General features: G+C 38.4%; 1 protein-coding gene across 2 annotated transcripts; it reads left to right on the forward strand.

Annotated features, from left to right (window-relative positions):
- Positions 1 to 25,351: 25,351 nt before the first annotated feature.
- PTEN (phosphatase and tensin homolog) lies at positions 25,352 to 108,410 on the forward strand (the record flags this gene model as incomplete). Of its 2 annotated transcripts, XM_080694492.1 has the most annotated exons (9): positions 25,352 to 25,430; positions 52,151 to 52,235; positions 71,113 to 71,157; positions 79,361 to 79,404; positions 81,728 to 81,966; positions 96,164 to 96,305; positions 101,658 to 101,824; positions 103,875 to 104,099; positions 108,125 to 108,410. In XM_080694492.1, the coding sequence occupies 9 exons, from the start codon at positions 25,352 to 25,354 to the stop codon at positions 108,308 to 108,310; spliced, it is 1,212 nt and encodes a 403-aa protein (XP_080550618.1). In that variant the 3' UTR covers positions 108,311 to 108,410. The 2 variants fall into 2 exon arrangements, with proteins under 2 accessions (XP_080550618.1, XP_080550619.1); XM_080694493.1 differs by lacking the exon at positions 71,113 to 71,157.
- Positions 108,411 to 144,179: the final 35,769 nt, after the last annotated feature.

Genomic DNA, 144,179 nt, shown 5'->3' on the forward strand with positions numbered 1-144,179 from the left:
TAATTGTATGTAATAGAACTGGGGCAGACACGGTCAATATTTAGGAAACAACCGTGGTCATTTTGAACACAATTGTTTCACCAAGTAGTCATTGAGCTTTTTTTTTTTTTTTTTTTGGAACAGGGGATCAAACCCAGAGTGGCTACATCCTCAGCCCTATTTTGTTTTGAAACAGGGTCTCGCTAAGTTGTCCAAGTTGACCTTGAACTTGATATCCTCCTGCCTCAGCCTCCCACGTACTGGGATTACAGGTGTGCACCATAACGCCCAGCTCACTGAGCTTCTTTGGAGATTTCTGATAGTGTGGCATTTACTCGCTGCTCTGGCAGCCCATTCCAGGCTCGTAGGACTCTTTTTGTTCTTTTCTCTGAGCCTAAACCTTTTCCATCTTATCCAGTTTTCATTCTCACCAACGAGGTAGCACAGAGCAAGTCTGTGTAACTAGATTATTGTGAATCTAGAATGAAACACGCTTCATGAGTGGCGTGAGCAGTGTAGAGGCTGTAGACTTATAAATAGGATTTATAATCAACTCACTTCCTTTTGCTAATACCCACCATTTTGATGCTTATTGAACTTGCTGTCAAGTAGAGCTTCTTCTTTTTCTTTTTCTTCTTCTTCTTCTCCTCCTTCTCCTTCTCCTTCTTCTTTTTCTTCTTCTTCACTGGTGATTTAACCCAGGGGCATTCTGTATCCAAGCCACAATCCCAGCCCTATTTTACTTTTTTATTTTGAAACAGGGTCTTGTTAAGTTGTTTAGGGTCTCACTAAATTGCTGAGACTGGTCTCAAACCTGCAATCTTCCTGTCTCAGTCTCCCAAGTACTGGGATTTCAGGAGTGGATCACCATGTCCAGCTGCCTATTCATATTTTTTACTAGGGATACAGCAAACACTTGGGTCCTGCATGTTGTAATTGTCAGCTTTGAGGGAGAAACTCAAGTGTTGAACTTTATAATTAAATCTATATCATATGTATTAATAAACTGATAAAATTCCATGTCATACAAATATAATTTGGATATTTAATCAGTTATAATGTCACATGTAAAGCAATATGACTGACAAATGGATAAGCACCTAGTATATTTTACTTAACAAACACATATCATTAATATGTGCCAGCCAGTGTTCTAAGTGCTTACATATAGTGACTAATTCTCACAACAATCCTATGCAGTACTGTGATTATAATCAGATAAGGAAACCAAGACACAAAAAGGCTAAGTAACTTGTCCAAGCCCAAATAGTTAAGTTTCACAGAAAAGACTTGAACCAGCTTACTTCCAGAACCTGTATGCATACTCATGCCATGCTCCCAAATTTGTCAATTTAAAGCATATATGCTATTTTGGCCCCTTAAAAGAAAGAAAAACATAGTGAATTAATGCTATTGTATCTACAACTTCTTTACGAAAGCACTATCACAATATCTTGAGTTACTATGGATGCGATGTCTGAGAATACAAAATGTTGAAACAGCCGGGCGTGGTGGCGCATGCTTGTAATCCCTGCGCTTGGGAGGCAGAGACAGGAGGATCGCGCAGGTTTGAAGCCAGCTGCGCTGGTTTAAGAGACCTTGTTTCCAAAAATAAAATAGGTCTGGGAGTGTAGCCCGGAGGTAGAAGGGCTTCCAGGAACCCCAGTACCACCAAAAAAAAAAAAAAAAAAAAAAAAGGTTGAAACAATATCTAGGTCCATTCTAAGCAAAACTAGGTTTCTAATAATGTTGAATTTTATATTTCAACTATACAATTGAGAAGGAATCAATGAATGCCTCCCAGCTCTCAGAGGTGATCCTTTGATATGTATTTATTCTTTTCTTTTTTTTTTTCCTTCAGGGACATTCTACCTGTGGGCTACACCCCTAGCCCTATTTTTTATTCTTTTTTTTTTTTTTTTTGGTATGTGTGGGTTTAGGGTTGGAACACAGGAGCATTCAACCTCCAAGCTACACCCCCCCTGCCCTATTTCTTATTCTTTATTTTGAAACAGGGTCTCATGAGTTGCAAAGGGCCTCATTAAATAGTTGAGGCTGTCCGCAAACAGCCATCCTCTAGTCTCAGCCTCCCAAATGCTGGGATTACCAGCACGATGTGCCACCACGCCCGGCTTGATATGTATTTATTCTGATAATTAAAACAACAACACATCATATTTTAATTTTATTTTCAAATTAGTATCCAGTAGCTGGGTGTGGTGGTGCACACTTATAATTCCAGCATTTGGGAGGCTGAGACAGGAAGATCACAATTTGAAGACAGCCTCAACTACTTAATGAGGCCCTTTGCAACTCAGTGAGACCCTGTTTCAAAAACATAAAGAATAAAAATAGGGCTGAGGGTGTCGCTCAGAGGTAGAATGCCTCTGGGTTCCATCCCTAGTACGGCAAAAAAAAAAAAAGCATCCACTAAAATGTAGTGTCTGAGTGTACAGTTCTATGAATTTTAATATGACAATGTACTCATATAAACACCACCACAATCAGAATACAGAATGGTTCCATTACTCCCCCCAAACTCCCTAGGTTACCACTTTATACTTTCTCTCTCCTCTCCTCTCACCTAGTCTCTGACAACTGCTTATTTGCTCTCTGAGCTTTCTCTGTCTGTGGTCTGTGTCCTAATAGAAGAGGGGATTCTGATGGGGGAAGAAACAAAATGGAAACTCACTCTAGTTCAGAAGTGCTTTGAATCCTGGTCCTCTTCCCCAGTCCACCTGCTACTTTTTATCCGTCACAGTCCTCAAGTAGCTGTTCCATCAGTTCCATCTAGGCTTTATAACTATATTCAGTGAAAAAGACAGGGTGGAGTGTGTCATTCCGAAACCTTACCAAAACAGGATAGTACATCCTATTTCATTTGCTGTTACACACTGAATGTTTGTGTCCCCTCAAATACTCAAGTTGAAGCCCTGACGCCCCCAGTGTAACGGTGTTTAGAGATGGGGCCGTCAGAGGTAATTGTGGTTTAGGTGAGGTCATTACGATGGGAGCTTCATGATGGGATTGATGCCGCTAAACAAGAGAGACCAGAGAGCCTGTCCATTCTCTGTATCTTTCTCTTTTCTTGATGAGGACATGATGAGAAAATGGCCATCTCAAGGCCAGAAAGAAAGCCTTCACCTGCAGCCAGGTAAGCTGGCATCTCGATCCTGGCCTAACCAGCTCCTCAAGAAACTGAGAAAATGTTTCTGCTCTTTAAGACAGTCTACAGCATTTTGTAACGGCATCCTGAGCAGATTAAGACAGTTGTCGAAATATTCATTAAAAAAAAAATTCAGGAGCCGGGCGTGGTGGCGCACACTTGTAATCTCTACTTGGGAGGCTGAGACAAGAGGATCGCACAGGTTCCAAGCCAGCCTCAGCTACTTAGTGAGGCTCTCAGCAACTTAGTGAGACCCTTTTTCAAAATAAAATATAAAAAATAGGTCAGGGGTGTAGCCCCGGAGTTGGAGGCCCCTGGGTTCTCTCCCAGGACCAAAAGAAGAAGAAAAAAAATCAGGTATTACCTGTTGTGTCAATGTTCCCAATTCAGTCTCATAATTCTACCCAAACATGTTTTGTGGAAGATTTATTAACGTATCATACTTAGCTGAATTTCCAAGCAGAAAAAGAAACAATCCCTACACATTGGACTGGTAGCTTTAGAGATCAGAATAATTTTTTGATTAGTTATAATACCTCATAGATATATGTTACTATGTCTGTTCTGAGTTAGCTTACTGCTTGATTGTCTTGATACCCTTGATTAAATTAGTTAATATTTGAATCTAAATGAACCTAAGGGACCTACGTCTTTTGGGCCAATTCTTATCTTTTATCATCTTTGAGATGCTTGCTTCAAAGAGAACATGTGGTTAGCAACCCACAGTCCATTTCTTTCAATACAGCTTGCTAAAATATAAGAAATAAGGGTAATGTTGAATACATATAATTGATGAGAAGGGACATAATGGAGTTTGTCTTCTTCAAAGATAATAGTCTTAAATAAATTCATATCATAAAGTACAACTAATTTTTTTATGTGTGATACTAAGGATTGAACCCAGGGGTGTTCTACCTCTGCACTACACCCTTAGCACTGGTTTATATTTTATTTGGAACAGGGTTTTGTTAAGTTACTGCACACTGGACTTGAACCTGTGATCCTTCTGTCCCAGCCTCCCAAGTACTAGGATTACAGATGTATGCCACCATGCCTGGCTAAAATACAACTAATTCTTGACCATCAAAAGAGAAGGCAATGGGGCTGGAAGTGTAGTTCATCAGTACAGAATGTGTTTATCATGCATGAGGCTCTGAGGTCAAATACAATCCCAGCTCCAACACCACCACTACAAAAAAGACCAAATCCTCCTAATTGAAGTGGAACTGGACAAGAACTAGGCTATTGTCTCTAGTGGGGTCAAGGCTCTAGAACAGAAAAGGGAGCGTTAGACCGAGGCATTGAAGGTTTGAGGGCAGCCTCAGCTATGTAGTGAGACTCTCAGCAGCCTAGGGAAATCCTCTTATAAAACTAAAAATAATGCTTTAAGAAAAAATGGGCTAGAGATGTAGTTGGAAGGTAGAATGCCCTGGAAGCAATCCCCAGTAACACACACACACACACACACACACATACACGAACAAAGCAAACAAAACAAAAAACCAACCCCTCGGTGGTGACCTGGCCACTTCCATCTTAGGAAAAACTACAAGAGAAATAAAATATTAGAAAATAAATTAATCAGACCTTATTTAAAAGAAAAATTAGCTTCATGAAGAAAATCAGGTGTCCAACATTCTGGAGAATTTGAGTTATTTTTGTGTTCTATGAAGAAGGGAAAAAACTACGTTCATATGTTCTGTTTGTAATTAACAGACTGGAAGTAACTCCCATTTTTTTTCTCCTCCAAAGCATAGAATATTAACAAAGCCTTACACTTCCTCTGTTGACGTTCCCTTTGGGAAACAGAGATGGAAACGGTGATTAAGGTCTTTCCAGAGAGCACAGCACAGTAACCATAGAAAGGAAATGTTATACAGCTGGACATACAGTGACACATGGGTGATGTTTCCACTTCAGGATTATAGTATATCCAGCTGACACGCTCTATTTGTATGTTTAAGTTTGTATTTGAAAAAAAAGGGAATCTTTTATTTTATTTTTTTGGTGGTACTGGGGTGGAACCCAGAGGCTTTCTACCTCCGGGCTATACTCCCAGCCCTATTTTATACTTTATTTGGAAACAGGGTCTCACTAAGGTGCTGAGAGCCTCACTAAGTAGCTGAGGCTGGCTTCGAACCTGCACGATCCTCCTGTCTCTGCCTCCCAAGCGCAGGGATTACAAGCGTGCGCCACCACACCCAGCAAAAAGGAATCTTTTAGCTTTTGACTTTACTAATACTTAACCAAGCATTTTCCCATTTATCTGATGGGTAAAAACTGGTAAAAGTATTGTGGGAAGTGCAAAAGTATAAATGTGTACATTTTTTTTTTTTTTTTTAGTTTCCAAGAAGCTTTAGTAGAAGTAGCTTCGCTGAAATAAAAACCAAGATGCAATTAGGAGTTGCCGGGGCTTACCTAGAGCCTCCAGATGAAGTTTTGATTCTAAATGTACCTCCTGACACCTGGGAATGAGGCTGATTCTGGGAGAGGCCACGCTGGTTTGTTTTTTGGCCAGTTCAGCGGGGATGAACATCCTTCTAGTTTTTAGAAGACATGTGCCTGGGAGCTATCTGGTCCATGGAGGAGGTGCTGTCTTCTGAACCCAGCCCCCACAGAGAACTTGAGTGGGTGGAAAAAGAGGGTGCAGGCATTCTGGCTCATGTCACAATGTCGGACATGTGACTTAAGCATGCGGCAGGCCAATGTGATTGGGCTGTCCTCACAATACCAAAGCCTTGATTCCAGAGTGACTCACAAGCAAATATGGCTTGTTTAAACTCTTTTTTTTGTGGTACCCAGGATTGAACCCAGAGGCACTCTATGTCCCAGCTACACCCTCAGCCCCCTTTTTTGTTTTTATTTTTTGTGGCACTGGAGATTGAATCCAGGAGCATTCTATCTCTGAGCTATACCCCCAGTCCTATTTTATAAACAGGGTCTCCCTAGGTTGATGAGAGTCTCACTACTTGCTGAGGCTGCCCTCGAACCGACGATCCTCCTGTCTTGGCCTCTCGAGTACTAGGATTACAGGTATGTACCATCACACCTGGCTTTGTTTAAACTCTTAACTGAAGCATTGGCATGGCAGAAGATCATGTTCATAAAAGATATAAACTTAGTTTAAAAATAGTATTTTATTGGAACTTTTTTTTTTAGCACTAGGCTTTTAACCCAGGACATTCTACTTCTGAGCTACCTGCCCCAACTATTTAATTATTTTGGAACAGGATCTTGCTAAGTTACCGAGGGTTTAAGTTGCTGAGGCTGGCCTCGAACCTGTTGTTATCCTCCTTTCTCAGCTTCCCAAATACTGGGACTACAGTCGTGTGCCACTGTTACCAGTTTATTGGGACATCCTGAGGGACCAAGGGAATCCTTACTTTCTTATTTCACATCTTGCACTTGATAATTATTTAGCATTCAGCATTTACGGAAAGTTTATCATATGTCAGAAAATAGGCAAGATGTCAGGGATGGCAGCAAAGAGAGTACAAGTGGGTAAACTATAGGACCTTTGCTGGATAAGAGATAACAGCTAACGCTTAAAAATGTTTTCTATGCGCCAGGCTTTTTCTCAGTGTCTGTCTCTCTCTCTCCTTCCTTTCTGCTTTCCTCCCTTTCTCTGACCTATTAACACAGTAAGGTAGATAGTCTTATTATTCTCATTTAAAGATGAGGACACTGGGGCACAGAGAGATTTAAGTAACCTGCCCAAAATCTCACAACTAGTAAATGACAGTGCATTATTCGAAAGCCAACTTTCATCCAGGCATGGTGGCACATGCCTGTAATGCTGGTACTTGGGAGGCTGAGACAGGAGGATCATAGGTTCAAAGCCAGACTCAACAACTTAGTGAGGCTGTCAACAGCCTAGCAAGACCGTTTCAAAATAAAAAATAAAATAGGACGAGGGCTAAGCGTTGCTCAGAGGTAGAATGCCCCTGGGTTCAATCCCTAGCAAACAAAACAAAGCAGTTCAAAAACCAACTTTCTGGCTCTAGAAACGACTTCAAAATCCCATGCTAAGTAGCTTCCCAAGGAACTTAGGATCTGAGCACACAGAATATGCATTTCTCTAGCAGGATAAGTGAGTGGGGAATGGTGGATAAGGAAGCCAAACAACACTCAGATGGTTTCTTGTAAACACCAAGAGTATCTGACTCAATAAATGCTTCAGTCTGCTTTAAAGAAAAGAATGGGGTAATGAGGAAGTAGCAAATGCACCGAGAAGTTGGAAATGTTTACCAGCAGGTGGCGAGCCAGTTTAATTTTATACCCAGGGCTACAACACTTGTTCTACTGTATCATTCTTTTCACATATACTCTCTGAGGGCTAATGAGTACAGTCAACCCCATAGCATTTTCTTTCTTCCTTTCTTCTTTGGTAGAAGTATTTGCATGAAGGCTTCATTCACAACTGAGGCTGAATCTGTCTACTCATGTCTGGTGAAATGAGGGTGAGTCTGCTGAGAGGAACTAACAGGAGAATGAGAACCTTAGAAAACTCCTCAAGGTCCAGATATAGAAGGACAATAAAGCCTCAGCTATGGTAAGAGAGGGTTTATTTGAATACTGAACACCGAGAAGCAGAATAGGGTCAAAATATGAGTTATTCAAGTAGATCGTACCTGTAGATGATGATGATTGTGGTAGTGGGGATTGAACCCAGAGGCATACTCTGAGCCACACCCTAGCCCTATTTTACTTTTTCTTCTAAAACAGGGTCTCACTAAGTTGTGGAGGGCTTCACTAAGTTGCCGGGGTTGGCAATACTGCTGATTCTCCTGTCTCAGCCTCCCGAGTACTGGGGTTGCAGATGTGCACCACCATGCCTGGCTCCTATAAAATATTCAGTAGTAGTATGCAATCAGTACATGTTTGTTACTTATATGATGTGTTCATCCCAAGCTTTCCTTGTAGAAAAATGTTCACAGAAACAAAGGAAAGAAAATGGAAGCATGTCCAGGGTCTTCATAAGATCTCATATGCACTTTAATGATCCCACACATTTCTAAGTGTTATTAGAAACCGTTAGTAATAATAAATGTTGGGAGTTATTATTGCTCATATTACACCCCCATTTTTGCACTATTCTTAATTCTAATGGGGTCAGTGAGAAATAGAACTTAATTGTCAAAATAGTAAAAAAAATTTGAGTAGATTTCTCTAAATAGAGAGGAATAAAATCCATATAAATGCTCAAGGAATATAGTTGCTATTACTGGTCAATGGTGGATTTTGTTTTCTTATAAAAATGAAATCCCGAAATGATTTATTATTATAAAATTCATTTTTTTGTTAAGAGTCATTTATCACTAAATCACTATATTGCATATTTACTAAGTCACTCTCCATTCTTTCTATATAAGTAAGTACCTTACTTTCCTTTTTCCAGGCAAGTAGAGGTTTTAAATACATGATGAGAAAATCCTTTTTTTCCTAATTGATTCTTTGAAACTTTTAATCTCCCCTATACTCTCAGTAGGGTTAGTCATTAAATTGCCTCAGATAACGAGCCTTCAGGATCATAACTGGGATATGATCATATTACACACCCATTCAAAGTTCTCTGCTTCAGGGCCAAGGTTTAGGTGATAACCACATGGCCTATGGATTTCCTGCTTCCTGGACTGAATTTTTCTGTTGAGAAGGACAGGAAATGGGAAAAGGATGAGCACACTTTAATTCTGAGGACCATATTTAGCTAGTGTCCTCTGAAGCTTAAGATATTTCCGTAGTGATAAATTGATTTAATTTACTCCTTTAACTTACTGTATGATGTATCATATGAAAAAAATCACATTTTATTGTTTATATTAAAGGGCATCTAGGCTCTTTCTAATTTTTTGCTATTTCAAATAATATATATATATATATATTTTATGCACATGTTTGAAAGTTTTGCTAGAGCAGCTTTCTTTAAATTTTTTGTTAGTTTATCCCAGACTTTATTTTGTTTTTGTTTTGAATCCTGAGGATTGGATACAGGGACATTCACCTTCAAGCTATAACCTCAGACCTTTTTGTTTTATTATTTATGTTATTTTATATTTTGTGGTACTGAGGTTAGAACCCAGGGGCTTTCTACCTCCAAGCTATACTCCTAGACCTATTTTATGTCTTATTTGGAAACAGGGTCTCACTAAGTTGCTGATGAGGGCCTCACTAAGTAGCTGAGGCTGGCTTCGAACCTGTGCAATCCTCCTGTCTCAGCCTCCCAAGCACGGGGATTACAAGTGTGTGTCAGCTTTATTTTTTATTTTGAGACAGGGTCTCACTAAGTTGCTAAGAATCTTGCTAAGTTGCTGAGGCTGGCCCCCAACCTGCAATCCTGTCTCAGCTTCCCAAGGACTAGGATTACAGACATGTGCCACCATGCCTGGCTGATAGAGCATTTTATTTTATTTTATTTTATTTTTATATGCCTATATGTAATGTCTAATACAAGTATTTTGCCTGTCCCTTAATTTCTACCGCATGCTTCATCACACGTTGACTGAAAGGTACATGTGTATTCTTTTATGATATGCCAGAGCATCTACATTTTCACAACTATACAAAGAGAAAACAGATACAAAATAGTGTTAAGGGACTTCCTTACCTAAAATTATAGAACTAGGTTTGTGTACATATATTTAAATCTTTTTATTCCTATTCCATTCTTTTCTAAAATTTTATTCATATAATATCTGCCCTTATATTCTTTTTTTTTTTTTGGTGGTACTGGGGTTCCTGGACACCCTTCTACCTCTGGGCTACACTCCCAGACACCTATTTCTTTTTAATATATTTTTATTTGGAAACAGGGTCTCTTAAGCCAGAGAGGCTGGCTTTGAACCTACGCGAACCTCCTGTCTCCACCTCCCAAGCATGGGATTACAAGTGTGCGCCACCACACCCGGCTGAAATTCCATTTCTTCATAAGCCTGGCATGTGATATTTTAATTGTTCTGTCACCGTTTTCTCCTCTTCAGTCAGTGGTGATAGTTCCACATCTGTTTGCTTTTGTAGTCTTGTATCATGGCCACAGTCCTACTTAACGTAGTATACATGCGGCTCTTAGTCTTTCTGTTCAACAGCGCTGCTTTAAAACGTACATACAAAGTTTGCTATCGAGACTTTATCATTGACAAGTCCTTTAACAGTGTAACTGGGTTTTTCATCAGTTCCAGCTTATTGACCTCTGCCTCCGTGTTGAATAGTTCTGATAGAGCATTTTAAAGCAGGACGGCTTTGGAGAAACTTTTCCTTCTTACACATTTTAGACTTATAATGACTTTTTTTTTACATGAGTAGTTGCAAAGGAAGAAATTTTCTTGTGTAAACATTAGCATTTCAAGGTAGAATTCTTAAATATACTCAGTGGCATACAAATACCATAGTAATTTGATACTCACCGTTATCTATCAAAGATTAATAATATAAACAAGCTTTTTAATACAGTGTGAAATTTTACATCATTCTTTTATCTTTTACTTTAATTCTGCCACAGATTTTTATGCATAATATACATTATGTAGGAATATCTTTTATTGATGTTAAGCCTATCATGTTTCTCCGCAACAAATTTTATATAAAAGTTTAAATTGTTATATTTGCTTAACAGTAATGTTCCTGTGTTAAATTCTTCTGAATTATTGTTATTTATCATTTTTATTGCAATCAATCAATTAAATACTTTTAAATGTTGATAACTATTAAACATAAAACAAAGTCAGAGGGCTTTTTTTTGTGTGTGGTACTGGGAGTGGAACCCAGAGGCTTTCTACCTCTGGGCTATACTCCCAGACCTATTTTATACTTTATTTGGAAACAGGGTCTCACTAAGTTGCTGAGGCTGGCTTCGAACCTGTGCGATCCTCCTGTCTCAGCCTCCCAAGTGCTGCAATTACAAGTGTGCACCACCATGCCTGGCTCTCATTTTAAAAAATTGGTTTATATATCATGAATAAATTTTACATATTTCTAGAAGGAACCAGATTCAGCATCAGATCATTTATCCCTAGTTTTTGCTTTTATTTTGCAAACACTAAGTAGTATTATTCACATAAATTAATAGATGATGATAGAAGGAAGTATCTTATTATTTTTTGGAAGAAATCATTTTATTTATGTTACTCATTTATTGAATTAAGTACTTTCCATTTAGCTGCCATACATCTCTTATTGGTCTTATTGTTTATTAATGGGCAATTTGAATAGGTCCTTCTTTTTTTTGGCAAGATTATTTTTATCTTTATTTATTTTTCTTTTTACATTGCCCATTTAGCCTGTACCCAGTTACCACCCCATTCCCTCCCCATCCCTCCTTCCCATGCTTGGTTTAGTGGTTGACTTCCATATGTTTAAGTATATTGTGTGCTTTAGAGAATTTCCTTCTTCCCCCCTCCCATCCCCTCATTTAGGTTGTCTTGTTTGCTCCTCTATAGGATTTCCTTTTTCACCTAGAGTTAGGGCCTTCTATTTACCAGAAAAAGATTAGTGTTAAACATCCTAACTTTCAAAAGGGTTATTAGTAAAATCATTTAGCTTCTTAGTAGCAATATTTTAAATGATCTCTTTCAATCGTAGGGTTTTACATTTTGGGGAAGTACAGGCATCTCTTAATATCCATGGAGTATTGGTTCCAGGAATGCCTCCCCAGGCCAAACTAAAATCCATAGATGCCTAACACCTTTATATAAAATGATGTAGTGTTTGCATATAACCTACGAGCATCCTCTCATATACTTTAAATCATGCCCATGTTATTTTTGTGTGTATGCGTGTGGTACTGGAGATTGAACCCAGGAACATTCTACCTCTGAGTTACACCCCCAGCCCTATTTTATTTTTTATTTTGACACAGGATCTCACTAAGTTGCAGAGGGCCTCACTAAATTGCTGAGGCTGGCCAAGAACTTGCAATCCTCCCAAGAACTGGGAATAAGAGTATAACACCAGCTCCAGATTATTTATAATAATTTATACAGTATAAATGTTATATAAACAGTTGTTTTACTGAATTGTTTATAAAATAATGACAAGAAAAAAGTTTGCACATGTTCAATACAGATGCAATTTTTTTTTCCATTTTTAATTCACATTTGGTTGAACCCACAGGTGCAGAACCTAAGGATAGGCAGGACTGACTGTAAATTGTTAATTGTTTCAGCGTTCAAATGCCTTTTTTTTTTTTTGGTACTGGAGATTGAACCAAGAGGCATTCTACCTCTAAGCTACATTCCAAGCCCAATTTTATTCCTTATTTGGAAACAGGGTCTCACTAGGTTGCTAAGAGCTCTCTAAGTTGCCAGGGCTGGCTTTGAACCTGTGATCCTTCTGTCTCAGCCTCCCAAGTACTGGGACTACAAGCATGCACTACCACGCCCAGCTACCTTTTATTTTTACATTTATTTATTTATTTATTTATTTATTTATTTATTTATTTATTTATTGTGGTACTGGGGTTCCTGGAAAACCTTCTACCTCTGAGCTACACTCCCAGACCTATTTTAATATTTTTATTTGGAAACAGGGTCTCTTAAGCCAGCGCAGCTGCCTTCTAACCTGCAGGATCCTCCTGTCTCCGCCTTCCAAACGTGGGGATTATAAGCGTGCGCCACCACGCCCGGCTACCTTTTCTTTTTAAATGAGAGAAAGAGCCATTGTGAAAGAAGAAATGGGGATAAGGAACCACTTAGTGCCACTTGACTATACTGATTCTCAATTTAGTTTCGATTCAGAAGAGAATATATGTGGCAGTTAAAGATTTGGAATTGAATCTTGGCATCGTGGTGCACAGATCTAATCCTCATACATGGGAGGTTGAGAAAAGAGGACTGCAGGTTCAAGGCCAGTCTCAGCAACATGGCAAGACCCTGTTTCAAAATACAAAAGAAACCAGGGCTGAGGGTTTAGCTCAGAGATAGAATGCCCCTGGATTCAGTCCGTAATCAATCCCTCCTCTCCCTCTCTTCTCTCTCTCTCTCTCTCTCTCTCTCTCTCTCTCTCTCTCTCTCTCTCTCTCTCTCAGACACACACACACACACACACACACACACACACACACACACACACGGTCTGGAATTGATTCTTTTAAAACTAAGTGTCTCAGTTATCCAGTTTTAAGACCACCACTCTGTTCAAACTCAGCAGTGGAGTCGTTGAATTTGGTGTTGCCTAAGCTGTGGCACTGATTCACGGAAACACGTAACTGAGGACATTGTCATGCCCCTCAAGGACACGGGAACAGCCCCCTGAAGATCCATATAGCTAAGTCATAGGTATCTTCGAACTCTAGGGAAATCTTATAGTCACTTTATTTAGAAACTGGCAATCAATGAGTAGTAATCCATTAGAGTTCCATGTGACACTTGATTTCTTTCTATAATTGTGACAACCTCTGGAAGCATTTTCTTTCTTTAAAGGTATGGTCTACATTAATCAAGGCAGTACAAAAACAGCACTGGAATTCATTTGCATTCTGAAGCACAAATGTTTTAAAGCCTCTGTGCTCTCTGTTAATTGTAAAACAAACAGATGTTGAGCAGAGAAGCTTTTAGAAATAATATGTGCAGTTTGGGAAAGCTAGGAATCAGGATTGCTTGACCTGGCTTCTGATAATCCAAACTTGGTAAACTACCAAAGTAGCTTATCCTTAGGACATTTTCTGGTTTGCAAATTTCTGGATGTCGTTGGGGAAAAAAAAAAACAAAAACAAAAAAACAGGGCATTTTAAAAATAGCATAATCGCCATTCCTAGGCAGGACACAGTTTAATTCTACTTGAAAGATTGAGACAATTTTTGAAGGGAGGGTGGGTACTGGGGGATTGAACTCAGAGGCATTCTACCTCTGAGCTATACCCCCAACATGATTTTACTTTTTGTTTTGAAACAAGTTCTCACTGGGTTTCTGAGAGTCTCACAAAGTTGCTGTGGTTATCCCTGCGGTTATCCCTGAACATGCTATCATCTTGTCTCAGCCTCTGAAGTACTGGATCATAGGCATGCACACCACATTCGGTTAGATTGAAACAATTTGATGTGCCAAATTAAAATCATAAGGTAAAATTGACCAGTGAATAGGATAAATGCTCAACATTGTAAAATAAATAGGATTTGAAATGCAGACAGTCCTATCTTATAATTAGCGAGCCCACCAGAACACATTAATAAGAAGGCACATCCTATATTAAGGCCTCCCTCTACCTGCTTTATCAGGTGGTACAGGAAGAGAGTCGCCTCGTGAGCTCGAGCAGCTAGTGACCTGGGGCTACCTTCTGGAGGTGGGAAAGACCAAAGTATGGTGTCCAGAAAATAAAAAAATTCAGGTAAGAGTTATGGCTCAGAGCCATGTAAATGAGGGGTTTATTGCCTTTGAAAATGTTCCATTTTTGCTGGGTGTGGTGGCACACTCCTATAATCCTAGCACTTGGGAGGCTGAGATCACAGGTTCAAGACCAGTGAGTGGTAACTTAGCAAAACTTGTTTCAAAAAAAAAATTTTTTTTAAGGCCAGGGGATATGGTTCAGAGATATAAGGTCACTGCGTTCAATCTGAAGGATATGCCCCCCTCCCAAAAGTAGTTTCTCTGCATTAGCTTTCTCCCAGTCCTTTAACTTCATAAAATGTAGGTTAAGGATTTAAAATACCATATTCTCAAATTAATTTTTAACTACCATGACCTTTGCTTACATACTTTCTTCTCCTCCAGGGTTTCCTGCAGTGTGAACCTGTATATTTTACAGGAAATGCAACACATTTAGTACAGTTAAGTAGCCAAAATCCACAAAAGAGAATTGTTATTCTATTGTATTTAGAAAAGTTAAAATTTCCTTTCTAAGCTAGGTCTGACGACATTACGTTTTTCTCTGGAATTTCTTTCTGAAGTTCCTAAAAGACAGACAAACCTAAACCACAAGAGAAATGCTGCATCTTACAAACTTATTCTACTAATTCTAAAACATTGTTTTAATAAGAAACAACTGGGCAGGGCTTAGAACTGCTTTGTCAGTGTAATCATGGAATTAAACCGTGATCTACTAAAGTGAGGTTAAAAAAATTAAAGATAAAAGAATACCACATTTAGCTGGGCATGGAAGGCTGAGACAAGCGGATCTCAGGTTCGAGGCCAGCCCCAGCGACTTAGCAAAGCCCTCAGCAACTTAATGAGAACCTGTTTCAAAATAAAAATAAGATAGGTCTGAGGGTATAGACTCAGAGGTAGAATTTCCCCCAGTTTAGTCCCCAGATCCCCCCACCAAACATACCACATTGACATAGTTGAAAACCAACAAGCACACACACACCAAAAAAATAGCATCACATGATGTGAACCGTGGCTTTGGAGTTGTGTAACTTAGCAGTTATAGGTCTTCTTCCCACCTTGTCAGCATCTTATAAATTAATAAGGAGCATCTTGAAATAGAGAGGCGAGGAGGACGACGAACATGGGAATAGGAAGAAAGAAAATGGCGAGAGAAAGGGCAGGAGACAGGAGCGTGGAAAGAAAGATGGATGAAAGAGGGGACAGACTGAGGCTGTATAAAAGCATCAGCAATTTTCTCCCAGCCCTCTTTTGGAATTGTCCTCCACGGGGGGGAAAAAAAAAAGTTTTCTGTGGTACTTGGAATTGAACCCAGAGGCGTTTTACTTCTGAGCTATACTCCCAGCTCTATTTTATTTTATTTTTAATTTTGATACAGGGTCTCACTAAGTTGCAGAGGTCCTCACTAAGTTGGTGAGGCTGGCTTGGATCCTCCTGTCTCAGCCTCCCAAGTACTGGGATTACAGGTGTGTGCTACCATGCCTGGCTATGAATCATTATTTGTATATGACTAGAGGAGGAAAATACGGGAAAAGCAAAGGCTGGGGTAGGGTGGGCAGGGGGAGACATTTATCCAGGGAAGGGAAGTGGTGAGTCACTGGATGTATTTAAGCACATCCATGTGTTACTTGAATATATTTCTTTGTATTGTTTTCTCTTCTCATATTACTTGCATCTAGACACAACTTAGTATATTTTAGTATTTTGAGATTTAGGTTTTTGGAAAAATTTAAAGTTAATTGGCATAAATATCTATGGGGGGAAAAAAGGATGTAGGGATGCAGGCCTTTTATTCTCTCGTGCCAGAGACAAGCTATCCTTTTAACCAGCACAATTTGGTCTGATGAAATTCAGAATTAAACCTTTAGCACTGACAATAGATTCCCTAATTTTTTTCAGTAGTGGGGATTGAACCCAGGGGCATTGTACCTCCAAGTATTACCCCTAGTTCTATTTTCTTTCATTCTTTAGTTTTGAAATGTGGTCTCACTAAGTTGCGGAGGGCCTAAGTTGCTGAGGCTGGCTGTGAACCTGTGATCCTTCTGTCTCGGCCTCTAAAGTACTGGGATTACAAGTGTGTGCCATCATGTCTGGCCCCCTAATTGTTTTTATAAATAAATTTTGCAGTACTATGGATCAAACCCAGGGCCTCACACATGCTAAGCAAGCACTCTACCACTGAGCTACATCCACAGTCCTTTTTATTTTATTTTTTTATTTTGAGACAGGGTCTTGCTAAGTTGTTGAGGCTGGTCTTGAACTTGTGATCCTCTGCCTTCGTCTCCTAGGAGCTGGGATTGCAGGCATGTACCACCCCACCAGGCTCAGCGGACTTGATTCTGAGCCTTAACAAGGGGCTCTGCGCAGCCACACTTTCATTGACTCCAACTTTGCAGCAGGTGGCAGTGTTCCGCTTTTTCCTGGTGAATTTTGGTGCTGCTTCTTTCAAAGGAGTATGATCTCCATAGTCCTTGCCAACTTTTCCATCTGACATGACAGCTGCCTCTTTTTTATCCTTGTTTGGAAGGTACTTTTCCAATCATCATAGCAACTGAGAAGGAGAAACATACAACGTGAGTCAACCCCTGTTCTTACATTTCACTCTTTAAGATCCTAATCCTCGTGGGCTAATTTCAGAACCCTTAAGGACAGAGAATGAGCACCAATATTGTACAACTATTCCCATCTTTCCCTATTCCAAACTCTATTTATCATCTATTTGGACAGACCGTTGTATCCCTTTGTCCACTTTTGTGCACGGCTTGGAAATACCATTAAAAGCCATCTTTAATCAAATATTTTTCTAATTAACTTGTTTTAAAAAGCTAGGTTTTCTTACTGTCTTTGTTCACTGAGGGAGTACCAGAAAACTTCCTAGACTCCAGTCAAGATTCCCGCACTGAGTTCTAGGTAATGTAGTCCTACAAGCCCTTGGGACTGTTTATTCATTTTCAAATAGGGTTGGTGAACTCGGGGGTCTTCGAGGTTTTTCCTGGCTCTTACACTCTTAGATCATAAAGCAGTCTGCCACTGCCTGGAGGGGAAGAAGGTGGTGGTACTGGAAAATTCGATTATGTCTGGATAAAAAAGCATTTTTTTTTTTACCAGTAATTGTTATTATCACAAAGAATGAAAATTAGATCTAGTTGGGCAGTTGATCTAGGGAAGAGATGATACTCAGGGTAAGATTCGACCTGTGTACTACACAGCATCAACTAGATGGCATTTACGGCAGATATCACCCTGTATTCTATGGTGCGGAGGATACCCAATGGATCTTTAGGCTTAAGTGCTGGAAATTCCTTAGTGTGCTCATTTATTTAAAAATGAAATTAGAGTTGGGCTTCCTCTCTGATTATCTGATATTCCTTTGATAATAAACATTTATTTTTATCCTTAATTTTAGTGGATTAAATCTCTATTTTGAAGCGGGGCATGGTGGTGCAGGTTTGTAATCCCAGTAATCAAGAGGTTGAGACAGGAGACTCGCAGGTTCTCAGCCAGCCTCAGCAACTTAGAGGCCCTCTGCAACTTAGTGAGACCTTGTTTCAAAATAAAGAATAAAAAAATAGGGTTAGGGATGTAGCTGGGAGGTAGACTGCCCCTAAGTTTCATCCCCAGTAACACACACACACACACACACACACACACACACACACACACACACACACCTTTCAAATTATAAATAAACAAGAGAAAGTAGAAATTTCCTCTCCCCCTAAAGCATCTTCTATCTTTTCCTCAGCGGTAACCAGTGTTGTTTCTTATTTATCCTTCCAGCTACTGTCCATGCATACATGAAAAAGTCTGACTGAAGGGAGATTGTGAAAAAGCAGGTGCAGGTAGCACCTAGCTATTCTAGCCACTCTGGCTCCAGCACTAGACATGTAGTTGAAGCCATCTTGGATCCTCCAGCCCAAATGAGACTACCCCAGCCAAGAGCTCATGAAGCAGAGACAAGCCACCACCACTTATTCTGTTCATATTGCAGGATACTAAGCAAGTAATTGGCTACCCTACTACATTTTGGTGTAGTGTGCTATGCAGTATTGATAACAGAAACTTGTGTCTGTAAGTTGGTTTCTGGCCCAATGAAAACCTTGTGGACTGAGCATGGTGGCACACACCGTTAATCCCAGTACTTGGGATGCTGAGATAGGAGGAGTGCAAGTTCGAGAATAACCTCAACAACTTCCCGAAAGCCTGTTTCAAACAAAAAAAAATAAAACAGGGCTGGGTCTAGCTCAAAGGGGGAATGTCCTTGAATTTAATACTATATATGTAATTCATATGTACATACAAATATAGTTTATTATATACTACTATATATGTATGTAAATTTACATATAGTAAATATGTATATATTTATATGTGTGATATATATATATATATATATATATATATATTAAAGAAAAGAAAGATTGATTCAGAGGTCCTAGGCTAAACCTCAGAGAGTGAAGCCAAGAACTACTAAGCAAACATAGGAGGGGGAGGTCTCCAGCCTTTTTAGCTACTCCAGCTGAGGTGCCAGACATGTGGGTGAATGCATTTCGGACATTCCAGACCTAGCCCAACTCACAGCTGAATGGACTACGTCTGTCCCTAGTGGCCATCACTGGGGAACAAAAGAATTGCCCAGCTCTGTCCTTCCTAAATTATAAAACTGTGGGAAATAAATGGTAATGGCTGTTTTAAGTCACTAAGTTTTATTTTATTTTATTTTTTTGGTGGTACTGGGGGTGGAACCCAGAGGCCTTCTACCTCTGGGCTACACTCCCAGACCTATTTTCTACTTTTATTTGGAAACAGGGTCTCACTAAGTTACTGAGAGCCTCACTAAGTAGTAGCTGAAGCTGGCTTCGAACCTGTGCGATCCTCCTGCCTCGGCCTCCCAAGCGCAGGGATTACAAGCGTGCGCTACCACACCCGGCTTAAGTCACTAAGTTTTAAAGTGGTTTACTATGAAGCAATAAGTCATTGAAACAGTTGTCAAATGTCAGGGTATTTTCTTTTGCTTTAACTTTCCTCTCTGGGCTATGAAGAGGTTGCAGAAGTCAATTTGTCAAGGTAGATGAAATTCCATAAAGGTGGACCTCATGTACCATGGTCATTGCTCTGTCCATAAAGCTCATCATAGCACTGTCACATGACATGTGTTGATTAAATAATTAAATATGAATGGAGCTAAGACCCTTGCCATGAAAAAGAAAAACAAAAAAAAAAAATCATTTAAATAGATTTTGCTCCCAGGCATGGTGTTGCAACACTTGTAATCCCAGGACTTGAGAGGCTGAGACAGGAGGATGGCACAGGTTCGAAGCCAGCCTCAGCTACTTAGTGAGGCTCTCAGCAGTTTAGTGAGACCCTGTTTCCAAATAAAATATAAAAATAGGGAGAGGGGTGTAGCTCAGAGCTAGAAAGCCCCTGGGTTCCCTACCTAGTAACACACACACACATACAGAATAAAATAGAGCTGGGGTATAGCTTAGAGGTAGAATGACCCTGGGTTCGATCCCCAGTAACACACACACACACACACACACACACACACACACACACACACATATATTTTGCCCTATGTATTCTTTCTTCCAAAAAGGTGCTCTTTGTTGTCTGAAAAAGTGATGCCTTACAGGCCAGCAGGATGTTGGGAAAGATTTGTAGGAGTGAGGCAATGGTCAACTTTAATTTCTTGGTGTTCTTCCTCTACTTAAACAAATGGGGGCTACTCTATCGTTAGATGCCCCAATACCTGCTGGTATTCTCATTGTCTTTTTCTACCCCTGGGACTGTGAAAGGCAAAGTGTGCTCCATGGTACTAGAGTTAGCAAGCTCTTGCTTGTTCCAGGAGCACTATTAAGAACCAAATAGAAACCTAATAGTCAAAGTTGGCTTTGAGACTAAAACAGAGTGTCTTGTCACACTAGGCCTTCACTATCTATTACCCCTTGGTCCAAGGTAGTTCTTGAAAACTACTTGGACAGAGTGAGTGGCAGCTGGTCTGCTCTGTAGCTCCCCAGGAGCGCTCAGCTCTACCCTGCTCCTCCTGCAGTGAGGATTTTGTGCAGCACCCACAGTGATTGGGATCTGAGTTGCTTTAGGAGAGAGTCAGGACGTGGAAAGCTTATAGACAATAATGGGACTTTCTCTTCAGAAAGTAGTTACTAGCCGGGAGTGATGGCGCAAGCTTGTAATCCCAACGCTTGGGAGGCTGAGACAGGAGGATCGCACAGGTTCAAAGCAGCCCCAGCTACTTAGTGAGGCTCTCAGCAACTTAGAGACCCTGTTTCCAAATAAAATATAAAATAGGTCTGGGAGTTTAGCTCGGAGGTAGAAAAGCCCCTGGGTTCCACCCCCAGTACCAACACACACACACACACACACACACACACACACACACACACACACACACACAGTTACTTACATGGCCCATAGCAGTGCTTTCTGGAGAATGTCTTGGGCAAATGGTGTTGATGTAAAGAACAATAGTTATTACAAGGATAGATGAAGTAAGGAAAAAGCCTGCAGAACCTTGGAAGAATGAGGCAGCTTAAATTCAAACCAATAATTATTGTATCTTTTCTATTCTATTATTTTCTTATTCTATTATTTAGAAAACACTGGTTAAACAAATAAAAATAGAGAAGATTGCTTAAAAACTTAAAGCCATTGATTTAGGTCTCCTCTTGAAAGGTCAGTGTGTGGGAGATGAGAAAAGGCACGATGGCGACAGCGTGTTCACACCAGACATTTTAGCAGCACAGCCTCCTAAGAGCACATCAACTATTTATATCACCCACATCAAGTTGCTGGTCGTTTCACTTATCAAAGAAACTAAGAAAGGAATTTTCTTTGGACATTCTTTGGGTGTAGTAACAATGCAATTTTGGAATCAGCTGTTAGAAACTATAATTAAAGCTGACTTATCACGCTCACTAATTATTCCATATAGTTAGTCTCTCTGAAGCTTTATATAATTCTCCCTTTGTTACAAGCTTCTGCTTCTCCCTAGGGTGTTCTGACAGGTAAGGAAATGAAGTGCTCGGAAGCTGGTATATTGTAATATCTGTACAGTCAAACAGATATTTTCATTTGAACTTAAAAACATTTATTAAAATAAAAATGTTCCCCCTGTGCACTAGATGGGGCCAGCCCATTAGAAGTTTCAGCTCTACCACACGGGTGATGCCTTGAGTAGAGGGGAAAAGTGAAGGAAAGCAAAAATTGAAAGGAGCTACATCATTATTTTGTTTTTTCAGGAACATACTTGACAGTAGGAACAGGAGGAGGTTTTTATTCAGCAACTGCCAACAACCACCTGATGTTGCTGTCAGCCTGGCTGATCATCTGTGAACATCTGTGATCCTGCCATTCGCCACTAGAGAGAAGTAGAGGGCCCTGGCGTTGGAGAAGCAACAAAACCCATTTCCCGTTTACACGCCGGTGGGCTGCTGGCTCTCCTCTTCCAACACTTCAGTGCTGGTGATGCACGACCTTTCTGCTTCAGAGCAACTCTGTGCTACGGGGGTCGAAAAGGATCCTCTCTCCTCAAACTCAATACTCAAAAAGGACAGGAATGAGCCCTGTTTCATTTTCTTCCAAGGAGGCAGATTCACAGAGCTTCTCTGAGGCTGTGAGACTAATCATTACCCAGGGTAGGCTCCAGGGGAGAGGCTGAGTAGGGCAGGGCTAATAGCAGGGACCCTGGGGACAGATCAGCAGCTAAGAAACAAATGTGGGACATTTTATCTTCCCAATCTATTTCCCTTGATCTAATTCATCTTCGTTTCCCATTTCCCCACCAAACGGTAGCTGACACTCAGTTGAGCAGAGCTTAGGTTTTTTAGCAAGCAATCTAGGAGAACACCTCGCCACCAGGGACTCCTTATTCTTGATTATTTGTATAATGAAGACGCCTCTTGCCTCACACCAGGCTGGGTGGACAGGATTTGCATCCTTGGAAGCCAAATGGAGGCTTTTCTCCCACTTTTTTTCAGACTGTTCCTTTCCCACTCCCCGTCCCTGTCCCCGTCCTCTCTCAAGCTGACCAGAGACCTGCACAAAATCAGGCTCCAATGAATACCAACACTGAAACTTCAGCAGCTTGCGAACCCCTGCAGAGCTATTCTAAAAGGATGTTGTGCATAAATGCAAGGTTTAAGTAGCCTCAGAGACCTCTAAGAACACTGTAAATATCCCTGGTTTAATTAGTAGTGCTGGAGTTAGGTAATGGCCTGTGGCTTTCTGAGCGAGGTCTCTTGAGGTTTCGCGTCTTCTGGGGCTGCCTGCAGCCATGATGCGCGCATGTCCAGTCATCATCTTCATCCACTTCATAAATCCTCTCTAGACCTTTCTAGGCACCTACTCACAATGATTGCAACATATACGCTAATTGATTTTTATTTTCCCAGTTCTCTAAAATGACGCACTGAGTGCCTCAGCCTAGGTTTCAAGTCATACTTTTGGGCTCCTTATTGCCTTAAATTCTACTTCCCCGGGTTAAGAATAAAAAGAAAGATATTCCTAGATTGCTGTGTTGATCGATGCCCTTTCTCGCCAATCAGATGGTGGACTTCCAGCTTTGTGGCTGGTTGATGGGGTGGGGGGTGCGCTCTAGTCCCCAGTGTTTCTGAACCAGCTCTCTCAAGGGGACAGTCAACCAATCCGGGCTGTAAGCTGACTCGATAGGTTTGTTCTGGGCTGGCGGCCGCGGACTAGGTTCTCGACCAGATAAGTCACTCGACTGAGTGTACAGTAGGCGGGGCGCGCTCACCAGCTCAGTGAGTGACTGCAAGTTGGTGGCAACATGGGCAAAGCCCAGCAGCGGGCTGCAGCAGAAGATACCCCCTCGCTCCAGAAGCTCAGAACCTGAAGGCTTCACCCTAACCTGTGAGGGAGAAGCGTCAGGCCGCTAGGGCCCCGCCTTCCTCCCACGCTTGGGATCGCACGGGGCTGGCAGCTGGAGGGCAAGGAGCCGGCCTTGGGCTTGCTTTGTGGGTGCAGGCGAGGCGGAGGCGCAGCCGGAGGACTCGCTCCCGCGGTCTGCAGCGCCGGCGGCGGGGGGCACGTGCTTTGATGTGGGTGCTTGTGTAACCGGCTCCCAAGGCGCTGGCCCCGACGGGGCTCCCGCGGGAGGCTGGTCCTCGCCCCCTTTTCCGCTCCGACCCCGGGAGTCACCCGGGTCCTGCAGCTGCCCGCACAGGGCCGGAGCACCTCGGCCAAGAGAGCGAAACACTTGCCTCCGGAGCTCCGCGAGGGGAGTGGGAATTTGGAAAGTTCCCCAACTAGGAACACACGTGACCTCCCCCTGAAAGTAGTTCCGCCGCGGCCCGGGTATCCCTCCGCGAGGCCTCCTCGCCCCGCCCACCGGGCTGCGCGGCCGCGGCCCTGTCCGGACGCCGCGGCCCGGAGCGGCCCTGCCCGGCCCGCCGAGCGCGCCTCCCGCCCCGGGCGATCCGGCCGGCCGGGTTTTCACGGCGGCCCGAGGGGCGGGGCGGGGCGGGCGGCCTCCGAGGGCCGAGCTCGGGCGGCCGCAGCGCGGGGTCAGCGGAGGGGGCGTGGGCGCGTCCCTCCCGGGCCCCGCGTGCAGGGCACCTGGGCAGGTGTCCCCGGGCCCTGCGCGCCCAGGGCAGACGGGCACGTGTCCACACGCAGGCGCACGGTGCACGCGCGCTCCCCCGGGCGCCTTGGTCTTCAGGGCCAAAGAAGCGAGCCGCCTGGGAAGCGAGATGGGCCCCGAGCGGCGGCCGGGTGGGGCGGCCCGGCTGGAGACACAATGGGGGGCGGCTCTTTGTGCTAAGACCCACACCTGGGGGCCCGCAGGGGGACGCGCGGCTCAGCAGGCAAAGGCTGCCCCGTCCATCCACTCCCGGCGAGCCGCGGCCCTGCGCCCCGAGCGGGCACCGTGCGGCCGCCTGGCCCGGCCCCGCGCGCGCAGGTGGCTGCGCCGAGGCCGGGGCTCCCGCCGGCGCGGCAAGTGCATCCCGGCGGCCGCCCGGCGCCGCACTGGGCATGCGCGGGCGGCGGAGGGGGCGGCGGCGCGCGCGGTGATGTGGCGGGACTCTTTGCGCACGCGGCAGGATACGCGGCGGGCCGGCCGCGGCTGCGCTCAGCGCTGTCCTCTCGGAAGCTGCAGCCATGATGGAAGTTTGAGAGTTGAGCCGCTGCGAGGCCAGGCCCGGCTCCGGCGAGGGAGATGAGAGACGGCGGCGGCCGCGGCCCAGAGCCCCTCTCAGCGCCCGTGAGCAGCCGCGGGGGGCCGGCCGGCCTGCGGCGGCGGCAGCGGCGGCGGAGCGCGCCTCCCCTGCGCCCGCTCTGCTAACCGCGCGAGCGAAGGTGGAAGCCGCGGGCGCGGGCGGGAGCCGGCGGAGCTCGGCGGCGGCGCCTCCCGCGGCTGGAGCGCGGCGCGGACGCGGCGGCCGCAGCCCCGGGGCGGGGGTCGGAGCCGCCTGCCACCATTCCCAGGGCTGGGGACGCCGGAGAGTTGGTCTCGCCCCTCCTGCCGCCTCCAACACGGCGGCGGCGGCGGCGGCGCAGCCTGGGGCCCGGGCCGGCGCTAGAGCTCCCCTCCGCCGCCGCCGCAGCCCCCCTGGCCCTGGCCCCGCAGGCCGCCGGCGGAGGCAGCCGTCCCCAGGAGCCCGCGGCGTCGCCCCCCTGCGCCGCCGCCGCGGCCCGGCCGCCGGCTGCTGAGGACAAGCAGGCCCACTCGCTGCAACCACCCGGCAGCCGCCGCAGCAGCCATTACCCGGCCGCGGTCCAGAGCCCGGCGGCAGCCGAGCGAGGGGCGGCCGCCACCGCCAAGTCCAGAGCCGTTTCCATCCTGCAGAAGAAGCCCCGCCACCAGCAGCTTCTGCCATCTCTCTCCTCCTTTTTCTTCAGCCACAGGCTCCCAGACATGACAGCCATCATCAAAGAGATCGTTAGCAGAAACAAAAGGAGATATCAAGAGGATGGGTTCGACTTAGACTTGACCTGTATCCATTTCTGCGGCTGCTCCTCTTTGGCTTTTTTTTTTTTTTCCTCCCCCTTTCCTGTCACTCTTTTATAACGTGGGAGTAGACGGATGCGAAAATTTTCCGTCGTTTGGGGTGACGATCACGTTTAACCCTGGCCACATTTCTGTATCATCTGTTTTGTGTCTCTTTTCCGTGGATTCGCTGTAGGGTGTGTGCTGCTAGACGGAACTCTTGCCTGGTTGCAAGTGTCAAGGCACAGATTGGTTCCTTAGGCTGTCTCTCCGGTCTCCTTCCTAAGGGCTATTGTCCGTTAATACTGAGTACACGACACTGTTAGTGGATTAGTGAGCTCGGTAATCCGGTCTCCTAAATGAACAAAAAAGTAGACGCTTTGAGGTTGAGCATATTTCGATTAAATCTTGGCTGAGGCCCTAGATTAAGGGTATAGATTAGATTAAAATGAAAATTAGTATTGCACGTACGCATATTGCATCAGAATCTTGCAGTGATTGTTTTTAGTTTCCTGGGTTGCATTCATAGGTTCTTTTACAATGTGAGGGGTGGACTGATTTGCATAACTTTAGAAGCAGAATCATTTTCGGCGTTTAGGGTGCGCATTTGAGGGCAGAAGTACGTTTGTCTGTGTAAGCTAACTTAATTGCAACTTTGAACTGCATTTAGAAGTTTTGTAGTTTGAAGTCAGTAGTGCCATAATTAATGGACCTTATTAGAAATCCTTATTGGACCTTTGTTAAATTTGCCTTTTTCTTCTCTGACGAGGTGATGCCGGACACGGTGTGAAAATTTCCATTTCAGAAGCATTTCATGTTCTGTAGCCGTGTCATGTATAACAGAATGAAGATTGAGTACTTTTTGATCCCTGATGATCATGGGTGTAGGTTCAAGGGTATTGTGTGTAGCGAATGATGATGGCCGAGATTAAACTTCAGTTCTCGCTTGAAATTTAAGTATTGTGAACCAGAATTGCCTACTCCTTTTATTTTTCATGTTTCAGGTGCTCCGACACCTTTTGGGTTTCTGTTAATTTTATTCTGATATTGTGTAGAATGTCAAGTATAATTTACCAGCTAATATCCAGAAATGCTGGCAAGAGCGTATTACTCCAGTTTCAGATTGTAGGTAGGTATGTTAACTTTTCGCACACAGTGTATTAAATTTACTGAGTCAGCTTGTTGAAAAAGACAGAAACCCGGTAATTTTAACGGTGCATTGTTTTGATTGTCTAAAAGTTAGGGCTTTGCACCTCAAAAGGTAGTGGTTATTGAAAAGCATTACTGTTTGCAGTTTCAGTGACTACAGACTGGTTTTGGTCAGGGATGGGGATAGAGCCCTCCTTTTTACAGAATGGAAAGTATTGACAGGAATCGAGAGCTATTGGTAGGCCAGTATATTAGACGTGTGAAAACAGAATTACGTTATTGCTGTTAAGACCCGAAGCTTGGTTCTGTGAATTGTAGCAGTGGACAATATTTACTTAAAATTGTGTAATTGTATAAGTGTTAATAGGGTATTTTTTTTCCCTTTTTTTGCGGTGCAGGCATGGAACCCAGACCTCATTCATCCTAGGCAACCACTGAGCTAGACCTCCAACCCAATAAGCTATTCTTAATAAAAGTGACTTCTTAGCAAATATTCGTAAACATTTTATTTAGACAACAGAAGTTGTCTATATGTTCTAATAAGTGTGGGAAATATTTTTAAGACAAAATCGTATTGCAGAAGAGGTTTTATTCTTTTGGATTACATTAGCTGCGTATAAACATGCACAGCTAATTTTGCCCAGGTTTTTGTTTTGAAATGAAGAATTAATTACAACTTTCATAAGGCTACTGGAAAAGTAGCCTTACAAAACTTAGTTTTCTCTAAAGGTAAAAATAATATTTTAAAGGAGTATTTAGAAATTTTGGAGTTTGCGGTAATTCAAAAATTACTAAGGTTGAACTTGACTACCTTGCCCCAAAGATTTTTGGGGAAGAATTCTGATCTGACTTGCTTCAGAAGCTGTCTAGTATTGGTGTGAATTAATGACAGTCATCTAGATAAATGGGAAGGTATCAGTTAGATTTCTACTTTTTAAAAAAGTCCCTATTCAGAGGAATTTTAGAATGCAGTTTGGTAGATTTATTTAGCTCTCAGTTCAATTATGCTATTTTTACTTTTCCACTTGATGTAAAATTGTCAGGGTTATAAGAACTTAAGATTAATTTATTAGATTCTTTTATGTAAGCAATGAGTTGGTTGACATTTTTTTGTTTATTTCATAGTCTATGGGTCTCTACACTTGAAATTTATGTGAGTTAAAACTTTGTCCAAAACTACTTTTAGTTATGGTGTGTGTAGAAAGCATTATCAAATATTGAATCAAATGATTAATAACACATAATTTCTAGAGTGGTGGATGTATTGAGCCAAATGTTGATATGAAAAAGTCAGTATAGTAGGTAAAAAGTTAAAGGAGTCCTTGCTCTTTTGATAGTTGCACTCAATAATTTTACAATAAAACAATTTGATTGGCTTGGTTTCACTTTAGGATTTTCTGTTGGGGGCATGATCAAAATGGTCATTGAAGACTGGCAGGTTGTAGTGTCTTATTTCAGAAGCTAGCCTAACAAAAGTTAAACTCCTTTATGAAACTAGTGAATGAAATATCTGTATTTTCTAAAGAATAGGTAATAATTGATTTCTCAATGGAAAGTTGAAGGTGAAAATTCAGTTTTAGAATATTTTGCAAAACCGAGCTGTTATAATGATTTGTTAGTAAGGTATTAGTCTTAATTGTAGTCTAAAAAGTAATGCTGAATGTTGAGATTGAAAGATTAGGTGTCTTAAGAGGATATGGAAACTTTAGGCATCTTTTGTTTTTTATCTTTATTGTTTTGATATATTTGCATCTTTTTAAACAATGATGTTTATGGGGATTTTTAACTTGTAGACAGTAGAGTGATTATTAAAGTTAGCTATATTTTTAATAATTATTGAAATACAAGATAAAAAAATTTACTCAGTCTTAATTTTATGTCTGTTAAATTGTATTTCTTTCCCCAAAAACATGACTATATAACTGCTATATGATAATTTACAAAAATAATTTTGTAAACCCTATTCAACACCAAAGTACATCTGTAAGGAGTAATTTACACTTCAAATGATGCTTAATATAAGGAAAATATTATTGTCAGTTGTGAAAATTTGCACAACAGTAGCCATCAATGCAGATTTATATTGCTTATAATATATTAAATACTAAATGATTGAAGGCAAATATAGTTAGGTATGGTCATTTTGCTCCTAGACTTCATTTTAGAAAGATAGTAGAGAAAGATGCATTTGTATTATCTTTTGTGATTTTAGTAACATGAGAGAGAGCGCTAGTAGTATTCTAATTTTTGTGTGGAACAGTATATCTGCTTTCTCATAGTAAGTACATGAACTGTTTGAACTTCTTAGTGTTATGAAATGCCTTACTCTATGGAAGTGAAGTGTTTAATTTTTATTTTCAAATATTTTCATTTTCAAATTTGCCCCCGTTTGCTTTTTGCTTATTTGGTGGTATCTTAATAATTTTCAAGAATTTATAAGCCATTCCAAAGTCACTGCAGTGACTTTTAATTGGAGAATTATCCATTATAAGAAAATTAATTTACAAAGTTTCAACATGAATTCAAATTCATTGTACAGTCCATGTTTAAATTTTTATCTCTGTCACTTTAATAAGATAAAATTATAGGAAATGTTTTGTATTGATAATATGTGTGAATTCAAAGTTCGTAAAGAGAAATTTAAAAGTGTGTATGATAGTTTTTCATTTCTTGAAATGTAAGGCTTCTGTCATAGTCTAAGGATTTAGCTTCCAGAAAAGATATGCTATTAGTGTAGTTTTAAAAATTTATATACCATTTTTCCCCCCTGTAGAAACCATTGTCTTAAAAAACAGTTCTGAACTTTTATTGTGTAAAACTCATTACTCTTCATTCTTTTCCTTTCTCTCTCTCTCCCTCTCTTTCCTGTTAGATACACTTGATTTTCTGAGTCAGCATTGGAGAATTCATTTTGTGGCCTAAATTCATTAAGAAAAGGGTTTAGGATTTGTTCTGATGATAGCGAATTAGGGTATTTGTATCATTTTGAGAGAATATGATCAGAAATGATTTCTGCAAATATTCAATTCTATCTTATGGTTGCTTTTTATCTGATAGCTTTGAAATTAATGCAGTGGCTACCAGCGATATTAACAATGTTGAGATTAGACTAAGTGAATTTAAATTGCTAAAGATTTGCTGCACAAACATATCTTTAATTCTTTTATATAAGCCACATTACTGCCACATAACACTTTTTGTCAGGTGACTGAAAGTATTTTAGTCTGTGAATAATGGTTCTCATTGTAAGTTATGAGTGTATGAATTCACAAATGCAAAATACTTTGTCAGGAAAGATGAAATTAGTATATTAGATTTGGCTTTTCACTTTTCCTCTAATTTTTTATTTTCTTTATTGGTTGCAGAAGAGGTATTAGTAATTTCATCCTCTTAAAATAATCTGGCCTGGAATAAAAAAGGCTGTTGGCAAATAATGTTAGAATAAACATAACTTAGATGTGAATTAGTTTTGGCTAGGAAGTTTTAATTTAGTTCTGAATAGTTGAGGCCGACTATATTTTCAACACTTCATTAGGGCATTGGTAGACTCTATGTTAGGTATACACTTGATAGCGGTGAGACTATTCTTTTAATATATATATATATATGTGTGTGTGTGTGTGTGTGTGTGTGTGTGTGTATATATTTTTTTTTTATTTTATTTTTTATTTTTTGGTGGTACTGTGGTTCCTGGAAGCCCTTCTACCTCCGGGCTACACTCCCAGACCTATTTTTACATTTTTTATTTGGAAACAGGGTCTCCTAAGCCAGCGCGAGCCGCTGGCTCGAATCTGCGCAATCCTCCTGTCTCTGCCTCCCAAGGGCTGAATTTCAAGCTTGCACCACCACACCTGGCTTAATATTTTACTATATTTTTAATATGGTGAAATCTATTGTAAGTTACATTAAAATATTGTATACATTGTATACATTGTTCCATTTTAAGAGTTTAGTCAGACTGCTGTAGTCAAGGGAGCAAGACTGCCTGTATTATAATCCTGGTCACTTAGTAGTTGGATGACTTTGAGTAAGTTATTTAACCTATTTCAGCCTATTTTATCAGGGAAATGGAAATGATAATGGTATCTATCACATAAAGTTTATTTTGGCAGTACTGAGGATTGAACCCAGGGGCATTCTACCTCCAAGCTACACTCTCAGCCGTCTTTTATTCTCTATTTTGAAACAGGATCTCACTAAATTGAGGAGGGCCTCACAAGTTGCTGAGACTGGCCAGGAACCTGTGATCTTCCTGTCTCAGCCTCCCAAGTACTGGGATTACAAGCGTGTACCACCATGCCTGGCTATAAAGTTTATTTTGAATAAATAACATAATTCTCTTAGCATTGAACTTGCCTCATTGTAAATAGTTATATGGTGGCTACTGCTCTTAAAAATAGTTCAGATTACCTATGTAGGGAAGTTAGTAATGTTTTCATTTATGGAGTAAGGAATACTTATATCTGAATTCCCTTAGTTTGGGACATGTTAGTATAAGAATTTTAATTGGCTCAATCCAGGACTTTTTTTTTTTTTAAGGGGGAATTCCTTTGGAACTCTGAGTGTAACATGTCTTTGATTTTGCTATTTAACCACAGTGTAAAATTCTGCTCCCACGTACTGTTGACTAAGAAAAGGTTAATTGTGCTGATTAAAAAGTATTTACTTAAATCAGCATGGTGGTCCAAACCTATAATTCTAGTACTTGGGAGGATGAGACAGGAGGTTCGCAGAATTGAGGCCAGCCTCAGCAATTTAGCCAAACCCTGTTTCAAAATTAAAAAGGGTTAGGGGGAGGTAGCTCGGAGGAGGAATGCCCCCTGGGTTCAATTCCCAATACCCCCTCCCCAAGGTATTTGCTTTAAAATATTGAGATTAGATGAAATTTTTCCGTTTTTATAGCATAATGAAGTAGAGTTTTTAAAAACAATTTGTTATAATGCTAAATTTTTTCTTTAGCATTGGAGATGGGTTAACTTAAATATCATATATCTTTATTCATAAAGAGTAATCTCTGCCTCAAATGAAATAGAACTAATGTATAAGAGGATTGTAAACTGTCAATAAAGGTATATTTCCAGCTTTGTAGGGGAGTCATGCAACTCTGAATGCCAAGTTAAATTTATTATAATAGTTTTTAAAAATTTATTATAATAAATTTATTATAATAGTTATAAAAGTTTGCATTTACTATAATCTGAAATGCTTTAACATGATATAGGAACTTATATTTAGCATTAAGCCCCTGTATTATTGTGCCCATTTTTACTTTTGACCAAGGTAGAATTAGAAACCTTTTATTTTTAGAATGATGTTTTGGGGAAGTTATTAATCTTGATTTTTAGGTGTATAGTTTTTTTTTCTTTCATCTTTGGACTTTAAACTGTTAGGAGGATCTATATAATTGTTTTTCTAAGTGCAGGTGTCCATGTTTCTTTCTCTTTTTTTGTGATACTGAGGATGGAACCCAGGGGCATTCTACCTCTGACCTACATCACCAGCTCTTTTTGTTTGTTTGTTTGTTTGGTGGTACTGGGGATGGAACCCTGGAACCCAGGGGCTTTCTACCTCTGGGCTACACTCCCAGACCTATTTTATATTTTTTATTTGGAAATAGAGTCTCTTAAGCCAGCAGAGGCTGGCTTCAAACCTGCGCAATCCTCCTGTCTTAGCCTCCCAACCGCGAGGATTACAAGTGTGGGCCACCACGCGAGGATTACAAGTGTGCGCCACCACGCCCAGCCCCAGCCTATTTGTTATTCTTTGTTTTTTGAAACAAGGTGCAGAAGGCCTCATTAAGTAGCTGAGGCTGTCCTCGAACCAGGGTTCTCCTGTCTCAGCCTCCCAGACACTGGGATTACAAGCAAGCGTTACTATGCCTAGCTAGGTGTATAGTGGTACTGGGATGGAACCTACCTCCGAACTACACCCCCAGCCCTATTTTCAATTCTTTATTTTGAAACAGGGTCTCTCACTGGAGTTGCAAAGAGTCTCATTAAGTAGCTGAGGCTAGTTGCAAACCTGGATCCTCCTGTATCGGCCTCCCAATTGCTGAGATTGCAAACTTGTACCACCACACCCGGCTTAGGTTTTTAATATGTGATTATGATTACCTTACTCTGAATCTGTCAGATAAATGGAATTTCTGAGTTTTTCCCCCCCTTCAGAATGTGAAACTGTTTTGCCCAGTGTAATTTGGCCGTGTTGTAAATTCATTCAACACTTGATATATAATCACTTATGAAAGATATTGTGGATTTGAGTCAAATATTTTTTCTCTTTAATTAATGTCTTAGAATTAGCTAACATATATTGTAACACAGTTTCTTATTTAATACTTTTCTTTTAATAGAGCCCTTTCTTAATCATCAGCTTATTTGATTTTGTGAAGCAAAAGAGAGACAACCTAAGAGGCAGACAATAAAGCATACGCTACTCTTTTTTTATTCTTTTTTTTTTTTCAGTTTTAGAATTGTAACTCTTATGGAATCAAATCAATAACTTGCTAAAAGATAGTGGAAGATTGAGTACAAAGAAGTATGCAGGTTATCTTGGGCTCTTGGTACAGTATTTTACCGTTATGTTACATCCGTGGTTCTCAGACTTCAGTGTGTTTCAGAATAATCTGGAAACTTGCTTAAGCCACAGAGTACTTGCTCCACCCCTGAGCGTCTGATTCCCTCCGTCTTGGTCGAGGCTTGGGAGTTTCCAGGTCCCCAGGCAGTGCCGGTGCTCTCAGTCACATTGTGAGAACCGCTGCACTACACTATCTGCCACCAAGCCAACCCTTAATGTGTTATGCTTTAGGTTAACAGAATTTATACATGCATACTGCACTGGATCCACAAACACTAAATAGTTTGGCATAGGAAATAACCCCATTGTACAGATGAGGTAGAGTGTCGAAAGCCTTAGTAAATAATGCAAAGATCATACATTTAGAGTCAGGTTGCCCCAAGTCGGCCTTGAATCCTGTTCAGCCACTTTCAGGCATGTATTAAGAGATGTGCTACTTAACCTTAGTGAATTCCAGTTTCTGTATCTCTAATATGGGGGTAAACCTCCTTGGTTTATAAGGTAGTGTTTTAGGTTTGTTAGAAGTACATGTTAGGTATTTTCAGAGCATTGATTGCCAGCTGGGGATGCACCCCTCCTACCTGTTTGTGACTTTTGGCAGTGCATGGAGACATTTTGGTGGTCACAGGTAGGGTGGCAGAAAGTACTAGGGGCATCTAATGGGTTGAGCCAGGGATGCTGCTAATCATCCTATCGGTTCCCTCCTTCGCCTTCCAACAAAGAATTATCTAGATCTCAATGTGGCATAAAGTGGTACATAGTAAATATTTGATAAAAATACCTTTACTCTGAGTTGTGGTGTTTAAAAGGTCAAATTGCTAATAAATGATGGAGCTTAAGCCTACTATCTAGGTTTTCTGACTTTGTCCACAAAAGGTATTCCTGGTAACAAAAAAGGCTTATTTTAAGAGGGCTTATGTGTTCTTTGGCTAATTGTGAAGGTGTTTTGAACTTCTTTTAGAAAATGTTGAAGATGCTGGGTGTGGTGGCATACGCTTGTAATCCCAGCACTTGGGAGGCTGAGACAGGATTGCGGTTCGCAGGCAGCCTCAGCTACTTAGTGAGGCTCTTTGCAATTCAGTAAGACCCTGTTTCAAAATAAAAAATTAAAAATAGGGCAGGGGGTGTAGCTCAGAGGTCAGATATCCCTGGGTTCCATCCACAGACCTGCAAAAAAAAAAAAGAAAAAGAAAAAGAAAAAAAATGTTGAAGATGTTTGTAAGTTTAATGCACTGTATGTGGTGTTCAGAAGGATGTGCAATAGGATGGTTATACTTCTTTAGAAGAAAGCAATTAGCCGGGTGTGGTGGCACACCCTTGTAATCCCAGTACTCAGGAGGCTGAGACTGGAGGATCACAGCCTAGCTACTTAGGCCTTCCTCAACTTAGGGATACCCTGTTTCAAAATAAAGAATAAAAATATAGGGCTGGGGGTGTAGCTGTGAAGTAGAATGCCCCTGGCCTGGGTTCAGTCCCCACAACAGAAAAAAAAAAAAGAAAAGAAAAGGAAGAAGAAAGCAATTAAAAATTAAAAATTTTTTTCTAGTAGTTTTAAAGTAATCCCTTCCTTTAATTATGTAATTGTTGAGTATAGGGAGTTACTTGGCTCCCAGAATACTTTTATGTTGTTATTTAATGTTTCTTTAGCCTTAATACTTTGTTATTCTAAAACTCCTTTTGTTAGAATCAGATATAGTGGAGTTGGATGTTTTGATGTAAAATGGCAGACTTCTGTCAAGCCATGAAAACTTCTCAAATCATTTGAGATGATATAGGGCTCACTTGACTCTTGCAGTTTTCTGATGCATGTTTTGCATCTTTTTCTAAGCCCTAATTTATTTTATTTTATTATTATTATTTTTTATTTTGCAGAACTAGGGATTGAACCCAGGGGCATTCTACCTCCAAACTATACCCCAGCCATATATATATGTGTGGGTGTATATATATATTATTCTTTATTTTGAAACAGGGTCTCACTAAGTTGCAGAGCGCCTCACGAAGTAGCCGAGTAGCCGAGGCTGGCTGCAAACCTCTCAGCCTCCAAAGTACTGGGATTAAAAGCATGCACCGTCATGTCCGGCTTCTAGGCCCTAAATTTGCTGTGATCCTGTTGAATTAAAATGTTTTACTTACCAAAGTTAAAACTTATATTAATGTGAGGTTTTTAGAAGAAATTGGGATGAGGTTTTAAATTAGTCCTGAAACGGAAAGATGCCAAGGGAGTAGCTTTAGTGGATTCTGAGCTTTTTGGTTTTGTTTTGTTTTGTTTTGTTTTTCGGCCACACAAACATAATTATGAGAGCGTTTAGGAGTAGATTGCTATTATTTTGTTTCTGTTTACTTGACTTTGCAGTTTAATTTGCCTTCCACTTTGCACATACAGAATAAAATGTCAAGGCCTTATTTTAAAATTTTTTATGAAATTTAAGTTTTGACTGATATGTTTCTTTTTTGAAACATGAGGATGTTCAAAGATACTGATAAATCTTTTAAAACTGAGATGGCTAGTCATGATACCTTCAAATTTATTAATAAAAGTAATATTCATTCATGATTTAATTGAATAAGGTTTTTTCTTTTGTGTGTGTCTGTTGGGTGGTACTGGTGATTGACCTAGAGGCATTTTACTTTTGAGCTACACTCCCATCATGATTTTATATTTTACTTGGAAACAGGGTCTCACTAGGTTGATGAAAATCTAACTACTTGCTGAGGCTCTTGAACCTGAAATCCTCTTGTCTCAGCCTCCCAAGTACAGGGATTACAGGCATAGTGAACTTGAAAGCTTGTTTTTATGGTTATGACAGTACTTCATAATTGCTGTATTTGGTTTTTTGTTTGTGTTTTTTCAGTACTGGGGATTGAACCCAGGGTCATTCTACCTCTGAGCTAAACCCCCAGCCCTATATTTATTCTTTATTTTGAAACGGGTTGCAAAGGGCCTCACTAAGTAGCTGAGGCTGTCTGCAAATCATGATCCTCCTATCTCAGCCTCCCAAAAGCTGGGATTACAAGTGTGTGCCACCACACCAGCTTCCTGTTTTTTATTCTCTATTTTGAAACAGGGTCTCACTAAGTTGTGAAGGGTCCCAAGTACTAGGATTATAAGCGTGCACCATCATGCTTGGCTAACCTTGTTTATTTTATATCATGAAATTTTCAGAAATATTTACTTATTGTTATTAAGTTGATTTCCACTTGGAGCTATTATTTTTCTCTTATTTTCTGATATTTATTTAGAGTGAATTTAAGATGACTACTAGGAAAGATTTTCATGATTTAAATTTTACAAAATCAGAATCTGTTGCACAAAAATAGCTGAAGTATTGCAGTCTTGAAGTTTTTTTTCCCTTGAATTTCTTATAGAAGTTTTATTGCACATTTAATACTCAAAGCATATTTGCTTAAGTGAGACAGAATTGACCTAATAAGTATAAAAAACACCTTGATTTGTTATTTTTCAGGGAATGGGAATACTATATTGTATTGAAATTAAAGTGGAATAGAAATTATTTGAATAAGCTATCTTTTTTATACTAAAATGATTATAACCCTTTTGTTTTCCTTTGTTTTTAATCAGAGGGATATTGCCTTGCAGTGATGTTACTATTCCCTGGAGCATATTTTGAATAATATGGCTTATATTTGCATAGTTGCCTAGGTAATTGGTATGCAATTAGTTGGTCAATGTTTGTTATGTATTTACATATATAATACTAGTTTTGTGGTCAGGAAAATTGTTTTGTCAGATTTTAAGTGTCAGATACTTAAGTGGGCATATTTTAACTTTGCCAGTGAATATATTCACTTATTCATATAGTTAGGACAAAAATATTTTGGACTATTGATTTGAAAACATTTTTTCTTTTTAAAAACACAGGCTGATAATGGTGGCACATGCCTGTAATCCCAGTACTTGGGAGGCTGATATAGGAGGATCTCAGGTTTGAGGATAACCTCAGTAAAGAAGTAAGACTCAGCAACCTAGTAAGATCTTGTTTCCAAACAAAAAGTATAAAGGGCTGGGGATGTAGCTCAGAGGTAGAAAGCCCCTCGGTTCTATCCCCAGAAGCCCCCCATCCCAAATAAAAATAAACACAATTACTTGTTAGAATAGCATTTTTTTTATTTTTGGCAGTACTGGGAATGGAACTCAGGGGCATTCTACCTCCTCAGCCATATATATATAGTGTGTGTGCCACCACATCCGGTGAGAGTAGCATTTTTCCATATGAGATAAAATTGTTTCATATTTAAGGAAATTTTGATCTAGGTATGGTATGTACATTTTTGCATGCTAATGAAAATGTAGTGATGGTGATTTTTTTTTTTTTTTTTTTTTTTTTTTTTGGTGGTACTGGGGTTCCTGGAAGCCCTTCTACCTCCGGGCTACACTCCCAGACCTATTTTATATTTTTATTTGGAAACAGGGTCTCTCAAAGCCAGCACAGCTGGCTTCGAACCTGCGCAATCCTCCTGTCTCCGCCTCCCAAGTGTGGGGATTACAAGTGTACGCTACCATGCCGGGCAAAAATTTTTTTTAAGTGTTATGTATGTATGTTTTCTGACAACTGAAGAGGCTGACTAGCTTCTAAGTAACCTTCATAGAAAAGTTTGTAGGAAATCTGTATAAAATAACAGTACAGTTAAATATGATACAGTTTTTCATATCTAGGTTCTGGTCAAGATTGCATATAATACTGTAAAATATGCTTAAGGTGCTGGTTAATAAAACTATTTGGATTCTTTTTAATACTGAAAAGGTCACACAGATTGTGATTATTATGTAGTGTCCAAGAAGTAAGGCCTGCCATCTGTCACTTAAATGTAGGGACAAGTTAAGATAATTTAGTGATATAAGTGGTTTTGACACTTGTATGTTTTAAAATCATCAACTAATTACGATTTTTTTTAAGACTATAGACTTTTGGAAAAAATGAAACTTAGTAGTTATATTAGTGTTTATATTTTTCTACTCAAATACAAAGATACTAGCTAAAGAACTGTTATGTAATGACAGCTTGGCTTTTTAGTCATTTGAGTTTACTAGATTGTTTGGATATTTAAGTAGAAGGAATGTGTTTTAGCTTGATTATATAAGATTGGTTTTTTTTTTTTAAACTAGTTTTCCCAATAAGTTGAAATATAAAGGAATTCCTTATTATACAACTCATCAGGGAACTGATTTATTAAGCATTCTTTTGAGATTTGCTTTAAATATTTTTCATATTCTCTGCTATTTATTCCTACAGCTTCTACAGCTTAATTCATGAACTTTCCCATTTAAAATTTTGCTGTTGCATCTTAAGGTAGTATAGAAGTGGTTTCTAATTTTATTCTTACCCCCAACAACTTGGTCTTTCCATGTTGTATAAAAGCCTTTAGAAATTATTTGATTCATTTGAATCTGATTAATTTTAGCCTTTCTTGTTTCTTGCATATTGACATTTTCTTGAGGGATGTTGTGCTAAATTATTACTATGATCAAAATAATAAGTAAATTTAGGCATTATTTTGAATTTTAAATCTCAAAAGCTGCATTGTGTCTGAGGTCTATCTTTTTTGTATAAGAAATATCTTAGCACTTTTTAGGGCAAATAGATTGTTTTTATTAGAATCAGTTCATAAACTGGGACTGAATTATAGGACATGAATGATACTCTTTTGCACCTTTTTAACTAGATAATGTATACATTAATTCTTTCTTTAAGTGAGGCACAAATGTAGGTGAGATTTTTATGCAAATACTAAAGTTTAAAAGTCTTTAACCATTCTGTTTACCTAATAGTAATTTAAAGAGTATAAGGTTTTCAGACTTTTTGTTTTTTATTTTCATTTCTATCACTCCCATATAACTGTATTTTTGTTTTTTGTATATTAAACTTAATATATTTTAAATTTATATTTACTGGTTGAAAAGGTTGTTTTTTCTTAGTTTTTTTTCTTTTAAGTTCCAGCTTAACTATTGTATAAGTCTTTGTGTGTAATCTCTTTGAATAGGAAGATTTTGCATCTGATCTTGATTAGTAACTGTATATTTCCCTCCAATTGGATTCCTACTAAAATGGAATCTCTTCAGTAAAAAGCATTTGTTAGCTCCCTTACTAAGAGTTTTCTCCAATTTATTCTTACGCTCGATTCTATTAGTATATTTTAAAATGTTATGCTAAAATTACATATTATTCTAAAATATGAATTTTAACTAGCATTTTAGATTTTTTGATAATTCACTAGTCAAATGATTATAAAGTTGATGTAATAACTAATACCTTCAGAACAAGGCAATTGTAAAATCAGCAATGTGCCCTTAAATATAATAATGAATGATAATAGGTATGCTTTTAAAATTAATATTTTAAAATTCACAGTATTTTAGTTCGTATTGTTTTTTCCCAGACTAAAATACTGTACTTAGAGTTACTTTTATCGACTGGGGAAAAAGTCATTTTCAAATTATTTCCTGGCTTATAGTGAATAAATAAAATTCAAATACAAAATGAAGCCGTCGAGCAGGCTTGTTTGGAATTTTTCTTTTAAAAACTTTTTTTAAATTAACAGGATTTTTTTAAAGATAAACTTTTTTATTGTTACGAGCAAATTTAAAAGCTTTACTGTTTTGGCTAAGCTAATAGGAAAAAGAAACCTACTTGTTGGAGACATTTGTATTAGAGCATTGCTTTCTTAGTCCCTTATATATTTGGTTTTGAATATTTGTTTCATCTTCAAGATCAGTACAGATGGGTGATTTTTTTTAAATCTTTTTTTCCCAGAATGCAGCAGTTAGTGAATTGGCACTAAATATTACTAGGTCGTTTTTTATACATATAGTTTCACATCATAATGTAGTTCTTAGTGATAGCGACATATATGCACAATACAATTAGTGAATAACTAGGTCTTTATTCTCAATTTACTGATAGATCCCTTGGCATCTTCTGTGCCTTACCTATTTGAATACTTTTTTTGTGTGTGTGGTACTGGGGATGAAACCCAGGGGCATTCTCTCCCACCACCACCCCCCAAGCTACACCCCCTGCCCTATTTTTCTTTTTTTTATGCCTTATTTTGAAACAGGGTCTCACTGAGTTGCAAAGGGCCTCACTAAGTAGCTGAGGCTGTCCACGAACCACGATCCTGATCCTCCTATATCAGCCTCCCAAATGTTGGGATTATAAGTGTGCGTCATCATGCCTGGCTAAATACTTTTTTTTTTCTTCATAAAGTTTAATGACCTTATACATGTGTGGTGGCACATACCTATAAGCCCAATACTTGAGAGCTGAGACAGGCACAGGTTGATTGTGGCTAGCATCAGCAGTTAACAGGCCCTTTTTACTTTTTATTTTGAAACAGGGTCTCACTAAGTTGCAGAGGGCCTCACTAAGTAGCTGAGGCTGTCCACGAACCCAGATCCTCCTGTCTCAGCCTCTCAAATGCTGGGATTAACTAGCATGCGCCATCATGCCCGGTTTAAATTGATAATCTTTTTGAAAGCGGTTATATCCAGTTAGTTTGATTTATCATTAATGGTCAATTCTAGATGGTTTTTAGTGGGAACAGAATTATAAAGAGAGGTGTGTGTGTGTGTGTGTGTGTGTGTGTGTGTGTGTGTGTGTGTGTGTTAACAGCAGTTCTGAAACAGGAAACCATTCTTATCATAGTCATCCAGAGCCCGAGGATGAAGGTAATTGTTTGGTATACTCGTTAAAACCAGTTAGTTGGGCAACTTAAACTCTTAGAGGTTTATAGATGTAGGCTTGAGCAGTTGTAAATACATTATTTCATAATTAACAACTGGTATTAAGATAAATGAATTAAGTCAGTCAAGGATTAATACACTTTTAATAAATACACTAAAATATTTTGAATTTTAGAGTTGCTAACATTATTAGTAACTTGATATTTTGTGAGGCTTAATTTCCTTAACTTTAAATAATTGTACTTCGGAGTATTTTCTTTAAAAATAAATTTTTTCACTGAGTGTAATCTTTATATGTCTCAAATTATTTAAAAATGATTCTTAAATTTAAGAAGTTCATTTGGAAAAATGTTAATTCTATTTTAGATATTTGTTGCTGGAAATTAGCTTTCTGTTAAGGTATACATGCATGTTACTTAGTTTTAATATTGTCCTTACCGTATTCTGTCTACACAAATGTGTGTGTGTGTGTGTGTGTGTGTGTGTGCGCGCGCGCGCGCGCTGGGGATTGACTTCACCATCATTCTACCTCCAAGCTAAACCCCCAACCCAATTTTTTATTCTTTTTTTTTTTAAATAGGGTTCTACTAACTTGCAGAGGGGTTCACAAGTAGCTGAGGCTGTTTAAAGCAACATTATTATGAATATCTTTATATATTGGGATTTTTGTTTTTTTCTTAGAATATATTGCTAGAGTGGGATTTTTGAAGGAAAAGGTATAGCAGTTTTATAGTTAGAGGTTACAGATTTTTTTTCTTTAAATCAACCAATTTATACTATTGTTATTAAGATGAAAAATTACTAGCAAATTTTTATGTTAACCTTTGAAGAGTGTGATGCTTCCATTTAGGAAATGAGATCTAAAACTTCTATTTCAAAGCAAAATATTTTCAACCTGTTTTATCATGATAAATCATATGATATTAAAAACCTGGAAGAAAAATGTGAGCTCAGTTTTCCTTTCTGATTTGGCACAGCCAGTTGATAACTAAAAAATATTAAAAGGAACCTAAAATTTATGCTAAGGTGAATTTAAATTTATACCAGCATTCCTTTTACAGTTTATTAAAAGAAATGTTGAGTTGCCTTGTATTGAGATGCTTAAACTAAATTTAAATAACAAGACATAAGACATTTTAGAGTCCTGCAACTTTTAATATTAATAACCTCTTACCTACAATTACAGAGCTTTTTTCAGGTTTATAGATTTAAAGATATATTTAGATGTCTTATTTTGTCCTTGAAACAACCAGTGAAGAAATTAAAGCAGGCAGTTTTATCATTATTTTGGAGAAGAACAAATGAAATATTTGATGCCCAGAAATTGCATGATTTACCTGAAGTGGTAGGCTTTACATTGCAGTATTGGGAATGGAACCTTGGTCTTCTATATTAAATTACAGTACTGATGAGGTCCCTAGTACAGAGCCTGGCATCTAGTAAATATTTACATTTTAATTTCTTGTTTCTTAAACCCCCATTTTTTTTAGAAGCACTTTTCCTTTTAAATATCTTCATAGTTCATGCTTCTGTACCTATGCACCCTTTCCATCTAGAAAAGTAACACTTTATTCACTGGAAATATCAAGGTACTGCCATTTCTGCTTTTCTCTGAATGCAAATCTTCAATTTAGAGCCCATAATCAGCATTTAGTATATTAGGGAAAAATAAAATCTAGTAAGAAATAAGGAATTTTTCAGTGAATGAGACCATCATAAAAATCCACAAGAATGGCATTTAAAGAACTGATTTATAAGAATGATAATAAGTAGAAAACTGATATTTAGAATGTATCTGTTTAATGTAAGCTTGTTAAAATCTTGAAAGAAATATAAACCTGATAGCTCTTGAGTCAGCGGCTGAATTTCTTTTAACCTCTTTTAAGCCTTAACTGCCTGTTAGTTGAAAGCACTGACAAGAAGCAGGGGGCAGATTAGAAATGCCCGGGAAATAGGACTAAGTGGTAAAGTCCTGCTGCTGCTCACTGGCTTTCCACTCTGACTTCTTGTCTTTTTAGTCCAGCGTTACTCATTTCTTACTCTACCACTCGGTTAGCTATGCTCCTTTGGTGAGCCAGCAACCTGAGGTCTGTTCTTTGTTCATACCTCTCTACAGTACATATTGTTTTCATTTCACTATTTGAGTTCAGTGCATATGTTACAGCAGCTTTAATGGAGTAGTAATTATAAAAGTAACTTATTTATGATCTAGAGGAATAATTTTTTAAAAATGATTTAGTCAGAAAAAAGTTATTGTATGAAACACTGCATTTTAATTTCAAAGTTGTTTAAGTGTACCTATATATTATCTTTTTTTCTTGGTATTAGGGATTGAAGCCAGGAGCATTCTAGGTCTGAGCTTACCTCCAGACCTCTTTTTTCTTTTTTTCACCTCTGAGCTGTATTTCTTATCCCCCTCCCCCCTTTCTTCCTTTCATGGAGATTGAACCCAGAGACATTCTACCTCTGAGTTATACCCCCAGTCCTATTTATTATTTTTATTGTGAAACAAGGGCTCACTAGATATATGAGAGTTTCACTGTTTGTAGAGGTTGTCCTCGAACCTGTGATCCTCTCATCTCACCTTCCCAAGTACTAGGATTACAGGTATGTGCCGCCATACCAAGCTCTTTTTTTTTTTTTTTTTTTTTTAATTTAGAAAAAGGTTCTCACTGACTTGCTGAGACTGGCCCTGGGAACTGCATTCTTTCTATCTCAGCCTCACAAGTACTGGGATTACAGGTATGTGCCACCACAACCAGCTACACCCGGACCTTTTTATTTTTTATTTTGAAACAGGTTCTTGATAAGTTGCTGAGCATCTTGCTAAATTGCTGAGACTGGCCTTGAACCTGCCATCTTCCTGTTTCAGCCTCCCAAATACTGGGATTACAATGGTGCATCGACCATGCTGGGCTAGCCTACCTGTATATTATATTGGTTACTACAAAGAAACTTTGCAACTGTTTTACTTTTAGTAACCATTATACTTAAAATATCTTTCAGTATGTATTTCAGGAACACATTCTTAAAGAATAGCATTTAAGGAGCTGCTTTTGGTTATTATACCCTATTTGAATATTATAGTTAAGTTTGTAGTCTAAATCCCATTAATTCAGGTACAAGTACAACTTGGAAATTGTTTAATAAAAGGCATTTTGTTAATTATATGAAGGTTGGAACATCTTTCTAGTGTTTTAAGTCATGATTGAATGCCAATAAAAATTTATAATTAGCTTGTAAAATAGCCACATTATAATGTGGTCAGTTATATTATGGATTAAATTGACTTTTGTGGACAGACATTAGAATTTAAATTTTTCATTTGGGACAGTAGTCTGTGATGAGAAGGGATTGTGGTACCCAAGTTAAGACTATCAAACCTTGATATATATAGTTATCAAAACTCACCAGACTAGCCAGGCATGGTAGTGCAGGCTTGTAATATCAGCATTCAGGAGGCTGAGACAGGAGGATTGCAGTTTGTGGTCAACCTCAGCTACTACTTAGTGAGGCCCTTTGCAACTCAGTGAGACTCTGTTTTAAAGTAAGGAATAAAAAATAGGCTGGACGTGGTGGTGCATGCTTGTAATCCCCAGTGCTTGGGAGGCTGAGACAGGAGGATCACACAGGTTTGATGCTAGGCTCAGCTACTTAGGCTCTGGGCAACTTAGTGAGACCCTGTTTCCAAATAAAATATAAAATAGGTCTGGGAGTATAGTCCGGAGGTAGAAAGCCTCTGGGTTCCACCCCCAGTACCACGCACACACACAAAAAAGAATAAAAATAGGGCTGAGGGTATAGCTTGGAGGTAGAACACTCCTGGGTTCCATCCCTAGTTCTGCAAAAAAAAAAAAAAAAAAAAACTCACCCGACTAATCACTGAAGTGTTTGTGTGTGTGTGTTGTACTAGGGTGGAACCCAGGGGCTTTTCTACCTCTAGGTTATACTTCCAGACAGGGTCTCACTAAGTTGCTGAGAGCCTCACTCAGTAGCTGAGGCTGGCTTCGAACCTGTGCGATCCTCCTGATTCAGCCTCCCAAGCACTGAGATTACAAGGGTGCGCCACCATGCCGGGCTGATAAGTGTGTTTTGTTTATAAATGATACCTCAATCAAAACAAATTGAACAGGTCAGGTCAAAGGTGGGAGGAAAGACTGTCTAGTATTTCCTCAGATTTCCTGTAGCTGTGGTAGCCACCGAGTCAAGGCAAGATCAAAGTGTGTTTCTTGTGTGCGTTTCTTTCACTTCCCTGTTGCATATACAGGAGTCATAGATACTGTGAGAAAATTATTTCTTGTTTGGAATACTGTTTCCCATATGTTCTTAAGTTATAATAAACTAAATATTTTAAGAAGGAAATCAGTATATTAAGGATTTCATAGTGTTGAAGTGTTGTTAGGCTTTTATGTTCTCTGGAAGGACTAGTCACTGTCATTAAAAAAAATCTACATTGTTAATGGTAGGTTTTTGTGGAATAAATCTATACCATTTGTTCAATTGGTAGACAGATGTGACTGTGTTCTAAAGATTGTTCATACACTAACTCAATCCTCCTAACGACCATATATGACAGGTAGCTTTATTAGCCCCATTTTACTTAAGAAACAGGTCCAGAGAGAGTGTTTATCTTGCCCAGGGTTACACAGATAGTGAAACTATAGTTCAAGTTCAGGCAACTGGGCTCTAGAGCATGTCCTTAGCCATTACACAACACTGCCTACAAGTAAATCTATATATGCCAGAAATACTTGGCTTCTTTTAGTGGTCTAATTAGCATAATTTTTCATTACTTCATACTAAACATTCTGTTTATTCAGAATGCTACCCAGTAAGTGAAATTAAGTCGTGTGTGTGTGTGTGTGCGCGCGTGTGTGCGCGCGCGCAGGCGCTACTGGAGCTTAAACTCAGGGCCATTCTACCTTTAAGCTACCCCCTCACACCACCCCAGCCTATTTCATTTTGAAACAGGGTCTTACTGAGTTGCTGAGAGCCTTGCTGAAGCTGACTTCGAACCTGTGATCCTCCTATCTCAGCCTCCCAAGCGCTGGGATGACAGGCATGCAGCACTGTGCCTAGCAGAGGCTTTTTTGTATTAGAAATCTTAACATAGCCATTTCTTGGTATTGGCATGGGATGGGTTCTAAGATCTCCCCCCATTCCAAAATCCAAGTCTCTTATGAAATGGTATAGTATTTGTATATAACCTAGGAATATTCTCTTGTTTTATTACATCATATGTAGTTACTGCATTATTTATAAAATCTAAAACAGTATAAAAGCTCTGAAAATAGTTATACTATATAGTTTAGGCAATAATGACCAAGAAAAATGTATATGTTCAATACAGGCACAGTTTCTTATTTTGACATTGACTGTACAGCTTTGTATTTCCACACTTCATCTCACATACTTTCAACACTGTATTTATGTATTATAATTATACATCATAGTGAAATTTATACTTATACGTTGATACATGAGTACAGACACTATCTAGTTTATATTTTTAGCTTGTGGTTTATTGAATCTGCAGATGGAGGGTTGTGTGTGTGTGCATGTGCATGTATATATGTGTTCATGTATATGTATATATGCATATATATAGTCTGGTTATTTGCTTCTTTTTTCTTTGTTGGTGGTACTTGCAAACCCTACTTTTTTATTTTGAGCCAGGGTCTTGCTAAGTTGAGACTAGCCCAGGTTGGCCTCACACTTATAATCCTTTTGTCTCAGCCTTCCCAAGTAATGGGATTAGTGTGTTCTATGCCCAACTTTAGTTCTTATGTGGCAAAATTTTTCTAAAAAAGTGTGTCATAAAAATTTTATTGTGTGGGGAAGAAAAAAATTTTATATTATTATTATTTTTTTTCTTGCTTGTTGGTATAATTAGTGACCTAAGAACTATTTACCTCATAATTCAGTACACAGTTGCTGATGTGATATTTTGGAAATGATAGTAAATTTTTATATTGTATTGTCTTTTAGAAATTTTTCAGTTTTAACATTAGATAATTGTTTTTATTTGAACCTACTTTCTTTGGAAATGTTTTATTTTTATTTGAAAATGCAAAAATCTTAATCTTTGAGTTAATATGGTATAAAAAGCCTAGACTTTGGAATTACTTATATATATATAACTTGGCTTTGAGATATAATTTACTTCCTCATGGCTGTGGGACCTTGGGCATATTACCCAGTGCTTTTGAGCCTCAGTTCATCTATGAAATGGTAATGCTGCTGATGGGATTGATAGGGTTAAACGAGACTATATTTGGTAGACTGTCTGGCACAGGGTACTCAGTGGATAGTTAGTTGACTGGGTGTCAGCATCTTTCTAATTTAAAACGGATGCCAGTGTCTTGAGTAAAATCTCTAACTGTATAAATCAGGAAAGTAGGAATCCAGAGTAAAACCTCAAGAAGACTTCATCCCTGGACTCCTTGAAAAAAGAAGGAACAGGGCCATGATCAAGGTTGTTGTTTGGTAGAGAGCTCCCATGTTGGTCCTGGCTGGCCTTTGATTGCTTCGTTCCGGTCACATTGGACTCTCTACCACCAATAGGACCTTCTGCCCATACTGCCTTCTTTTCTGTGTATCTTTGTGAGCTGCGTTAGGCTGTTCTTTTTTGAATATTTCATGTATTTCTGTATCTCCAGCTTCTGCTTGAAATGCTCAAACTGCTCTTTTTTCCTCTGAGTTACCTCTTTTTTTTTTTTTTTTTTTAATTGTACTAGGGAATAAACCCAGGGACATCCTACCACTATTCATCCTACACCTCCAGCATTTTTTCTTTCTTTCTTTTTTTTTTTCCCCCCCTGAGTTTGGGTATGAAACCCAGGAGCATTTGACTTCCAAGCTACACCCTCTGCCCTATTTTTTATTCTTTATTTTGAAACAGGGTCTCACTAAGTAGCTGAGGCTGTCCACAAACCATGATCCTCCGGTCTCAGCCTCGTGAATGCTGGGATTACAAGCATGCACCACCCAACCCCAGCATTTTTTTTCTCTTGAAGTGGAGTCTTGCTAAGTTATCATGCATTAACCTCAAACTTGTGTTTCTCCTGTCTTAGCCTCCCAGGTTTGCAGGCATATACCACCATGTTTGGCTCAAAACATACAATTTTAAAACCTGTTATAAAAATAGTGTAGGTACATTGTAGCAAAAATTAAAAATCCACAACAAGCAGAAATGAGGGCATTGCCTACTACTTAGCGATTATTACTTTTAGTACCTTAGTATGTAATCTTTGTCTCTGTATGGTTATATATTTTACCAAAACAATATCTCACTGTACTTTTTTTTTGGTCAGTTTTGTTTATATTTCCACTTCAACAAATTTTCATCTCATCTAATACTCAGATTATATTAAAATTTCCCAGTGTAAAAATGTTCTTTATGGCTGGTTTATATAAACAGTATCTGGATTAGCATTGCATATGTAAAATTTGCTGTTAGGAACCTCAGGTTTTTATAAATCAAGAGCAATTACTGGCTCTCTCACCCCCTTAAAAAAAATATTGCTTGTTGAAGAGAGACCGAGTCATGACCTACAGATATTTGGATTTACCCAGTTTACGTTCTTGCAATGTCACTGAACTTGTTTTTTCTGTGTGATTGTGGAAATTAAAATTTTTATCTAAAGTCTATAAACTTCAGTTCAAGATGCTTAGCTGTCACATGGTGCTCTTTCCTTTACACGACATTTATCAGGAGTTATATGCCATCTGCCTGGCTCTTGGTGATGCTGAGATTGGGCAGTGGCAGTTTTTTCTGCCATTGTTCAATTATATGACTTCTTACATTAGGATGCTTTGTGTGATTTTATTTATTTTTTTCTTTTTTTAAAATTTTTTATTGGTGCACTGTATTCATACATCATAGTGGGTGATTTTATTTATTTATTTATTTATTACGATACTGGGGATGGAACCCAGGGGCATTATACTGCCAAGCTATCCCCCTAAGCCCTATTTTTTTATTTTTTATTTTGAAACAGGCTCTCACTGAGTTGTAAAGGGCCTCACTAAGTAGCTGAGACTGTTCAAGAACCATGATCCTCCTGTCTCAGCCTCCCAAATGCTGGGATTGCAACTATGTGCCACTGCACTTGGCTTTGTGGATTGTTTTGATCTATAAGAAAGTTCATTTCCACCTCAAGCTCTCAGTAGTATTGATTTAGTACTATTTTTTAAATCTTTACTTACATCAGTAACTTCATTAGCCTCTATAAAATAGGACTTTTTCCCTCTCTCCCTCTCCCTCCCTACCTCCCTCCTTCCTTCCCTCTCTCCCTCTCCCTCTCCCTCTCCCGTTTATGGTAGTAGTAGGGATATTGAACCCAGGTCCTCACACACTGCCAGGCAAGCACTCTACTACTGAGCTAAGTCCCTGGCCCTCTCTTTTAGTTTTTTGAGACAGGGTCTTGCTGAGTTTCTCAGGCTGGCTTCCCGTTTTTGTCTCCTTAGTAGCTGGGGTTATAGGCATGTGCCACTGCCACACCTGACAGAATATGACTTTTCTAATTTTGTCCTTTTATATTTGTTAATTCGTGTTTTCCCTTAAATTAGAGCTTATGAAGTGGGCTATTTAATTTTTCTGATATATATTTTCTTTTTTGCCAATTTTCAAAGTGAAGAACTATTACAGTAGCCATCTCAAAAGGCAATAGGTGAAGAGGGCTTATTTTGCAGTAGTGAAGATTGAACCCAGGGCCTTGCACATGCTAGGCAAGCACTCTACCACTGAGCTACTTCCCCAGCCCTCCTAATTTTTATTTTGAGACAGAGTCTTGCTACATTGCCCAGGCTGGCCTTGAACTTGGGATCTTTCTGCTTCAGCCTCCCAAGTAGCTAGAATTACATATTGATATTTTCAGTTAATATGTTTTACTTTCTGAGTTTTATAATGCTGCTACTTTTTCAAGAGCTACACCCTCAGCCAATACGGGATATTTTGAGAAATTAGTCTTTAAAGCTGAATGTGGTCCCCCACACCTATAATCCAGGTACCTGGAGGTTGGAGGCCAGCTTCATCAAGTTAGCAATTTAGCAGTATCCTGTTTTAAAATAAAAATGGGGCTGAGGGTATAGCCCATAGGAACAGTGACCCTGGGTTCATTCTGGTACCCCCCCTCCAACACGTTCACACATACACACAGAACAAATCGAAAAGCTCAGATTTATCCAAGGGTATATAGTCTTGCTTCCACCTGTTCTGTGCTTTTCTGCTTCCCTTCCTGTTCTCTGTGAAGCAGTTACTTTTTTTAGTTTCTCAGTGTGTATGTGTGTGTGTGTGTTTTGAGGGTGTTTAGGTTCAAGAAAATGCATATGTAAATCGTTTTTAAGCAATACATAGTTTAAAAAGTTTATCAAGCCGGGCGTGGTGGTGCATGCGCTTGGGAGGCTAAGACAGGAGGATCCTGCAGGTTGGAAGCCCAGAGGTAGAAGGACCCTGGGTTCCATCCCCAGTACCAAAAAAAAAAAAAAAAAAAAGTTTATCAAAAGGTGTATTTTGGTATGTCCTTTTTTTTTTTCAAATATTCTGTAAATTTCTTGACAATACATTTATAGAGTATCATAGAGTGCTAAAATAACCTTTTCCAAGTTATATCAAAATTAAAGTTTTTCAGTAGTTTGAGGAATTACTTTTGTATTGAAAATAACATTGAGGGCTGGGGATATATTCAGTGGTAGTATTTGCCTAGTATGCTTGAGTCCCTGGCTTTGTTCCTAGTGCTGCAGAAAGAAGAAGAAATACTGAAATCAACTCAAAACAGTGAGGGCTGCAAGGGGTAAAAGTAGATCTAGAAAAGAGCACTGGGTTAGGTGAGTTCCGAATCGTATTTGGAAAGTCGCTGGGTCCATCCTTAGAAGTATCCTCAAAGGGAGGCTTTAGGCAGATTGGCTTGTCTGGTATAAAAGGTCTCTGTCAGAAAATTATGAGATTAGAGAGGACTGATGGAGTTTAAAAGAAAATGAAAACTGTTGTGATGGATAAGACTTAGACATGTAAATTGTTGGTGATTTTTATAGTAGGTGGGAATAGATTCTTGAGTACAGAGGCTTTTTTATGCCAAATATAGTGTGTAATATTGACCGCATTGATTAGAAGTAGGAAAAAAAAGTTTCAACCTCTGTTTAGTATTATCAAGTCATAGATAGCAAGGGCTGGAAGGGACTTTAAAGGTTATCTCATTGAACCTAATCATCATGTAGAATGGGAAATTGAGGTCTAGAAAGGTTAAGTGACTTGCCCAAATTATATAACTAGTTAGAAGCATAGCCAGCTCTTAAATCTAACTTTCTGAGTCTAATTTATATTTACATATTTACTTATGGTAGTACTGGGGGTAGAACCCAGAGGCTTTCTACCTCTGGGCTATACTCTCAGGCCTATTTTATATTTTATTTGAAAATGGTCTCACTATGTTGCTGAGAGCCTCACTAGTAGCTAAGGCTGGCTTTGAACCTGTGTGATCCTCCTGTCTCAGCCTCCCAAGCGCTGGGATTACAAGTATGTGCCAACACGCCCGGGCCATGGTACTTTTTTTAACATGAAAATTTAGAAGTTGTACTGTTAAGTTTTGGGGGGAAGATAGATTTTTTTGTTTTTGTTACCATATACATTAGTTATATGACATATAAATCTTTGATTTTGGGGTTTTTTTATGTATATTTAAATACTATAAACATGAAAATTACCTTTTATTTGAGGTGCATTTTTTGTGTATTTGTGGTACTAGGGATTGAACTCAGGGACATTTTGCCTCTAAACTATACCCCTAGCCCTTTTTATTTTATTACGTAGAAACAGGGTCTTACTAAGTTGCTAAGAGCCTTGCTAGGTTGCTGAGGCTGGTTTATAACTTGTGATTCTCCTGTCTTGGCCTCCTAAGTACTGGGATTATTAGCATGCACTACCACTTCCAGCTTTAGGTGAATTTTTAACATCCCCACATATATTAGTTCTGTGATCTACAAAGTCTTAGGTTTTTGTTTTTCTTGTGTATCTAAATACTATAAAGATGGATATTGCCTTTTGCTTTAGGAGCATTTTTAATGCTAGCTAGAGGAATTTAACATTTTGCTGTTCAGTTGTTTTGAGGGTCATTTTTTGAATCAATATATTTGCCAATATTTCTTAATTATACACGATAGATTCCATATAAGTACATTTGACAGACTTTGGTATCTTTTGCTATGTGGGGAAAGCCTTTTTATAATAAGCTAATGTTTTAAAATGTGTGCATATTTGCATTGTTACATATTTCAGATATTTCCTTAATTTAAGTACTCAGATATTTATCCAAACATTATTGCTATGGGATTTCCTGCAGAAAGACTTGAAGGCGTATACAGGAACAATATTGATGATGTAGTAAGGTAAGAACTCTTTGTTTTCTATTTCAAATACTGATGTATTCATGTTTTAGTTCACTTAGAAAAATTTCTAAAATACAGAAAAAAACTTAGCGTGATGTAGACTTTATTTTGTTAGTTGAGCTCTGTAGCTCCTTTTTTACACTGAATTTAACCAACCAACGGACTTCAGTGGTGTACAATTCATCTTATAAGACCTGACTTTGGACACAGTCTTATTTAGGTGAATTAGTTTCTTGGATTTTATAAAATGCCTCTCACTAGGTTAGTTCCTGGATTCTGTTACAATATGATTTCTGTCTTTTGTTTCACAATTGAGGATTAGGCTTAAAATTCTTGAGTAGATTTAGTCAGTTAAATTTATTCATACTAAGGTATGGATAATTGATGCCTTTTTTTTTTTTTTTTTTTTTTTTTTTTTTTTTGCGGGTCTGGGGATGGAACCCAGGGGCATTTGACCTCCGAGCTATACCCCCTGCCCTAATTTTGAAACCGGGTCTCCCTGAGTTGCAGAGGGTCTCCTTAAGTAACTGAGGCTATCCGCGAACCACGATCCTCCTGTCTCAGTCTCCCGAATGCTGGGATTACAAGCATGTGCCACCATGCCCAGCTCCAGCCCTATTTTATATTTTATTTGGAAACTGGGTCTCACTAAGTTGCTGACAGCCTCACTAAGTAGCTGAGGCTGGCTTTGAACATGCATGATCCTCCTGTCTCAGCCTCCAAAGCGCAGGGATTACAAGCATGTGCCAACACCACGCCCGGCTTGTAGAACAGTTTTTAATGGGGCATACATACACCAAGCACCTGAGGAAGTATTTGGTAAATAGTTATAGAAATTGCTATAACAAAGCATAAATTACTGATTTTTTAAGTTTGGATAATTTTTATGTATATTTCATTTTAGAACAATGTCTTTCTCAAGGTGTTTAAATAATGCTTTTTAAATATATTTATGACTTGAGAATACATGGGAGTTGATGTCTGCAGTGCAGATTGTCTGACTATATTCTGTGATTTCAAAGCAAAAGTAGACATGTATGAAATAACACTGAATTGTTAGTACAAACTTTAATGGCATTAAAATTTAAAACTGGACTGTTTTCTTTATGCTCTATAAGTTTCTTTCCTTAAACTTTTAAATATTTGGTGATTTTTGAGAATTAAACTACAATGGGTGGAAAAGCACTTTGTAACTTTCAAAGCATTGTACACATTTAGAGTTCTTTTATAATAGTTTTGTAAGTGTGTGACTATTTGCTTTTATGAGCTAGCTATAAGCTGTTTTTCTAGGTGGTTAATTTTTAGCAACTTGCTTTGAGCCACAGAAATATACTATAAAAATTGAAATATCAATTTTTGCAGTATTGATTGTGTTCACTTGGGTTTTTGTAGTATTTATATTGTATTCAGACTTAAATTTCAGTATCTGCAAAAACTACCAAATAAGATCCTTATTTCTTTATAGTTTTTATTTGAATTATAGGTGGTACATGGGTGTGTCACAAGTACTATTTGAGAACTTGAAAGAAGAAAAAATGAACTTGTTTTCTCATAATTAGGCAAGCTAGAGTGCAAGGAAACAGCATTGCAGACCACGGGGAGCAGCACTTGCTGCTGCTTATTCAGTGATGGTAACACATTTAAGGAAAATGGGGCAAGCCATAGAAAAAAGAATGGGGGGGATTTTGAATCAAGAGAGGTGGCCAGTTTGGGAAATGAACAGTACAGTAGAGTCATCAGCAATGTGTCCACAGCTAGAATGCAGTAGTATGTATCAGACCTCTTTACAGTCTGAATGAAGTATCTGCTTCACATTACTGTACTATTCCACCAAGTGCTAATCAGCCAAGCCAGGCTAGCACTGTTGTTATTCTGAAGAAGAGTGGAGTTACTGAGGGCAAGTTTTCTGATCACTATAAGAATATCCTTGTGCTAAGTGAGTGCGAGCCGTGATTTTTACATTGGTCTCTGAGTGTGAATAAGTCACTGAGGATGACTGATCATTTTTTAGGTTACTGATAAAGTCTAGTTTTGGGAACTGTACAAATGGTTATCAGACCTCAGTAACTTCACCAATGATATTACATTGGGAACTATTTTGGCCCATCATTTTCTGATTTTAAAACTCCTGTTTTTATGCCTCTGAATGAGAAGATTCAAGGGTCAAGGATTAATGTAAAAGATAAACAAAAGGGGAAATTGACCTCAGTTGAAATTTTTACTATCTTAATTGCAAATGTTTGCTTAATAAGCAATTTGAATGGAAAGAACTGGGTAGAAACATGTAAGAGAAGGGAAGTTAAAGAGCTAACTCTTCCAAATTATTTTTTCCATTTCCTCTTAACTACTACCTTTTTTCCTCCTTATTTCTTGCCACTAATTATTGCACCGGTCTGGTGGTAATATGAAACAGTTTTATTCAGATAATTGATTATTATTTGATGTTTGTGTTAATCTTGTCCCTTAGGCTAATATTGAAATTATCTAATTTAAATGTTATCTGGTATAAATATAAGCAGTCTTTAACAACTTGGTGCTTCATGTGTTCAACAGGCATAGTTTGAGAACTGTTCTATCCCTAAGAGATCAGGAAAATATGTTTAATAGAGGTGAACTGGCTTTCTTACTGGAAGAACCTTGACTATGAATTATAAATCTCTTAAGAGTAAGATTCTAGTATGCCACTTTTTTCTTTTTAATTCCCTTTTTTTTTTTGGCCTTCTCTTTCTTTTGTATTACATTAAATACAATCTTCCTGAACACTATGCCATGCAAAATTTGGCAAATATTGAAAATGGAAAAAAGTATATATAAATATTTTTCTCTCTGGATCTATAGGAAGTAATTTGTGTTTTTTATTAGAAAGTCTTTGGTGGGAAGATTACTATAGTTATTATTGGAAAATGCTTAGAAGCTCAGTTTTCTGACATGTAATAATTTTTTAAGAGACTTCTCCATTTTTGTATATGCAATGAGCTTCTTTACCCCTAACCTGTTTTTATAAATTTATGGACTCACATTCTTCCTTATGTACTGTTACATACTTTTTTTTCCCTAAAGAATATTTTCAAATGTTCCATTCTTAATTTTCTGTTTGTCTCTCAATTACCTTCATATGTTGATTTTTTTTTTCTTTATGTTGGGATTTCACGCCCTAAGCTCTCTACCACTGAGGTATATTCCAGCCCTGTGTTGATTTTCACACAGGGAATTTTCACACAGGAATTGTTTTTTTGCTCCAACATTATCACTATTGGCTATTAAGTTGGGGGGGGGGAAGAATCTAAAAGAAATTACTTAGAAAGTCGAAGAGTGGTGGCTCATGCCTGTAATCCCAGCATTTGGGAGGCTGAGCCAGGAGGATCGCGGTTCACAGACCACCTCAGCTACTTAGTGAGCCCCTTTGCAACTCAGACCGTTTCAAAATAAATAATAAAAAAATAGGATCGGAGGTATAGCTCAGAGGTAGAATGCCCCTGGATTCAATCCCCAGTACTGGAAAAAAAAAATTACTTAGAGGCAAGCTTCAAAATAATTTAGAGTAAGGAATATCAAGTCTATTTCTCTGTTTCTGTTTCTGAATCCTTTCCTTATATAGCCTCCATTTCCCACTTTTATTCTTTTTGGTACTGGGGATTGAACCCAGGGACATTATACCTCTGAGCTACCCTGAACCTTATTATTTTTATTTAAAGTAGGTTCTCACTAAGTTGCTGAATGTCTTGCTAAGTTGCTGAGACGGGCATCCACACTGTGATCCTCCATTCTCAGCCTCCCAAGTTCGAGGATTACAGGTGTGTACCACCACACTGGACTCCACTTTTTTTTTTTAGTGGTAAGATTTACATAACAATATTAATTATGTTAAAGTGACAAGTTCAGTGACAATACCTTCATGATAAAATCAGAGGAGGGGCAACACCACCAGCTCTGTCATGTTGTGCCCTAAAAGAAAGCCTTGTTTCCATTAGCTGCCTTCTACTACTCCCTTTGTTAATCTTATTACCTTGCAAATAAGGAACTCTGATGGACTGGATTGGACAGCGTTTATATTTTGGGCACCAGTTGTTTTTGGTATTTAATAATAGGTAATTATTTATTTATTTTTCGGTCTGGGGATGGAACCCAGGGGCATTCTACCTCTGAGCTACACTCCTTGCCCTATTTTTTATTTTCTATTTTGAAACAGGTTCTTATTAAGTAACAAAGGGCCTCACTGAGTAGCTGGGGCTGTCCGTGAACTGCGATCCTCCATTCTCGGCCTCCCGAATGCTGGGATTACAGGTGTGCACCACCACGCCATATTTCTTATAAGTAGTTTACATGTGCCATGTTATTAAATCTCTACAATAAACTGGATGTGGTGGCACATTCTTTCGATCCCAGTTTTGTTGTTTTTCTTAACAGTATTGATCCGCACACACTATTTAAAATTGGAATTTATTATCTATATTTAAAAATCAGGAAACCTCATGCAAAAAAAGCTGTATTTCCAGCTTCTTTTGAAAAGTTGAAGGATATGCCAACACTGGATCGCAGTCATGTGTAGTAGAAGTCAGCAGGAGCTTTATAGTGGCTGACCAGTCTCTGTAGTTGAAGAGATTATTAGTTGCCTTTTTCATCATCTATTCTGCTTGCTTTACTTGCACTGTTTGACTCCAAAGCATTTGACATTGTACTGCTTATTCTATATAAATTCATAGAATCAGTAATTAAATCTATGCATTATTAATATATACATAGTCTGTTCCAGACATCTTCAGTTTTATAGAATGCTGTGGGCAAATTGGGTCATTTAAAATGTGGGCTCTAGCCTGGCATAGTTGCTTGTAATCCCAGCATTTGGGAGTCTGAGACCTGGAGGATCCTGGTTCGCGGACAGCCTCAGCTACTAAGTGAGGCCCTCTGCAACTTAGTGAGACCCTGTTTCAAAATAAAGAATAAAAAAATAGGGCAGGGGATGCACCTTGGAGGTCAAATGCCCCTGGGTCCCATCCCTAGACTCGTAAAATAAATGAATGAATGAATGAATGAATGAATGAATGAATGAAATGTGGGATCATTGTATCAGTCTAGTCTCTAGTTAACAAGATTTCTAAAGAAAAAACAAAAGTGAAGAGGACATCAGGGAGGTGTTGTCAAAGGGCCATGTAATGGCTTCCCTTGTGATATAAGAACTTTTGTGTGTGTGTGTGTGTGTGGTACTGGGGATGGAACCCGGGGGCCTTCTGCCTCCGGGCTACACTCTCAGAGTCCTATTTTGTATATTTTATTTGGAAACTGGGTCTCTTAAGCCAGCCGAGGCCGGTTTCCAACCTGCAGGATCCTCCTTTCTCAGCCTCCCAAGTGCAGGGATTACAAATCTATGCCACCACACCGGGGAAGAGCATAATTTTTAACTTCCATGCATTTGCGAATTTTTTGTTTTTCTTCTGTTATTTCTAATGTTATTCTACTGCAGTAGGGGAATATACTTTAATGTCTATTTTTAAAAATCTGTTGAGAATTGATTTGTGGCCTAATACATGTTTATTCTGAAACATGTTCCATGTTCACTAGAGAAGATTTTATATTCTGATGTTCTTGATTAATGACCTGAGTATACCTGTTAGGTCTAGGTGGTTGGTTTATTTAATGTGTTGTTTAGGCCTGTTTCCTTACCTATCTTACTGTCTGGTGTTCCATCTCTTACTGAGAGTTGGGTATTGAAGTGTTTGGCTATTATTTTAGTACAATTTATCTTTTTCATTTTGTCAGTTTTTGCTTCATAATATATTGGGTGGTCTCTCATTAGGTGTATTGGTTAAACAAAAAAATGTTTATAATTGTTATATCTTTTTGCTGTGTGCCTAACTGTATTTAGATCCAGAATGAATTGTGACTAGCATGTAGTTGGATTTTGTTTTGATTTGTTTTTTTCTGGTGGTACTGGGGTTCCTGGAAGCCCTTTTATCTCCGGGCTACACTCCCAGACCTATTTTATATTTTTTATTTGGAAACCGGGTCTCTTAAGCCACACCTGGCTGTAGTTGGATTTTGTTTCTCATACATTCTGCCAGTGACTTTCTTTTGATTGGAGAGTTTTACGCTTAAGATAATGAATACAGAGGAATGACTTAACATTTTGCTAGTTGTTTTCTATATGCCTTAGAGCTTTTCTATTTTCTGATTTACTGTCTTTTGTGCTTAGTTAATGGTTTGTAATGTTTTAATTTTCTCATCCTATTTCTTTTCAGTAAATTTTCTTTCTGATCCTCTGACTTGGTATTCATAATTGGCCTACCCTTCAGGTTCACTTTATCATTTTTTCTGCCTGCTCAAATGTGCTTTTGCATCCTTATATTTTATTCCAGGTATGTTTTTGAGCTCTAACATTTCTTTTTAAGAATGTTTTCTCTTTATTTATATTTCCATTTTGTTCTTCATTTTTCTTGACCTTGTCCATGTCTTTAGGTTTTTGAGCATATTTAAGATAGTTTTAAAGTCTCTGGCCAATAAATCTGCCATCTGATTTCTCCTAAACAATGTTTACTGATTTATCTTTTCCCTTTAGATGGCATGTACTTCCTGTGTGTGTTTGTTTTGCCTTGTGGGTTGTTTGTTTGTTTGTTTGTTTGTTGAAAACTAATTTGGTTCTTTTGGAGTGGTAACTCTGGAAATCAGATTTCTCCCCTTCTTCCAGGAATGGTGGAGGGTGTTGTGTGTGTTTTCTCAATTGTTGTAGGGCATTTCTGTGCTAGGGATCTGTTTACAGTATTAACTTAAGATCTCCTGAGCCTTTTTGGGTTTTTCCCCCCCTTGGGTATATATGGTAATTTTCTAAATTCTCTTGTATATGTAGTTTCTTTCCAGTGTTAACCCTTAAATGTCTGGCTCCTTGTAGGAACTTTATTTTATCGATTTATTTTTTGTTGAGGCTCTGTGGATTGAACCCAGCACCTTGCAAATGCGTAAGAAAGTGTTCTGCCACTGAGATACATCACCAGCCAAAGTCTGGCTCCTGAAAGGGGGAGGAGGGGAGGTGTGAAAAGGGCTCTGTAGGCTTTAATCCCCTGGAAACTTTTAGTGGGTGGGATCACAACAGTGGCAGCTTGTCTCTGCATCTACACGTTGCTATCAGAAGCAGTAATTGGCAATCACAATACAGTTTCTTTATAATTGAATGACAGGTCCTTATTTACCCGCCTTGGCTCGAGCAAATTGGGGGCGACTGCTCTAGAAATAACGTCTGTAGCTGCCTGATGTGGGATTGGGTATGTAGGATGGGTATTCACTATTACATTAAGACCTGAAATTGGCCTAAACTAACTTCCTTTAACAGTCCGAGCCTTAGAAACTGTAAACCTTTGCACAGACTCGAGTGCCCTGAAGGTTAAAACAAACAGTTCTGGTAAAACTGCTGTCTAGATGGGGAGTTGGATTCATGATGTATCTTCTCTCTCTCTCTCTTTTTTTTTTTTTTTTTTTTTTTTTTGCGGGTCTTGGGTTGGAATCCAGGGGCATTCTTTATTTTGAAAAAAGGTCTTACTAAGTTTCAGAGGGCCTCACTAAGTAGCTGAGGCTGTCTGCGAACCAGATCCTCCTATCTCAACCTAAATGCTGGATTACAGTACAAGCCTGCGCCACCGCGTCCAGCTTTTTTTTTTTCATCATCTTTGATTACTTTCTTATAACAAACTTTTTATAACATTTGAAATATATGTTTATATGTTATTTGACCAAAAAATTAAATGTACTCTTGGCAGTTTATTTAGATCTATTTTATTGGAACTTTTTGAGGATGGTATTTTAAATCTGTAAGTCATTAATTCAGATTTCTGTACTTTGAAATGACTTCAGGAAGGTATGGTTGTTTGAGAAAGATATGTATTTTAGATTATCCAAGTTGGGGGAATATTCCTTTTTGTTTTTGTCTGCCTAATTTTTAGTCTACTTTCCAAGTATCTATAGGCAAATTTTGCCATTTCCCGTTGGAAAGTGCTGTTTTCTTGCCTTTTTAGCCTTTCTATTGTGTCAGACTTAACAAGACAATGAGCCAACTGTGGGTATGAAAGCCTTGGAGGAGAGAGGAGGAAGTGGGAGGGGCAGCTCTGGAGAATGTTTCCCTAAGTTATATGCAAATTCTTTGAGAGAATGTAAACCCTTTTTAATGCTCTACTATTTTCTTTTAAATAGATTATTCTTCTGTTTGTCCTGATGTCCACATTGCTTAGGAATCATAACCCTCATTCAAAACAGACTAGAGGAAAATAAAAGAAGTCTGGGTTCTTGGCTGCAAACAACAGAAAGTGACTCCCATTAACTTAATCAGCTTCTTGATCAGAGAGAAATTCTTTTGAAATGTCATAGCTTGAGAACCAGACTTGGAATAAGGTCAGAAGCACTGGGTAGCAAGGCATGGCCAGGAGGTCTCAAGGAGAGCAGTGCTGAAAAGATTGCGGCTCAGACACTTGCTATTACAGGTGCTGCTGCATACCTGGATATTGGTGACTGGTTGCTGAACTCTCAGCTCCTTTGGTGATGACCTTTGTGAAGACCCTCTGACTCTCCTGTACCTTGTCCTCCCTCAGTAGAGTTCAGTGTGCAAAGAAGAAAGGCCTCTTGGCCTCAGGCCTGCACATATGATGAGAGAAAGATAAAGAAAAAAAATACCTGCTTGTGATCTCTTCAGCTTCTCTCCAAATTGAAATGATAATTGATTGCTTTCCTCCCTAAAATGATTTACTTTTTTGGTGATTCTGGGGATTGAACCCAGACACATACTACATTAGTGCTACAACCCTAGGCCAATTTTACTTTTTATTTGGGAAGAGGCTCTCTTGAGGTTGATTTGAGGCTCGCTACTTGCTGAGGCTGTCTTCAAATCTGCAATCCTTCTGGTCAGCCTCCCAAGTACTGGGATTACAGGTGTGTGCCCCCACATGCCCAGCCTAAATTTCTCCTATTTTATAATCCCTGTCCTCATATACTCTTCCCAAAGATATCTGCAATTAAAAATGGCGTGTTTTTTTAAAAATATTTTATTGTTACCCACTTTTTTTTTTTTTTTTTTTTTTTGGTGGTACTGGGGGTGGAACTCAGAGGCTTTCTACCTCCGGGCTATACTCCCAGACCCATTTTATATTTTATTTGGAAACAGGGTCTCACTAAGTTGCTGAGAGCCTCACTAAGTAGCTGAGGCTGGCCTCCCAAGCTCGGGGATTACAAGCGTGTGCCACCACGCCCTGCTGTTACCCACTTTTTAAAAAAGCAAATGGGAAGATATTATAGATTTTTCTATTCCTTGCTTTTTTTCATTCTATATATCCAGGAAACTTTTATATTTACATAGACATGTACCTGGTTTTGTTTTGTTTTGTTTTGTTTTGGCTGCCTTTTACTCCATGTTACCATAGTAAACAGTACCATGCAATAGATATAGATATTTATTTCCAGTTTTTTGCCATTGAAAATAGCACTTTAAGCCGGACTTTGGTGGTGTATGCCTGTAATTCCAGTAACTTTGGGAGGTTGAGATAGTAGGATCACGGGCTCTAGGCCAGCCTCAGTAATTTAGGACCTCAGCAATTTGGACCCTGTTTCAAAATAACAGGGCTGGGTTATCGCTGAGGTAAAATGTCCCTGAGTTCAATCTCCAATACCGTCTAAAAAGAAAAAGAAAACAATGCTTTAATAAATATCTTCATACCAGTATCTTGGTGTTCTTTTGTAAATATATCTTTATGGTAAGGATTAGTTGTGGAGTTGCTAGGTGGATCCCTGGCTTAAATGTTCACCCTTAAAGATGATATTTGTGTGTGTGTGTGTGTGTGTGTGTGTTTGTTTTTTCTGAGGAACTGACTGGGGGTTGGACCCAGGGGCATCAATACCTCTGAGCTATACCTCCAGCCCTTTTTTTTATTCGTTATTTTGAAACACGGTCTAAGTTGTTGAGAGCCTTGCTAAGTAGCTAAGGCTGATTGTGAACCTGTGATCCTCCTGTCTTAGCCTCCCAAGTACTGGGATTACAAGTGTGTGCCAGCTACCATGCCTAGCGCAGTGCCAGCATGTTTAAGGGTACTTTCTCCTACCCTCACAAACTTAGCAAATTGAATATTATCAAACATTTTTAACATTTTGCAGTGTATTGGCAGAAAGTATGATTTGATTAAATTACTTTAATCATGGTGTAAGGTCCCTTTTTTGCTATTCTGTTTGCCTTATATATTTTATGGGATGCATTTCTGTACTAACCCTGTTGTCAACTTACTGTTCTTTTAGATTGCTTTTTCCCTACTGATTTTTTTTTTTAATGAACTCTGAAAAGTAAACTAGTTTTTCTCTTTCTGCAATTTTTTCTGCCTCTGTCATTTCAGCTTTGTGACTATACAATTTAGATAAACAGTGATAGGTTAAATACATTAATGGGTCATTAATAGCAATTTTTAATATTGCTGTCTTTATTAACATGTATAGGCATAGAATATCCAATATTTTTCTTGATACTATTTATTAAGTAATTTTTTAAGAAATAGCTTTGCTTAATTGAACAAGTAGAAAATAATTTTACTCCAGAGGAATTGCTGTATACCAGTACTCCTTACTTTCTGAATCAAGGGATATTCTCTTGGTGAGAAAAAATGGAGATGAAAAGAAATTTAGTTGTTTCTGCTTTTTTCTGCTCTTGGCATTATACAGCTGCCTTAACTGGTAGAATTCTGATTTGTTTTTTATTGTCTGCTCCCCTTCCTCCAGACTTTTTTTTGTGTGTGTATGTTCTATTACATATTTTATGTCCATCTATAATTATTTCCTCCTTTTTTGAGTCATTGTATATGAACCTTTAAAATCCAAGTAACTTTAAAACCAAATGGTTATAGTACTATGGGTAAATTTTGTGGGTTAAATTGGATGGTCTTATTAGAAAATTTCTTCTCCTGGGACTTTTTTTTAAACTAGCTCCTTTATAGTTGTTTGTACAGATTTTAGTTGCTAAATTCTTCTCTGTAATCTTTTCTTTTAGATTAAGATATGAATTCATAGCCTGTTATTTAAATGAGGCTTTTGAAATCTGTTTTACTGATCTGTATCATATCTAACTATGCCAGTATTTCCTTCCTTGTCTGACGTGAACGCTAAAATTATATGAACACTTTCTCCCCGTTTCCTGGCATTTCCACTCAAATGTGGTCCTCGTTCTTGTTGGAAATAGAACCAGAGTTGTAGTTTTCTTTTTTATTTCTTATTAATCTAATGATGAAAGAAAATTAACCAAACATTTCAAGAACTTATTAGAAATCTCTCTCCCTCTCCTCCCCCCCCCCCTCTCTCTATATATTTTTTGTGGGTACTGGGGTTCCTAGAAGCCCTTCTACCTCTGGGCTATACTCCCAGACCTATTTTTATACTTTTTTTTAAAATTTGGAAACGGTGTCTTAAGCCAGCGCACGCGGCTGGCTTCGAACCTGTGCGATCCTCCTGTCTCTGCCTCCCAAGCGCGGGGATTACAAGCATGCGCCACCATGCCCAGTGAAAACTATGTTTTTAAATTGTGAAGTCCCTAATTTATTATATTTTTCTGTCTTCAATTTAATTCCAAGAATATTCCTATTTTCTCATTTTACTGCATTAGTAGATGATGTTCTAGTGAATTTTTAAAAAATCTTTACTACCCAGTGGTCACTAGCCACATTTGGCTGTTTATGTTTTAAAAGTCAATTTAAGTAATTTATTCACTTGGAAGAGCTCTATTTCAAGTGCTCACTAGCTATATGTGGTTGCATATATATTGGACAGCACAGTTACTTTTTTTTTTTTTTCCAGTATTGGGGATGGAACCCAGGGGCATTCTACCTCTGAGCTACACCCCCATCTCTATTTTTTATTCTTTATTTTGAAACTAGGTCTCACTGAGTAGCTGAGGCTGTCCGCCAACCACAGTCCTCCTGTCTCAGCCTCCCAGGTACTGGGATTACAAGTGTGTGCCCCCACACCTGGCTGTACAGATTATTTTCATTGCTATAGAAGGTTCTATTGGATAGTGGTTTTCTAGACAGTTTGTGCTATTTTGCTTCTTATTCTTAAAAGTTATAATCCTGAAGATGATGCACTTCTATTGCTGACCTCTAGTATTAAAATAAATTTCAGAATTTTTTTAAAGGTATGCTGCATTTCATATACTGATATAGATCAGACACACGTGTGTGTGTGTGTGTGTGTGTGTGTGTGTGTGTGTGTGTGTGTGTGGCTGTGGATTCAACCCAGGGACATTCTGTCTCCAAGCTATAGCCCCAGCCCTATTTTATTTTTTAATTGGAAACAGAGTCTCTAAGTTGCTGAAAGCTTTGCTAAGTTGCTGAGTCTGACTTCAAACCTACTATCCTCTTTATACCTATTAACCTCATGAGTACTGGGATTACAGGAGTACACCACCATATCTGGCTTTGTGTTACCTTTTAAAAACCAACTTTGATGAGTGATAGATTATATGCAATAAAAATGTACCCATTTTAAATGTTTTGTTCAGTGAGTTTTGGCCTGACTATACTCACTCATCTATATAAATACACCACAATCAAGATTTAGAGCATTTCATGTGTGTGTGTGGAGGGGTGCTGGGAATTGAACCCAGAGGCATTCTACTTCTGAGCTATACCCCCAGCCATATTTTTTATTGTAACATTTTCTGTTATTCCTTGTTCTTATTTGCTGTCAGTGCCGCCTATTTTTTTTTCAGTGCGCAGAATCTCATTAGTTTTTTTTAAAATATTTATTTATTTATTTATTTATTTATTTATTTATTTATTATTTTTGGTGGTACTGGGGTTCCTGGAAACCCTTCTACCTCTGGGCTATATTCCCAGGCCTATTTTTCTATTTGTATTTGGAAACAGGGTCTCTTAAGCCATCATGGCTAGCTTCGAACCTTCGCGATCCTATCTCTGCCTTCCAAGCACAGGGATTACAAGTGTGCCCCACCACGCCCGGCTTATTATTTTATTTTTATGTGGAACATATTGAAAATGGCATACATTCAGACTGTGCTTGGTGCCCCCTCCCAACAATGACTGTCCAGGTTGACCATGCTGTATTCATAGTTTTACACATATTTGGATGTAACTCCTCCATTAATCAACCTTAGCCTTCTTCCTTTCCTACCCTTCCATTCTAGCTTTGCTGAGGTTTCCCCTCCATTATCTGGAGTCCCTCTGATATCCCCGGTGCTCCCTAGTTTGGGCATATTAGAAAAAACATATCCCCTTCTCTTTCTGTGCTTGGCTGATCTCACTTTACATAATGCTCTCCAGGTTTTGCCTCTTCTTGTGAATGACATGATTTTGCTCTTCTTTATAGCTGAGTAGAATTCCATTTCTACTCAGAAATGTATTTCCCATAATTTTGCAGTCCATTCATCTGTTGATGGAGACCTAGGTTGGTTCCATATTTTGGCTATTACGAATTGGGCTGCTATGAACATGGGTATGCATATGTTGCTGTTGTTCTCTGATTTCAACCCCTTTGGAAAGATGCCCAGGAGTGGTATAGCCGGATCATATGGTGGATCTATTCCCATTTTTCTAAGGAATCTCCACACAGATCTCCATAGTGGCTGAATTACTTTGCACTCCCACCAACAGTGTAAAAGAGTTCCTCTTTCCCCACATCCTCGCCAGCAATTGTTGCTGTTTGACTTCTTTATGCTTGCCACTCTTTATGCCTGCCACTCTGATTGGGGTTAGATGGAATCTCAGAGTAGTTTTTGATGTTGAACATCTTTTCATGTATCTATTGGTCATTTGTATCTCTTCTTTTGTAAGTGTCTATTCAGTTCAGTTGCCCATTTCTTGATTGGGTTGTTTGTTTTGCTAGTGTAGTCTTTTGAGCTCTTTGTATATTCTGATATTAGTCCTTTATCACTGTACCTGTTTTCTATCACTGTATATAAAGTTTGTCTAAATGAGAATTTCATATAAATACAATCATACAAGCATATGATATTTTGTGATTGTATTCCTATGTCTTCTTTTTGTAGCTAGCTTCTTTCTCTAAGCATAATAGTTTAAAATTTTATCCTTGTTGATTGTAACAGTATAGTTTTCTGTCCATATCTGTGCATTGTTTCTAGGACTTCCTCACCAATGCCAAAATTCTCAGATGATCAGTCACTTATATAAAATGATGTAGTATTCGCATATAATTCATAAATTCTTCCACATACTTTAAATCATCACTAGATTACTTATGATGCCTAACACATTATAAATTCTATGTAAATAGTTGTGAATTATTTTTCCATCTGCAGTTGGTCGTTTTTATTGTTGAATAATATTCCATTATATGGATATGATATAATTTACCCATTCACCATTATCCATTCAAATGTGATCATATTTGGATTGTTTTCATTTTGGGTTTATTGAATGCTGAGCATTCATATAGAAGATGTTCATGAACATATAGTTTTATTTTTGTTGCTTAAATACCAATAAGTAGTATTGTTAGATCAATGGCATAGAATATAGATTCCAGAACACTCAAATTCTTTGTGTGTATGTGTGGGGGGGGTGCTGAGGATTAAACTCAGGGGCATTCTGCCTTCAAATTATATATCTAGCCATTTATTTATTTATTTATTTATTTATTTATTTATTTATTTATTTATTTATTATTTTGAAACAGGGTCTTGCTAGGTTGCTGAGAGCCTTGTTGTGTTGCTGAGGCTGCCCTCAAACTTGCAATCTTCCAGTCTCAGCCTCCCAAGTACTAGGATAATAGGCATGCACTACCATGCCCAGCTCTTTTTTTTTTTTTTTTGACAAAAGTAATTCAGTTATTCACTAGGAAAAGGATAATCTTTAGCATAGGTGCGTGAACAGTGTAGAAAATGGAATAAATTTTGACATACCTCTCATCATACACAAAATTTAACTTGAAATGGATTATAGGTCAAATATGTTAAAATAAAGTCTAAAACTATAAAAATTTTAGATACAGTCATTGAATAAAATCTTTATGAGCTTTGATTTAAAGGTTTCTTAGACATAAGAAACTTAGGCATAAAGAAATCTTCCATTTGTTTTTCTTAGACTTATGAAATTACTTATATAAGAAAAAATTGACAAATTGGACTTCTGTTCTTTGAAAGGCACATGGAGAAGATAGCCAAATTACATATATCTAACAAAAGACTTAAACCTACAATATATAAAGATACACTTGAAACTTTATTGTGAGAGGATAACCTCATTAAAAAAAAAAGATTTGAGCAAACTTTTACAAGAGAGATCCATAAGTAATGAATAAGAATGTGAAAAATGTTTAAAGTTAGTCATCAGGGAAATGAAAGTTGAAGCACAGTGCTGCTCTTTCGTATTTACTGTCATGGCTGGAACGCAAAGGGCTGGTGTTGGCAGGGTGTAGAGCTGCTGGACACTGATGCTTGCTAGTGAAAGTAGTGATTCAACTTCTTTGGAGCAGTTTTGATAGTTTCTTATATTATTTTTAATAGCCTTCTGAATCAGTGAGTGTTTATAGGTCACGTCCCCTATGGTTTATTTCTTTACCCTTCAGTTATATATCTCTTTAGAGAGGGATTTTCTTAAGTACTGGTAATCACTATTTTTCAGTGTATGTTACAAAGCTGTTTTTTCATTTTGTTTTCCCTCTTAACTTCAGGTAATGTAGGAGAAAGCTATACCAAACAGGTGAGAGACACAAGTACATTTTCACTAAGATAGTTAATTCCCTCATATTGGATATCTGACTGATAAATGATCAGGAGATAGCAGTTAAGGACTCAAATATTTGGAGCTTGCCTATGTTAATGGAATTAAAGCAGGGGTGATTTATGTGTTCAAAACAGAGTTCTGTGTATTTGTAAATAGCAGTAGCAAGCCTGGCAAGGTGGCACATGCTTGTGATCCCTGTGTTTGGGAGGCCTAGACAGGAGGATCACTTAGGTTCGAAACCAACCTCAGCTACTTAGTGAGGCTCTCAGCAACTTAGTGAGACCCTGTTTCCAAATAAAGTATAAAAATAGTTCTGGGAGTATAGCCTGGGGGTAGAAAAGCCTCTGGGTTCTACCCCCAGTACTACCAAAAACAAACACAAAAAAGGCAGTAGCATCGGTAGCTATACCCATGTTCTAAGAACAAGTGTTGATTAGACATGAATATAGCAGGGAAAATATATATGGTTACCAAGTTGTGAGCTACAGAAAAATGTAGCAAATGTTTAGTTAGCAAATATTTAGCAAATAGCAGTTTTTTCAGATACTAATTTTTCTGTTTCATATATATTAGGATTATTGGGAGTTGTCTATTGTCCTTAGGCTGTTTTCTGAATGGCATGTTTTAAAAGCTGGTTTTCTCCACAGGGCTTCTCCAGCTACTAGAAGCCTTCATATTTGCAGTTGTTAGTTCTTGGAGTTTGGATACCACTGTCTGCAGTAGTGCATGTCACATAGCAAGTGCGTCATAGATATTTGTTAAATGAAGTTTAGAAAATACAATCTGCTGCGCCTTTGTTCTGCAGTTTCCAAACTTCTGTTGAGACCATCCAATCGATTTTTCTCTAGATATTTAACCCTAGAATTTCTGTCTTTTATGTTTTTATATCTTTGTTGAAGAATTTCATCCTTTCATTATTGTAATCATTTTCCTTTGCATCTTGTGCATATTTATAATAGCTGCCATAACATCCTTGTTTGCTAATTTTAACATCTGGCTTATCTTGGCATCTGAGTCTGTTGGCTGCTCTCCCACCCCCTTAATTATGGGTCATATTTTTTTGCTTTTCTTGTCTAGTAAATTTTAATTGAATCTTACATGTTGAAGGGAGTTGGATTATTATTTTCTTTTAAGGATCCTGAGTTAAATTTTGGTAGGCATTTAAATTAATGGTTGATCTGATATTGTTAGGCTTGGTTTCCTTTGTTAAGGCAAGTCTGTTTCATATTTATCTTTCTTTTATGCCTTGGTCCCTACTCCTAAGGCCCGTTCTGTGGTCTCAGCTGAATGTTTGGGATACTCAGTGAGGTCTTTCCTCTTTCCTGGGCCAGAATTCCAGCTTCTTCTAGTATTGTACTATCCCTGGTGCTTCTTTTTATGCTTTCAGAGCCTACACAAATATCTATGCAGACATTATTCTTTCTCCTCTTTTGCATTACTTCTTCTGGTACTCTGCTTCACATAGCAACCCAATTCTCTAATCTCTACTTTTCACCTCAGTGAAACCTTAGTTTTACTTCCTTTTGCTCTAATAGAGAATAGCCTCCAGGTCAGAAGCAAGGCATGTATGAGGCTAAAATCCATCTACAACAATTGTAATATGATATAAACCATTTAACTTTCATTAGTGACAGAGTTTAAAAGTACTGCTTATACTACTGTGTAACAAGTTCATGGACTCTGTCCACTCCATCAGGCATATTCTCAGGCTTTTCATTCTTCCAGTAGCTATATTGTCATTTTGGTTATACTGATAGTGCAATTGTATGTGATTGTAACTAGATAAATGCAGCTCACAGTTAAGTATTATAGTATATTATGACTTTTTTCCTGTACACTTTGCTTTTCCTGGAATTATAATTGTTTATTTTTCACTTTGTATAACTGTATTGCAGTTGAACACATTTGGGATTCTATCAGTTTTATCTTCTTGGGAGCATTCTGATCTGCTCTCATTTAGATTCATTTCTGTCTACACTTGCTGTGTGGAAGTGTACTTGCAGTGCCACTTTACCCTCATTCTGAGACTTCCTTGCCCTCTCCTGCCAGGTGGATTCTTCTGTTACTAAAGCCTGTCATCTGCTGGAGCACATATTTAAGTAACTTTCTGTGAGAGAGTATCTGGGAAACAAAATTACTTGGGATTTTGTTTTTTTTTTTTTTCTTAATTCCTGTTATATGCTTACACTTGATTTGTATAGAATTCTAGGCTAGGACTATTTTTCCTTAAAATCAGAGGTATTGCCCAGTTTTGTTTTAGCAGCTAGTGTCACTATTAAAAGGGGCAGTGTCATTTTGACTTAAAAGAGTTTGAAAACTCATTTAAAAATATCTTCTATTTATTTGTCCTTTCTATTATTCTGATAATTCTTAAGCATTATATTCTTGCAACCCTTTCATTACCTACCTCATAGGGTTGAGGATTAAACAAAAGTACATACATACAATACTTCAAATAGCATTTGGAATGTAGAAAGTGCTTGTGGTACCTATAATTGTTGTTATTTAGTTTCATAATTAATTGTCTTGAGAAAAGTAGCTTTGGTTTATTTATTTATGTTTTTTACTTATTAGTTGTATGACATTGGGAGAATCCCATACATAAACTTTCAGACCTGTTTTCTTGCTCTGTAAAATGTGACTAAGTGTATGCAGATGTTTATAAGGGGCAAATGAGAACATGTATGTAAACATGCCTAAAAACTTTGTACAGAGTTGATTGTTACTATTTCTGTCTTTCAAATATCAAAAGTTTTTAGTTTGAAAAAAATGATGGCTGAATTTTAAGAGTGCTTGATTGCTTGTGAATTTCTTGCAAATCTTGTATGAGCTAGATGAACTTGAGTTAAATGCTAATGCTGCCTTTTTAAGAAATTATTTCTTAATAATCAATCTCACTGTGTTAGCCTGAAGACAGAAGATGATGAAAATACTCATTTTATTAAAAACTCTGGCTTTACTTGAGATTGTATAAGTCTGAGTAATTATTTAAGAATGACATGATTAGTAGTTTAAATCCATGGAGAGACAGTTTATGTGGGTTGCGTATTTTCACTTAATGATATTTGAGATTAGGAAAAATATAATTTGTCTATTGGTTCTCAGTAGTATTAATGTAACTTAAATGTTAGCTCATTTTTGTTAATGGTGGCTTTTTGTTTTGATTTAAGGTTTTTGGATTCAAAGCATAAAAACCATTACAAGATATACAATCTGTAAGTATGTTTTCTTATTCTTGCAACTACCTTCTAAAATAACTAATAAGTGAAAGTTATTTCCTACTCAGAGTGAGGTAGGGTTAAAGATGTCTTTTAACACTATTGTATTTCTAAAACAATTAGTTCAAGAAGTCTGATTGAGAACACAGTTAGATTATTTAGCAAGTATATAGTGATGAGGTAAAACAATGTTGGCGCAGATTCCTGTTACTTGATCTGCTTTAAATGACTTGGCATCTAGCCCATCTCTGAATCCATAACCATGTGGTAAGCTGAAGTATAATCCACAGCAGAGTCTCTGTTCAAGCATCAAGATATCTTCCTTCCATGGAGTCATTTTGCAGAGTGGATACAATTTTGCTTATTCTGTGTATATTGTTCAGTTGATTTAAAAAGCTAATAGAGTATTATCTAACTGTATATAACATAAATAGGATATTTTAAATTATTGAATTGGATGGTCTTTTTTCTCTGGGACTGGATTTTAAGGGATGTCTACTTAATATAGCTAGTTGACCTTATCTTTAACTTTCTGTTTTTTCTTTTGACTTTGGGAGTAGAGATGTCTTATGCAATAGAAAAATATGTAAAGTTATACATATTAATTCACAGTGACTTTTTTTCTGTAGGGTTTTTTATTGTGGGTTTTTTTTTTTTTTTACCAAATGTAAGAACAAGATTCTCTTCTTCCTCCATTGGGCATTTAAATCTTTACCAAAAAGGATGAGAGCTTCTCTGTGCCTTGTTAGCTTGTGGAATATTACTTTTAAAAAAATCTTTTATTTAGTGACATTTCTATTCTGACAAAACCTCAGAAGTAGGGATTGTGGAGTAGATGCTAATATTGTTACTCCTATTGAGTTCTCACTGGCCTCTTCAGACTCATAAAGGCACAAACATTTATTTACTGAAGTGTTTACCACATGTTAGACGCAAAACATCACAGGGAGGTACAGAGATAAATGATGTAATTTCAGTCCCAGGTAGCATATAAGCTAACAGGAAATTAGACCCAGTATTACAGAAAAGAGATAACTCTTGTTTAGAAGAGGGTAGTAAAGAAATAGTAATCAAGTCCCATAGAGAAGGTTTCAAAAGGGAGGGCATGTTTGAGATCAGTAAACAAGATCAGTAGGGCTGACTCTTTGGTGGGGAAGGGGAAGTGGCATTGCAGATGGAAGGAATGACAAATGAGATTGTTGGCATAATAGTGTTTGGGATATAGCTGTGGGGGGGGGGCTGGGTAGGTGCAGTGGTACAAAGTGCTGACCCAGTTTCCAAATGATCTGTAGGGGGTCTTCCTCTTCATTACCTCTTCTTCAGCAAGCCTTGTTGCAGATGCCATGGCCTGTCTAAGGAGAAAAATAAAAATCACAAATCTTTGTGATTACTGAACAACTTGGTTTAGAAGTTGAGTGGAATCCATTAAATGAAAGGTGGAATCCATTTAGACTCTCAGAATTGGGGATTTAGAGTCCCAAAAGGGAAGTTGAAAGTCACTAAAGACAGACTCTGCCTTTGTCAAAATTTTATTCCAGTTTAACATCATCCAAAGAAAGAGAAGGAAATTTTTTCCATTCCTGTATATAGTGACTTTCTGCTTTCTAGAATTTATGGCTAGGCTTATACATTATGGTTAACATTGGCATTGGGGAACATCTTAGGAATATACTGCCTGCCTTTGTATTTCCAAATACTGGACTCCCAAGTTAATGAACACACTTTATTAATTGAGAGTAGTTTTTAGTGCACATGAACTCCTTCTCCTTACATGGAATTATAGACTTTCAGAACTGGAAAGAACCTGAAAGAGATCATTTAGTACAACCTTCTCATTTTACAGATGGGGCATCTGAGACCTAGAGAAGTTAAGTGAGTTGCACAAGGTCACACACAGGTACATATGGTAGCACACCATCCACCGTTGGTCCCAGCCACTTCAAGTTTCTAGTACTAGCATGTTTTGTTTTCTTTTCTTTTTTTTTTTAAATTTTTTAAATTTATTTTTATTGGTGCACTGTATTCATACATCATAGTGGGATACAAACTTTTGTAGACATACATGCACACATCACCCAGTCAGCCCCCACCCGATCCCCACCCCATTCTCTCCCTATCCCTCCTTCCCATGCTTGGCTTAGTGGTAGACATCTAGTAATATAGCAATTTATCCAAAATTAAAAATGATAATCTCACATAACAGTTTCATTTGTCTGATACCAAGCTTTTGATGACTTAAAGATAACATTTCAATATTTCTTTTGGCTTTCTTTCTTACCAGAGAATATTTTTTTCTATTTTTTAGGTGAAATTATCATATATTTATATATTTATTTTTCAGAAAAAAATCTATCCTAATATGGAATATGGATTCTAGATACCCAAAACGATCTTGAAAAAGAACAAAGCTAGAAGATGTATATTTTCTGATTTCAAACCATATAAAGCTACAATAATTGAAACAGTATAGTACTGTTCTAAAGGCAGATATATAAACCATTGGAGTTAAATACAAGCCTAGCCGGGCGTGGTGGCGCACGCTTGTAATCCCCGCGCTTGGGAGGCGGAGACAGGAGGATCGCGCTGGTTCGAAGCCAGCCTCGCTGGCTTAAGAGACTCTGTTTCCACATAAAAATGTTAAAAAATAGGTCTGGGAGTGTAGCCCGTGGGAGTGTAGCCCGGAGGTAGAAGGGCTTCCAGGAACCCCAGTACCACCAAAAAAAAAAAAAAAAAAAAAAACAAGCCTAGAACTAAATTCTTCCCTGTATTGTCAAGTTATTTTTGACAAGGTTTCCACGAACATTTGATGGTGGAAGTAATAATCTTTTAACTAAATATTGTTGAAAATAATAATTACATGGAAAATAATAAAATTGGACCCTTACCTAATCCCATATACAAGTATTAACTCAAAATAGATAAAAGACCTAAATATAAATCTTAAGACTATAAACTTTTAGAAGAAAATCTGGGTCATGAAACCTCACAACATTGAAATTGGCAGTGATTTCTTGGATATGATTTCAATGGCACAGGCAACAGAAGAGTATACAAACTCCCTAAAAAATAAAAAAATATTGTATATCCAAAGACAATGTAAACCGGGTTAAAAGTTACTAATAGAATGGGATAAAATATCTCCAAATGCTATATTTGAAGGTATATTAATATTCCAACTAGACATCCTAAAAATTAACAACAATAAAGGCAAACAATACAATTTAGAGATAGGTAAAAGACTAACATAAGTAATGAATCTCCACAGATAACCAATCTTAGTTGTCTCTTGGATGGAGAATCTTGTTTCTCTGGTTCTGGTGTGTGTTACCTATTTCTTCTTTGTAGTTAATCTCTTTGAGTATTTTCTCTAGCGCTGGTTTTGAAGACATAAATTCCTTCAGTTTCTGTTTGTCATGGAAGCTTCTTATTTTTCCATCTAATTTGATAGAAAGTTTTGCTGGGTAGAAAATTTTGGGCTGGAAGTTGTTTTCTTTCAGTTTGGAATATGTTACTCCAAGCCCTTCTGGCTCTCATGACTTGGTTTGGGAAGTCTGGAGTGATTCTAATTGGTTTGCCTCTGAATGTCACCTGGCCCTTTGTTTTTGTTGCCTTTAAGATTCTCTGCTTGGCTTCCACATTGGTCATTTTGACAATTATGTGGCGTGGAGATCCTCTTCTCCGATCCTGTCTAAAGGGAGTTCTATAAGTTTCCTGGATCTGTGTATCAACCTCTTGCTCTATATTTGGAAAATTTTCTGCTATTACTTCCTTGAAGAGATTGTTGTTCCCTTTGGTTTCACTTTCTTTTCCCTCCTCTATTCCAATTATTCTTAGGTTAGCTCTCTTAAAATGGGCCCATATTTCTTCAATATCAGATTCCTGCTGTCGGATATTTTTTTCTAGATTAGAAACTATGCATTCATTTTTGGATTGCTCATCTTCTAACAGCGAGATTCTGTTCTCCATGTGGTCTAATCGGTTGTTTGTGCTTTGAATTGAGGCCTTTACTTCATTAATTGCATCCTTTATCTCTTTTTGGCTCTCTCTGAGTTCTTTTCGAAGCACCTCTATTATTTCTACAGTTATTTTCCTGATTTGATCTTCTAGAAATCTCTGATTTTCTGTTTTATCGGGTTCTGATGTTGTGGGGTTGTGGGCATTCATTGCTCCAGTATTATTCCTCTTTCCCATGATTTCGGAAGTTTGTGCCTTCTCTGGGTTCTTCCCTTGGGTCACTATGACTTCACTTAAGGTGTTCTGGATCTCGAGTCTATAGTATCTCAGACCCCACTACTCCTTTACTGGGTTGTATCACAGAGTCTCCGACCCAGGGAGTCGATAGAGGCTGCTTTAGACTGTGGGGGGTGCCAGGTTGCACGTTCTCCTATGGTGTGATATCTCTGCCACCGCCACTCCCCCACTGGGTCAAGTCCCAGGGAGTACAGTACTGGGATTTTTCCTCTGTAGCCCGCAATTTGACTCACTATTCTTGAGTTCGCAGATGTAGCTGTACTGGCCTCGGTGAATTCGCTGCTGCTGCCGCCGCCAGTGGCAATATGGCACCGCTGTCACGCCCTCGGCCGTGAGGCTGGCTATTTCTTCTTGGTTTTGAGTTCCACTCTGAGTCCTTGCAGCGTGTGCTGAGCTCAGCCACTGGGAGCTTTAGATGCTCCCTGCGCTGAAAAATCCCGCCCGGCTGTTCCGCAGCGGCTCACCTCGGCTTGCTGCAGCCGTCCAGTGAATTTGCCGCTGCCGCCGGCAGTATGGCGCTGCTGCCGCGTCCTCGGGCATGAGGCTGGTGTATCTCCTCTGTGGCTCTGAGCTCTGTTTTCAGTCCGCTTTCTCTCTGGAGCCTGGTGATTTTTTTGTTTCTCTGGTGATGGTGTTTTCTGACTATTTTGTGGTAATGGAGATTGGTTGTTAGCGGGCTTTTAAGCCCCGCTTTTCTGGGTCGCCATCTTCCCGGAAGTGCATGTTTTGTTTTCTGATGTTGCTTTCCAGTCATCTTTACCTTCTGTCTGTTCTGCTTGTTACATATCTGGTTCTGGGTAAGTGAGTCTAGCATCAGCAGATGTTTCTCTTCTTTCGTAGTAATTACATATGATACACACCTCTTTGTCTGCAAACATATAAACTTGTATATCTTGAAATATTTTCACTAGATATACCCATATTTAATAGTATTTAATATTATGCTAAACTTTATTATAGCAATTATGATAGACATAAAGAAGAGTTCTTAAATGTGGATTTTCTAATAATTAGCTATATCTTTTTATATCTCTAGTTTCTTCAGGCATTCAATAAATTATTTAAGAAAGGGCAAAATTAACCTCATAACATTATCCTAGTTCATTTATACTAATAACCTATTGAGTTAATCATTTCTTTTGAACAAGTGTTTTTTTTTTTTTTTTCTTCCTCTGTATAATCTACACTCTGGTAGGATTAAGGAAGAAGGGAAAACAGGCCATAAAGGCATATATTAGTTCTTTGAAAAACTTTAGTGTTTACTCATTTTTAAAAGATGTATATGGCTCACTGAATGTTTTGTTTGACATACTTCTTCCTTTTATGGCAAACCTTTAGCTGTTGTTAATTTTTGTTTTCTTTTATAAGATAGAAATAGGTTCATTGTAGATAGTAAAGAAGAGACCTACCTACCTCTTTATAATTCTGTGGCCAGCCTCACTTTGGAAACTTTTCCTACTCATCTTATCCCTTTACTTTCTGTCTGCTGACTTCATAAAGCTGCTTTCAGTGCTTCTCTGTTTCTCTTGTCTCATATAAGCCAGTATGAGGTAATAAAAAGTAGTGATTTTAGTTTTATAAAACTTTAGTGACTAAATCCTAATTGCTATTTGTGTATCTTTGATTTTAGCATATGGAGTGACTTATCACCACAAAAAATTGTAAAAGCAGCTGGGCATAGTGGCGCATGCATGCCTGTAAACCCAGTACTTGGGAGGCTAAGGCAGGAGGATTGTAGGTTGGAGGACAACCTCAACAATGAAGCAAGGCTCTCAGCAGCCTAGCAATATCCTGTTACAAAACAAAAATGTAAAAAGGGCCAGAGGTGTAGCTTAGAGGTAGAATGCCCCTGGGTTCAATCCCAGTACTGCACACAAAAAAAGTAAAAGAAGCCGGGCGTGGTGGCGCACGCTTGTAATCCCCGTGCTTGGGAGGCTGAGACAGGAGGATCGCACAGGTTCAAAGCCAGCCTCAGCTACTTAGTGAGGCTCTCAGCAACTTAGTGAGACCCTGTTTCCAAATAAAATATTTTTTAAAAAAAGGTCTGGGAGTATAGCCTCTGGGTTCCACCCCCTAGTACCACCAAAAAAAAAAAAAAAAGGTAAAAGAACTGTGTGGGTGTGGGTGTATAGGGGGGCATTTATCAGAGAAGATCTTACTTAGGAGGCTTCATCATTATCTTATCCTCCATTTACTTGAACATTTCATCACTACCAGTTCCAGCATGCACCCACCAGTCTTTCTATGCTTACCTCTAAAGATATTCATAAGTTTTTGGCTAGCTTTGAACATCTGAATAAAATTGTTACTGCTTTTATACTTAAAACTTTTTTAGATCTCTTTTACTTAAAACTTTTTTATTATAAGTAGAAGTACGGAGCTGCGGTATAATGAAGTTGGACTTTTGCAATTAAGGATACTGAGTGTGAGTTCTGACTCCATCTGCATATTATGCTCTAGGCAGCTTTAAATGCTCTTCTAGCAGGGCGTGATGGCGCAGGAGACAGGAGGATCGGAGAAAGGAGGATCGCGCTGGTTCGGAGCCAGCCTCGCTGGCTTAAGAGACCGTTTCCAAATTAAAAAAATATAAAATAGGTCTGGGAGTGTAGCCCGGCAGTAGAAGGGCTTCCAGGAACCCCAGTACCACCACCCCCCCAAAATGCTCTTCTAAATCTTAGCTTTCTTAAGTATAAAATAAGGGTAATATTAACTTATCACATAGTTGTGAGGATGAAATAAACATGGAAACTCTTTTAAGGCATGCACATCTCATAGCAGTTAGTAGTCATTATTTCCTCTTTCCTTCTCCATGTTCACCTTAGAGAACTGTTTTTTTGTTTTGTTTTGTTTTGTTTTTAAGGTACTGGGGATGGAACGCAGGAGCTTTTCTACCTCTGAGCTACATCCCCATCTCTATTTTATTTTTTATTTTGAAACAGACTTTCATTAAGTTGTAGAGGGCTGGCCACAAACCTGCAACCTTCCTGTCTTAGCTTGCCAAGTACTGGGCTTACAAGCCTAAGCCACCATGCCTGGTTTGGAGCTATATAGATATATATATATTTTTGTGTGTGTGTGGTACTGGGGTTCCTGGAAGCCCTTCTACCTCCGGGCTACACTCCCAGACCTATTTTATACTTTTTTATTTTTGGAAACAGGGTCTCTTAAGCCAGCACAGCTGGCTTCGAACCTGTGCAATCCTCCTGTCGCCACCACGCCCGGCGTTATATAGGATCTTTTTCTGAACCTGATAATTATGAGTAAGCCAGTGTAATACCAAACACATCAAATATTTGTATGGTCTATTCTCTTCATCACTTTATTCTCCTGTATTGATTTTACTTACTTTTTCATTACTTTCAGACACTAGTTAAATTATAATCTGAGAAATAATTAAAAATATGGCTTTGGCTTATCTAATGGGAGAAAGATCTAGTTTAAAAAATTAGTAAGCATTGTGCATAATAGATTAACATCACTCGGGTTTTCTTTAGTGCTTATGCTTTTACTATTAACATATGTTTTAAAATGATAGTTTGAGAATCTTGTATGTTTTTTTGTGAGATGAAGATAATATTAAAACTACTCACTTATTTACAGGTACTTGTGAAATTAAAAAATACATTCAGGTAACATGCAAAATTTCCATAGAGGATATTTGAAGGCACAGATGCAGATGAATTTGCAGGGTTGTCTGTTAATGTTAGTGTCATCACACAAGTGTTGTAAGCAAATGTATAGGCTCTGAGTATCCTCCATTTCTTTAGTTGTAAAATGATAATAATAGTACCTACTTCACAGAATTCTTGGGATTAAGTGAAATCATGAATATAAAAACACTTAGAACAATTCCTGGCACATTATAAAGGTTCAGGAAATGATTGTGAATATTGTCCTCTCTCAAGTGCAAAAGGTAACTTTATGCCACATTTAAACTTTTTTTTTTTAGATGTGCTGAAAGACATTATGACACCGCCAAATTTAATTGCAGAGGTATGTATAAAAGTAGTATCCTGTACAACTTAAAACCAATAATCTTTATTTTACTGTCACTGCAATAATGAATCATCTTGATTATTAAATTAGGCAAATATTTATCTTAAGGATGGTCTTAGACAATGTGAAAATTTAACTTTGCTGTGGGCTTTAGGAAGTAGCACACAAAGTTCTCAATGTTGTTAGGAAGACTAATGTATAGAATGGAATAAAAATTAAGAAAAATATTAAACTAGTAGTATGGTAAGAGGTAAGCCAGTGATTACAGGAAGAAAGCAGAACTACTTTTATTTTATTTTATTTTATTTTTATTTTTATTTTGTGGTACTGGGGTTCCTGGAAACCCTTCTACCTCCCGGCTACACTCCCAGATACATACATACATACATACGTGTGTGTGTGTGTGTGTGTGTGTGTGTGTGTGTGTGTGTGTGTGTGTGTGTGTGTTATTTGGAAACAGGGTCTCTTAAGCCAGCAAGGCTGGCTCCGAACCTGCACAATTCTCCTGTCTCCACCTCCCAAGCGCAGGGATTACAAGTGTGCGCCACCATGCCCGGCTGCAGAACTACTTTTTGAAGACCATTTTAAAAGCTGAGAAAGATGAAAATTGAGACAGGAGCTGATACTAAGAGAGCAGAGGAACGGCTTCAGAGCAGGTCTACTGCAGTCGTTGGTGCGCTGTCTCAGAGTTCACCAGATTTTCCACTTGTATTTGTAGAACCCCTTAAATTATGAGAGACCAGGAGAATTGAGAAGCATGATAAATGTTGCCATGAAAGTCAAAAAAAGAAAGTTTGTACCATGAGCTACAGATGGAAGTATTTGTCATTGATCCTCCTGAAAATCTAAGATGGACTTTTCCGTGTAGTTTTATTAAGAATGTTTCTCTTTTTAGTAGAGTGAGGATGCTGTTTGTAGTATGCATGTCATAGGTTGGAGTTTATCTGTCTTTAAATAAACATTTAACAGATTTCCTGAATGTTTTTGTGTGCCACTGGGGAAGTGAAGATAAAATAATAGTACAGTTGGGCAGGTGACTAAGAGCTAGCACATCAGCTCTTACATAACACTAGTCATTGTCCACCAAAAGAGGTCTTCTATACACCAAAGGATTTAAAGGAATGCATCTTGTACCAGATTATGATGACTTGGTTGAAGATACAGGGTACTTCTCCCTTAAGTGACAGAATAATTAGTACACTGACTGGTATCAGTCAGGGTGCGTGTGTGTGTGTGTGTGTGTGTGTGTATTTATTTATTTATTTTGGTGGTACTGGGGGTGGAACCCCAGGGCTTTTCTACTTCTGGGCTATACTCCCAGACCTATTTTATACTTTATTTGGAAAAGGGTCTCACTAAGTAGCTGAGGCTGGCTTTGAACCTGTGCGATCCTCCTGTCTCAGCTTCCCAAGCGTGGGGATTACAAGCATGCACCACCATACCCGGTGATCAGTTCAGGATTTTTAAATATCTCAATAGGGTGAAACCAATCAAATACTAATAAGATAAAATCTACTAGTGATTTATCTAAAGAACTGTTTCTAGACAAGTTAAAAAAAAAACCTCTCAACTCTGACTATAGGGAATAGAGAATTCTTGGATTCTTAGTAATTCATGTAAAAAGACCTGAAACTTCATTTGATAAATTTTACTACAATTAAATACTTTTTGTAAGTTTTTTTTTTCAGTTTCTTTTGTTAATGTCTTTCAAGTCATACATATATATATATATATATATATATATATATATATACACACACACACACACACATACATACAAACAACACTAATATTTGTAAGGCTACTTTCAATTCACACACTTAGCATTATTTTATCAAATGTAAAATTCAGTTCTTTTCATAGCTGATGATTCTATTAGTAATTAATCTATATTTTCTTTGAAATAATATTTTGTGATGATGCAGTATTATAAATATTGTTACTCCTTTATTAGAAAATGCCTTGAGACCATGTGATATTTTACTCTGGATGAGACCATGTGATATTTTACTCTGGATTCAGCTTGACCTCTGATTTGTTATGACCTGTGCTTCCTAGGAAGCATGTAGGAATTCCTCCTGATGAAGTTTGGAATGTAATATTTGGCCACCCTATCTAGTGGGTGCATTTATGAGTTATACTAATAGACTGTTTTCTATTTGAAAATTAGAAAGTTAACAAGCAATGTTACTTTTCTCTAGAGTTCACTTTTCTTTTAAACACCTGTTAAGTTTGTGTAACATTTCTAAAGTTAGCCTACTTTTAAATTAAAAATTCAAGAGCATTTTTTTCTTGCTCTGAGGTAATCTTTTTATCACAGTTGCACAGTATCCTTTTGAAGACCATAATCCACCACAGCTAGAACTTATCAAACCCTTTTGTGAAGATCTTGACCAATGGCTAAGTGAAGATGACAATCACGTTGCAGCAATCCACTGTAAAGCTGGAAAGGGACGGACTGGTGTAATGATTTGTGCATACTTATTACATCGGGGCAAATTTTTAAAGGCACAAGAAGCCCTAGATTTCTATGGAGAAGTAAGGACCAGAGACAAAAAGGTAAGTCATATTTGATATTTTTCTTTTTCTCTTCTTAGATCCAAGAATTTATTGTAAAATAGATTTCTGGTTTTGTTTTTTCCCCCTAGCTTTCTTGAGGCATATTTGACAGAAATTGTGTGTATTTTAAATAAATGTGTGATGTTTTGATGATATGCACCTTGTGAAGTGATGACCAGCTCAAGCTAGTTAATGTATCATGTCTTCACGAAGTTCCTTTCTCCCCACTGTGGGGGCACATTTGCGATCTATAGTGTTACCAACTGTAAACACCATGCTTTCCAGTAGATCTCCAGCCGTTATTTATCTTGTCTAATTAAAACTGAGCTTTTCAGGTAACATGTTCCCATTCTTTCCTTCCCAGTCCCTTGTAAACAAGTTTCTAAAAGACAGTTACTGGTGCCTATTCATTCATTCATTTATTTATTTATTTATTTATTTATTTATTTATTTATTTATTTATTTATTTTGGTGGTACTGGGGTTCCTGGAAACCCTTCTACCTCTGGGCTACACTCCCAGACCTATTTTATATATATTTTTGGAAACAGGGTCTCTTACGCCAGCGCGGCTGGCCTCGAACCTGCACGATCCTCCTGTCTCTGCCTCCCAAGCGCAGGGATTACAAGCGTGCGCCACCACGCCCGGCTTTTTAAAAAATTTTTAATTTGAATTTCTACCTCAACTTCTGTATGAACAAACAACAGATTCCTTTAATTTTTCTGACCACTGCTGTCATCTTCTCATCATGCTAAAATCTCACCTATGAATTGTACTCCATATTTGGTCTCATAAAAATCCTTATGAAACATTTCCAAAAAAAGCATAGTAATCTGAAGTAAGCCTTGCTATTTCTGAAGCTTGCTTGAGAATAAAAGGTTTTGAAATAATTATGTGAATGTAAAATAGAGCCATAGATTAAAGATTTTTCAATAATTTAGAAAATTAGTAACTTGAAAATCAATGACAAATTTAACTTGGTAGTGCATTTGAATGCAAAAACCAAACTCTTGAGAACATATACAAGGATTTTTAACAGATTTATTTCTTTGGATGGCAAGTATGAGGGAAACATGATACATTTCTCTCTCCAAGAAGGAGAAAACCAGTATACTCCAGAAAGATGGAAAATTCATTTAGAGAACTATAGGGAGGGAGACATTACATTATGTGAAGATTTATTCTAGTTTTAGTGATTTTTTTTTATAATCGGGCCAGTTCTCCTCCAAGTTAAGCCAGTTTCTTAATTCAACTTCAGAACAGAAATGGATGTCATATTCATCATTTTAAGCTATGTAGTCACATTAATTCCAGGTTGCTGTACTTCTTCCTCATCCTTGTTTTTCTCTTTGTGACTTTTTGAGTTATATATAGGAATGCCAGAATATTTATTGGTGATAGTTTACAAAACTGAATCTTAGAAATCAGCTAAAAAAGAAAATATAAAGTAACATAGGTTGCATGCTGAGCCAGTACACTAGATTTAATAACTAGAGGCTTTTGCTGGGCGTGGTGGCGCACGCTTGCAATCCCAGCACTTTGGGAGGCTGAGACAGGAGGATCGCACAGGTTCAAAGCCAGCCTCAGCTACTTAGTGAGGTTCTAAGCAACTTAGTGAGACCCTGTTACCAAATAAAGTATAAAATAGGTCTGGGAGTATAGCCCGGAGGTAGAAAAGCCCTGGGTTCTACCCCTAGTACCACCAAAATAAATAAATAAATAAATAAATAAATAAATAAATAAATAAATAAGGGCTCTTAAACTGTGCTTTAAAAAATCTGATAAAAGCCATAAGTTTTATGTTTGGTAGGGAAATACTACATAAACATAAAAATTTGCTTATCATTTTTAATTCAACAGAAACTTTAAAAATATAGAGAATGTAAAATGAACCTTAAAATAATAGTAGAACTATGCTATTATCTTTGTAACTTTTATATGTCATCTTTGGTATCTAGTCAGTTTTGACTTTGTTTTGGGAGAAAACAGGTATAGAAAACCCTAGCTCACAAATGAAAGACCAAATGGAATGTATAGATTCTTTTGCTTATTAGAAAGTAGGCTGTGTCAAGAAATGTGTTCCTAACCAGGCGTGGTGGCGCTCACTTGTAATCCCAGCATTTGGGAGGCTGAGACCGGAGGATCGCGGTTTGTGGACAGCCTCAGCTATAGTGAGACCCTCTGCAACTTAGTGAGACCCTGTTTCAAAATAAAGAATTTTAAAAAATAGGGAAGAGGGTGTAGCTTGGAGGTTGGATGCCCCTTGGATTCCATCCCCAGACCTGCCCCCCCCAAAAAAAAGGGGGGAAAGAAATGTGTTCCTTAAGACTCTTCAGATAAATTCGTGTTATATCATTTTCTTTGCTTTCAAATGAATGAGATCATTTTTGGCAAGATCTATATCATTAATGCTATGTTAGGAAGGGAAAGATTATGATCCCAGATTTTAGATTAAAGTTAAAGAGTAAAACACTTTTAAAGAGTTTGTATTTTATTTAGCAAGCAGCAGTATCTGGTTGTAGAATTTATCTTCCAAACTTGTCTGTAGCAAAGAAGTTCATGGTTGCTCCATTTCTTGACAAAAATCTCTTGAGAAACTCTTGATTGAAAGTCCTGGCGTTTATGAATTTGGCAACTTGGACAGAAGTGATTTTTCTCATGACAGATCTTACACAGGCTGTGATTCAAAGCTTGGCACTCGAGAAGCAGTAGAATGTTTCTCACAGTAGTAGATAACTTCTGGGGTTACTGTGAATCTTGCCACACCGGTGCATATGGAGGAGTGAAGCAGTGATTGACCGTGGCTTGTCTTTTCAGGTACAGCAGAACCAGATGCACTGCTAGACCTTGAGGTGTGCTGTCGGTTTAAGGAACGTAGAAATTTCTTCAAGACAAGTTATTTTTTACTCTCTTTTTGACAAACAAACATTACCATTTTGAAAATGTTAATATTCCCTGAAGTTCCCCAAAATATCTTCAAAACAGGCATTTATTCATTGGTTGTGTCGCTAGGCATGCATCTGATGAAAACTAGTAGCTGGCGACACCAAGAAATGATATGCTGAAGGGAAGTGGTACTTCCAGGCCTTTCATGCCCTGCTCCATAGTTTTAGAGAAAATCACCATTTTTTTTTTTTTAATGGATGAAATTATCTGGCAGAAAGTACTTAAAATAGTCTTACTCCTGCACAAGCAGAAAATGTTTGGCTTTTTCTAAGCTACAGACTTGCCTTCCTCATGTTCTACTGTGTGGCTCTTGTTTGTTGGCATTAGTCATTAGCCTGTTGGGGTAATTTACTCAAGGATTTGGGATTGGAGTAAACAGGGTTTGGTAACAGTCTAGTCTTTCCTATCCTGTGTTCTCACCTGCGCTGTCTCTCCCTATTCCCTTTCTCTTACACATACCCACACACACATGCACACATACCCCATCTGATAAAGGTACTTCTGAATAATTGGCTATATGCTGCTGTTGGTGAGAACTTGCCATGTAAGTAGCACTTGGGGTATTGCATCTTCCATTTCAGGGATAAGAATAAAACCTAAGGGCACTTAAACTTCCTTATATTTTATTTTCTGTTTCCTGTTCAAATTAGATCCACGAAAAGTCTTCATAATAAAAAGTGAGGATGTGTTTTAATTTGTCAGAACATATTTAGCCATCACAATCTGTTAACATTGTCAATTCTGTTCTCTGTAGAGGTAAGGACAGAAGGTTTGAAATGGCAGGAAGCCTGCTGAGATATTGTGAAGTGGGGCCCCAGTGAAAAGATAGGTAAACTGTGAATGCCAGAGTATGATAAGCAGTAATACCTACTGCCGCCAGTGGAACTGCCTGAGTCTCTGCGTGTCCTCTAATCCTGTACAGGTTGGCTTCTCCCCCAGGTGAACCGGTGATGGCTAATAGTAAATGGAAAATGGAGATCTGTATGACCTATTAAGAATGTACTAGGTAAAATGCTCACATTTAGCTGTTACATGATATTAAAACTTAGTTAAGTAATTTAGCTGAGTTTAGTACTTTTAGCACCTTAGAATCAAATCACCATGATCTACTGTACTTAGATCATTTAATTAATATTACCTAGACCATATTTTAGATGAATCATTAATAGGACCAAACTGAGTCTTTTAATGCACATCTGCCTTTTATCACTATACTTTATTTATTTACTTTTTTGGCACTAGGGATGGAACCCAGAGGCATTCATTCTACCTCCAAGTTACACCCTAACCCAATTTTATTTCTTAATTGGAAACAGGGTCTCGTTAGGTTGCTGAAAGCCTCGCTAAATTGCCAGGTCTGGCTTTGAACCTACAATCCTCCTGTCTCCGCCTCTCAAGTGCCAGGATTACAAGTGTGTACCACCACACTGAGCTTATCCCTTAATTTAAAAAGACAAAAACAAGTCCCAGCAGGTTAAGTATGATCAGTATTACCAAAACAGTTAACAAGCATTCAGAGTAAAATTTGATCTCTTGCCACATTGTTAAATATCTTTTTATATTATCAAATTCACAAACTGGAACTGCAAAAGGATTTTGAGATTGAGACTGTTCAGGATAGTTAATCTTTCTTTTTTTATACTGGGATTGAACCCAGGGGCATTCTGCCTCCAAGCTCCACCCCCCAGCCCTTTTTTTTTTTTAATTTCAAAACAGGTCCTCGGTAAGTAGCAGAGGCTGGCCACGAACCTGAACCCACGATCCTCTTGTCTCAACCTACCAAGTACTGGATTACAAGGATGCACCACCACACCCAGCTCAGAATAATTAATCTTTGGATAGGCTTAATTGAAAGGTTAGATAATGCAGATAATAAAGTAGCTCTATTTTGAAAGGTCCTCACTTTATATCCTTTACAAATGCTGGAGCATTTAATGACTCCTGGTTTAAGAATGAGGACAGATTGAGGCTATTGGTCTTAGAAGTATGATGTAGATTTCCTTAAAATCTTTGCAGTTTGTCTTAAAACTTTCACAGATATCATATATTTGGATAGATAACTAGTGAAATAATTTATTTTTAACCTTTTATGAATAACTGATTTCATCATATGAACACTTAGCTAAGCATGATAAAGACATTACACAGCTATAAAATTCTCCTTGATAAGTATCTCATAATAAATCTAGTTAATTATTCAAAGAAGCTTTAAAACATCTGTTAATAAGTTTATCTACTTCTCATCAATATTTCATTATTGGGGAGCCTGTGGATTTCCATTTTTGTAACTAAATTTTACAGGAAATGGATACATTTTATCTAATTTGTAGTTTGTGTAGGATTAATTTTATTAAAACTGCCTTAAATGTTTTTTTTAACTTATATCCTTTAATTGTGTAGAAACATTAAGAAGCTGAAGAAAATTATATTATTGTGACTTTGGGGGGGGGGGTCTGGGAATGGAACCCAGGGGCATTTGACCTCCGAGCTACACCCCCTGTCCTATTTTTTATCCTTTATCTTGAAGCCGGGTCTCACTAAGTTGCAGAGGGCCTCACTAAGTAGCTGAGGCTGTCCACGAACTGCGAATCTTCTGTCTCAGACTCCCAAATGTTGGGATTACAAGCATGCACCACCACACCTGGCTTATTGTGACATTTATATAAGAGCAAAAGTCAAACAATTGATGCCTCTTTTAAAGGAAATGTCCTGAGCATGACATAACTGCTCCAGGGAGGGAAGGCCCCTTCCATCTTGTATTCAATACATTATAAGTATGCAGCTATATTATACTTCCCAGGCGTCATGCATCTGTATATTTGCTATTTTGATTTATGAAAGTGGCAAATTATCCAAAGCAGTCATCAGCAGGGTTCTTTTTCCTGGTAAGAAAGTCAGCTGTAGGGCAGCAGTGAGGTTTGATGCCTTCTGCCCCATACAGTCTGCATCTGAAAGGTAATTCACATACTTCCTGTGAACTGTGAAAAAGAATTTAGACATAGTAAAGATGCTGGGAAGCATGTGTTTTGGAGGGATTCCTGAATCTTTGAAGAGGCTAACTTCGAGTATATGACAAACCTACTTAAAATCTCTGTTTTCTTTTTGCCTTGTCTCCCTTCCCAACTTAACAGAATAGTGGCAGGTAAAGTGAGCATTCCTGTTTACTTTCTTTGATTAAACTTCAAGGAGAAAATTTTGAGCCGCTTTCAATTTTCTTTTTCTTCGTTTTCAAATCAATTATTAGAGAAAAAGTTGAACTCTGCACATGAGTTAATCAAGCTTGTCTTTAATGAGAATTTAAATCTTCTAGTATTAATGTTCATTTTGAAGGATCTCAAGAAAAGGAAATTTTTCAGGTTTTGGGGGGAATTAATTTTATGACCTAATCTCATAATCAGATTATTATTTAAAACACATAAGCTATACTTACTATCATTAGTTTAAAAAAACTTCTAGTGTAACATTCTTATTTTCCTAACACATTAATTTTCCTGTTTTGAAATGTGTTTTTGTGATACATGCTATTTAAACTTGCTATCCAATCCATAAGTTCATTAAACTATAGAATTTTTATACCTTAAAGGACATGCAATTATTTAATTCAAACCCATTCTGTTACAAATTATAAAAATAGAGCTATAAAGACCAATTTATCCTGTCATAATCCATCAAATAATTCAAAACCATGTCTCCTAATCTCAAGCCCAATGTTCTTTTTACTATACTAGATTCTGCTATGCAATTCTTTTTTCTTTATTATTTTGGTCCCCAAAGTAGGAACTGAAATTTAAAAAAGGAAAAAATAGCTAGATGTGGTAATTGTGTAACCCCGGTACTTGGGAGGTTGAGACAGGAGGATTGCAGATTCCAGGTAACTCAGTAACTTTGTGAGAACCTGTTTCAAAATAAATAGAATAGGGGTCAGGGGTATAACTAAGAGGTAGAACACTCCTAGGTTCGGTCCCCAGCACCACTCAAAAAAACAAACAAAAAAAAAAACCAAAAAACTAGTTGATTTATAATATATGAGGACTTTTTCAGTTTCAAATCAGAGAAATCCAACTCAAAGTAAGCTTGACCAAAAGGAGACTTTTATTGACTTATATAACCTAAAAGACCTGGCCTGGCTGCAGATACTCAATAGGTATCAAGAATTTCTCTCCCTCCCCTCCTCTCTTCTCTCTTCCTTTGTATACTTATGTTCAGACAAGTAATGGCAAGCTATTGTTCCTAGTAGCTTCTGGTTTGCATTCTGTTTTATCAACTGAAACAAGAAGAGAAGGATGATATAATAAAAAAAAAAACAAACTTCTAGGTTGGGTTCTGATTTCCCTGGGCTGCGTGTATCCCCATTTCTGAACCTAACATTCTGACCAAGAAATGGAATTTTCTGCTTGGGTCATGTATCTGAAGCTAAAGAATAAAGATCTATTATTCTCATACTACAGGAAGAATAATAGTTTCTCAAAGAAAAATCAAGGAGTGATATTGGGCAGAGGAAAAAATATTGCTTACCCGTTCCACATTCTCAAGGATTCTATGGATCATGTAGCTGTATTTAATATGTAACTCATTAGCTTCATAGAACTGAAGCATGATAATATTTTAAACTTTGGAGATTTGTCATAGATGGGAAAAATAAGAGCTCTAAGAGGTTATTACTTTATTCAAACCACCTAGGTAGTATGCCAGGGCACAAGTAAAATTTTAGACTCATTTATGTTTAGGTTCAGATTCTGATTTTCAGTTAGGTAATTTTTTGTACAATGAGACTATTTTCTTATCCTTAAAATAGTGGTGATAATATCTATCTTGTAAAGTTGAAGTAGTGTTAGGAATGTGTATAGAATTTTGGCAGGTAGCTACAGTAACAATTAGTGTGTGTTGTTATAATAGTCATTTTTAAGAGTCATATTTCTTCCTTGGTTGAGTTACTTAAAATAATCTTATTGCAGTCCTTCTGAAACAGGTTTCAAAGTATCAAGCAAACTCTGTTATGTTAAAACATTAGAAGTGACAATGAAAAGTTTGCTAAAAGAGAAAATTACTCTTAACTAAGCAATCTTTATTGTTACTTTATCTTAGAGAAGGTGATCTGAGAGTACTAGTGTACAGAATATGGACAAACATCTTTGTTGTGGCATTAAGGTGATATTCTGATACTTTTTTTCTTGATTTTTTTTTTACTGGTGCATTGTATTCATACATCATATTGGGGTAAAAAACTTGTGTGTAGAGACATGCACACATCACTGATTTAACCCCTACCCAGTTCTCACCCCATTCCCTCCCCTTCCCTCCCTCCCTTGCTCAGCTTAGTGGTTGACTTCGATATGCTTAAGTACATTGTGTGTTTTAGAGGTTTTCCACTTCCCCCCTCCTTTCTCCTCCTTTAGGTTGTCTTGTTTGCTCCTCCATAGGATTTTCTTTTTCATCTAGAGTTCCTCCTATTACCCAATTCTCCCTAACTCTCACATATTAAGGAAAGCATCTGATTTCTTATTTTTTGTGACTGACTAATCTCAGCATAATGTCCTCCAGTTCCATCCATTTCCCTGAAAATGATGTAATTGAGTTTTTTTTGATGGCTGAGTAAAATTCCATTGTGTACATATTCCACAGTTTTGTAATCCATTCATCTGTTGATGGACATCTTGGCTGGTTCCATAGTTTGGCTATGGTGAATTGTGCAGCTATGAACATAGATACACATGCATTAGTTTGGTAGACCCAACAGTGGTATTGCTGGATCAAATGGTAGATTTGTTCCCATTCTTCTGAGGATTCTCCATACTGTTTTCCAAAGTGGTTGCACTAATTTGCAATCCCACCAACAAAGTCTTAAGAGTTCCCATTTCTCCACATCCTCGCCAGCATCTGTTGTTGTGTTTTGAATGATTGCCATTCTAGTTGGAGTTAGGCGAAAACTCAGGGTAGTTTTGATTTGCATTTCTCTGATTGCCAGTGATGTTGAGCATTTTTTCATGCATTTGTTGGCCATTTGAATTTCTTCTTGCAATCCCACCAACAATGTCTTAAGAGTTCCCACTTCTCCACATCCTCGCCAGCATCTATTGTTTGTATTTTGGGTATTCTGATATTTTTATAGGTCTAAAAGCTCTGTGTAACTTAGGCTTATAAGTCTTTTTAAAGAGATTAATCACATGTAAGAGATTTACATAAAGAAATTGAGGCTTAAAAATATATGGTTGACTAATGCCGGGCGTGGTGGCGCATGCTTGTAATCCCCGCGCTTGGGAGGCTGAGACAGGAGGATCGCGCAGGTTTGAAGCCAGCCTCAGCTAATTAGTGAGGCTCTCAGCAACTTAGTGAGACCCTGTTTCCAAATAAAATATAAAATGGGTATGGGAGTATAACCCGGAAGTAGAAAGCCTCTGGGTTCCACCCCCAGTACCACACACACATGAAAAAATAATTTAAAAAAAGAAAGAAAAATATATGGTTGACTAAAGTTTTATCAGGAAGCCAGGCGTGATGGTGCATGCTTGTAATTCCATTATTTGGGAAGTTGAGACCAGGAGGATTAAGGTTCGTGGCCAGCTTTAACTGCTACTTAGTGAGGCCTTCTGCAACTCGGTGAAACCCTGTTTCAAAATAAACAAAAAATAAGGCTGGGGGTGTAGCTTGGAGGTAGAATGCCCCTGGGTTTTATCCCCAATACTGGAAGAAAAAAAAAAAAAAGGAATATCAGGAAAATGTACATTTCAAAAGCAGATGATGGGATCTCAGCATCTTACATACCCTTGAAAATAAAAAGCTAGATCAAAAATGTCATTCTGTAGTAACACAGGGTATATTCCATGTGGACACTTAGCAGTTACGAGCTCATGAGCTGAACTAATATTAAAGTGTATTAAGCAAAAGATGATAAAATGAAGAAAAAATTGATAGAAAAGCAATGGTAGTAGGGTCTTTAATATACTTAAAGGAGGCACAAAATAAGTTATATACATGGTTTAGATAATAAGATAAGCCTATAAAAAGTCTTTTTTTCAGGCATCTACAAAACAGTTATTAAGATTTATAATTAATTAGACCATCTACAGAAAAATCCCTCAGGAATAGAAATTATATAAAACCCATTCCGTGATTATAATTTTAATTCAAGTCTGCATAGAAACTTTTGAGTCAGTGAGGAAATACATTTATATTAGAAATTATTAAAAAGAATCAATGAGTGAATGAATTAGGAAACAGTAAACATTTTTTTTTTCTTTTTGCATACTGAGGATTGAACCCAGAGGTACTCTACCACTAAGCTAAATCCCCAGCCTTTTTTTTTTTTTTTAGAATAAAAACATTTTATTGATATATAAAATATACAGTTCACTATGTCTTACAAATTTCACATCTACAATATCTACAAGTATTTACAAGCCCTTTTTATTTTGAAAGAAAGTCTCACTAAGTTGTTCAGGTGGACCTTATATTTATGATCCTTCTGCCACTGCACTCAGCAAGAAACAGTAAATCATTTATACATCCAAGCATTGGTGATATGAAAATTCCAATCAGTACATTTCATTTAAAGCCAATCAAGGGAAAACAGAAGAGAGAGGGAAAAGGAAAAACAAGATGTTAAGTGTGATAAAGGAGATAAAATTATAGTGTAGCAGTAGTAACCTTAAAAATGTTCCAGGTAAGCTGGGCGTGGTGGCGCACGCTTGTAATCCCAGCATTTGGGAGGCTGAGACCAGAGGATCACGGTTCGTGGACAGCCTCAGCTACTTAGTGAGGCCCTCTGCAACTCAGTGAGACCCGGGTTCAAAATAAAGAATAAAAAATAGGGCAGGGGGTGTAGCTCGGAGGTTGAATGCCCCTGGGTTGAACATCCCAAGACCCACAAAAAAAAAAAAAAAAGTTCCAGGTATTAGAAAATAATGTAAAATTTATTGGGTGACTGTATGCGTATCCTTTTGTCTTAATGTGAGGTGTTTGTTTTTGTTTGGTTTTGGTTTTGGGTTTTTTTTTTTTTTTTTTTTTTTTGGTGGTACTGGGGTTCCTGGAAACCCTTCTACCTCCGGGCTACACTCCCAGACCTATTTTTATACTTTTTTTTAAATTTGGAAACAGGGTCTCTCAAGCCAGCATGGCTGGCTTCATACCTGTGCGATCCTCCTCTCTCCACCTCCCAAGCTTGGGGACTACAAGCGTGCGCCACCACGCCCGGCAATGTGATCGTTTTAAAAAAAAAGAGAGAGAGAAAACCAGAAAGTAAAATTTAGGGAAAATTAAAGAGTTTGTCTAAAATTAATTATGGTAAGAGCAAGGGAATTTGAGAGGTACAATGGGAAAAAGAGATTGGTGCTATATGTCATTGAATTATAGTGTATAATGAATATTTCTCACTTGGGTGGGCACTAGGATACCATTTAATATATAAATTAATTGGTAATATGACTAATCTTATAGTTTAAAAGGTGGTATAAAAGGTAGATTGGAGAATAAGTCAAAGGCTTGACAATCAGTTGTCTATTGCAAAGAAAGAAGGAAGGAAAGGAAGGAAGGAAAGAAACTGAAATAGAAAGGTCACAGAAAGTCAAGACTAATATACTGAGTGGTTGAGTCAAAATCTAGGTTGTAGCAATTTAACAGTATAAGAGTGTGTGTGTGTGTGTGTGTGTGTGTGTGTGTGTGTGTGTACGCACACGCCTGCACACACAGGAGTGCCTGGTAGTTAATATGCTGCCAGTATACCAATCTCTGAACCCCACTTTTCTGACTAGACTTTTGTCCAGTGTTGGAGTTTCTTCTCTTCTGTAATCCTATGTATATCATGACTGTCTCTCAGTCATGTTTTCTTTTAGCAGGAAAAATTGAAGTTCTGAAGTTTGTAATTTTCATTGAGCTGGTTTGCCCAATGTTGACAGCTAGGAGATTCATGTAGTCTTCCCATGTTTGCTTAGCCCTTTCTGGTAAGGAGGAACCAAGAATATAAATACTTGCATTATTGATAAACCAGTCACTTGCTACTTGAAAAAAATTAAATCTTTGAATAACTTTTATTATTGCATACAAATGTATACAAAAAATAGAAATAAAGAGAAAATATCTCTCATCTATTAAATCTCAGCAATTAATAACCTGACAACCTTGTCTTCTTTTTAGACTTACATTCAATGTAAAAATTTTTAAAGTTATTTAATATTTTTTACTAGGTTATCAGTTCTCATGACTCAAAAAAGTATCCTTCCCAGCCATCTTCTGTCTGCTGTCTCCTCCCTCAACAGTTCTTTATCTTGATAATCAGGAGTGACTAAATTTGCTGGCCAAAGATGCGTTAAATAATTGTGGTGCATGCTGGGCATCATGGCACACGCTTGTAATCTCAGCATTTGGGAGGCTGAGACAGGAGGATCACTGTTTGCGGCCAGCCTCAGCTACTTAGTGAGGCCTTTGCAACTCAGTGAGACCCTGTTTCAAAATAAAAAATAATTTTAAAAAAGGGGGGAGGTCTGAAGGTATAGCTCAGAGGTAGAATGCCCCTTGGTTCCATCCCTAGTACACCCCCCCCTCCAAAAAAAGTGCTCTTAAGTTAAAACATTTTTAAACTTTCAGGATACTTTTTGTTACAGTTATTCAAAGTGTTGCTACTTTACTACTCTAAGAAAAATACATAGGAATAAAATTATAGCTATTCTAAAATCATATTTTAAGTGCAGGTATATTCTCTATAACTGTTAGCTATGTATCATTTGTAGGTTTAGCATGCTTTCATGTAATTGCATTGGTGTTTGAACCTGTTAAAAAGGAAGGGTACATACTATTTTTCTTAGTTTCCTGAGAAAATAAATTTATGTTTGTTTTGGCTGTAAGCATTAAAATCCAAATCTTCTGACTATAAAAGATGTGGTCTTTATATTGTGGCCAAAATCTAAAGTCATTTGTCATAATTTCAAATGGTTTAATATCCATTTTCAGCAGTTTGTGTGAGGTGGGATCGCAGACTGAAATCATGCTAACCTTTAAAAATGTACTGATAACTAATAGTATTGTAGTGGATCTTTCTACACTTGACATTCAGCATACCTGTTTTTAAATTCACATAAATATGCTTTATGCCCTCTCATAGGGGGAAGAAGGATATTTGTGAATTTCTAACACACTGGGGAAGTATAGATGCCAGAAAAAGTTAGAGAAATATTGTGAATTGTTTCTACTTGAGTATACTTTAATCATTTTTCTACAAGTAACTTTTAACTGTTATATTTCTTAATATTGTTTATTATTTGATTAGTTGAAATTTAAGTCATGTTATGTAATAGAAAGTCTAGATAACTCAGAATCCCCTTTTTAAGTATCAGATGAATTATATTTTAAGCATTTGTAAGACTTAATATTTTCTGAAACACTTTATTTTTTCTACTTTTTCAACAAAGAGATGCATATAACACAGAGGCATCTTTAAAGGAACTCTGTTAGTGTATTCATTTATGAATTTATGACTGTACACTTCTGTTTTTTTGGACTCTAAAGCCAGCATCATCTCTTTTTTTTTTTTTTTTTTTTTTTTTTGCTACCACTGTTTCAGCCTCTTAAAGGCAATATGCCCCTGTTTATTTGCTGATTCTGATATGCCTTTGCCAGAAAAGTAGGTAAATAAGTTTGTGAGTGGTTGTGGGGTTTATTTATTTTTTGTGGTATCGGGAATTGAACCCAGGGGCATTCTACCTCTGAACTATTACCCCCAGCCCTATTTTATTCTTTATTTTTGAAACAGGGCTCACTATGTTGCTTAGGCTGGTCTTGAACCTGTGATCCTCCTGTCTCCAGCTACCAAGTACTGGGAATACAAGCATGAGTCACCACACCTGGCTAGTTGTGTGTTTGATATGAGTCTGTAAATCTTTGTGGGGGCTTTAAGTTTAAAGAGCATATAGCTATAGTGCAAAGGTCTTTGCCAGTTATTTAGGATATACAGTAACCTTTGTTTACTGGGTTCATGGGTCAGAGCATATTTATGATCTTTGAATAAATGAAGTGTTACGATAATTGTATTTTCAGAAAGAAACATAATTCTAATATTTTCCTTTGTATTGCTGTTGCTCTGATTTATTCTTTTGTGAAACTGGATTTAAATATTAATCACTAAGGTCAAATTTTTCATGTGTTTATGTTTTTTAATGGGTACAACCCATTATCATAGCAATTTAGTGAAATAAGTATAATGGAATTTTTCTTTTGAATTTGGCTTCTCCTTTTTTTTTGTTCTTGTTTTTTTTGTTCCCCAGGGAGTAACTATCCCCAGTCAGAGGCGCTATGTGTATTATTATAGCTACCTGTTAAAGAATCATCTGGACTATAGACCAGTGGCACTGTTGTTTCACAAGATGATGTTTGAAACTATTCCAATGTTCAGTGGCGGAACTTGCAGTAAGTGCTCTAAATGCTCATCCTTCACATGGGAACACTTGGCCTGGCATATCTAGAAGTCCATATAAAATCTAGAAGAAAAATACCACACTTAAGATTTAAGCAGGAGACTATATTTCTGAGGAATCTGAATTAATTAAATGCTCCATTGGTCAGCTCATTGGGCTGAGGAAGTCAGTGGCCATGGTTTTTAATGTTCTGAAAGCCAAATTATATTTATGAAGAAAATGTTCTGTTATAACCAGTAACTACAGCCCATATTCTGAGCAGATGACTGAAAAACCTGCCTTATCAGAGGTTTAGCGTGAGAATGGTAGCAGGTGTCATCAGTTCACTGGTCTTGGGGCTAGGGACCCATTTTTTCATCTTAGGAAGACTAGATATTTACATTTACAATGACAGGCAGTGAAAAGGAAAGGAAGAAGTGATAAGACACAGCCGCACGCTCAAGCAGAGTGAGTGAAGATTAAGAGTTAGTACATGGGGAAAACTGGCTTTAGAGCTTAGTTCCAACCCTAGATTAGTCATTAATGCACTGTGCAACCCCAGGCACACAGCTACCCTTCTTTGAATGGGCTCATCGAATAAATGGAGAGATCTTGAAATCTGAAACTTCTGGATAAGTACAGATCATGTCATTGATGTCTGTCTTTAATTCAGTTCTCCCTCTGCCTTAGCCAGCCATTCCAACTTTATTCTGCTTCTCTGCTATTCTTGGCTTGGAGTCTTAGCTAGACTGATAGGAAGCTTATGATAGGAAGCTTAATATCTAGACCCAAAGAAGTAAATCAAGAGAGAATAAAAGGAGGAAGTATTTATTATCCAGCCTTAAAGAGACCAGGCTGTTTTTCTTTTCTGTAACAGTTTTATAATATTGGAACTTGGTATTCTTAAATTTAAGAAGTTTATTAGTATTTAGACAATTTTGTAATTTCTGGATATCACTTCATTTCTTTTAATACATCTAATATTATTTCAGTCATATTTATAATGTTAGTAATTTTAGTTTTTGCTTTAAGCTTTGCTTCTTGAAAATATTAATGTAATTCAAATGTTTCTATCTATAAATTAGTGTATGCCTAGAAAATTAATTTCTGATGTTGTTTATTTTTGTCAAATAGGCATGATTACCATCACCAGTGTTCTAAGAGCAAGAGCAACTTTGTCAAAGACCATAGATTTATTAATACAGCATGTTAAAAGCTTCTACTTATTAATACTTACTAATACTTTCTTTCATCTCAGTTGCATAAAGTTGCTGGCTGCAAGGTAATAGGCTGTTGGAGGTGATTAATGTGGAAACTTAACAGATTGATAGAGGAAGAAGGAAAAGGAAGCAAAAACTCAAGTCCTACTATAATATAGATATGGGTGTAAGAGCCAAGTGGACATAATTATGGATATAATAAGGAAGAGAGAACATTCAGTGCAGTGTCTTATCTCCTAAAATTGTTTTCACGTTGGCATCTCTAGCAGTGATTTCTTGTCATTTCTACCTTGCCTGCCTATTTTTAAGTACTATTTTGTTTTCCTGGTCTCACAATACTGCATTTATATTTCCAGACATAAAATTATTATTTGCAGTATTAGGGATGGAACCCAGGGGTATTGTACCTCTGAGCTACACCCCCAGCCCTATTTTTTATTCTTTATATTGAAACAGGGTCTCATTGAGTTGCAAAGGGCCTCACTAAGTAGCTGAGGATGTCCACGAGCCGCAACCCTCTTTCTCTTAGCCTCCTAAATGCTGGGATTACAAATGTGCATCACCATGCCCAGCCCAGACTTAACATTATTAACCATTGAAATATTTTTCATCTTTCCTAATTTTTATGATTCCTATTTACATTATGATTTTCTATTATTTAGTGCTGTTACTGAATTAGTCAAATGAATTTGAGGACATTAATATTTGGGGTTTTTTTTTGTGTGTGTGTGGTGGTGGTACTGGGGTTCCTGGAAGCCCTTCTACCTCAGGGTTACACTCCCAGACCTACTTTTTATATTTTTATTTGGAAACAGGGTCTCTTAAGCCAGCGAGGCTGACTTCGAACCAGTATGATCCTCCTGCCTCTGCCTCCCAAGCGCAGGGATTACAAGCGTGCACCACCATTTCCAGCTCAATATTTTGGTTTTAAGTCTGGTGAAAGTAAACTTTTCATTTGTTAAATGTGGTATATTCACTAAAAGTAAGTTTTGGGGCCTGGCATGGAGGTACACACCTGATATTCCAGTACTTGGGAGGCTGAAGCAGGATCACATGTTTAAGGTCAACCTCTGCAACATAGTGAGACTCTCAGCAACCTAGTGAGACTGTTTCAAAATAAAAAAATGGAGCTGGGCTTGGTGGCACAGGTTTGTAATCCCCCCCACCCTTGCTTGGGAGGCGGAAAGAGGAGGGTCACACAGGTTCAAAGCCAGCCTCGCTGACTTAAGAGACCTTGTTTCTAAATCCAATATAAAACAGGTTTGGGTGTGTAGCCCAGAGGTAGAAGGGTTCCATCCCCAGTACCACCAAAAAAAAAAAAAAAAATGTACAGGGCTGAGGGTATATATAGCTCAGCAGTAGAATGCCCCTGGGTTCAGTCTCAGAGAGGGAGGGAAATAGGTAGGTAGGTTGTTTGGGAGGTTGTTAAACAATTTCATGATGGAAGTCCACCAGCTATTTACTGAACACTGGAGAAAGCACAGTTTAGATGGGGATTACATCTGAAGGAAATATCCCAGGCAGCTCAGAAGGAAATGAACTCGTCAAAAGATATAATGACAACAGAACAGAACGGGAAGGGAATGCATGAAGTGCTATAGTGTCATGACAATACTAGATGTTAAGCTATATTTTGAGGATAGTTGTGTAGAAAGTTGTAATTACAGAAGGAAAAGATAGTGGAAAGGAAATTTTCTCGTGTGACTTACCATAAGCCAGGTGTGCTAGTACAATCAAATGGGGTTTGGTTTTAGTTTGCTGTTTGCATCCAAGTTTGTATCAAAGTTTTGATCCTTCTCAGGTAGATAATTCACAGAAAGGAGAAGAAAGAAAAGTTACTTTGAGATCTGGGGACATGAATATTAATGTTTTGGTTTTAAACATATTTTCAGTCTGGTGAAGGTTAACTTTCACGAGAAAATACTCAGCGAGTACTAGGGTGTTGGTTCGAATCTAGGTGAGAGAGAATGTCTAATATTTTGGGAAGAATAAGAAAAAATAATTAGCCCTTCCCTCAAATATGGTGTGGAGCTTAGAGAAGGAAAGCTGGGAGTAAAGCAGAGAGTGTTGATGGAGACAAGGGGAAGGACAGCTAGTTCAGGAGGAAGAAGGGATCCATGAGGAAAGCAAAAGTAATGGTGGAAAAATAACTTCTGCCAAGTTGTCAGGGATAGCAGCTTTTTCTTACTTGATTATTAATATTTCTCTTCTTTCTCTATGATATATGTACATACGCATGTAGATATTATCTATATATGTGTAAATGTGTGTGTGTGTGTGTGCGTGTGTGTCTCTCCAAGGAAATTTAGTTCTGATTTTATTAAATATAGTTCTTGTCATTTATTTAGGACATGACCATATAAAAGGGCATACATATCAGAACTGTATCTTAGAAGCTGAGTGTGGTGGCACACACCTGTAATCTCACTACTTGGGAAGCTGAGACAGGAGGATTGCAGATTTGAAGGCAACTTAGGCCCTCAACCACTTAGCATGACCCTGTTTCAAAATTGAAGAATAAAATAGGGCTGGGGATGTAGCCTAGAGGTAGAATGTCTCTGTTCGATCTCCAGTACACCCCTGCGCCCCCACACACACTTGTGTCTTACAAGTCAAAAGAATTATACTAATGTTAGACTTACGATATGTTATGCCTTTTCTATCTAAAATGTGAAATTTGTATTATAAAGAAGATCTGGCTTATATTGTTTTCTTTTATAAATCCTAAAATCAGTACTGCCAAATTCTGAATTTATGAAGTTTAATATTAGATTATAAAGCATTTTCATCCTGATTAATTAGTCACAGCTCTGAAATGACATCTTGTTCATTTGCTTGTTGAAGCTAGCCTTCCCAGCATTACATAAAGAAAATAGCTCATTACACTTTGAACCTTTAAGTCAAAAAGTGAAGTGTATTGGCAGATTGTTGGTGTAGCAGTTCCCTTTTGGGTGTTACTTTCCCTTCTGGGGTTACTTTTTCTCATGGTAAGACAAAATAACTCCACGTTTTTATCACGCATCCTATTATGTGGTTGCTGCTATTACTTTAGGTACTACGTGGGTAAGCTAGTAGATGTTCAGTAAACAGGGACTTTTATTTAGCTTGGTTGCCTTTGCCTTGTTCTGTCATTAATCACATTAATAGAAATGTGAGGCTTTATTCATCCTGAAGCATAATAATGCCTTTTGGTGCTGAGATTTTATGTCTGTGATATATATATATTTCTCATATACTTTATACAAGCTTATATTTCTGTATATCTTGGCATATTTCCTTCAAGACCCACTTTTTATCTCCTAAGGTTAATCAATAGACTTTTGTTTTTTTATTTGTTACTACAAATGAGTTAGGCTTTGTCAAATTATTTAGGTAGTTTGAAGTTTTAAAGTCATAGGATCTTAACATTTATTAGTCTTTTGTTTCTGTCATTAATAGCATTAGCTATAAGTGAATTTATGAGTAGATCTATAAAATAAAACATGAATCTTTTCTTTCCCACCCTTGACCACTTTTTAGTTGAATTGCTAACTAGTTATTTTAAAATAGGGCAAAGCCAAGATGGTTGTTAATGAAAATGGAGTATTTGGGGAAGGAGGGAGGTAGAACTGCAGTCTTCACTTGGTCTGCTGCATTTCTTTGCAGACATCTCAAATTTCTTTCTGTTTCTTACAATGGTCATTTTTTTACCTTTAAGAAAAAATATGGACTACTTATTTTTTATTTTGGGCACATGTGTTTAAAATACTCTAGTAAATATGTTTTTAAAGTAACCATTCATGTAGTCCATAAATATGCCAAAAAGTCTTAAAATATTTTTTATACTGAAAGTAATTTGGATTAGGAGTTTTAGCATAATTTTAATGTAAAGTCTTGGCATTAATATACTACTAGGAGTCTAATCTTGGGACTGGTTCATGAGCTAGTAATTGACTTTCATGCCACTAATAGAAGGTACATGCCACTAATAGAAGGTACTTTTTTGACCTAATTTATTTCCATCAATTCATTATAGATCAGGAGAACTTATTGCAGTTGCCATTTTTCTGTATACTGATGATAATAGATTACTAAATAGTTCTTGAAATTTTGACAGCTGAAGGCATTTCCTGTGAAATGATAATAGTATGTATTTAACCATGCAGATCCTCAGTTTGTGGTCTGCCAGCTAAAGGTGAAGATATATTCCTCCAATTCAGGACCCACCCGACGAGAAGACAAGTTCATGTACTTTGAGTTCCCTCAACCATTGCCTGTGTGTGGTGACATCAAAGTAGAGTTCTTCCACAAACAGAACAAGATGCTAAAAAAGGTTTGTACTTTAGTTTTATTTGGAAAATTATTAAAAGAACCATAACTTGAAGAGTTAACCTCAAAACTTTTGCTTAACGTCTTTGGTCAGGCAGAAATCATTCTGTAAAGAAAAATTAAAAGATGTATTTTATGACTGACATTTAATGAACTAGGACTTATTTTCTGTTAGATCTGCAGATTATTTTCTTATTGTGGCAAAAAAAATTACAGTGATAAATAGAATGATAAATAGGCATTGTAATACGCTGATAATTTTCCTTAACTTGGTTTATGCAAAGAAATTTTGCAAAAGTATTAAAGATTAGCTGGGTGTGGTGGTGCATGCCTGTAATCCCAGTACTTGGAAGGCTGAGACAGGAGGATTGCAAGTTTGAGGCTAACCTCGGGACTTAGTGAGACCCTGTTTCAGAATTTAAAAAGTTTAAAAAGGGGGTCTGGAGGGATAGCTTGGAAATAGGATGCCCCTGAGTTCAATCTCCAGTATTAAAAAAAAAAGTATTAAAGATTGTATACATATCCCCACTTAATTATAATCCTCTTTAAATGAATGGTTAGTTCACTGAGAAGAAATTAGAAAATGTGAAGATTAATTGGAATAGAAGCTTTAAGTGGTAGTGTAAGGTACCAGATGTCACAAGGTTGCATATCAGCTGTCGATGATCATACAGGCTTACATGTCGCTCAGCCCCTGCGCCCCATTTTGTTCTGAATGTTTTCAAGCGTACATGGTCATGTAAGAATGGCTGAGGGAAGTTGTATTAATCTTCCAAAAATTTTATTAAAGTAAAAGTATCTGAATTTTGCTTATGCCTACTCACACATAAACATTTTATAACCCATTTTATCCCTTAATCCATTGTTTTAGAGTGGACCACCTATAAAAATGTAAATAAGAGTATATAGTGTATAATTATATGCTAATGTTAATTAATATAATATACATGGGCTCTTAGGTTATGGTTTCCAGCCTTTCTAATGCATCCGTGTCATCTTCATGCAATATTTGCAGAATTGAAAGTTTGGTACTTAATGGGTAAAGCTATTATTGAACTAGAAAAGAAATACTTATGATTTTAGATAAAAGTAAGTTATTATATGAGATATATTCTTGGTCTAAAGTAATTGATTTATTTTCTGGAACAAGAGCTTGAAGCCAGGGCATTCTACCTCTGAGCTACACCCCATCCCTATTTTTTATCCTTAATTTTGAAACAGCATCTCACTAAGTTGTAGAGGGCCTACTAAGTAACTGAAGCTGGCCACAAACCTGCAATCCTCTTGTCTTAGCCTCCCAAGTACTGGGATTACAAGTGTGTGCCACCATGCCCAGCTTGGTCTAAAATTTATCTCTTTTTATTTATTCATTTATTTATTTATTTTTGCGGTACTGGGGATGGAACCCAGAGGCATTCTACTTCTGAGCTGTACCCCCAGCCCAACTTTTTTATTCTTTATTTTGAAACAGGGTCTTACTGAGTTGCAAAGGGTCTCACTAAGTAGCAGAGGCCTATCTACCAACCCAGATCCTCCTGTCTCAGCCTCCCAAATGCTGGGATTACAAGGGTGTGCCACCATGTCCAGCTTGGTCTAAAATTTTTTTTAATTTTTTATTGGTGTATTACATTCATACATCATATTGGGGTAAAAAACTTGTGTGTATATACATGTACACATCACTGATTTAACCCCTACCCAATTCCCACCCCATTCCCTCCCCGTCCCTCCTTCCCTTGCTTGGCTTAGTGAGTTGACTTCAATGTTTAAGTACATTGTGTGTTTTAGAGATTTTCCTCTTCCCCCCTCCTTTCTCCTCCTTTAGGTTGCCTTGTTTGCTCCTCTATAGGATTTCCTTTTTCATTGGTCTAAAATTTAAATGAAAGAAAAATCATAGTAAAGAAGATAACCCACAGATTGTGTTTACCTTTATTCAAATATTAAGTAATATATAAATTATTATATTATTGACTTCTTGAGATAAATGTTTTATATAGGTGATATATTCTTCTTTATTAAACTATAAAAATTAGTCATTTCTTCTTTTTTTTTAGGACAAAATGTTTCACTTTTGGGTAAATACCTTCTTCATACCTGGACCAGAGGAAACCTCAGAAAGAGTAGAAAATGGAAGTCTATGTGATCAAGAAATTGATAGTATTTGCAGTATAGAACGTGCAGATAATGACAAGGAATATCTAGTACTTACTTTAACAAAAAATGATCTTGACAAAGCAAATAAAGACAAGGCCAACCGCTATTTTTCTCCAAATTTTAAGGTCAGCTAAAGGGCATTTTGGGGTGTTGATGGTGACATGTGTGTGCATATTTGTGTGTATGGAGGTGTGTATGTGTTATCCGAGGTGTATAGCTGAAGAACTTGTTTGGTTCATTTTTCAAATTAAATTTATGTGCTATTTAGAAGGAATATGTATGTAGCAACAGCCTGTAAGTTTCTAATGAAGTAGTGGAATGCACACAGACTCACAAAACCTCTTATTTTTCCTTTGCCTAGCCTTTTTTCTTGTTTGGTGAAATCTGAGGTAGAGATGTGGAAAAGGGTCAAGGATGAAGCAGGGATGGGGGAGAGAGAAACGGAAGGGCGCTCGGTCCTCAGGGAGCAGTTCCCTGGGATGTTCTCGCCACTTCCACTCTTTTCTACCTTTCAGCTTATTTTCAAGCCGAAGAATGATCTTAAAAACAGATGATTGTTTCGCTCCTGTTAACATTTTTAAAGACCTTGTGTATACTACAAGGACCTGTATGACTTAGCACAAGCTGCCTCCTACGCCTGCTGTAGCTGCATTTTCTCCTTGTTCCCGAGATTCATTCACGGAGCATTGTTTCACTCTGCAAACTGCTACCCTTCTGCCTCCCGCATTTCCACTTCTTTTTCTTCTCCCTGGACCTTTGCACCCAGCCTCCCCCAATCTTCACATGGCTGCGCTTCGCATATTTCCAGCCTTAGCTTCAGCTCATTTTCTCTGAAAGGCATTTTCTGTTTGTCGTCCCATTCTCCCCCTTTTAAACCTGTTTCTACTTCTTCATGTTGTCCTAGAATTTGACTTTATTCATTTTTGTCTATATGCAGTGTGTGTATGTACATAAGTATTTCTACTTACAGATAAGAATTCTTCCGGTTAAAATAATCTGACTTGTAAACATTCCCAAATGGTTATTTGCCATTTTTCTTTTTCCTATTTTACTTTATTTTTCTCTGCTTCCTTTTAACATACCTCTTTTTATTTCTTATTTTTGTCATTCTATTTTTATAACAAGTAACAAACCTAACAATAGCTGATAAGCATAAGAATATTGCCAGTAATACTTAAAATGGAGAGGGAGGACTACACGTTTTAAAAATAAAAATAGATCTAATGTTAAATGCTTTTGGATCTGAAATTTCTTTTGTTTAAAAGTTCCTTTTAGAATCCACAGGTTTCTCTAAGTCTACATTTTTTCTTAACTATTTTCTTTGTGTTTGTGGTACTGGGGATTGAACCCCAGGCATTCTACCTCTTAGCTATAACACCCAGCCCTATTGTAGTTTTTATTTGTTTGTTTGTTTGTTTGTTTGTTTGTTTATTTGTTTGTTTCTTTGTTTATTTATTTGCTGTACTAGGGATGGAACCCAGGGGTAGTCTACCTCTGAGCGACACCCCCAGCCCTATATTTTTTTGTTGTTGTTCCTTATTTTGAAATAGGGTCTCACTTAAGTTGTAGCTGAGCCTATCCTTGAACTGTGATCCTCCCAAATGCTGGGATTACAAGCATGAGCCACCATGCCCAGCTTATTTTTATTTTGAAACAGGGTCTTACTAAGTTGTGGAGGGCCTCATGAGATTCCTGGGGCTGGTCACAAATTTGTGATCCTTCTGTCTCACCCTCTCAAGTGCTAAGATTGCAGGTGTACACCACCACACCCAGCTAACCATTATCTTTTTAAATGTTTTTTTTCCCCCTCTAGTTTTATTGCTTTCTGTTTTTAGTTATCCATAAACAAATATAATGGTAAGAGCTATAAACATTGAGATATAATAGAGAGTAACCTTGTTGATTTTTAGCTTAAGATAGTAGAGAAGGCTTGGTCAGTGGATGACATTTAAGCAGAGGCCTAAATGAGAGGAGTGAGCTATACAAATATCTAGAAAAAGAAGGATGAGTAGATAAAAACAGAAACCCCAAGAATGTGGTATATTTGAGGAACATCAGTCATTTTGACAAACTTAAAGGATTACTGATGAAGTAGATGTAGATTGTTAGACGAGAGTTGATAATGACTTGAATAATAGAGAAGGGGCTATAGATAGAATAACCAAGGGATTTGAAGTCAGATCTGATCGAAATCCCATAGCCACGACCTTAGGTATGTGTCTTTTACTAAGTTCTCTAACCTTTCTGGGCCTTTGTTTTCTTTGCTATAAAGTGGAAGTACCTAATATGTTTGAGGTATTCCTGAGTTATTTTGACTGCATTGATTCACTGTTTAGACTTCTGTGATCCTTTTTAACTTCCCTACTTTTTTTCCCCTTTAGGTGAATTCTTTAGGGATATAAGCATCATTGCTAATAAGTATTTTTATGTTTGTATAGTATTGTTAGTATCAGAAAAATACATTGAGACAGGTAGTAAGATGAGCATTGTTTTGAAATTCAGCCATTTGTGAATTGAGTTTTGTGATCGTAAAACTAGAGCTGGGCGCAATAGTGCGTGCTTGTAATCCCAGTACTTGGAAGGCTGAGATAGAAGGATCACAGGTTTGAGGACAGCGTCAGTCACTTAGTGAAGCCCCCTGCAACTTAGTGAGGCCATGTTTCAAAATTAAAATTAAAATAGGGCTGGGGATGTAGCTCATAGGTAGAATGCCCCTGAGTTCAATCCAATGTTTCTTAAAAAATAGTAGTTACTTTAAAAATATTTGATTGGAGTCGTACATACTGGCACATGCTTGTAATTCTAGTACCTGAGAGGCTGAGACCAGAGGATTGCAGGTTCATGACCAGCCTCAGCTACTTAGTGAGGCCCTCTACGACTTAACAAAATAAAGAATAAAAGACAGGCCTGGGGGTAGAGCTCAGAGGCCCCTGGGTTCAATCCCCAGTACCGGGGGGAAAAAAAATGTATTAACTGTATGTATTTATAATAGTTGGACTCATTGTAACATAGTTGTAGATGTACCTGACATAATTTGGTCAGTTTCATGCCCTGTACCTTTCTTCTCCTTCTCTCCTTCCTCTTTCTGGTCCTCTTTCTCTACTTACTCTAGTCTCCCTGCAGAGACCCACTGTCCTGTGTTTGTGCTTTTTTTCTCTCTAGTTTCTACAATGAGAGAAAACATATGACCTTTGACTTATTTTGCTTAACCTAATGTTCTCAAGTTCTGTCCATTTTCTTGCAAGTGACATTAATTTCATTCTTTTTTATGACTGAATAAAACTCCATTGTGTATTATATACCACATTTTCTTTATTCATCTACTGAGGGATACCTAGGCTAGTTTCATAAATTGACTATTGTGAATTGTGCTGCTATAAACATGGGTATGTATGTATTACTATAGTGTGCTGACCTTAACTCTTTTACATAAATACCAAGGAGTGATATAGTTGGGTCATATGGTGGTTTCACTGTCTTTTGAGGAACCTTTATACTGATTTCCTTAGTAGCTCTACTAATTTAGACTCCCACTAAGGGTGTATTTTTGCTGCATCCTCACAAGCATTTATTAAAATTTGTATTCTTGATTGCTACTCCAACTGGAGTGAGATGAAATCTCAGTGTAGAAAAAATAGTATAAAATCCCATCTATTTTTTTAGTACATAGGAAGAAAGAAACTCAGAAATCTTAATAAGAAGAGGGTCATTTGGAAGACAGTTGCCCTTTAAACATGTTTATTCCTCTTAAAGTGAAAATCTTAAAAGTAGAGGGCTAATATTATGCCCTTTACTTCATAGGAATGGTTTCATTAGGGAAATTGAATTATGTCCTGCCAGGCATGGTGGTGCACGCTTGTAATCCCAGTGCTTGGGAGGCTGAGACAGGAAGATTGCAGATTCGAAGCCAGCCTCAGCTACTGAGGCTCTCAGCAACTTTGTGAGACCCTGTTTCCAAATAAATTATAAAATAGGGCTAGGGTGTTGCGGAGAGGTAGAAAGCCCCTGAGTTCCAACCCCCAGTACCACTAAACAAACAAACTTGATGTCTTGGAGAGTAAAAAAAGTGAATCTTAAAAATGCATATTTCACTAAGTAATTTAAGATTAATCATAAGTATGGGTTTTCATTGTAAATTTTCTTTTCCTAGGTGAAGCTGTACTTCACAAAAACAGTAGAGGAGCCATCAAATCCAGAGGCTAGCAGTTCCACTTCTGTAACGCCGGACGTTAGTGACAATGAACCCGATCATTATAGATATTCTGACACCACTGACTCTGATCCAGAGAACGAACCTTTTGATGAAGATCAGCATACACAAATTACAAAAGTCTGATTTTTTTTATCAAGAGGGATAAAATAACAAAACAAACTTGAATAAACTGAACATGGACCTTTTTTTTTTTTTTTAATGGCAATAGGACATTGTGTCAGATTACCAGTTATAGGAACAATTCTCTTTTCCTGACCAATCTTGTTTTACCCTATACATCCACAGGGTTTTGACACTTGTTGTCCAGTTGAAAAAAGATTGTGTAGCTGTGTTATGTATATACCTTTTTGTGTCAAAAGGACATTTAAAATTTAATTAGGATAAATAAAGATGGCACTTTCCCATTTTATTCCAGTTTTATAAAAAGTGGAGACAGACTGGTGTGTATACGTAGGAATTTTTCCTTTTGTGTTCTGTCACCAACTTCAGTGGCTGAAGAGCTTTGTGAATTACAGGTTCATGTCCTACCCCTTTGCACTTGTGGCAACAGATGAGTTTGCAGTTGGCTAACAGAAGTTTCTAAAGGGTTTTGCTACATTCTAATGCATGTATTCGGGTTAGGGGGATGGAAAGAATGCTCAGAAAGGAAGATATTTTATGCTGGATTCTGGACCATATACCATCTCCAGCTCTTTACACGCACCTTTCTTTAGCATGCTACTGTTATTAATCAGGACATTTGAGGAATTGGCCGCTGTCACTGCTTGTTGTTTGTGCATTTTTTTTTTAAGCATATTGGTGCTAGAAAAGGCAGCTAGGAGTGAATCAGTATGGGGTATAGGAATGAACCTTCCGCAACATCTTAAGAGTCCACAAATGAAGGGATATAAAAATAATGTGGTCATAGATAAACACACAACAATGACTTAACCATATAATTGTGGAGGCTATCAACAAAAGAATGGGCTTGAAACATAAATTGACAATGATTTATTAAATACGTTTTCTCAGTTGTAATGACTGCTCCGTCTCCTGTGTAATCAAGGCCAGTGCTAAAAGTCAGATGCTATCAGTACCTACATCAGTCAGCAACTCACACTTATTTTCATAGTTTTCAATCATATACCTGCTGCGGATGCTTCATGTGCTGCCTGCAAGCTTCTTTTTTCTCATTAAGTATAAAATATTTTGTAATGCTGCACAGGAAATTTCAATTTGAGATTCTACAGTAAGTGGTTTCTTTTTTCCTTTAAAGATTTATGATGCACTTATTCAATCCAGTAGCTGTCAGCTGTTCCACCCTTTTGACCTTACACATTCTATTACAATGAGTTTTGCAGATTTGCACATTTTTTAAATGTCATTAACTGTTAGGGAATTTTACTTGAATACTGAATACATATATGTGTATATTAAAAACATTGTTTGTGTTAAAAAGGAAATTAGAGTTGCAGTAAATTTTCAACACTGCACAAATAATAAGGCATTTAATTTTTCAGTAGAAATTGTTCTACATATGCTTTACCGACTTGTTATTGAAAGAATAAGTTTATTAATGTGCAGTGTGGTCATTTCTTCATAGTGCTAGAGTTGGGACTAGGGCTTAAATTTCACTTCTTAAATTTCATCATATATTTGTTATGCCCAGACTGCATATGATTTGAAGCAGAGTACAACTACTGCTGTAAATCTAATGTGAAGGTACTATTAAAAAAGAATTTTGTCTCCCCAGAAATTTGGTGTCTTTCAAATTATACCTTGACCTTGACATTTGAATATCCAGCCATTATAGTTAATGGTATAAAATCCCATTTTCAATAACTTATTGGTGCTGAACTTGTTCACTAGCTGTGGTCTGACCTAGTTAATTTACAAATACAGATTGCATAGGACCTGCCTATTAGAACTGTCTTTATAGAATTTGGTGGTAAATAGATTAGGCAGAAGTTCATCTAAAATTTTTTTTAGTAAGTAATGTTGACATGTTTTCCATACCTCATCAGTTTCGCTCAAATAAAATTTTTAAATTTTTAACAAAACTCTTTGGATTTACACATTTATAATTAAACATTGGTATATAGAGTATTGATTGACTGCTCACAAGTTAAATTGGTAAAGCTAGAGACAATTGTTCCTAAGATTTCACCATGGAAATTTATATGCTACCTTGTCTTTCATAAAAGCTGAAAATTATTGGCTAAAATGAAAATCAACTCTTCATATCTTGAAGATATTAATACCATTCTTTGTTACAGTTTGGGGCATAGCATATTAAAATATAACTTGTTCCAATGTGTGACACAGAGGGCCAGGTCGTAAATAATGATATTAATGGGCTTTTGCACTGTTATTTTTTCCTTTGGAATGTGAAGGTCTGAATGAGGGTTTTGATTTTGAATGTTTCAATGTTTTTGAGAAGCCTTGCTTACATTTTATGGTGTAGTCATTGGAAATGGAAAATGGCATTATATATATTATATATATAAATATATATTATACATACTCTCCTTACTTTATTTCAGTTATCATCCCCATAGAATTTGACAAGAATTGCTATGACTGAAAGGTTTTCAAGTTTTAATTAAAACTTTATTTACGACAGTATTCATAATTAGTCTAAAATGCATTCTGTAGGTGATCTCTCCCACGTTTCTGGAATGTTTCCTTAGACTTTGTGGATGTGCAGCAGCTTACATGTCTGAAGCTACTTTAACGGCATCACTTTTAAGAAAGCTTACTGTTGGGCCCTGGACTGTCTCAGGTCCTCTATAATTCCTCTGGGACATTTTTGCCATAATTAGAAGAGGGTAGTTGAATAAATAGCATCACCATTCTTTGCTGTGGCACAGGTTATAAACTTAAGTGGAGTTTACTGGCAGCATCAAATGTTTCAGCTTTAAAAAAAAAAAGTAGGGTACAAGTTACATGTTTAGTTCTAGAAATTTTGTGCAATATGTTCATAACGATGGCTGTGGTTGCCACAAAGTGCCTCGTTTACCTTTAAATACTGTTAACGTGTCATGCATGCGGATGGAAGGGGTGGAACTGTGCACTAAAATGGGGGCTTTACCTGTAGTATTTGGCAGAGTTGCCTTCTACCTGCCAGTTCAAAAGTTTAATCTGTTCTCATATAGAATATATATACTAAAAAAATTTCAGTCTGTTAAACAGCCTTACTCTGATTCAGCCTCTTCAGATACTCTCGTGCTGTGCAGCAGTGGCTCTGTGTGTAAATGCTGTGCACTGAGGACACAAAAAATACGACATGTACAGGATAACGCCTCATACCAACCAGATGTCCATTTGTTATTGTGTTTGTTAACAACCCTTTATCTCTTAGTGTTATAAACTCCACTTAAAACTGATTAAAGTCTCATTCTTGTCATTGTGTGGGTGTTTTATTAAATGAGAGTATAATTTAAATTTTCTTAAATCCATTGGACTTTTAAGTAATGGGCAGCAAAACACGATTAAGAAGTTTTCTGTTAGGTTTTCTGTCCCCTGCTGCCCTTCAGAGCCTGTATAAAAGCGTGGCCTTTGGCACCTTGAGAGTAGAGTGCCCATCTACTCATGTTCAGGAGCAGCACTTCTCCAGCCTTAGCCACCACGTAAATCGTTCCAGGCACGTGGCATTCGAGTCCCCAAAAAAGTACAATTTTTAAAGAAAAATTGGGCATGTTTTTGTTTTGTGAAGCCAGATGTTTGAGATAACTTTCCAGAATGGATTTGATACTTCAGATCTCAATCCTGTGGCATTTCCTTTATAATTTCATACTCAACCATCAACAAATGGGATGTTTCATCTACTCCTCATGATTTGTGCCATATAAAAATTGATATTCCAGAATAGTCTAAAGGACTTTGTGTACTTGAAATTAATCATGTTATTTCTTAATTTTCTTGAAAGCTTAAGGACTCAGGCATAGCCTTTCAACAAAACATAGTAAGGTCATAAAGTAAAAGTATAGCCTGTACAGAGATTTTGAAAGGAAATCAAACCATTAGTGTAACAGTGTAACAATGTTATTTTAAACTTACCTGTACTCAACCATGACTTAAAAAGTGTGAATAGTAAAGAAGTATGAAGTGTGTGTATTCGCACATTTTGTAAGATTCTTAGGTAATGAGTGTGAAAGCTACTGGAATCAAAAAGTTTTCATTTATAAAGAATTTTGGTGATGTTTGAAAAAGAGGAATTTGCCAACAATTTGCTTTTATATCATGCCTTCGCTATACTGAAGTTCCAGCTGGCTTGGTTCAGTGAATGCCATCACCATTTCCATTGAGAACTTAAAAATCACCAGTGTTTAACATGCAGGCTTCTAAAGGCTTAAAAAAAAAAAAAAATCAAGACCCTTGCATTAATTCACTGCTAACATGAAACTATTGGTTCTTTTATTTTTGCCTGATACTTTTTAACATATCTAAAGCTTAGTCTTAAATGGTGTGTGTGTGCAACATTTAATTTAATTAGCAATGCTTTTGCTAGTGCAGCTAGAAATACTTACGAATGGAAACAATATTCAATCTAGACTGGTATAGGAACAGTACCTAACAACTAGCAAATACAATAATGGAGAAAAACCTTTAAACATGAGATGTTAGTGGCCGACTTTCCTATAGAATTATACAGCTACAGGAAGCCTCATGTTAAAGTTATGTTTTTATGTTAGAGCAAATCATTTTTATGACTATAATCTTGCTGTTTTTCCATTTCTCAAGAGATCTTCCTTATATCCCAATATGGGTAGCCACTCTGACAAATTCAAGTTGGTTGGTAGCTTTAAGCATTTATGTAACGTGAAGAAAGGGAAGGACAAAATTGTTTCACTGGTAGTACTTTGGTTCTTAAGTTAGCTGTTTTTAGAATACTTTTCTAGCACAACAACAGAATAATATCATAGTCCTACCACCTGGTAATATAGCCGTTATTAATACTTTTATGCAATCATTTTTCTGTATATTCATGTATATATTTTCTTTTAAAAGTGAAACTTATACTGTGCATATTCTCAAAGCCTTTGAGCTTTGTATTTCCATCATGGATTTATAGAATGTTCCACTGCCTCAGAAAATGGACAGCAACTTGACCACTTACGTTATAGATTATGTGCAGTTGTTGAGAGTCCGTCCAATTCAGTGGGCTAATGATGAATGTTCCCATATATGTCTAAGTAAAAGTTACTTTTATTTAGTATAGACAAGCTTAATTGTGGATATTTCTCTTCATCCGTTTTAAACAAAGCAGAATGTGTGAAACACTATGTTAATTAGCTTCATACCTTTCTATTTTCCTTATAGATTGCAAAAGAATGACGAACTTTTTGGTTTTTGTAGTTCCCAAACAGTTCTTCAATTTAGAGCAAATTAGTTTAACAAAACCTCCCCTCCTCCCAAGCAAGACTACTGGTTATCACTCAATTGTCTTTAAATCTGCATGCTCATGTGACATCAGAAACAATATTTCACAAATGGTTTACCCTTTAGGTCTGAGACTGTGTTTGGTATTATGTGGGCTTAGAACATGCAACTCTTTGACAACTATCTGAGAGTTTGGGTGAAAAGACATCTAGCTGAGGGCAGTATATAATTTATAAACCAATGTATAGATACTTTAAAAACATTTTTACATATATGAGTAAAGTTTAACAGCCATCTTTGAGCATTATCACATTTTAAAACAAAGCTGCATATTTTTAAATGAAGTGTTTAACAAGGATTTATATTTTTCATTTTTTAAGATTAAAAGTAATTTATATCTTGTTGCATGTGGATTCTTGTTAGAGTTTTTGTTTGTAGAATGGAACAAGGCTTGTAGTCATGGCGCTAGCATTTTAAGTTTGCCAAATTTGTTTACTGCAGTGAAATTCTTAACTTTTAGGCGTGATTTCCTATAGCCTGTCATTTATTGGCTATTATTTACATGCACCCTTAGGATTTTCTGCCTACTATACAGTTGTCCAAACCATATCACACGTTTACCAGCTGTCCTTTCAGCATCGAACTTGTTCCCATTAAATTGCCCTCATGCCCTAATAAGCAGTTCCTAACTGTATGCATGTGTGCCTTTGTGTTTGTGTGTGTGTGTGTGTGTGTGTGTGTGTGTTTGTGAGTTGTGTATGGATGAATTTGATTTTTAAGAGTGCTAAACTCTAACTTTAGAAATTAGTTTGGTTCAGACAAACATTTCTCACTGAAATTTCACAGTTCATTGTAATGAAAATGTTAAACCTGGATGACCTTTGGCATACAGTAATGAATCTTGGATATTAATGAATTTGTTAGTAGGATCCTGATATGTGCATTAATGAGTTATTTTCAAAGTTGTGCATTAAACCAAAGTTGGTGTTTTGGAAATGTTTATATTAAGTTCCATTTGGCTACTGATGGACATAAGAATAGAAATGCCTTCCTATGGAGAGTATTTTTCCTTTAAAAAATTAAAAAGGTTAATTATTTTGACTGGTTTTTAATTTTTTATTCATCCAAATATTTATCAAGTGCCTGCTGTGTGTGTGTGTGTGTGTGTGTGTGTGTGTGTGTGTGTGAGAGAGAGAGAGAAATGTTTGGAATACATTAGTAAGCAAGAGACACACCCCATCCTTGCCCCTGGAGTTTACATTTCAGTAGAAGAAACACTTTGTTGAAATAATTAAGAGCTGTGATACATACTGTGGAATGTGATTTGCATGTGATACGGTTATAATCACCAAACATTCCATAGGTTCCCCTAGATTTCCACCCCCTTGCAGTTTAGATGGGAGTGGGCATGTAACTAGTTCATTAAAATGAAGTATCAGTGAAAGTGATGCGACACTTCCAAGTCAAAGCAATGAAAAAAAGCCCATCCTACCTAGTTTTTCTCCTCCCCTATTGCAATAGCCAAGGTACAGTCATGTTTTAGATGGTACGGCTATTGACCAAAGTCTTGTCGTAGGGAGCAGAAACCCCTCAAATCCTCCTTTCCCTCACACTGAACATTTAGCATCAGCAAAATAGAAATGATAAATTTATACTGATATTTTTGGATAATTTATTAATACAGCATAGTCAATTCTGACTAAGGCTGACTTTGGGGAAAATAGGGAAGGGGTCCTTCAGCAATAAAGAGAGTTAAGAATGAAGTAAAATGATAACTGGCATCTCTAAACAGCCTGATACAATAAACTAAATTGCAAGAAACCTAAAAGTTGGTGAGGAAGAGTTCCTGGGATAGGTGTCAGGCATTGTTCTAGATACTTGGTATATAAGTGAGTGGGCAGTAGATCCCTCCTCTTGTGTAGCTTACATTCTAGCAGAGAAAACAGCAAACACACCGTATATAAGGTAGTAAGTGCAATGGGAAGTGGAATCAAGTGAGATGGGGATTGCAGGGTGAGAGGCTGTGTGTTGGGGTGGTTAATCCAGACTAGGCCTCACAGGAGGGTGAGATTTGAATGGATTCCCCAAAACGGTGACATTAGGATTTCATTCTTCCAACTAGCAAAATGTACTCAGAATCCTTTTCAAAATTGTTAATGCTAACCTTGTACAACTCCATTAATTTATGGACTTCAAGGACTATTAATGGTTTATGTAGGAACATTTTCTGTTAGTATACCATCCTAAATAGCCACGACTATCTAAAACATATTGTTGTCTAAATTGATCTGGCAAAATTATACAAATAATCTCTTGATTCTGAGTTGAGTTCATTTTTCAGTTTTTCTGTGTGTGTGTGTGTGTGTGTGTCTTTGTGTCTGTGTGTTTTGAAAATACTAAAACCACTTTTCAGAAGGAGTTTTGTTTTGGCCTTAAACACTTTGGTAGAGCTGAAAGGAAAAGAAATGTCACGATTTACCTGTAAGAAATAGATGATAAATTTTGAGTTAAGAAACAAAGAGGAGATTTATAGCCTCGTGTTGTTTAAATTCATAACCCATAACCAGAAATCTGGAAATGTGCCTGTATCTGAATAGCAAAGGAAGTATTTTTTCACCAAGAGGGAATCCCCTTTACTCTCACCCCATGTTAAGATTCAAGAAGTTTAACTTTGGGATCAAGACAAAATAATTAGACACAACAGAGACTTGCAACTATTTATTTATCAGAACGTTATTAATGTTATCACTAACCGAATGTTATTCTGCGAGTGATCATTTTCTTCCTCAGAGCAGGTACATACAACTGAGCATGAAGTCTTGGAAGAAAATATTGACTATTGTCTTTTTCTCTTTTAATTCTAATTTTAAAATAGATTTTAACAATTGAAGAGACATCTCTTGGATAGTTTGCCATTTTCTTTAAAGTAAGGAGAGGGGCAATAAAAGAAATTATTTAAGGTAATTGAATGAGTTCCCCAACTGTGAGAAAAATTGCCATATAAATTTAGAAAGAAGATATTCTATTTATCCTTGGCTTATGGGTTAAAATGTACATAAAATCTCCCTTGAACTTAGACTTTGAAAGTACATTACAATAGCACTCTGAGTTGCTCCTTTAAAAATTGATAAATATGCCAGGCGTGGTGGCACACACTTGTAATCCCAGCACTTGGGAGGCAGAGACAGGAGGATTGCATACGTTTAAAGCCAGCCTCAGCTACTTAGTGAAGCTCTCAGCAACTTAATGAGACCCTGTTTCCAAACAAAGTATAAAATAGGTCTGGAAGTATAGCCCAGAGGTAGAAAAGCCCCTGGGTTCCACCCCCAGTACTACACACACAAAAAAAGAAAACTTTGATAAATAGAACCTGGCATGGTGGTTCATGCTTATGATTCCAGTACTTGGGAAGCTGAGATAGGAGGATCCAGGTTCATGGCCAGTCTCATCGACTTAGCAAGGCCCTCAGCAACTTAACCTAGTGAGACCTCGTTTCAAAATGAAAAATAAAATAGGTCTGGTGATGTAGCTCAAAGGTAGAATGCTCCTTTCACCCCCCAATATCACACAGAATTTTTTTTTTTTTTTTTTTTTTTTTTTTTTTGGTACGGGGGATGGAACCCTAGGGGCATTCTACCTCAGAGCTACACCCCCAGCCTGATTTTTTTATTTTTTATTTTTTTGAACCAAGATCTCACCGAGTTGTAGAGGGCCTCACTAAGTAGCTGAGGCTGTTCGCAAACCACAATCCTCTCGCAGCCTCCTAAATGCTGGGATTACAAGTGTTAGCCACCACGCCCGGCTCAAAAAAATTTTGATAAGTAATTCTTAAGCCTAATTTTAAGGAAATAAGTGGTGGTTTTACTGTAGTATTTATTCTTGAAAACCTGAAAGTGGAAAAATTTGTGTTTCTATTTAATATTTATACAGCTCAATGTGACCCATAGATATTGTAAAACTTATCTATATATAGAGAGAGATATTGTAAAACTTAGCAAAATTACAATCTGTAAAAATACCCTCTAAAGCCAGGCATGGTGGCGCACATCTGTAATCCTAGGACTTGGAAGACTGAGACAGAAAGATTGCAGATTCAAGGCCAGTGTGTGGTAACTTAGTGAGAGTGTTGCCAAAAAAAAAAAAAAACAAAAAAAACACTGCGATATTGCTGGGGGTATAGCTCAGAGGTAGAACCCCCTGAGATATACTAAGTATGCCAGTAGTCTTTACATAATAAAATTTAAGAGAGCTATAGTCCGATTGTAATATGTAGAACTATTAGCAAATTGGAGTCGTGTTTATAGTTCTTTTCAATTGTAATAAAGTTTGAAATGAGATCTCTCAATTTTCTAATCCAATGTATTTAAGTTTCACAAACGCATATGAAAATTGATGAAATTTGTAATTTATTTCCATGAAAATATTATTGGCAAGAAAGCCCAACATTTTACATGGCTTTCTTTTCTTTCTTTTTCTTTATAAGCGACCCTTGAGTTCTTCAATAAGTGAATTAGGTCATCATTTGCTTTACAGTGTGTAGCCATCATAAATCATATAAGTAATATGTAGGCTTCCTAAGATTGTTAGTAAATATTAAGTGAATGTTCAAAAGTGGAATTAACTTTTGGATAAACAAGTAGGTATAAAGTAAAAATTCCCTATGATAGACTGGGAAGACACTAATATATTTAGCTGTTCTAGGGGAAAATTGAAGCCATTGTTTCTATAAAGATCGATAGCCGGGCGTGGTGGCACACACTTGTAATCCCAGCATTTGGGAGTCTGAGACAGGAGGACCACGGTTCGCAGAGCTACTTAGGCCCTCCACAACTTAGTGAGACCCTGTTTCAAAATAAAGAATAAAAAATAGGGCAGGGGGTGTAGCTCGGAGGTCAAATGCCCCTGGGTTCCATTCCTAGACCTGCAAAAAAAAAAAAAAAAAAAAAAGATCTAATACAATTAAGATGAAGCTATCACTCTGAATGTTATTTACTGGGGTAAAATCTTGGGTAGGAGGCTTTTGAAAGCCTCAACCAATTTGAATCCTTCTCCAGAAAGTTAAAGTTAAACACAGTTCTACCTCAGAAAACCCAAAGACTTGTGTTTAAAATTTTTTAGGGATTCTGTGATAAGTCAGCTCACTACCAATAGACCAAAATAAAGGAGCAGAGACAGAGAAAGGAAGCTGCAGAAGAGGAAGGAAGGAAGCACAGGGGCAGCTCAGACTCCTGGGCCTTGCTGGGCAGTAACTGGAGCGACAGGAACATATAAATCACGTATCATGATTGTGAGCTTGCAGTGCAATGCAAGCACCGAGCTTTACCCTCCCTTCAAGGGAGGGAATGCCATTTTATTTTATACACAAAACCTAAAAGGCAAGGTACTACCTGGAAGCCCTTCTACCTCCGGGCTACACTCCCAGACCTATTTTATATTTTTGAAACAGGGTCTCTTACGCCAGCGCGGCTGGCTTCGAACTTGCGCGATCCTCCTGTCTCCGCCTCCCAAGCGCGGGGGCTCTGGCCCGTGGTCACTTGTCCTCTGTCCCCTTGGCTGGTCCTGGAGGCTACTCCCGCACCTCTGCCTCGCCACGTACACCCTGGGCCTCTTTGTGATTTATCTTCTCTCCTTCCCCTTGGTCAAATGCCCCAGCTAAGCACGGCCACACACCTGAAATCCTGGTATTTTGGGGAGGCTGGGATAGAAAGATTGCAAGACAATTCACCCTGTTTCAGAATAAAAAAGAGGGAGCTGAAATGTAGCTCAATGGCTCAGTGCTCCTGGGTTCGCTCCCTGGTACCACAAAGACAAAAGACTAAACCCTGTTCTTTCGGGCAAGGACTGGTCTAGATGTCTCTAAGCCATCGGACTAGAATTACCCAGATCTCACAACCAGGAAGTAGGGAACTGACCCAGGGCATGTGATTTCTACCTTGCTATGCACACTATGCCTTAAACAGAATCAGACTTACAAAACAAATGAAAACAAAAGCCTGAAAACAACTCACGGTCATGGAGTCCGGCCATTTGTCTTAAAGATGGGAATGAGCATCAGAGATAAGAAACCCTTAAAGATTGTTCAAACAACAGAAGAGAAAGTTCACTATCCAACTTGCTGAGTTATTGACAAGTAAAATGGTAAGCTGTTGGCACTTATTTTTATTTCAAGATTCCGAATGAGAGCTCTTTGATTTGTTAGGTGGGTGTGAAGTCCATGAAACAAAGTTGTGGCTCATTTATTTATTATTTATTATTTATTTTTGTTTGTTGAACTGGAATACCCAGACTGTTTAAGGAGATTGGTTCTTCACTGAGAAGTGAAGCAGGAGACTAGCTGACTGCCATGTCAACTACACTGCATGCCTACTACGCCTAAATGTAATAGTGTAGGAGTCAGAAAAGCTCAGAGATTTTTATACAGGGGGAAGAGCAAGTGTAATGGTTAGATGTAGAAACAAATGTGGTTGTGTAGGAATCAGTTCAAGAAGAAAGCGGTACCCAGGCGTGGTCATGCATACATGTAATCCTAGTACTTGGGAGGCTGAGACAGGAGAGTCAGAGGTTTGAGGCCAACTTCAGCAACTTAGCGTGGCCGTCCACAACTAGTGAGAGCCTTGTTTCAAAATAAAAAATAAAGTAGGGCTGAGGGTGTATCTCAGAACACTTTGAATTCAATTTCCAGTATGGTAAAAAAGAGAAAGAGAGATACCAGTGGAGCAGAGATTGGCAAAGATTGGCAAAAGATAAATCTTAGAAAAGCAGGCAGAGGAAGGAATGCTTTGGGCCAAAGCAGAATAAAACTACTGAAACTCATCCTTCCTGCTAATGACAACTAAAATAATCTCCACACCAAATAAAAAAGAGTAAATGCTTTCCCATTGTGAATAGTCAACAAACACAGAAGGATTATCTGGAGAGTCACAACAGAACAACAATGGATATGGAATGTTTCTTGGTTTCTGTGGGTTTTTTTTTTTTCTTTTCTCTTAGGCAATTGCAATTTGTGAAGCTGCACAGCCGTGATGTCAAGAGCAGGCAAAACAGAGAAACCCAGGTTTGTGTCCAGAAGAGCCATAGAGAGTCTCTTGGCAGGGGCCGGAGGTGCATGGAGTTGGGGAAATCCTGAAGAGAGGTGAGCTGGACGACGACACACTCGCCTTCTGTGTTAGAACTTGTACAAGTTTGAGGCTCACCCTTGAGCCGCCATGCAAAGGACAACCTCATATGAGCGCAGCGGAGCCTTCAAAATGGAAACAGGTTGGAACCACCACTCACAGAGGGTGAGATGGAATTCACAAGCTGAGCCCAGTGGTTGATTGCCGGAATCAATCAATCAAATGCTTTTTGGAAAATACTACCAGGACTCAGAGTCTACACAACTCAGTATCCAACATTACATTTTCTCGCATGGGGGGGGGGTGGTAATTGGGGAAGGAAGCCATGGGCATTCTATCTCCGAGCTACACCCTCAGCCCTATTTCTCATATTTTATTTTGAAACAGGGTCTCACTGAGTTGCAAGGGGCATCACTAAGTAACTGAAGCCACCTGAGAACCATGATCCTCTTGTCTCAGCCTCCCCAACGCTGGGATTACAAGCCTGCGCCACCACACCCGGCTTATAAATATCCAATTTTAATGGTGCTTTCAAGCCTTAAAGGTAGATGAGGCTTTGAAAAGCACAATGTATCTGACTGTAATTAGATACAGGGAGCCTCACTAAAATACTAACCCATGTGGTGTGTGTGTGTGTGTGTGTGTGTGTGTGTGTGTGTGTGTATTGAACCCAAGGGCATTCTACCTCCAAGCTACAACCCAGCCCTATTTTTTTTTTTTTTTTTTTTTTTGAGGTCAAGTCTCATTAAGTTATTGAGGCTCTCTTCGAACCTGTGATTCTCCGGTCTCAGCCTACTAATTACTGGGATTTCAGGAGTGTGCCACCACACTCAGCTAATCCACTTGCTTTTGTTGCATGGCTCCCACAGACACATAGGAAGAAGTTTCTGTTGTTTGTCAAATAGATTGACTAAGGAATTAGCATGACTACAAGTCCAACAATGATGATTATATGAGAATTTTCTGTTATAGTGTCATATATAAATGTTAAAACAGTTTCAAAAGCTGTGCTTCGCAATATCTAAAGTGATACATACATCGACAAAATTTTGCTTATTGAGCCGGGCATGGTGGCGCACGCTTGTAATCCCAGCATTCGAGAGGCTGAGACTGGAGGATCACGGTTCGCGGACAGCCTCAGCTATTTAGTGAGGCCCTTCGCAACTCAGTGAGACCCTGTTTCAAAATAAAGAATAAAAAAATAGGGCAGGGGGTGTATCTTGGAGGTCAAATGCCTCTGGATTCCATCCCCAGACCCGAATTTTTTTTTTTTTTTTTTTTTTTTTTTGCTTATTGGGTCAGTGTGTTGTATACCTGCAGTAAATGCAATTTGGAAACAGTAAAGTATCGCTAGATAATTGTGGAGTTCATTTTCAGTCCCTGCCTGGCAACTACTTTGCTGTTCTGCTGTTAACTTTGGCAGTCTTATTGTATAACTCGAATACTGCGAGACAAAACTACACACAACGACAAAAAGCCCTTTATAAAATCCCTCACCTTTAAACAGGTTGTTAAAATAAACGTGTTCTCCCTCCCGCCTCCTCTCACCGCTGGTGCAGCGCGTTTCGAAGCCTCCCCACCGGCTCTGTATTAAGCTTTGTCCTTGTCCGCTGCCGGGATGCTCTCAGCAAGTCTCCTGGCGGGACAGCGGTTGGTGGAGAACCGGAAACTTTATTTGCAGTGAGAATCTGTCAGGCGTGAAGTAATTCAAGGTACTGTCTATTTCTGCCTTTCCCATCCAAACGTGACCCCACCATCCGTCAGCATGGAGGGGGCAGTGCTTATCACCCACGCACCTGCTGCGAGTCTGCATTCCAGAACCTGGTGAGCCGCGGTGACTTTAGAACTCAGAACTACTTGCCTCCTATGCTCTCCTCCGCCACCTCTCTCCGTGGCCCAGACTTCAATTCTCTGCTCAGTCTACTTCCCACTTTCCCCTCTCCTTCTCTTCCTTCCCTTCCCTTCCCTTCTCTTCTCTTTCCTTCCCTTTCCTCCTCCTCCTCCTCCTCCTCCTCCTCCTCCTCCTCCTCCTCCTCCTCCTCCTCCTCCTCTCCCCATCTTTCCCTTCTACTGAGAAAATTAACTCTATTGTACTATATTCCTGGCCTTATCTCTATCGTTGACCAACCTTCTAAGCTCTCAATTTTCCTCCATTTTAGAGGGGAAAAATAAGTTTTTCTTTTTTTCTTCTTTCTTCTTTCTTTCTCCTTTCTTTCTTTCTCCTTTCTTTCTTTTCTTTTCTTTTCTTTTCTTTTCTTTTCTTTTCTTTTCTTTTCTTTTCTTTTCTTTCCTTTCTTCTGCAGTACTGGAGATAGAACCCACAGGCATTCTACCTCAGAGCTATACCGCCAGCTCTGTTTTTTATTCTTCATTTCAAAACAGGGTCTTGCCGGGCATGGTGGCGCACGCTTGTAATCCCCACACTTAGGAGGCTGAGACAGGAGGGTCGCACAGGTTCAAGGCCAGCCTCAGCTACTTAGTGAGGCTCTCAGCAACTTAGTGAGACCCTGTTTCCAAATAATATAAAATAGGTCTGGGAGTATAGCCCGTAGGTAGAAAGCCCCTGGGTTCCCACCCCAGTACCACACACACACACACACACACACACACACACACACACATAAAAAATAAAATAAAACAGGGTCTCACCGAGTTGCAAAGGGCCCCACTAAATAGCTGAGGCTGTTCTTGAACCATGATCCTTCAGTCTCACTCTCCTGAATGCTGGGATTACAAGCTTGCGCCACCATGTCCGGTTTTTTCTTTTCTTTTTTGAGGCTAAGTTCTTTCTTTCTTTCTTTACTGAGGATGGAACCCAGAGGCATTCTAACTCTAAGCTCCACACCCAGCCCCATTTTTTTTTTAATTCTTTATTTTGAAACAGGGTCTCATTAAGTAGCTGAGGCTGGCTGCAAACCTGGATCCGCCTGTCTCAGTCTCCCAAGCACTGCCCCCCCACCCCACCCCCCGCCACCCCCGCCCGGCTAAGGCCAAGTGTTCTAATGTGCTTTTATTCCTCTTTCCCATAACAAAGGTTATGTTCCACTGGATTATCTCTTTCTTGTTTTATTTGCAGCATGTAGCTCTTCCTTTGCATAATTTTTGGGGTCTATAATTAATCTTAAATTCCTCTCTCTTTTTTAATAAAAGGAGACTAAAAAGCCTTCTCTGACTTGCATTCCGTTTACCTATCACACTCTCCTCTCTTTGAAACCAGATTTGAAATTGAAAAATCTACCTTTGTTTCTGTACATCTCACTTCCTCGTTTTTCTACTTGTAACATTTGCTACATTAATTTAATTACACATGCACAACCAAGGAGCCCACGCCTCAGCAGCTACACAACTCTGAGCAAAACACACAACTTTGCTTCCTGGTCACCCTGGACATTCATTTTTATAAATCAAAAATAGACATTAGTACCATCCAAAAGTCCTTTTGGTTTTTTTCTTATACATTTGCTCTCTCTTTCTTGAAGACAAAATTCATCCCTTCTTCCTCTTCAAACCTATGAAACCTAGGTCAGTGACCCAAACTTTTATTTTATGAACGGCATTGAAATATATCACATAGAAACGCGCTAGTATCTGCCACTGTAGGATCTAGTAAGCAGTCCAAATCAGTACCCGTGCTTTGTGACTGGTTATAATACTAGGGATTTGCACATTTCTACACAAAGGAATGACAAACACCAAAATAGTAAGAAAACAAGGATACAGGTAAGCATGAAAGATATTTTCTCTCATTTTTTAGACGTGTGTGTGTGTGTGTGTGTTACTGGGGATCGAACCTGGGGTCATTCTACCCCTGAGCCACATCCCCAGCTCTATTTTATTTTTTTATTTGGAAATAAGATCTCACTAAGTTGCAGAGGGCCTCTCTAAATTGCTGAGGCTGACCATAAAATCTATAATTCTCTAGTACTGAGATTACAGGTATTGTATTAGGGTTTTCCAACAAAAAAAAGACCCAGTGGAATTTGCATGCAAAAAACCTATCTATCTATCTATCTACCTATCTTTGCATATATATATATATATATATATATATATATATATATATAGTCTTTGCATGTATATATTAGCTTTATGTCTGTGTCTGTACTCTGTACTTAGATCAATAGTAGAATGTGAAAGACTTGTTCTATTTGTCTTCTTTAATGTAGAAGATCATTGCAAATATCAGGTGCCCGACACTATTCTGACCACTTTATAAATATGAATTCATCTCATCCTCGTAACAACATAATAATTGATGTCATTTTCCCACAAGGAATTGTTGAGCAAGGCGATGTTGTGAGTGGAGAGTAGAGTCAGGATTCAAACCTCTGCAGCTAGTTCCCAACCTTTATATCAAGCAGCTGCCCCTGACATGACCATGGTAAAGTCATGTATGGTTGGTTATTCACTCTGGAAATTTTTAGAATCTCTTTATTTTTGGTGTTCTAAAATTTCATAATCATATGTCTTAGGTATCTTTTAAAATTCATTTTGAGCTGGGTACAGTGGTACATACCTGTAGTCTAAGTGCTTTGGAGGCTATTTATTTATTTATTTATTTTTGTGGTACTAGTGGTGGAACCCAGGGGCTTTCTATCCCCGGGCTACACTTCCAGACCTATTTTGTATTTTGTTTGGAAACAGGGTCTCACTAAGTTGCTGAGAGCCTCACTAAGTAGCTGAGGCTGGCTATGAACCTGTGTGATCCTTCTCTGTCAGCCTCCCCAGTGCTGGGATTACAAGTGTGCACCACCATGCCCCGCCAGCCTCAGCAATTTAGAAGGCCCTGTTTCAAAGAAAGGAAAGAAAGCAAGGAAGCAAGGAAGGAAGGAAGGAGAAATGGAAGGAAAAAAGAAAAAACTAGAGCCGAAGAGCCTGGGTATAGCTCAGAGGTAGACTGCCCCTGGGTTCAATCCCCAGTAAAACACACACACACACACACACACACACACACACACACACACACACACACTCATTTTACGTAATAGCTGGTCTTATAACTTAGAGTTTCATGTTCTTTGGTCCTGAGAATTTAATGCGTGTATGTGTCTGTATGTGTGCATGTACACATGTGTATGTATCAAAAATTTATTTTCAAGCCGGGCGTGGTGGCGCACGCTTGTAATCCCCACGCTTCGGAGGCAGAGACAGGAGGAGCGTGTAGGTTCAAAGCCGGCCTCGCTGGCTTAAGAGACCCTGTTACCAAATAAAATATAAAATAGGTCTGGGAGTCTGGGAGTGTAGTCCGGAGGTAGAAGGGTTCCATCCCCAGTACCACACACACACACACACACACACACACACACACACACGCACCCTACCATTTTATTTGTTCTCCTTTCTGGAACTCCTTTCTTGGATCAATACTTTAATTTTTAAAAATCTATCTCTCCCCTTTCTACTTTCTGAGGGTATTTTTTAAATTTTATCTTCCAGTCCTTGTATTGATTTTTAAAAGGGTTTTTAGTTATATTTATATTTCCAGGATCTCATTCTTGTTCTCTGAATTTTTCTTTTATGTGGCTTCCTATTGTTGTAGACATAATGTATTTTCATCATTTTGAGAGTAGTAATTAATAATTTTATATGTCAAAATTTCTTCTGCTTTTGCACATTATTATTATTATCATTATCATCATCATCATCATTTTTCTTTTCAAGTTCCTTTTTGTGATTTGTTTGTTTGGATCTCTTTTTCCACATTAGTAGGAGTACTTGGAGATATTTCCTTGCCCATTCATATTATGAAGCAAGAGATCCTAAGTCCTAAAACTCCACTTTCCGTGTTACTCCCCCTTCCATAGTACAGAGAAGCCTCTTTCTGCACCCTTCCAGGGTTGACAGAATAGATGGACCTATTTTTATCATTAGCATCTCTCACGACGCGCACTTAAGTTTCACTTCCTCCTGTTCTGATAGGTCGTTACCCTCCTACCATCTCTTTTCATCTTTATCCATTTGTGGTTTATAAATGACTCCAGCATTCATCAAAGGTTTCACAGATCGGTTCTATTTTGCTTGTCATCTGGAGGAGATTTCTGAGAGAAGTTTGCAGAAGTGTCTTGACTCGGTTTTCAGTAGGAGCCAACTGCTACTTGCAACAACTTTCTGTCTTGGCTTTTGTGACTCCATAGTCTTTGGGTCTTGCCCTGCCTTGCCTTGCCTTGCCTTGCCTTTCCTTTCCTTTCCTTTCCTTTCCTTTCCTTTCCTTTCCTTTCCTTTCCTTTCCTTCTTTCCTTTCTTTTCTACAGCCCATTTAGAATTTGCGGTGTCCTCAGTCTGTGGTGTTTACCTTTCCATTCCCCGCTGTGCTTTTACCCAAGGTACTCCAGTCCACTTAGGCGATATTGAGTACTTCTGTATCCTGATGGCTCCCAATTTCATACCTCCGTCCCTGTTTCTCCTTAGTTTCAATCTGTTTTTCACGTGCACCTCAGTGGGGAACGTTATCATCTCCTTTACCTCCCCCAACTAACAAAAGAGATAAATGTATATACAACTATAGTAGTTCTTCCTTATCTATGATTTTTCCTTTCATACTTTCAATTATTAACAGGCAACTACAGTCTAAAACTATTAAATGAAAAGTTTCAGAAATAATTTGTAAGTTTTCAATGACTTGTCATTCTAAATAGTGTGATAAGATCTCCTGCCGTTCTGCTCCATCCCATCTGGGATGCCAGCCATCACTTTGTCAAGTGTGTCCATGCTGTATTTACGACCTGGTTTATAATTATTTAGTAATTATTTTGCTGTTAGATCAACTGTCATAATTCTGCAGTGCTTGTGTTTAAGTAACTCTTATTTTACTTCAAAATGAACCCAAAATGCCGGAGTGGTGATGCTGGCAGTTTTATGATAGTATACTGTCATAATTGTTCTATTTTATTTTTAGTTGTTATTAATCTTTTGCTGTGCATAATTTGTAAATTAAACTTTATAGTATGTGTAGGAAAAGGTAAAGTTTGGTACTATCTGTAGTTTGAAGTGTCAACTGAAGGTCATATTGGAACATATTCCCCAAGGATAAGGGTGAGCCATTATATAGAGAAATTGAATAATTAATGAGTTGTTTGAATATATAACAAATCTCATTTTTTGCAAACCTGTCTTCTTTTTAATTTCCTTGGAATGTTAAATGACAAATATTTAATAAAAATTACTTATATATAAAATTTAATTTTATTTTTAAAAACTATATGTAGCTGGGCAAAGTGGCGTACACTTGTAATCCCAGCATTTTGGAGGCTGCGACTGGAGAATCACAGTTCGTGCACAGCCTCAGCTCTGTAGTGAGGCCCTTTGCAACTCAATGAGACCCTGTTTCAAAGTAAAAAATAAAAATAAAAATAGGGCTGGTATAGCTCAGAGGTAGAATGCCCCTGGGTTCCAACCCCAGTACTACAAAGAAAAAAATATATGTGTATATTATGTATAGATATATTTGTTAAAATAGAGAAAGATAGAAACTGCAGTATTAAGCCGGGCGTGGTGGCGCACGCTTGTAATCCCAGCATTCGGGAGGCTGAGACCTGGAGGATCGAGGTTTGCGGACAGCCTCAGCTACTTAGTGAGGCCCTCTGCAACTCAGTGAGACCCAGTATCAAAATAAAGAATAAAAGATAGGGCAGGGGGTGTAGCTCGGAGATCAAATGCCCCTGGGCTCCATCCCCAGACCCGCAAAAAAAAAAAAAAAAAAAAAAGAAAAAGAAACTGCAGTATTAGTATTTTTTATTGGCTGGTGGTATTTCCAGTTACCAATATTTTCTTTTATTTACATGTTTTCTAATAGTCTTATAACAGAAATGCATTATTTATGTAATTAAAAACAAAATTAAAGGAGAGAGCTACAGACACGAAATATTATTAGAAAAGAGTAGGACCATCAGAAGAGCCGCAATCCGTAGGAAGGAGCAAGTGTGAGTGGAGAAGAAAAACGCTAGTGTGTTCGGGAGGATTCATTAAACTACAGGAATTGAGAGAAATCCAAGAAAAATACATTACTAGTTTGTATATGGGAAAGGAAGCCACGGCAGTCCAAAGGCAGGAGGAAAACTCTCCTCCCTGGCAGAATGGGTCTCCGAGCGGAGCTCACCACAAAAGGGAAGGAGGGAAAGAAAACAAATCTCCAAGGAATAGAGCTACTAAAGCCACCTACTATGCTGTTGATTTTGGAAAGTGGGGAACACCTGAAGACTCTTAAAATGATAAAAGACACTGCGGTGTATTAAGAAGCCTTTGGAACTGGCGTACTGCAGTCAGAATTGAAGGTCTGCCTTTTCACTAGGCCATAACCTCTTTCTTTAGAAGCCTCTGACCCTCAGCTTCCTCATCTACAAAATGGAAACCCTGTAGCCCACGCCTGTAATCCCAGTACTTGGGAAGCTGAGACAAGACATATACATAGCCGGGCGTGGTGGCGCACGCTTGTAATCCCCGCGCTGGGAGGCGGAGACAGGAGGATCGCACAGGTTAGAAGCCAGCCGCGCTGGCTTAAGAGAACCTGTTTCCAAATAAAAATATAAAATAGGTCTGGGAGTGTAGCCCAGAGGTAGAAGGGTTTTCAGGAACCCCAATACCACCAAAAAAAAAAAAAAAAGACATATACATAAAGAGTTTTATATACATAAAGATAGATGCATAAAGAGTTTCCATAGCCATACACACATGCATGGAGCACTAGACATGAAAGAATCCTGAGCACATCAGGAAAAGCTTTGAAAGGAGCCAAGCTGGATCTTGAAGGGTGAGTTTGGTGTGTCTTGTTGAGTATTTTTTACACATGCCAGGCACAGGGACATAGAAGGAACCAGTAGAGACAGAGCCTCCACTCTCATGAAGCATATATTCCAGTGATAAGTAAGAATTTTCTAGGCAAGGAAGGTATATTCCTGAGCTAGAGAATAATGATATTTGGGTTATATTACATACATTAAACATCAAATACTGTACAAATAAGTAGAAAAACTTTGTTCCAAATCTGTCTTAATTCTTCACTAAAACCTATTTTGTTTTGCTTTTGTTTTTGGTACTGGAGATTGAACCCAGGGGATTCTACCTCTCAACTACTCCCCAGCCCTTTTTATTTTTTATTTTTTTTTTTAATTTTGAAACAGGGTCTTGCTAAGTTGCTGAGGCTGGCGTCGAACCTGTGATCCTCCTATCTCAGCCTCCCAAGTACTGGGGTTACAGGCATGTGCCATCATGCCCAGCTCATTAAAACCTTTAAAGTACCCATTTATCTATTATAGTTGCTTATATATAGGAAAAAATGTATTCATTCAACAAGCACTTAATGGGAATCTTTAAGGCTCTGAGAGATCCATTAAGGACAACATAAGAGGAACATGCATATGTCTTTTAGCTTATTTTTCTTTTAAGGGGTTCTTTTTTTTTTTTTTTTTTTTTTTTTGGTCTTTTTTGGAACTGGGGATCGAACCCAGAGCACCACACCTGCAAAGCAGGCTCTTAGCTACTGAGCTACATCCCAGCCCCCATATGTTTTTTAAAGGAACTTGCAGTGCAGCAAGAAAGTTATGACATAGGCAGAAATGTCTACAGTGCAGTGTAAAATATCAAGAAGGCATCACACCGAGGGCAGAAAGACTATGTTGGGCAGGGTGGCATCGTGGAAATTTCAAAGAGGAGGTGTTGACATTGTAACTGATCTTACAGAAAAGCTTGAATCTCACTTATCAAACTGCAGGCAGTAGGAAATAATAAAACAAAAGGCCAGAGAAGAAAAGCAGCAAGCCATCAACAGAAATTGGGTTTGATTAGATCAACAATAAGCACCACATCACTTTTTCCTTCTACAAAATTTTAAAGACTATCGCTTGGGATGATTTAGACATAGAGAGTTGAGTAGGTAATTAGAGAAAGTTGCTAACAATGGAATCCTTAAATACTTATTTATGCCTGTCTATGACCAGCATTTCTCGAAACAAGTGGGAAATTAGCACCCACATGCTGGGCAAGATGTTCACGAGAATGTCAGGAAGTCTGTTTGTCAACCTTAATTGACAATCCATGTTTGAAAGACAATGGAGTAATTCTCTCAATTTAATGGGAACGTACTGCTATTTGAGGCTAGAAGATGAAGAATTAATATATGCAAAGAGACTGTGGAAAAGAGAAAATATGGAAGAAATAATCCCCTTTTTGTTTCAGGAAAATAAAAGTAGTGCCCCCGGGGATTGTTGGCAAATATTATCATCTTTGAAAGTTACGGCTTAACACAGATTCTGGGAAGCTGGAGGCTTCTGGGTAATGTGAGTCACAAGGAAAAAATGTGCCGTTTTGTGGCTAAACTCATACGCTGGAGAAAAGACAGCCTTTTCAACAAAGGGTGCTGGGAGAACTGGCTATCCAGTTCTAAAAAGAAAGATGGAACTAAATCCTTACCTCTCACCATGCACAGGAATCAACTTGAGATGGATCAAAGACTTAGAAATTAGACCAGAGACTGTGAAGCTATTAGAGGAGGGCATAGGCTCATCACTACAACATATAGGCACAGGCAGTAACTTTCTCAACAAGACCTCCAAAGCGCAGGAAATTAAAGCAAGAATTAACAAGTGGGATGGCACCAAACTAAAAAGTTTCTTCTCATCAAAGGAAACCACCAAGAACCTAAAGAGGGAGCCTACAGAATGGGAGAAGATCTTTACCAGCCACCACTCTGATAGGGGGCTAATATCCAGAATATACAAAGAGCTCAAAGGCTCTACACTAGCAAAACAAAATGTGGCTGAAGCTTTCTAATGGACTACTGGTTGATCTTAGCAAAGAAGGTCAGGGGTCAGGGTTAGTTTGGAAGAAGTTTCAGCTTGTTCCTGTCGAGGCCCCTATAGAGCGCCCTGATTTTGGTTTGTTTCTTTCTTGGCCTGATTAGAATGTTTCGTGAATGGAAAACACTTCCATCTCTAGAGAATGGTTCTTTCTTTCTCCCTAATATATAGAGTTATAGGTATATGGATATTATTTACGACGGAACTTAATGAGTATTAGATGAATATTTATTAAGCACTGATTGTGTATATGATTTCTGTCTTTGAGGATTTTGACTTAGTGATGAGATTCTAGGCAATACATAATACAGAGATAGGAGCTCGGTGTGGTGGCGCACGCTTGTAATCCCAGCATTTGGGAGGCTGAGACAGGAGGATCGAGGTTCGCGGCCAGCCTCAGCTACTACTTAGTGAGGCCCTTTGCAACTCAGTGAGACCCTGTTTCAAAAATAAAGAATAAAAAATAAGGCTGAGGGTGTAGGTCAGAGGTAGAATGTCCCTGGGTTCCATCCCTAGTATCACAAAAACAAAAACACAATAAAAAGCATAATACAGAGATAGATATGCACCCACGTGTATATGCATTAGGATCTGATCAGTAAAAGCAGAAACCACTCCACGTTTTAAGTCCAAGGGAATTGTTTATGTGAGATGTCAGACAGGATGATCAGGCCACCCTGGGGGTTAATAAGAGAATCAATTGGTAGTGCTCCAGGGCAGGGACACTGCAGGAGGAGATGGTGTCCATGGAGCCCAGGAGCCATGGTGGGGCTTGGCTGGTGGAGCTGGGCCTCCAAAGGGATGATGACCAAGGAGGAAAAGTGCTATTTCAGAATATCACAGGGAGCAGAGGGGCAGGGGAGGGCAGCACTGGCTACCCAAGTCCTAGGGCGTTCCAGTCTTTCCCCAGTGTCTTTCGTTGGCCAAGCCTCTCCAGAGCTAGAAGAAAGAGAGCCTGGGAAAGGTGGTTAGTGCTCTGCAGTACAGAGCAGAGCAGGGACCAAGTGAGAGGGTCGATGGACACTGGGAGGGAAACACACGGACAATGATTACAGTGTGATCGATGCTGCAGCAGCTCTGTCCAGTACCTCAAGGTAGTGGGGTGTGCCAGGGAAGGCTTCAGAAAAAGTTTATTTGAGCCGGGCGTGGTGGCGCACGCTTGTAATTCCAGCATTCGGGAGGCTGAGACAGGAGGATCGTGGTTGGTAGACAGCCTCAGCTACTTAGTGAGGCCCTTTTGCAACTCAGTGAGACCCTGTTTTAAAATGAAGACTAAAAAATAGCACTGAGGGTGTCGCTCAGAGGTAGAATGCCCCTGGGTTCCATCCCCAGTACTGCAAAAAAAAAAAAAAGAAAGAAAGAAAGAAAGAAAGAAAGAAAGAAAGAAAGAAAGAAAGAAAGGAAAAAGAAAAAGACAAAAACGCAGAGGATGCAGAATGCGCCAGCATTGGCGACATGCGTGTGAATGCTGAGGGGAGACAGGGAGGTCAGGTAGTCCCCAGGGCGCCTGCTTGTGCTAGGGGCTGAGAGCAAGGAGGCATTTTTTTTTTCTCTTTGTTGTACCTCGGTCTGTGGGTTCATTCTTTATCTTTTTATTATTATTATTATTATTATTATTATTATTATTATTTTTGCTTTTGAAGGATTATATTAAACTGATGAAGAAACTAGGTTATTTGTCGTGTTCTGTAGTCTGCACTTTGATGACCTCTGTGTTAACATGTTACTTTTCCTCCCTGTATTTCTCAATCTTAAGGAACCATCAAAGAAAGCAGGGTTTATAAATAGACAATTTTGTTGAGTGTCACAGTGTTAGGATCTGTATTTCGCCTTAAACTTATATATCATCACAGAAGGAAATTCTGACATGTAAGAATAAAGTTGAATTTTTATTTTCAGATGTAATTATCATTACTGTTTTGTGATTATTGTTAAAACTGAGTAGTTAAATTTGGAAACTGTTATCACCACATAGAAGCAGTCCTTTATAGCGCTATCTCTTTCTAGCTGCCTCCTGTGATCAAAGGCTGGTGCATGGATGAGACTGGATTGTTATTTGCTTTTCAGTTAAGGGAGTGGGGTATTTGGGGGTGCCCCATCATTTTCCATTTGCTTCTTCATATCCATTATATCCTTTCTGGTGTTTATGCCCCAAACAACTTGTTCTGTCTAGATTTTGTAGAGCTTCTTGTATAACTAAAGTAGCAACATTGACATGTGTCTTTTAATTTATCCTCAAAAGACATGAGAGGATCCCAAATGGGACTATTTTGTGTGGGGGTGAGGAAGACTGTACCCTCAGCCCTAATTTATTTATTTATTTATTGGTGGTACTGGGGTTCCTGGGAGCCCTTCTACCTCTGGGCTATACTCCCAGACCTATTTTATACTACTAATAATTTTATAAATATTTATGGTTTAAAAGATATGATAGTCTTCTAGAATTATCATTTATTATTATTATTATTATTATTGTTATTGTTATTTTGTGGTACTGGGGATGGAACCCAAGGCATTCTACCTCCAAGCTACACTCCCAGCCCTACTTTTTTATTCTTTATTTTTAAACAGGGTCTCACTGAGCCAGATGTGGTGGCATATGCTTGTAATCCCAGTACTTGGGAGGCTGAGACAAGAGGATCGTGCAGGTTCCAAGTCAGCTTCAGCTACTTAGTGAAGCTCTCAGCAACTTAGTGAGACCCTGTTTCCAAATAAAGTATAAAATAGTTTGAGGTTGTAGCCCAGCGGTAGAAGGCCCTTGGGTTCCATCCTCAGTGATACAAAGAAAAAAATAAAATATCCGTTGAGTTTGTCAATTAATGAGTTAAGCATCTGGATGAAAATAGTTCTAGAACGGTGTTGGAGGCCAGAATACAATGGTCTGACTAGCAAATGGGAGGTGAGATAGAGTGTCTTAGTCTGTTTCTGCTACTATCACAAAATGCCTTAGCCCAGGTAGCTTATAAACAACAGAAATCTATGCCTAAGTCCAAGATCAAGGCACCAGCTCATTTGGTGGGAGTCTGAAGGCCCATTTCTTGCAGATGGTACCTTATTTGTCCTCACATGTTGAAAAGGGCAAATTAATTCCTTTCAACCTGTATTTTAAGGGCACTAGTTCCATTTATAAGGCTGGAACCTCCATGACTCAGTCACTCCTCAAAGTCCCCAGCTTTTAAGACTATCACACTGGGTATTAGGTTCTAACCTGTGAGTTTGAGGACACAGACATTCAGACTCAGCATAGAGATTATTGTATCAGATTCAATTAAGAGGTTAGCTTTCAGAAAGGAAGAAAAAAAAACAGTAACTAGAAGAGAGGCTGAAAGGGTCTTTGTTTGAAGCTAGGAAAGGCTTGGTGTGTTGTGTGGATGGTAACAATGAGCATCCACACTGGAAGAATCAGGAGAATGGAAAGAGGTCAGTAGCCAAGGATGAGCTGAGGCAGGGATAGTTCTTTGGCTGTGCCACAGCTGGTGGGAAGGAGGTTGGGAGGGCGTGTCCTTAGACTCCCCTGACACAGCCTTAGTGGAGACACCGCGTCTCTACTCTCATTGGTGGGAAGCAGTGACCACACTTCTTTTCAAGAACCACATCCTCCAAATCCTGGATTTTCTTAGGACCCAGCCTGCCTAAGCACAGAGCTTCCTTCCAAAATATAGAAAAGGCAATTAGAAGTGGCGGGGCCTCCCTCAAACCTGAAGCCATCCTGCAGGCAGCTTAGGGCATAGGAATGGAAAAATGGCAGGATTTCCCATTGCCTTGCTTTGTCTTGCCATAGAAACTCAGAGCAGATTGCTCACTGTTCAAAGACACCCGGGCTGGGGAGCAAATGGGGACCAAAACCCCTCTCTTCATCAAGCTTCATGCCCAGAACATGGGACTGCCCTCCAGGTAGAGACATCTTTTCTCTTAATTTACATAGACTCCATTTGGACTAGTAAAAAATAAAAAAGTTCCTAGTGTTGGAGTTCTCCCCACTGGTTTAAATAAGAAACGGATTCCTTATGTTTAGGAGTTTAATGCCTGGACCACTTTTCTGTATCCGGAGTCTAGTAGGGACTGCTCGAGTGGGCATTTTTAATGTGCTATCTCTGATTTACTAAGCACTCATCCAGAGGTGAGTCACACACCAGGCAATGTGGCTATTATGGAAACACCAGGGGAAAACGACAACCTCCTTAGAAAACAAAGGAAGTAAGATGGAGAAGCCTGGAGTCAACACATTACCTGCATCCACACTGAATGCTTAAGCTGGTGATGATACCATTACAGTCACAGGACAGCTGGCACTATTTGTGGACAAAGCCCTTTAGAAAGCAACATGACAAGCCAGGCGTGATGGCGCACACTTGTAATCCCAGCATTCTGGAGGCTAAGACAGGAGGATCGAGGTTCCCGGACAGCCTCAGCTACTACTTAGGGAGGCCCTTTGCAACTCAGCGAGACCCTCTTTCAAAATAAAGAATAAAAAATAGGGCTGGGCATGTAGCTTGGAGGTAGAATGCCCCCTGAGTTCCATCCCTAGTACAGAAAAAAAAGAAAAGAAAAAAAAAAGTAGCAATATGACAACGTGCATAAAGCACTATTGGAAGCTCCAGAGATTCAGCTGATAGTCACCGTCAGATTTAAACATTCCCTGTGTCCATTACGAAGAGATCTAGAAAGATGTACTCTTGTCATGGCTGAACGAGACTGAGCAATTCATGTCTACATGGTGGTGGTCAAGATCTTACTACATATTACTAAAGTCTTCAGTGGGTTTGCAATTTGTATATTTAAATTTTTTTTTTTTTTTTTTTGGCCAGGCATGGTGGCACATGTTTGTAATCCCAGTCCTTGGGAGGCTGAGACAGGAGGCTCGCAGGCTCACAGGTTCAGCAACTTGTGAGGCCCTCCAAACATTAGTGAGACCCTGTTTCAAAATAAAGAATAAAAGCCGGGCATGGTGGCTCATGCTTGTAATCCCAGCATTCGGGAGGCTGAGACCAGAGGATCGCGGTTCACAGACAGCCTCAGCTACTTAGTGAGGCCCTCTGCAACTCAATGAGACCCAGTTTCAAAATAAAGAATAAAAAATAGGGCAGGAGGTATAGCTCGGAGGTCAAATGCCCCTGGGTTCCACCCCCAGACCCGCAAAAAATAAAATAAAATAAAAAAAGAATAAAAAATAGGGCTGGGGGTGTACCTCTGAGGTAGATGTCCCTGGGCTCAGCCTCTAGTTCCATATACACACAAAATAAAAAATAAAATAAATCCTGCTTTTTTAATTTTAAGAGAATGAATCTCTCCTATTGCCGGTAGCCTTGGATTCCTATTTCATTGGGATGATTTTCTAAGCACTTATAAGTTTCCTACACATTATCAGAGTATGACTCCAAACTATAAAAAACTGAAGGCCTCATGCCTTAGTACCTTGGGTCTCTGATAAGCTATTCTTTCTACTAAGATGTTTGAAGACTCTCTGGGGGTGACTTTTGAGACAATAATTCTGAGTGAATGTAGACTTTAAATTATTATTTTATTTAATTGCAAGTGGGAAAAAAAAGGGTATCCACAAAAATAATTGTTCAAAGAATCACGTCTGTGCCACACTCTCCTTCAAGGAAGTTCTCATTAAAAACCACGTTTCTTTAAAAGTAACTCGAAGCAGCTGATGAAATACAAGAGCATGGAAAGTTTCAAGTTCCGGCAAATTTGGGTTCATCAAGGACCATTTGTGAGAGTCTTGACCCAAGAGCAAAGCACTCCTCCCTTTTCTCCATTAACTGCATTTCAGGTGTAAGTTTAGAGATGGGCAGTTTTCCTGCCTTAGGTGGGTATGCTCCACTTAAACACTTCCTTTTCTAATACTTTTGCTGTCTTTGGAACATTGACTTTTCCCTTTAGTAATGACTCCAGGTCTTTTGCTTCTCTACTTAGGAGAGTGGCTTAAAGAAAAAAGAGCCATAGACAGCGCTTTGTGGAGGTGAAAAATCCTGAGAACTCTCTGGGGGTGTCTGAGCCACTGCAAAGCACTGGTGTGTGAGACACAGCAGTTCTTTAGAAAATTCTAAAACATCTTCTAGTTTTGTTTTTTTAATTTCAGTTTTTGAAACCATAAAGATCGAGCCTACCTGCCCGAAAGGCCACTGGGGCAATGACTATAGGAAAACAGAAAACTACGATATGATACAGCAGCTCCTCTTCTGGGCATCTACCCCAAAGAGGTGGGATCGCTACCTGCTAAGACACTGCACCCCAGGCTCACCGTGGCCTTGTATCCAGCAGAGGTGTGGAAATAGCCTGCTTTCCTCGGTGGAGGAATGGATAAGAAATATTCTTAACCGGCTACTGGCAAATATTCTCAACCGGCTACTACTCAGCCCTAAAGGAAAAGAGATCTTGCCATCTGCCGCCCATGGATAAGCCTGGAGGACATAATGTTGAGCGAAAATAAGCCAGACACCAAATCAAAAGTATCGCATAATCTCGCTTCTATGTGAAGTTTAAAGAAATTAAAATATATCCCAGCACTTGGGAGGCTGAGACAGGAGAATCACAGGTTCCCAGCCAGCCTCAGCTACTTAGTGAGGCCCTCCGCAACTTAGTGAGACTTTGTTTAAAAATAAAGAATAAAAACATAGAGCCGGAGGTGTAGCTTGGAGGTAGAATGCCCCTTGATTCCATTCCCAGTACCGCATAAAATAAAATAAAATAAAATAAAATAAAATATACAGAGAGAACAAAACAGTGGTTGCCAGGGTGAGGTGGGGGAAGGGAAAAATGAGGGGGAGATCAGAGGTCAGCAGGTAAAAAATAGCAGGCTTGTAGGATGAACAAATCTAACTTACGACACGAGGAAATAATACAATTGTGCTATATTATGGGTTCATGTTGAGTGAGTAGATTTTAGCTGCTCTTGCCACGAAAACCAAAACCAAAAGAAGAAAAGCAGGGTGGTTATGTGAGAGGCTGAAGGCTGGTTCTGTGAGAGATGTGTTCGTTCATTGCTTCACTATCGTAACTTTTTTCTACTATTTATTTGTATTCCATAATATTATGTTGTATACTTTAAATACACATAAAATTTATTATTATTAATTTATTTACTTGTGGTACTAGGGATTGAACCAAAGGCATTCTGCCTCTGAGCTATACCTCCAACCCCTTTTATCTTTTCTTTTGAAATAAGGTCTCACTAAGTTGTGAAGGGGCTCACTAAATTGCTGAGGCTGGCTACAAACCTGGGATCTTCCTGTCTTAGCTCCAAAGTATTAGGATCACAGGCATGTGCCACCGGCCCAAAAGCGTCTATTATTATTATTATTTTTGTTTGTTTGTGTGTGGTACTGGGGGTGAACCCAGGGGTTTTTCTACCTCCGGCCTTTACTCCCAGACCTATTTTATATTTTATTTGGAAACAGGGTCTCACTAAGTTGCTGAGAGCCTCGCTAAGTAGCCGAGGCTGGCTTCGAACCTGTGCGATCCTCCTCTCTCAGACTCCCAAGTTCTGGGATTACAAGTGTGCGCCACGATGCCCGGCTAAACATCTATTATTTTAAAGTACCATAGAAAAATACTTTCTTGAAACTGGCACTACTGATGAAAGCGAAAGCAACAGATGGGTGGAAATAAAGATGAGGTAAGAACTCGGATTTGGACAGGTGCTCTCTAAAGAGGAAAGGCAGCCACTGCGCCAGGAAGCTTACCGAAGGCCTGTGTGCGTGGGGTCAGATTACCAAAGGATGTAGGCTTCCCTGTCTCAAGGGCAGCCACAGCCTTCTGCAAGAGCCAAGAACAGATCTACCAAAATGATTTACATGATAAGACAATAGTAATGGGATAATTACCAGCAGCTTCTGAACACTGTATAAACCTTGCTTGCTTGCTTATGTATTTATTTATGTGTTACGGAGGACTGAACCCAGGGGCATTCATTCTACTTCTGAGCTACATCCTCAGCTCTTTTTATTTTATTTTTTACTCTCAATCATCATTCAGCACTGTCCTGTGGCCGCCCAAATGAATGGGCATGTAACTTGGCAGCCATTTCGGGGTGGAGTAGATCTCTACGATTTTGATAGTAGATAGTAGACAATAGAATTCTCCAGAAAGAAAGAATTTTCCTACCATTGGAGGCATCTGGGAGACAGGAAAAAAGTTCCAATGGACTGTTAGAGAGTTATGGCTGGGGAGCGAGCGTGGGGGGCTAAGTTCAGAAAGGAAGGCTCGATTGCAGCCTCATGTGATGTCTGCAAATGGACAAATCCAAAATGGAACCTAATTTCCCCTTTACCTAAACCACAGATCCCCTGCCTGGTAAAATGCGTGTTCACATGGCCAGCTGTCTGAAGGGGGTTGCTCCTAACCCTTTCCTGCCCTCCTTCCCTCAGCTGCAAGTCCCCACAGCTCGCCCCCACCCCCAAATCCCCTTGCATATGCAGGCTTCCTCATTGTCCCCGCACCTGCTAAGCCAGCCCTCCTGATGGCTGCCTTTTCTCCTTTCTGGTCTCCTCTAGGCAAATCTCCACCTGAATGGAGTTTAAGCATTCCAAACCGGATCACAGCATGGCACCCACATAGCCCTCCTGGGGTTTCCATTGCACCTGGCAAGGGCCCCAGCTAGGGCTTTGGCTTCACTCCAGGGGTGTGTGAGTGAGTGAGTGAGTGAGTGAGTGACCCTGTACCTTTTCAGACTCATCCTAAACCCAATTCTCTTTGCTTATTCTTGGGCTCTAATTAGAGCATTTGGTGAAATCCTTCTCCCCTGCCCACCATCCTCCTCTGTGCTTTCAAGCATTTTGCCCCATTCCACTCCTGTTTTTTTTTTTTTTTTTTTTCTTTTTTGGTGGTACTGGGGTTCCTGGAAGCCCTTCTACCTCTGGGCTACACTCCCAGACCTACTTTATACTTTTTTAAAATTTAGAAACAGGGTCTCTTAAGCCAGCACTGGTTGGAGCTTGAACCCAGGGGCATTCTACATCTGAGCTATACCCCCTGCCCTATTTTTTATTCTTTATTTTGAAACAGGGTCTCGCTGAGTTGCAAACAGCCTCACTAAGTAGCTGAGGCTGTCCGTGAACTGTGATCTTCTTGTTTCAGCCTCCCAAAGTCTGGGATTACAAGTGTGCGCCACCATGCCCGACAATTATATAGTAAGTTAGCCATTAGGTATTACGGGATAGAATTCTGACGAAGACAGCCACTTCCTCTTCCAGGAGGAACTGCTGAGAACTGAGGCCTGGTGGAGCTCCTGTTCTGTACTGATGCTAACGCCTATCCTCCCAGGTCTGCTGGTTTCCCCTGAGTCTGATGCTGGTTGCTTGTCACTCCCCTGCCGGCTCAGGAACCAACCCGTCACTTCCTCATTTCAGGGTCTTATTACTGGTTATTTGTAGGTGATTCTCAGTGTCTGAAATGGAATTGCTCAAATTTCACTTTACATAGCCTGTATCAGTTGATATTTATAGAAGTTTTACTTCCTTCTAATATATGCTGCAAAAAAAATAAAAACCTGTCTGCATGTTTGAAATCTGTACCTGAGTTCCTTGCCTTCGTAATAACAGTGACAGTATCGAAACCAATGATAACATAGCTACCATTATTTCTTGTGTGAAAGACTGTTAAGTGATCAGTTTCACTATGCTATAGCTGGGGCAGCTGAGTGTAAGCGGGGTGGGGGACCGGAGTTACGTGCCACACCCATGTTTTGCCCTAAAATGTACTCAAAGTTATTTTTAGTGTTTGTGGCTAAGTGGTCAAGGATGTGGACTCCACACAGGTATGCAGGGGCCCCGGCTCCTTCCATGGGGCCCTGTCACTGTGCTCTAGACCATCTAGATAAAAGGAAGAAGGGAGGATGTGGAGAATCACATGGAAAGGCTTGGACGCCAGGGCTGGAAGTGCTATCTATTTCTTTGGTTCGGTTCCATTGAGCAGAAATCAACTGCATGGCCCCATTAAATGCCAGGAGTATAGGAAATACACTCCTCCACACCTAGGCGGAGATGGTGCGGCTCATGGACACTTGTAAGTGCAGATCTGGTCTCCAACCCATGTCAGCTGGACTCCAGGGCTGAGTGTTGATCTCATGCCCACACTTTCCCAAGGGTTTTGTTGTTTTGTGTATGGTACTGGGGATTCAACTCAGGGGCATTCTAGCTCTGACCTATACCCCCAGCCCTTTATATTTTTATTTTGAAACAGGTCTCATTAAGTTACTGAGGATTTCACTAAGCTGCGGAGGTTTTCCTCAGACCTGCAGTTCTCCTGTCTTGGCTTCTCAAGTACTGTGATTACAGATGGGTACCACTGTACCTGGATTTTTTTTTTTTTTTTTAAATACTGGGCAGCTGCCATACAATGAAGCAAAGTTTATAATCTGTTCTTTGTCAGTAAGACTCACTGCCTGAGTAGTGAGACATTCACTACCAGTTTGTTTATAGTACTAGGGGTTGAACTCAGGGGCATTCTACCTTGGTGCTACACCCCCAGCCCTATTTTATTTTTAACTTTGAAACAGGGTCTTATTAAGTTGCTGAGAGCCTTGTGAAGTTGCTAAGACTGGCCTCCAATCTGCAGTCAGTCCTCCTGTCTCAGCCTCCCAAGTACTGGGATCACAAGTGTGCACCACCACACCTGGCCATTCATTAGCTCATTGAAGGGGCAGGACAATGACTTCTTATGTGAAACTCTAACACCTTCCTGCTCATATCAAGCAGCTCAGGGGTGCTGGTTCTGCTTAACGATTCCCACCAGATACCAAAAGATCACATTAGACTCAGGACTTTAGACCTTACTCTGCAGGCAACCCTTCATGAAACTTTGAGAGGTGCCTTCAAACTGCAAGTGATAGTCTCCCATGGCAGCGTGGAGAGGGCCTTGCATCAGTGTATGGGCATAACTTTGTTCTACGAGTGTAAATGTGTGAGAAATGTACTAAAAGTTATTTTTAGTTCAAATCACCATATTTTATTAATTCTTTTGTATTTGTTTAATACTGGGGATTAAACCCATTCTAAATCTGAGCTACACCTTCCAGTTCTTATTTTTTACATTGAAATAGGTCTTGCTAAATTGCTGAATCTGGCCTTGAACCTATGATATTCCTCTTTCAGCCTCTGGAGTACTGGGATTACAGGTGTGCAATACCATGCCTGGCCAGCATTTATTTCCTTCCTTCCTTCCTTCCTTCCTTCCTTCCTTCCTTCCTTCCTTCCTTCCTTCCATCCTTCCTCCTCCTCCTCCTCCTCCTCCTCCTCCTCCTCCTCCTCCTCCTCCTCCTCCTCCTCCTCCTCCTCCTTCTCTTTCTTCTTCTGTACTGAAGATTGAACCTAGGTGTGTTCTACCTCTGAACTACACTCCTGACCCCTTTTTTATTTTGCAAGAGGGTTTCATTAAGTTGCTATGGCTGAACTCAAGTCTGTGATCCTCCTGTCTCAGCCTCCCAAGTGCTGGGATTTGAAGCATGGGCCACTATGCCTGGCTTCATTAATTTCTAGTACACATTTTTTTTAGTATGCTAACATCTCTGAAATTAGGATGGAATTTTTGAATTTCCATTGGCTGAGTAAAGTGCTAACATAGTTGGCATTGCCTGTGTATGAATTCATATTGTTGTCCCTTCAATTGAATTATGAATACCGTTGGTATCTTCTGGGTTGAGTTTAGTTGCCATTTGAAAAAAAAAATTTTTTTTTGTAGTACTGGGAGTGGAACCCAGGGGCACATTTTACCTCCGAACTATACCCCCAGCCCTATTTTTTATTTTTCATTTTGAAACAGGGTCTCACTGAATTGCAAAGGGCCTCACTAAGTAGTAGCTGAGGCTGTCCACAAACCTCGATCCTCCTCTCTCAGTCTCCCAAATACTGGGAATTCAAGCCTGTTCCACCATGCCTGGCTCTTAAAATGTTTTTAAAAACCTGAGTTTCAGCAGCAAAATAAAAATAGTGAACAGAAAGGTTCAAGAGTGGAACAGTGGGATGTACATATAATATCAGTAAGGCAAGATTGTGCTTATTTAGAGAAATCATTTCAAAGCAGAGATGTCATACAGGGTTAGAGATGTAGATTAGTATAAATATACAAAATTATGGTATATTTTGTTACTGAGTTCTGTAAAAAGACACTGCTTGTTTTGTTTTTTGTTTTTTGTTTTTTTTTTTTTGGTGGTACTAGGGGTGGAACCCAGAGGCTTTCTACCTCCGGGCTATACTCCCAGACCTATTTTATATTTTATTTGGAAACTGTCTCACTAAGTTGCTGAGAGCCTCACTAAGTAGCTGAGGCTGGCTACGAACCTGTGCCATCCTCCTGTCTCAGCCTCCCAAGCGCGGGGATTACAAGCCTGCGCACCACGCCCGGCAAGACACTGCTTGTTTAGCGGATGCCAAGCAAGAGTGCTCTTACTTTAACTCTTTCTGAATGGGTAGCAACATCTCAGGAGAAAATCAATAGCGAGGGTATCATAAGAAACATTTCATCGGCAACATAGAAAATTGATTCCGAAGCATGAGATGCTGAGCAGGAAGATGTTTTCTGGAGTACTTTAACTTATCTTCCTTTTATATATGCATAGAAGTGATACATAATAAAAATCTATGTCCCAACAAGTGTAAAAGAGATTTTTCAGCAAGAAGAAAATAAAAATTCTCAGGGATGAGAAAGCACTGTTTTATAGATTAATTGGAGACATCTTTCTTTCTCAGCGCTACACAAATTAATGATGCATTTTACAATCCG

Source organism: Muscardinus avellanarius (genome assembly GCF_963383645.1).
Source record: "Muscardinus avellanarius genome assembly, chromosome: 4".
NCBI classification, from domain to species: domain Eukaryota; kingdom Metazoa; phylum Chordata; class Mammalia; order Rodentia; family Gliridae; genus Muscardinus; species Muscardinus avellanarius.